The 131,248-nt window shown below is 44.5% G+C and overlaps 3 protein-coding genes across 11 annotated transcripts; 2 read left to right on the top strand and 1 right to left on the bottom strand.

Annotated features, from left to right (window-relative positions):
- Window positions 1–63,076: 63,076 nt before the first annotated feature.
- Window positions 63,077–67,479, bottom strand: UTS2R (urotensin 2 receptor). The gene is made up of 2 exons (XM_003211433.4): window positions 67,222–67,479; window positions 63,077–64,778 (listed from the first exon to the last, which is right to left on the bottom strand). Exon 2 carries the CDS (start codon window positions 64,632–64,634, stop codon window positions 63,486–63,488), a length of 1,149 nt encoding a protein of 382 aa, XP_003211481.2. The 5' UTR covers window positions 64,635–64,778; window positions 67,222–67,479; the 3' UTR covers window positions 63,077–63,485.
- Window positions 67,480–75,059: 7,580 nt separating this feature from the next.
- Window positions 75,060–111,716, top strand: LOC104913753 (uncharacterized). Of its 8 annotated transcripts, none has more exons than XM_085240102.1 (9): window positions 78,221–80,058; window positions 80,852–80,926; window positions 82,096–82,235; window positions 105,596–105,729; window positions 106,532–106,843; window positions 106,960–107,085; window positions 107,734–107,865; window positions 108,135–108,167; window positions 109,027–111,716. In XM_085240102.1, the coding sequence occupies exons 4-9, from the start codon at window positions 105,666–105,668 to the stop codon at window positions 109,053–109,055; spliced, it is 696 nt and encodes a 231-aa protein (XP_085096228.1). In that variant the 5' UTR covers window positions 78,221–80,058; window positions 80,852–80,926; window positions 82,096–82,235; window positions 105,596–105,665; the 3' UTR covers window positions 109,056–111,716. The 8 variants fall into 8 exon arrangements, 7 of the variants coding, with proteins under 7 accessions (XP_019477188.1, XP_010719556.1, XP_085096228.1 ...); XR_014887432.1 differs by lacking the exon at window positions 80,852–80,926 and adding an exon at window positions 108,678–108,797 and having other exon boundaries at window positions 78,222–80,058; window positions 109,056–111,716; XM_010721254.4 differs by lacking the exons at window positions 78,221–80,058; window positions 80,852–80,926 and adding an exon at window positions 75,061–75,260.
- CD7 (CD7 molecule) lies at window positions 111,578–118,888 on the top strand. 2 transcript variants are annotated; one of them, XM_010721259.4, is made up of 5 exons: window positions 111,578–111,713; window positions 113,275–113,619; window positions 114,798–115,142; window positions 115,902–116,014; window positions 116,877–118,888. In XM_010721259.4, exons 1-5 carry the CDS (start codon window positions 111,641–111,643, stop codon window positions 116,979–116,981), a joined length of 981 nt encoding a protein of 326 aa, XP_010719561.2. In that variant the 5' UTR covers window positions 111,578–111,640; the 3' UTR covers window positions 116,982–118,888. The 2 variants fall into 2 exon arrangements, with proteins under 2 accessions (XP_010719561.2, XP_085096227.1); XM_085240101.1 differs by lacking the exon at window positions 113,275–113,619 and having other exon boundaries at window positions 111,580–111,713; window positions 116,877–118,887.
- Window positions 118,889–131,248: the final 12,360 nt, after the last annotated feature.

Below are 131,248 nucleotides of genomic sequence, written 5' to 3' on the forward strand. Positions count from 1 at the left end.
AGAAAATTACAACATCTGAAATAAAAGCCAGCATAAATTCCATATTTGGACATCTTGTTTCCTATAAGGATCATTCTAAAATGTGTTTAAATGTCATCTTCTCTAGAAACTTCTGCTCTAAAACAAAAGCCACTTGCTCTACAGCAGCTGAAGGGATGAATTAACTGTTCTTTGATGCTTTGTGTCCACCCTGAGTTTTGGGGGTGGTGATGGAGGATGCTGTTCTATGGGGATTTATTTTTGAAAGGCTCTCCTGCTGCTTTGCATAGCACATCTGCCAAAAGTGGTGGCTATCATTGAATGGCTCAGGTTGGAAGGGACCTTACAGACCATCCAGTCCCAACCCCTGCTGTGGGCTGGATGCTCCCCATCAGCTCAGGATGCCCAGGGGCCCATCCATGGCCTTGAATGCCTCCAGGGATGGAGCACTGTGTCAGTGCAGTGCTTTAATAAGAACAATCCTTCTCTCTGAAGTGCTGCTTTTGGACAGGCACTTTATTAAGAAGGACATGAGCTGGGGAGAGTGTTCACGCTCACAGTGCTCAGCTAGGTGAGATGTGATTGAGCCCTTCTTCGGGCTCTCAGCTCACAGACTGCAGAGATACAGTGTGTTTGTGGCTGGCCACAACATGTCTTCTGTTTTTCACTCTGCAGCACTTCAGCATCCTCCCTATGTGCCCTCGTATGGGGCAGGCAGGGATCTCCTGCAAGGTGAGAGGACTCTTACATGTTGCTTTGCTCCTCATTCAATTTCTTTCCTGATTAGTGGTCACTGTGGAGCTTTTAAAATAGTTTACTTCAATGTGCAAAAATGCATCATGTCACTGTTCGTCTGACATGAGGCACTTGTGCCAGATTATGACCAGGTTGCACTTTGAAACAGATTGCTGGTTCCTCAGTGAAATTCTTCTTGAATTAGAGAAGCTTGGAAAGAAGGAAGTAAAATGTGCACTGGGGCGAGGAAACTCCGTGCTGGTAACTGCCATCAATCTTCAGCTTTTCTCATTCTCTCTCGCAGACAGTCCAAATGTCCCAAACTAAAAGAGGGCAGATTTAGACTAGATGTAAGGAAGAAGTTTTTTACATTAAGGGCAGTGAAGCAGTGGCACAGGTTGCCCAGAGAGGCGGTGGTGCCCCATCCCTGCAGACAGCCAAGGTCAGGGGATGGGCTGTGAGCACTGATGGAGCTGTGGGTGTCCCTACTCAGTGCAAGGGTGGGACCAGATGGCCTTTAAGGTCCCTTCCATCTCAAACCATTCACATTCAGTGATTCTATCGTTGTGCAGCTTTGGGTTTGGTGCTCTGCTCCATCCATGGATCAGTGTCTGGGTGACCTTTGTGTCTGTGAGGCTGAGAGTGGTAATGGCAGCGATGGAAGCCTGGTACAGCAGCAAGATGCTTGGCCAGTTTTCTCCACAGCACTGCTGCCAGAGAGCTGGGGAGACATTGCTGTCTGTGGTCTGCTCTCCTTGGATCCTGCTAAGGGCTCTTTGTGGGCGTTGAGTGCCCACCTGAGCCATGGTTTGTTCCCTTGGGTCCAAACTCCTGTTTTTCCTCTGCTTTTTTCAAAAAGCATTGAGGTGAGCACATCTAGCACACGGGTTTACACAACTGTGTGATAGATTTTCATATATTTTTGTCTTTTCCTAGGCTTTTTGTGAGCAAAAATATGATTTGTATGCACATGGCAAAGGCCTCAGAATTCAGAGCAACCAAAGGGGATGTGTGCAGAGCATGCCATGGTGCAGGGAATGCTTTGGAACTGCCCTTTGCTGGGAAGCAGACTGGGACAGTTGCATCCAACAACTTTTTTTCTTTTCCATGCCAATACGTCTGGAATTCCATTTCAGCCTCAAAAAAATACACCCTTTAAAAGTAAATTACACGTTTCCTATCGTGGTAGCATTCAGCGCCGTAAGCACTACTGCCTTCTTCCTGACAGTCTGCCTGGGTGAGAGGCAGTGGCTTTTTTTTTTTTTTTCTTCTTCCTTTTACATCTGGGGAGCAAACTGGTGTAGTGACACAGCCACAGCCCAAACTGAAGCTACCAGGGCAGGTTCTGACCCCTCTGCATCCCTGGCTGCACCTGTCCCCTCGCAGCATGACTGCAGCAGCCACTTGCACTCACACTCTCTTTGTGCATTTACTTTTGCACTTATGTCTGGCCGTGGCTCTGTTGTTTCACATCCTGGTGCTGTTTTGACTTAAAATAAGGGCTGGTGCTAATTTGGAGTCAGGGGTTGGTGCCTGACCCTTCTGTGCTTAGCAAGGCCTGAAGGCTTTTAACCTTCTGGATCCTTTGTAGTGCTGTGTCCACACCAACATTGTGAGCCCTGTACAGGGGCTGCGATGTACCCAAAATAAATAGATGATGCAATCAGAGAGAGTGACTGGCTGCCCGTGGTGAAAGGCATTGGCATGTCAGATCTGTCGGCTGCTTTCTTGTCTCGTTTTAAAGGCAGGTGAAAAATAATGAGGGAAATGAAATGTCTGGGGTTTTCACAGCAAAAATTAAATGTAAATAATTGTGCTTGCTGGTATCTCCACCCCCAGCATCTCCCCCCATGTCTGTATTCCATCTGCTGCTCCATATCAAAGAATTTATATTTTGTAAGATAAAAACAACAACAACAAACAACAACAACAACAACAACAACAAAAACTAACAACTTTAATTCTCACAAAGAGCTTTGGTACTTTTCATTTGGATTCAGCAAGAGCCCCTATTATTGGTGAAACTTCATTTCTGCACTGTGTTCCTGGGGGAGCAGACAGTTAGTGAATGGAGCAGCATAGGAGAAGGGACATGGGCTGGGGCTGGGACCTCATCCTCTGCTCACCAGGAGCAGGGAGAGGGATGGAGAGGAGCTGTTCTGGGAACAGAAGCTCTTTACCCCCTCCTTCCCCAGCCCCCCATCTGCATTTACATGCCACAGAGCTCTCCAGCCTCAGTTACCATTATGTTGTTCTGCTCTGAAGCAGTAGCATTTCTTTAATGAAGAAAAATGAAAAGAAGTTGACTTTAAAAAAAAATATTTTTTATTTTAATATTTAATTGGCTGACTGTTTCTTCTTTTCACTGGAAGAGCTTTCACCATCAGGGCTGTCAGCTAAATTGCTATCCCCTAAATCTCCCCATTGCCTTGATGATGTGGGAGGCTGTTGGTTAAATCAGACCCATTCTCTGGGCAAAGCTATGCTCTCAGACTCCAAAGCTGCACAAAATCCTGCCAGGCCTGAACTTAGTAGGAGAGCTTTGCATTCCAGTGTTTTGCAACAGTGCTGGCATCCTTATGCCCAAGTAATTCAATAATCTGCTGAAAGCACGAATTCTTCTAACCAGTCCCCTTCCTTAGCACGCCCCAGATGCAGAACAATGAAGCCCATGGAGAACGGCGTGGCAGTTTCTGCATGGTGAAAAACTGGCAACATTTGCTTGAAAACAGGCTGGCAGCATTGTGGGAAGGCACTCATCCATTGCCCCAACCCATCCCCAAGGAACCGAGTTCTGATGGATTCCATTACAGTAATATGTGCTCTGACATGATGGGACGTGGACACGTGCAGGTGCTGGGTGTGATGGAGGGGCAGCAAGAATGAAAGCATAACATGCATGGCACTGGGATCAGGGGATGCTGTGGGACAAGGATCAGCCTGCCTGGCTTCTCAATCCCTTCAGGGAGACCCAAATCCATGTTGGTTGTGACTTCTTTGTAACACAAATTGAAGACGGTCTGTTAGCATCCTACACTTTGCTGCTAGGTCTCAGCTCTGAATTACAGGTCAACCACTGTGTTTATTTACTAAGTTTTGTGTTTACACCGTTGAGCTACTGATGGGTTCTACTTGTAGCTCCAAGCTTGCAGCTGACCATTAGAAGCAGGGAACAGCACCACTTGCTTGCTTTGGAGGGTGTGTGGAGTGCATTCTTCTTGGCCATTGCCATGGTGCTGCTTGCTGAGAACTTCAGTGTGGTTCTTGGAAAAATGCATCCTGTTCCCAGGCAGCTCGTAAGTTTTCAGGGCATGAATAGCTCAGGGCCTCCAATTTGCTTAAGAGATAGTTATTAACATAGACAACAGTAATTGTGAGAAGAAATAGGCATCTTTTTAACAAGCTGTTGGAGAGAATAATTAGTCAGAGTCTGGCGACAGTAAAGGATAAAACATGAATTGGGGAAAACAATTAGACAGTCTTTTGTTTCCTGTAAATTGGCTTTGAAGTTCAAGGAGCCATTCTCCCCTGAGAGTTTCCCTTTCTGTGCTTCATTTCTGATTATTTTTTTCTTATTTTCAAAGGCAGTTCTTTCCCAAGGCCTGGATGTCTCTGCGTGGTACTTTAATTTAATAGTTGTGTTGAATTCTGAGCCTGAAATCTGTCTGTGAAGAACTACAGATGCGGGGGCTTCCAAGCCTTCTTTGAATAACGAACCAGAAAAAGCAACTCTGATAATTTAAATTGGACTCTCTCCTCTCCTCTCCTCTCCTCTCCTCTCCTCTCCTCTCCTCTCCTCTCCTCTCCTCTCCTCTCCTCTCCTCTCCTCTCCTCTCCTCTCCTCTCCTCTCCTCTCCTCTCCTCTCCTCTCCTCTCCTCTCCTCTCCTCTCCTCTCCAGATGCGGCTTTTGAGCACAGTCCAAGTGAAACTGTAGACTTTTCACTTCTATCGGTAACAGAAATAGGAGCAGATGAACAGGGGCTGCTGTATGTGTCCATGTTATGTGCTGGGGGAGAATGAGAAAATACAGTTTTGGGTGGTGCCTGTTTGGGGAGGGAGAGGAAGAAGAAAAGAGAGTTTAAAAGATCCAGGTGACGTCACCAGCCTTTGAGCTGCAAATAGCATACAAAGAGTAAAATGAGATGAAGAAATTCAAAAGAATAACTGAAGCTCCATCCCTCAGGTCAGAGAACAGGAACAGACAGAGGAAACAGAGAACAATCTTATTTTTATGATTAGAAAAATAGGAGATGTGGCAGAGAGGAAGAGCATGTCTTACTAAGGAGCACCTTGTATAGATAGAGAGATGATTTTTCTAAGTGTAGGAAGTGGCTCTGATGGCTCTTATCTACCTGTAAGAGAAGAAACCTCTTGGAGAAATGTATCCCCTTCTGTGTAAAGCTTTAAGTTTAAGAAGTTAGGAAAACTTCTACATGCACAAAACTATACGTAGCTTTGTTTTATTAACTGGTGAAACAGAAGCATGAAGAGCTGTTTGGCTGGATGCTTTGTGCCCAAAGTCCTGGGTGCTGTGGGACATGAGATCTCAGGGCAGTTCTTCTGCTCACATGCAAACAGATCATCAGTCACCTCTTGGCTTTGCTCAGCTGGTTCTCATCTGGAGGCACCATCAGTGTAAGCCCCTTCTTTCCCTCTCCCCTGCTTCTATACAGAAGTAATCAGCTCCTAAGGGAAAATCCACTAATTGATGGCTCTGAATTCCTGCGCTGCCTATTTTATGGGAAGCAGTTAGTGATCCTAATTTCTGTGATTCAAACATGGTCAGAAAGGCCCTTCAGGGAGGTGTTTGAGAACACATAGATCTCCTGCTGATTGGACTCTAAATAGTTACATCTCCAGCTTCCTAACAGCTGGGCTGCTTAAAACAGAAGAGGTTCTGATAGAAGAGACAAACCCAACCATAGCATGTAATGCCAACTAATGATCTCTCTAGCCTGTATTAGGAGCTCAGCTCTATATGCCTAATTAATCATGATGCAAGGCACCTGCAGTGCTGGTGTTAGTGAGGCCAGGCTGAGGACCAGCAGCTGCACATGCTGGGGAGTACAGGCAGCATTGCTCAGCTGCAGAGAGGTAGTGCTCACTTATTTATTAGCAACAACCAGCTTCAGGCTGGAGCATGTCTCAAACTCTAACTCAGCTGGTTTTAAAGGGGGAAAATGAAAAAAGAGAAGTTCAGCTTGTTTCAGACAGCTGCTGCTGTTTGCCCAAGGGCTCTGCAGAGTCCTCCTGCCATGCTTCTCTCATCCCTCTGCTGGTTCTTCAGGTGTTCTCAAAACCTCTCCCCTGATTCTTTCCTTTGGTGTCATGGTTCACTTGCATTGGGATCACATAGCAAGGAGGTGGGATGTGAAAAAACCCCATTTGTTGGATTTTTACATCTCAGCCATAGCAGCCCAAGTCTGTGAGTACTGAAGGTACACTTCTAAATTCCTATTTTCTCCGTGTTCTGTAGGGAGGAGAATGAGCAAGTGGAAACCGTGCGATGTTTCTAGTGGAGTTTAGATGTATACTTCAGTGGTGATTAAGTCACTCTGTCTATAATTATTTAATTAGTATGTTAAAATCCTGTGCACCTTATATTGGAATGGGAGCATTGGGAGCTACCTAAACAAGTTAGGAAGGAGGACAGGGGCGAGTGGGGACTTGGTATAAAACTGCTGTTAGTTGAATCCCACGTGGTATATAAACTGTTTCGAGTTCAGAGACTTCCTTGAGTGGAAGGTCATTAATCCTAGAAGAACTTGTAGATTCTCACTGCGTTGGTTAATACTGGAGTTTATGGCACTGTAGATGTGTACCTCTGCATGCCCTGATGCTTAGTCTGCAATGGAGTTTTCTTCAGAGCCTTTTGTTTTGCATATGTTGTAATGCTTTCCTAAACCTTTTCCTCTTCAATTAGTGTCAGAGGGTAAGGATGCTTTTCTTTTGTCTCATTATTGCCTTTCTGTGATGGTGTTCTGTTGTGCAGCAATCTTCTACATATTTCATTAAAAAGCAACCAAACAAAACACTTAAAATACTTCTAGCTGAGACTCATCACTGCAAAATTAATCCTGTTTATTCCCAGAATCAGGTTTACTTATTCCCCTGAAGATGGTGGTGCACAGCTGTAGTGAGTCCCAGCTAACAGGTGTGCATCAGGCACATCTCATGGAGGCTTTGCCACGGTGCAGGTGGTACTGACTTTTATGCTGGGGATGATGCAGAACCACAAAGCTGAGGGCCCGCAGGGCACTACTGCCTGTGTATGGAAGGTTTTTTATTGGCTTGGGCAGGAGGAGGAGTTGCTTCTGGAGGTACTTTAGAAAGAAAATCAGCTGGGAGTGGAAAACAAGCAGGGATTTCTTGTAGTTCATTGTCTTGTTGGCTTCGTGTTGACAAATATTTTGATTTCCTTTATTCTTCTGAGGGCTGAATTCTGGCTTTAATGAAGCTGTGGGTAATGTGCTTTATTAAATCAGGCTGAAGCTGGTGTTCCCAAAAGGAGCATCTAATCTATTAAGCCATCATCTAAACACTTCGCTTTACTTTTCAGGCCTTCTCCTTGGCTCTGTCAGGTGTTCTTGTTTGTTCTCCTGTCAAGTTAGGTCTTCTGTCTCTTTTCCTTTGTTTTCTGGATCTTATCCAATTTGTCTTTGCACTTTTTTTTTCCCCTCCTCTTCAAACATGACTTTAATCTGCAGGTCCTGGAAAGAACAAAGAAACAAGTATTTGGAGTGTTGTGTTGTTTGTTGCTGGAGTTGAATCACCTGCTAATTAAAGAGCAGGCTCAGTGTGTGGCTGCTGGTGAATAACCATAAAGATAATCACTTTTACTTTTGCCCTAATTTTTCAGCTATTTCAATGGCCAAATGGCTCTTCCACTCGTATTCTGCCGTGTGCAGATTTCTGCTCCTGGTTAGAGTTAGAAGACCTCTATCGGGAAAAGTATTTTTGTAATAAATGAGGAGGATTTAAATATTGTGATTGATTCCTTATGCCAAAGTACAGTCTATCTCCTCTGCCTGTTGTGCATGGTCTTTTTGTGTGCCATCAGAAAAATTGCTCCACGATACAGTGTGAATGGGAGAGGAATTGGGTGAGAGGTGGTGATGAAGGACTCAGGTGTGTGTTCAAATAAATTGTGACTCTAGCTCCAGTGGCTCAGGACTGGCCTTGTGTTTGAAGTGATGTTTGATGAACAGGACCATTAAGATGTATTACTGAAAGATGTCGGTAGCAATTGATTTGCCCTGCTAAGGACTGGTGCCAGCAGCAGCCAGTGGTAACTTCTCTAAACTTTCACCTGAGAGGAAGGAAAGACAAGAGAGATGGACCTGAAAAGAAAGTTCTTTAGCTTTATTAACAGGGAAGCGAGACCCCTTTGACAGCAAGGGGTTCTGAAGACTTGAAAACATGTTATGTATTTTTAACCTGATCAGTGTCATCTGCAGAAGTAGGAAAACTTTCCATGGTCAGTATTCCCTACAGGTTGTAGAGGCAACCTAGGGAGCCTCTACAACCTGTAGTTGCAGGTTGTAGTTGCAACCTAGAGCTACTAGGGAGAAAATGTCAGTGGCTTTGAGTCTCAGGAAAGTCAATGGCAGTATCTTATCCAAATTTTAGGTCTGTCCTTCAGAGCCTCTGTGTTACCCAATGGGGAATGGGAGAAAGTCCTTGTAGGACTTCTTGTAGTTCTTCTTGCATGCCTGCTATGAGCAGGTTTTGGGGCTCTAAGGGTGAGGTTTTTTCAAGACTATTAGTAAAGATAGTGCCTCAGTTCTCGCATCTCTTACAGGATCTTCCATATGTAACTGATACAGTCATTAATACACTTAGCATAAACAATGTCATTTAAATGTATTGATTATTGATCTGCTGCTCAGCCCACAGATTTCCAGAGGAAAGCACGTGTATACACATAGGCATACACATATGTGTGGACACACATATGTACAATTCTGGCTGTCGTGTTGCTGGAACACCCTAAATGTATGCAAGTGGCTTCAACAACTCTACGTAAGAGTTACCAACAGAGCTGTTGGTGGTCGTTTTCCAGATTGAAGGTTCCTCTGTGATAATGAATGCTTCTTGCACCTGCTTTCCCCCGATAAGGTATAGGAGTAATAAATTCTTCTGAAGATTGCTTTTTCCCTGGGCATGTAGTTGTGTGGATGAAAGACTGCAGGCTCCAATCTGTAATGCCACCTGCAGGGACATTTATACTGAGTGGTGCTAGGGAAGAGGTAAAGAAAATAGAAACAATCGCATAAAAAGACAAAACAATCCGAACTTTCTGCAGAAACGCTCAGATAAATTAGAAAAATATGCTCCAGTAAGAAGAATAAGCTTCAAAGCTATGTAAAACTCTAAGAGAGAATCCAGACCCATACGTGACTTTCCCCTTGCCAATGGAAAACCAGGTGATGTGTGACCATCAGTAAATGTTGGTTTGAACTTACTTGGAAGCTGTTTTTTTTTAATTTTATTTCTTTGTTTTCTTTTGCTCTGGGAATGGGTGGATTGTGCCCATCCATCTCTGCAGCATTTCCCTTATAGTTTGTCTGGCCTGTCTCTCTTTCTCTCCCTTTCTTGTTCCTTGGAAATGACAATAAAAAGGGAGAGTCAATGCTGTGTGCTCTCCTACTACAGTTCTTCCTAACATCCAACTCATACTGAAAGCGTAATAATGACTGGAAAGTTATTGAATGTAATAGAGTAATTCATCTGGCCAAACTTTAAAGGAATTTTTACATGGGAATAAGCTACTGCCACAGATCCATTTTCTTTGTATTTCGTCCATTTGTCAGTTTGTTTTCTATCTTTTGTCTAGAATGTACTTTTGGTGAAAGATCAGACTTGCAAAGATGAAAAACTTTTCAGACTTCAAGATTCAAGGTGCGAAGTGCTATAGCAAAACTCTTTGAAATGAGTTTCTACTGAATGGAAGGACCTGTTTGAGGAGGAAAAAATAAGCCTAAGGCAGAAGAAGATACTGGCAATTGACAAGTGAGCTGATAAAAGAGCAGTTCTGTGAGTGTAATGCTGATGGTATCACATCGAGCCACGTCTTTGCAGAGCACTGTAGCTGTACTGCATGAAACTTTAATAAGGAAAAATGTCCTTGTTCTGTGATCAAATGTAACATTTAGGAGAGGAAAAAGGATTTTTAGTAATTCAACTGAAATATTTGCTTAAGAGGCTCTGATCTTTTACTTAGATGATGTACATCCCAATTTCCTGATGGCAGTATGCACTGCTGTGCTGGTGCAGAACAGCAGCTACCATCCTTGGAGCAACTGCTGCTGTTGGATCCCTGCAGTGGGGTGAGCTGGAGTTGGGCAAGTCATCCCTTCAAAGAGGAGCAGGAGAGAAATGAAGAGTCAGTAGCTCTGGGTAGAGCTGTTCTTTGAGATAAGACTCTGAAGTGTGCCATTCCCTTTCTGCTGGCCCAAGCAGGGTGGTCATGGAGCAGCATCAGTAGATCCAGGCACAGGAATGTCATGAGAGGACTAATTGGGTATAAATCACTGGGTAACTTACATGGGAATGCTGTTACATGTTTTGGGCCTGGCTATAATGTGGATAGAAGGTGATGGAGATTTTTAGAGGGGAAAAAAAGATCACAAAAACAATGTGCTGGACTTCTTCATAGCTTCTTCTGCCTCTTATGTATGCTGTGTAGTAACATGGCCATCAGCATGTGAGCTCCACAGCTGGTGTGGGCCAAGGAGCTTTTCCTGCCAAGCAGCTTCTCACCACTGCTTGTCAAATGGTCCTGAGGCTGACACGATAACAGCTAGGCTGATTAAATCATGAGATACAGAGAAGACCTAATTATTCATTTTCCAGCTGTTCGTTTGCAGCCTTCTGTTTCTTTGCCTTATTGGTGGTTGGAAAATGTTTTTTTTTTTTTCTTTCCTCCTTCTTCACGCTTTTTCTGGCAGTAAGCATTGACTTCTTTCAAAAACCACAATGAGAAACCGCAGCTTTTAAGCCCAGTGCAGGCATCTTTGCAAATAATAAAATAAATCAGGTGGATTCAAATCCAGCTTCCTAACGAAAGGCAGCTTTGCTCAATAATGCAAGCAGCTTTATTTTCACTGTGATAAATGAAAGTTGCTTATATTAAGCTAAAGTTTTGCTGTCCAGCCCTGAGCAAAACTCACTGGATGTGATGAAAGTTTTGACTAAATAAGGCCAGTGACATTTGGACAGTGTAAGGCCCTTGTTCTGAATCCAAGCTTTTCAACATGTAGCTCTGTCATTGGTTGGCAATTGCCACCTTTTTTTTCAGATATAGAATTCCTCCCCCTCAAATGAAATTATGACAAGACAAACGCTTCCTCCCAGCACTAATTTGGATTAGTTCAGTTTATAGCCATGTTTAGGCAGAATGAGAGTTCGTCTTGTTTTGCTGCTACTCAACCTGGCTCCAATGTCCATTTGTCCCCTTGTCCCAGTGACCAATATGTGTGTCCCTCAATAGAAGGTGATATTTCTCTCCAGTCTAAAGTTCATGTAACTATCTTGTGTGAGACCATTTTGTTTTTTTGATACCTTGTATAATTTGGGGAAAATATGGATTCAGTTGAGCTTGCAAAGCCTCCTGTATGGTTCTTGTCTGATTACAATTAGTTCTGATGGAGGGGTAGAATCTTTCTTGAGGCTAGTTGTTTCAGTGGGAAACAATACAATTGCAGCAGAAATCACAATTAATGACTGTTTAATATCTGATAACTAGTGCTTGATTTCTCTCTTTGCATTATATTCCTCATTATTTCTCATATTAGAATGAAAGTTGCCTAGGGCATGGAAGGCTTTGCTCCTGGGTGGGCAGTGGGAGCATTTGGTTATGTACAATTGCTGTTGGAAAATCCACAGGACAAATGCAATCATTTTGCACATAATTTCCCAATTTTTATGCCTTTCTCATCTTTTTTGCCCGATTAAAGTTTTCTACAGAATGTGAAAATTGCTGGTGATTTTTATTCCAATTGCAGCTGTAAATCACGTGTTTGAAGCTGAGGAAACTGAGAAAACTTTTGCTTACTGTTTAAGGAGTTGCTGTGATCCTTATGCATCAGTCATTATGATTCAGAGCCTTGTCCACCTTGTTGGAGGAGTCTAGGCCTTCTCTGCTCATCTCTGTTACAGCTTTTCAGGATCGATCCTGAAAGAGGTTGCACAAGAGATCAGTCCTGAAGTCTTAGGGGATTTGGACTCCTTTTGCTTTATGGTATCACCTCTTATGGGCCTTATATAAGGAAACTTGGAACAGAAAAGAAAGAACAGAGTTAAACAATGCCTAGATATCAGCTTAATAGGTAGGCAGTTCTTTAGGTATCTGAAATCTCATTTTGAAATTTTAGGGGAATTAATATTGTGTATTGGAGCAGGCAGGGTGGAAGTATAGTAGTTCAGATAGCTGTTCTTCTACATTTAGATGTGATAGAAAGCTTTTATCCTAGAGGATACCTGTCATCGGGAGCATGGACTATTGCAATCTTCCCCCTTCCTCCTATTCATAAAACTCCAAGAACTGCTTTATCCTCAGAGCTAGGACTGTTAAGAAGAGGCATGTCTTGCATTGTGCGCTGGGAGGTTTCACACCCCTATTTTTATATCAATTTTCCAACTCCTGCAGGGCTCTATCAAAGAAGACAGGAGATGTGGGACCTCCCAGGAGCATCCTTGCTGTTGACTATTGCTAATTGGTTTGGAGTGACTATCCTTCACATCCTGCAATTTAGAAAGGGCTCATTAGAAGCCAGCTCCTCCTTGGTGGGACTTTCAATATATTTGGAGGGCCACAACAGTACAGTTGCTTCCTGGAGTTTTCCTCAAATGATCTGAAGTCCAGAAATGATGTGCCTGCTGCCATGGTGTCAGTTGGCCTCAGCTGGTCCATCTTAAATATCTATTTTATCATAGCTTGTAGCAAAGCACTTGCTTCATAGCCCCTTGTGGACAGCACTGATTTCAGATGAATGTTTCTTATGTCAGATCATGTCTCCATTTTTATGTGAGAAAACCTGTTTTTTTTTTCTGTTTTTTTTTTTTTTTTTTTTTTTTTTAATTTATGAGATAACGTAGCCTACATTCGTTGGAGGCTAATTTCACTAATTCTTGTTGGATGCACTGACAGCACAATTATAATCTCACTGTACAGCTGTTGAATTTTAAACACTCAAAACGCATCCAAGTGCACTGGAGGAAATTGGTGGTGTTACTGTCTGTTGTGAAGAAGTAGTTAGATTTTGGAGAGAAGAAAATGTATTTCTGTAGTCCTGGAGAAGGCATAAGAAGAAACATAGATGGCTGACTGATGAGAAGGGAGTTGGAAATATCAGACTTAAGAATAAGAACTAAAACCAAGGAATTATCCCAGGCAGCAATTAAACACCTGAGTCAAAGAGATGAAACAGAAAAATAAGAAATGCTCATTTGGTAAACATGGCAGCATTTAACCAAGTTTCCGAAAGAGTGAAGGGGGAAGAGGCAGTTGGGTCACATGTCAGCATTTCCAGTTGTGTCTCTCATCCCTCAGTTCTTTTCTCCATCCTCTCATGAGGATTTTGCTTATAAGAAAAGGCTTATAAGGGGTGAGGAGGACAAGAAAAAATGCTCAAATCTTCCAGAAGGAGCCACGGTTATACGCATCTTATCATTTGAGTGTCCCTGAGGTAGGACTCACTGAAAATTCTAAATCTCTGATGGATTTGGCAAATCAAACTACTAAGATTGTATGCACGTTTTAAAACTAAAAAATAACAAGAATCATCAAACAGGTATGAAAATACTGGTCACGTATGAAATGCACTGGTTTTGGTTGTTGTTTTCTCTTTTGCTTTTTGTTCTTTGTTTTTATCACTGTGGGCCAGGATGCTCACAGGATGCTTCACCAGTTCTTTGGGGTAGGAGAGCTTGGGACTTCTTCACTGCTTAATGCATTCCCCAATCAATAGTGAACCAAAGTCTTTTTCTGGCGACTGTAGTGTTTTCTGTACCAACTAGAGAAATGGTAAACTGAGAATGAACTTTAATGAGATAATTTCATTTAACAAAGTGCTGAGATCTGCCTCCTCTGTAAGCCGAGGAAGTTAGAACCCAGTTGCCTTGGAGACGATGCAGCTATTATCCAGCAGGGGAAATGAAGAGGCCATATAGGATTTGTGTGAAAAGCACACTTGAGTTTGTTCTGCACCTTTCAGGAAGTTCATCTAGCTTCTGTTATAATTGTGTTCTAGGAATGAAGTGTGCTTCTGTGTCCTTACTGCGTCAGAAATGGGGATATATCTGTCAATAAATAGATATATATTTATTTCTGTTTATATGCAACCAGAAGCTGATGTCAGAAAGCTGGTTTTGTGGTACTTTCTTAGCAGAAGGAATGATCTAATGAATGGCATTTGTTATGAATGGGTGCTTAGAAAGAGTTTGCCTTTTCGCAGAGCATCTTATATACTTAAAACCACACAGTGACCCCAAGCAGGCTGGGTGGCATCCTGCTGTCCTTTCCTGGAGGAGTTCAGCAGCTGCAGCAATTAACATTTGTGTAGTGAAAATTCTGGTTATCCTCTACATCCCCAAATTTTTGCTCTGTTGCATATGTTGCCTTTCTATGCATTCTGTTGAGTGCTTCTGCACTGCCACACAGCTTAGTTATTCAAGAACTTAACAAGATTAATTCATGGGAACTTCCTAACTGCTATTCACCAAATCCAGTGACTGTTTCTCCTCTTTACCTACAGTTAATGTAATTGGTTTCTCACTTCTCTTGCCAAGGAATGAGCCTGTGTTCTGATTCAGCCTTCCTGACTGTCAGTTGCTTACTAGATTTTCCCCACTCCTGTTCACTTCAGTCATTTTCCTTCTTGGATTTAATGACATCACTTTTGCTCTTGAGCCCTTACCCTATCTTCCTTTGTGCTCCCTAGCACATCTGCTGAGTTTTCCCAGGTTTCCTTTGGTGGATGTTCTTGACCTCATCTCTTTGTCCCATTTTGTATCTGCTTCATCTTCCTCCCAGCAGCATCTGTTGCTCCCTGTAAGCGTGGTGCTGCCTCCACAGTATTAGGTGGGAATAGTTACCTAATGAGTGCACGTTGATATCTTTCCCTTTAAAAGATGATCTTTTTAGCAATATTAACTGTGGTGATTGTTCAGGCCTGTTCGTCTTTGTACGTGTTGTACTTACTGTGCTTTCAGTCTGTGCAACCAGCAGGATGTGGAAGGGATTCTTTGAGTCCTTCACTTAGTGATTAGTGTTTGTACAGCACTTTAGAAGCCTAAAATGCTATAAGAGGGATAAATAGTATTGTTAATAACAACCTTCTCTGCTCTACAGAATGGAGCCTCTGAGTGTTGTGGCAATAATCCCTGGTCTCCTCTTTTCCACATGCTGTTGTTTGCATGATGTACCTCTAGCTTATCCTCCTCCCACCTGTCAGAGCACTTTTCAAATGGCTTTTCTTCCTCCTCTGATTAAAGGCACATGGAAAAGAAGATTTCTCTTAACACAGAATTCAGCCCTCAGGTTTCAGTGACCATGTCCAGATGTGGTGTTCACTAGATCAAGTTAGGGGACTTTGATCTGACTGCTTTTTCTCTAATCTCTTTGATTATGTGTTGTAAGTTCTGTCATTCATTAAAGCAGATCTGGTTTTCAACAATACATGAAGTTTGATCTTACTGGAGAGATGCTTTCCTGTGTGCAGGTAATGCTTCATCTGAGCTCTTTTCAAATTCATATCTTATCTCTCCCTGTAGCTTTGTGGTAGAGGAAGAGATGAGTACAGACACAGAGAACACTTGAGTCTCTTGTTCTCTAAATGATTGAAGCAGAGCTTCTGCTTTCCTTTTTCCAGCTCAGAAAGTGTGTTGGCTCCTCATCAGTGCATTTTTAGAGCAACAGGTTACTGCTGGGGCTTAGTGCAAGTATTGGCTGTGAAATTCCCAGAGAAGCTTGCCTGCTTGGGATTCTCTGGACTGATTTAGTCAAACCCTTCTAGCCAGGGTGCTTCATGTTTTGGCCTCTTATTCTTGTCCCAGCAGCTTTTCTAGTGCCTTCTCATGCTGGAGCCCAAAGTCCCAGAGCTCTAGCAGTGAGGTCAGCCTTCTGCCAAGCATCTTCACCTTCCTTTCTGCTGCCTCCTTTTGAGAACAGCTCTTAACAGCTCCATACGAGCTTTGGGGATCTAATTTGTGGGCTGTTTGCCACAGAAATCTCTGGGATGAGGCAAGAGTTTATTTTAAGCACAAGCCAAGACCCTTTTTTGGTGCTGCTCTTAATCTCATCGTGAGGTGGTGAAGCCAGCTCTACTGCACTCTCCAAAATTGGTTAGAACTGCCTTTGAAATGATAGGTTTGGGTGACAACAGGGAGGTTGTTACCTACAGCAATTCTACTTACAGATTGAACAATGTACAGTGTAGTGTATATTGCATGTGCACTCCTATGCCTGAACTGTGAGGCTGTTACAGAGGGTGTGCAGAAGAGATAAGTTCTGACGGAGTCAGGGATCATGCACTTGTGCAAAATGACTTCTGGCAGGACCACTTCCAGTGCAAAAATAGATGCATGCTCAGGAGCACATTGGAATCATAAGTCTTCAAAGATTGTGCTTTAAAACATAGTAAAGCTACTGGCTTTGCCCATTGCCAGCTGACTGACCTTGGATGTTTTTGCAGGACCAGCTCAGGTTTCCAGTGCTCGTAGCAGAATTTGGCATACTGGTAATCTTTGTGCTACTTTACCAGGAGATGAGAAAGTTATTAGTATATCATTTGGAAAGGAGGGTCCAAAACTAATAATCTAGGTAGTGTGGCATCCTTATGGAGCTTTTATGGATGTATTGAAGGGTTAATTCAGAAGCAGATGTGTTTCTGAAGAGCTGTTGAAGGAGCGACTTCTTGCTGAGCTTTTAAACATTTTCTCTGGGGATAATGTCAGGAGAGGAGGTAAAGATAGAAAACAGTGAACCGAGACTGAAGCCCCCAGAGAAAATGAACTTAAAGTGCTATCAAGTGATGCTTTGGAAATTGTTCCTCCCACCTCACTGCGTGTGACTAGAGCAGGCTTAGAAGTTGAGTCAACACCTGAAAGTGTTCTTTAGTTTTGTAGGCTTTTAAAAATGGTAGCTGGGACATTTAGGCTGTGGAGGTGTCTTTACAAGATTGGCTGTATCCTCAGCTCATGGGATGCGAGGACCAAGGCAGTGCAGTGAATAGACTGGACACAGGGCAGAAATGAAATGACTGCTGTGTTTCCTCCAAACTGGGTCATCCTGTGAATCAAAACAGCAGTTTTCATAGAGCAGGGTTCTCAGCCCAAGCCCTGGTAAGCTGAAGGGAGGTGAGAAGTCTGATTTTTTTTTTTGGAGCAGATCAGAAACAATTGCCATCAATTAAGGGGTGAAGATTTTGGGTGTCTGCCTCTAGGAAAATCTCACGTTTCTAAATATCCATGATAAATACATCACCTTGATGGTGAGAGGCGTGGAGCACTGACAGTTTAGATAACTTCTACTTAGTTACAGAATAAGAGGGGGATAAGAAGGCTGGTACCATAACTTAGAGTGTCTACCAGCAAGGAAGGTGCAAAGAGCTGTGCTGTGCATGCTTATCTGCCTTCTTGCAGCTTTGGAGTTCTTGAAGTAGGTTAATGGAATCGTCCAAATGTAATCCTGAATTCTGTCTTCCTTCCTGTTCTGACTGAGGTGCTGGAGTGGGAACCCTTTGAGGTATCTCCTATGAGCAGTATGAAATGCAGAAAGGCTTTTCTCCTCACTACAAATGTAAGAGACTTTTTGCTATATTGTCCCCATTTTGACCTTATTTTTTAAGAACTTCCAAGTATTGGTATAGCAAAGGGCACAGAAATGTGTTATTAGTGGAGTGCGATGAAAAATAGAATTGGGATTTCTGAAGGTATTTGTTGTCTATACTTAGAAATGTGATAACCAAAAATCAAACTATCAAACCCTTACCAATTAAAAAAAAAAACAAAAAAAAAAAAAAAAAAAAAACACATTAGGCTGAGGCTTCTCCTTCAATTACCTGCAGCATTCAGAGACCTGAGTGTAAACAGCAATTCGAAGCTGTCTACTGCATAGAAGCTTTAATTAACTCTAATGATAATTGTGGAACAAGCGTTACCATTTTGGGTAACAATTACCCAGCTTATGTTGGAAATCTTGTGTGGGTGAAAAGCAGCAGTGGGGGAAAGACAGAGACTTGAATATTTTTTCTCATTACTAACTCATAACACTTTTAGACAGAGGAATACACTTTTAAAAGAAGAACTGAAAAGTGCCCAACTCTACCCACACGTGTTGTTCCAGGCATGAAAACTCAGGAGAAATGGAGTCTAGTCCCTTCCAACCTAAGCCATTCTATGATTTTATTATTCCCATCTCTTTAGGTTTCCTGTGATTTTTTTCATCGTTGTAGGAAAGTTGTCTCAAGTCACCTGCTTGGGAGTGTTTTCTTCTTAAAAAGTGAACAATTCATTTTTATTTCAAGGAGATGTGGAGTGGAAGTAGTGGAAAAACATGCTCAGATTTCTTTCTTTTTTTTTTTTTTTTGTCAATAAATGCTTGATGGTCTTTTTCTGTAATGTGAAGACTGAAAGGATCTGTAAATATTGCATTCCACATATCATCAATCTAAGCAAAGAAGCTGAATGAGAAACTAGAATTTTTTAATTTTATTTTTCAATTATTTAAGAGGTTGAAAAAGAACCAATGCTGCAAAGGCACAAAAGAACCTCCCTTACAAAGACTGTTGTGAATGGGAAGCTGTACACTGACATTTTGAGAACTAAACCAATGACCTTATTTCAAAAATCAAAGCACCACACTGAAAGTGAGTGTTTTTCAACTTCATACTCTTACAAACCAGATCAGATCAGATGGGCAAGACTTCTTCAAAAGTTTTAAGACAGTAATAATGAAATTAATGCTTTGGTCTAAACTATCATGTAGAATAGCTGTATTAATTGTGTATAGACCCTAAGCTGTAGTTGCTGCTTGAAAAGTCTGGAAAAGAAATGGAGAAGATATTCTTTAAAGAATGAGTTAAAGGCTCCATACTCAGAACGATTTCCTTAACTGCGTAGTGATTTAATACAGCTTTACATATTGATGCTCCTCTGGTCTTAGGTGAGATAAGCTTGATGCAAGCTGAGGGAAGGATTACTTGTGTAATCCATACCTCTCTTATTAGTTTAGACTTATCCTTTTGATCCTAGGTCTCTTGCAGAGGTGGTTCTGGCTCAGCGGGCAGTATCCACCAATTGCTCTGATGTCCTTTCAGGATTTCCCAGTGGGCCACTGCTAATAATTTTGATGTGAGATGGGGCAGAACAAATAGAGAAAGCTCTGAACCAATTGCTATGCTCCTGTAGTTTTAGCAATGTTTGACATTCTGATTTCAGAAGGAGATAAGGTCCCTTTTGGACATAGATTACATTTGCTAGGTGTCATTACAAGTATATTTCTTGGTGACTATTTCATGCTGAGGCTCCCTGGAGCATTTGAGCTGATAAAAGGTCATTGAGTTCTGTTTTGTGTCCACTCTAATCGTGCTCTGATTCTACAGTAAAGAGCATGGAGCTGATTCTCATTATACTACTGTATGCTCGCTGACAATGTGTGTTTGCTTCTGGCCACTGCTGGCTTGAGGTGGGGAGGGGATCAAAAACTGCAAGACATTTCAAGATGTGCTTTGTATTTACTCAACTATGAATTCTCCATCAGTCTTTGTTTTCACAGAGTTTTGGGTGACAGCTCTGGATGCTCAGAGTGACATAAAACATCCAGTCACTAAGAAGATAAACCAGCTTTTAAGTTCTGCTGGTAAGGCTGATAGAGAACAGTGTTTTAAATAGTATGCTTTAAAGTAATGTAGCAATACGAGCATTTCCCGAGGTTATAATATGTGTGGAATCTCTGCAGTTATTCCTAACTGCTGTATGACTATATCACTGCTGTGCTGCAGCTATTTTTTCTCTCCTCGGATCTGCCAGGAAAAGTCCAATAATCAAAGCTTCAGCACTTCAACAACCTGCCTCTGGTCTCAAACGCTGGGTTTTCTTCTTCTTTCCCTCTTTATCTCTCAGAATTTATTTTTAAGACTGTGTACATTCTTTTGCAATGAACTAGTTCAGACTCCAGTAACAGTGTGAAGCTCGTAAGTCTCCACGGAATGGCTTTCTCAGGATAAATCCCAGTCTACATGCCCCGTTTACTTCTAGGGGTAAAACATGTTCACTACAGTACTTCTTGCAGTATGAAATCATAGAATCATGACTGATTGGTAGGGGTAGTCTTATCTATATCAGTGGAGCCATTATGATGAATGCTTTTTGTCATTTTTATCATGTTAAGCCTGGGAAATGATGCATCTGAAATGATATTCTGAATCATGTTGCAGTGGGAAGAATATGACATCTTGGGGTTTTGCATAGGAAAACAAAGGACCTATGTTTTTTCCTGGCCTGCAGGGTTGAGGAAATGGTCTTAAGAAAGAATGTGTCAAAATGTTGTTTTAAGTGTAGCAGCGAATCACATAAAATGGAACTCTTGTATTTCTGGTCTTAAAGCAGTTAGTCCTTCTGCTTCTTTATGCAATAATCTCACTATCTGTACTGTTCATCTGAATGCTGTTTCATAATGTAATATGTGCAGAGAATGCAGCTTCCATTGGAACTGCTGCAGGTGCTACTTTATCTGTTCACCATTTTCTTCTGCTTTTGCAAACAAATAGATTCAGTGCTGATTGCTGTTAAGACTATGTAACCCTAGGGCAGCACAGAACGGTGTTTAGTCCTGTGTTGGCTGTTGGTGCTATAAACAGCCCTAAGGTGAACCTCAGTTCCTGATAGAATCTGTCTTCAGGTACACATTAGCACTGCTCTTGCCTGGTCCTAGCACAAGGCTGAACTCCATGGCATTTGGAAACCCTGCAGTGCTTCCCAGTCATATGCTTCCCAGTTACCATCAAAGAAGGCTGTGATATAGTAGGGAATTGAGCCCATTTCTCTTTATAACTATTCAGATCTGTAGGTGTTCAATGACATTTTCTAATAATTGGTCTAATTGGTTTTGTCCTCAGTTGTTGTTATAAAACCTTCCATGCTCATACTCTGCTTCCTGAAGGGTTTCCATTGACAATTGTGGTTCTATTCTGAAGATTGATTTAGGCAGGACGTGTGTTTCATTTCCTGTTGCTCAGCATTTTTTGTCCATGCAGTAATTCCTCTTTCAGTTTGAGAACCTGTCTTGCAGTCTATGACACGGCATGTTTGGTCTGCCTCTTTGCCCTCAGACTAGGAAGTCTAGATGGATAGTAGCGTAACAGAAGTCCCAGAGGAGGATCCTCTGTTTGTCCTGGAAAAAATATATAGATTCTGAAAGAAATGAAAGCTAATAGACTGGGTGGGAGTTGATCTGAGTGCCTTATTGGTAGCTGTTGATGGGCACTGAGGAGGACATTGTCAGATCTCTATATAAACTCATATGTTAGACTGCTGTGACAACTTGTTCCATCAGTTCTTGTGCTGATCATGACGTATGGGGACAGCACGAGCTAGAGAATACTTCAGACAATTTTATTAAGATATGTGGAAGGAGGAAACTGAAGTCTGCAGGAAGCAGTGCAAATGCTGGAATACGGGCTGTTCTGCATTTGCTAAACTGTCCTTGCTCACAGCTCTACTGTATGGCATTTCCCAACTTGTCCTTGCTCACAGGTCTTTGAGGATGTTAAATTGATTCTTCTGTAAGAATTTAGCAACGATCTTAACCAAAGCTGTAATATTACTCAGACTGGCTGTTGCCTGAGCTTGTCTAAAGTGCTGTTTATGCTGCATGATGGATTTCTAAGTTAGTGATTGCATTCACATTTACTGGCTTCTGAGAAATCTCGCATCACTGCTCTGCAAAGAAGTTGTGTGATGCTAACTGTTCTGACTCAAGGGCAAAGCAAACTTTAATCTATAAATTCATAATTGCATCATAGCTAGGATGTTTACTGGCTTCTCACAGGCAATTGTACTGCTGGAAACTCCTTTGATCAGGAATAAAATCGTTCATAAGATTTAGTAGCACTCAATTTTAAAGAAAATGGAAGAAAGGCTCTGCAGATGTAGATAAGAGGAATAAGTAAACTCCAAAAGCACTAGCCTATTGGAACAATATCCTTTAACAGTAGTAACATGCAGCTGTGGGGTCTGCAAGCAAAAACATCAGATCCACACCTGGAAATGAGGAAGAACATTGTCTTTGGCATTTGGAGGGAGAAGGCAGAAGATTCCTTGCTCTCTTGTGAAGAGAGAGCCATCCCCATTTGGAGAACCTAGCAGAGGATTAAAAAAAAGAGAGAATAAAAAGCTTATCCTTTTTTGCTAGTTCTTAGAGTAATGCAGTGTATAAAGACCTTAATAACTTAATGAGCATATGGGAGCAAATCAGAAGCCAAAATTACCATTGTGAAGAGTTGCAGAGACCTAGTTGTGCTGCCACTGACCTCCAGCAAAGGCCTCTGGAATTTTAAATAGTGTGTAATTGAGCTACTTGGAGTGCACAGCTATAGAAATATCAAGAGTACAGAGCTTCTGGTTCAGAGGGGGATATACAGAATTTTTCTTTTCTTTTTTTAAAGACCTCAGCTGCCCTAATTTATCAGAATTTAGCAATACAAAAGCACTTATTCTACAGTTGTGCACAGCTCTGCAGCTCCTTGACAGCTGGCTGGTGAGGCTTGAGAAACCAGAAGGATGCCTTTCCCTGTTCAGTGCTGTCTGATGTAATTTCTGAAAGATCCACACTTTCTGATGTAAAGCACTTTCCATAACATTTTGACTAGCATTAATTTTATGGTTATATGTGCGAAAGACACATCCACAGTCCCTAATTAGGATTTAGACTCCCATTAGTCAAGCTGATGATGGTGAGACAATGGAATGGAATCATTTCTTATCAAATAGCTCATTTTTATTTTCCCGGTGGACAACAAGCATTAATGAGCAAATTCTCCCCAAGCCTCATTTGAGGGAGAAAACTATGGGTGTTATTTGGCCATTTCTTAATGCAGGCAAGAGAGCTAACAGGTTGGCTTTACTCCTGCAGTTGTCCATAGTGTACAACGTCTGAAAACTCTGCTGTGGAGAAGCTTTGTATGAAAGTCTTCACTGTTAGGAGGAAAAATAAACAGGAAACCCATCATGGATAACAACTTCCATGTTGTGGAGATGGACTTGTTGGAGAAGGGCTTTTGGACAAGGCCTTACGGGAGGAAGGTGGTGAGATGTTGGGCTGCTGGGTGAGGGGAGGAGGGCACATGCCAGGACATTTCCTTCTGTCAAGTGTAATATACAGCAAGCAATTAGCTGTGAGCTCAATGAGTGCCAGATGAGGGTGGCTCTGGGTGAGGGCTGCAGATTTGCTGCCAGTTCTTGCCTTCATAATTCTCCCAGGAAAGAGGGAGAGCTGAGCCTGTGCTATGATGCCCACGCTGGTCACGCCTCTTCCTGGCAGAGTGAGTCCATTTTTCCCTTTTGTTGTGAATATTCTTAAACAATCCAATGCAGGAGGAGGGAGAAGGGCTCATTTTCCTAGGGAGCAGCTGTTGCCCTTTCTGCCAAACCTCTACTGTAGTGCACTCACAAACTGCTGCATCTTCTCCCACCCACCAAATATGAACTGGTATCCAAGCACTGCTTTGTTGCAGCTGGGGGATGAGCAGCAGCCCTGTCAAGATGAGAAAGCAGGTTGGTGCTGCCCTTGGAAATGAGACAAACAGACCCAGGGAAAGTGCTAGAGAGCAAAGGATGAGAAATTGGGCACATTTTGACCCAGGAATAAGGAACTGTATGGCAAATCATAAAGACAGCAATTTCAGCAAAAGGCCACAATTGCCCCAAGGGTCTGGGGAGCACAGACTCTCAGCTGTGGATCAAATCTAATCTCTCTTGATGTGTGGGAAATGGAGAACTGGCATAAACGTTCCTCTGCTGGAGGAGTTCAGAGCCATTTAAAATCTTTGAAAATTCATATCAACAACTAGATCAAGTGCACTTTGGCTAGAAAACTAGCAAACCGTGTAGTTAATGCAACTACCTTAGTACTGGGGGTAATGTGCTGTAGTGGTCTATGGCCCTTTTGAACCAGAGTTAGGGCCAGCCTGAATCTTGACTCATCCCTTTACTCATCCCTTTCTTCCCTGAACCATGCGGATGCCCTCTGTCCCTTAAACTAAACTTTAACTCTGCTCTATTACAAATACATTTGTTATCTGGAGGAGTGCTGGCAATTGCTAATTTATTTTTTTCATAGCCATTAATAAATCTGCCTTTCCAAGCGAATAGAGGCAAACTTCTTTCTTTATTGAATCCCTAGAGAGTAAGCACAGAATCTGCATGTAAATGGTTCTTGCTCAGATTAAGTTTTAAGAGTTATTTTTTTTCTTCCTATTGCACAGTTCAGCAGCATAAACACTTCGTCTGCTTCCCAAGTCCTAACTCTGCTGTTGAGTCTCTCTGTGTGACATTACCAGCCCAGCACAGGATGCTCCTTTTCAGCTCTGAAAGGCTGAGCGAATAGCATGGTTAAAAGCATTCAGTAAGCATCCAAGCAGAGATTATTCTTGTGCCCTGGTTGCCTGAGGATTTCAGCTATAAAAAGTCTTGCTGCCAGCTTTCATTGTGGGAAAAGTCATATCTGCTCCCCATAAGGATACTGACCCATGTTCAGCTTTGTTCAAGCTCTCTCTCATTCACCTTGTAGCTGTCCCTGGGACTGTAAGGCAGGGCAAATCCAATGGGGGCTTTGGGCATCCCTTGTTACAGAAAGCAGCCCTGGCTCGTGGGTCAGTTTGTGAAGGTTGTAAGGAGTGCCTTGTGTGATAACTTGAGTTGTTTTTGATGTGGCTTTGGGATGTGGGAAGAAGTTTCCTCCTGTCTGCCCATTGCTTCAGTGGCCCATGTGAGAGATCCAACCGTGATGCTGCCCTTTCTCTGCCTGCACCTTCTCACCCAGGAGCAGAGATGGGATTGCAGAGAGATCCTCTGTGCTGATGTCTGGGAAGTGTTGGCAAGATCTGAGGAAAATCACTAAGAAACCAAAAAACCGTAAAATCTATACTTGTGATTTTGGAAATAATTACAAAATGTGCAAACCTAAAGGCAGTTATGTTCTGTGCTGTTTTTGTTTACTCTTGAGATCAATAGATTATCAAGACTGATGATTCTTAGAGGGAGGAATATGTTGATCTTAATCCTTATGTGTTTTTATACGTAACTCCCAGTTTATGCCATAGTTTTCTACCCCCTGCTAAGTGTAACTTTCAAACTGGAGACTTTCAGGTGATTTATGATCTTTTGAAAAGGGAAACGTTTAGTCAGACTATATGAGCAGGCTAGAGTTTGTTCTTTCTGAGAATAATAATGTATTGGAGCCAGTGTTATGTGGAGAATAGCAATGAAGAGTATGTGCTACCAGCCAGCTTAAGCCCACTGTTTAAACTTGAACATCTGTCAGTGTTCATTCAAGTGAACCATGAAGGTCTTCCTGTGATGAGCTTTGGGTTGTTGGGTGCTCACTGTCACCACCTGATGTGAAAGTTCATGCACCTGCTGCTCTAAACTCATATCTGAGAACTAAAAAAATGGGTATTTCTTGATGTTTTTTTTGAAAACCTCAGTACCCTTGGGTGGATCCCATCCAGCCCTGTAGACTTGAGATAGTCTAGGTGGAGTAGCAGGTTGCTGTTTCCTTCTGAACTATGGGACCTTTATTCTGCTCCCCATTCCTGCTTCCAGCTCAGGGGGCTGACTACCCTAAGGATAACTGTTCTATTAAAGACAGAAGAAAAGAAGACGTACAGTATCTCGGCCTTTTCCTCACCTTTGGTGGTAATGTTCCTTGTCACATACAATGATGAATGGAGATTCTCCTTGGCCTCTCTTTTATTTGTTAAAAACATTTGTTACCTTTCACAGTGGTGACTAGATATATTCTAGCTGGGCTTTTGCCTTTCTAATTTTCTCTCTGCATGTTCTAGCAACATCCTTATACTCTTCTGAAGTTACCTGCCCCTTCTTCCAAAGGTGAAAAGGTGAATCTAATGCTGGTGTCTGTCCTTCTCTGTGCTTTGAAAAGCTACATTCTCAAATGTGATCATTTACAAACGTATTTCAGCCTATTGTATCATGGACACTGGTCCCTTCTTGTAGAAGCATGAAATTTCTTCAGTTGTTTGTCAGAAATAGTAAATTTCACAGCTTTCATTTATGTGTTTAATGAGGTATGATTTTTTATTAATAGGTGCTAGCAGGCTCTTGATTGCACAGATTAAGATCTTTAAGGTCTAATATATGTAACTGTCAAATCATTTGATTCTTGACAGTGATGGAGGAGGAGCAGAAACACAGCCATCTCAGTACTGAAGCATTCCTCCAGAGAGAGAGTAATGGCCCAGGAGTGCTTGTGGTCTCATCCCTGAGCCACAGAGAGATTTGAAACTGGACCTTGTGTCTGCCCGAACTTTGAAATGTAGGGAGCAAAAGCCCAACTGCATTCTGTCTAGTGCTCTAGGAGGTATCAGTCTATAAGATGAGCAGGGAGCAGGGTTTGTGAGTTTTTTTTTCTTTTGCTTGAGTCCCTCCTAATCCTTTACTAAAAATAATTGGGAATTGTTGTGGCCATTGAGGCTACAAAAATTCTGCTTCAGACAGGTTCCCACATTTCTGCATTCTGAGTGGGATTAGGTCTAGTTTTAAACAAACAATACAGTCATAGCACCTGAGAAATGAAGGCTGTTCATACACTGCTCAGGGAGCAAGGTGAGCTGTAAGACTTCAAAATGCTGGAGGTTATGCAGGTAGGAAAAGCATGCAATTATTGTTAACTGCTTTAAACTGCCCCAAGCGGGCACAGAGGAAGGAATTATATGCTGCAGATAGGCATGTAAACTTGTCCTTAGAAAGAAAGTAAGGTAGAATCACTTTGTTTGGAAAGGACCTTCATGAACACCAAGTCCAACCACCAACTGATCTACCGAGTTCCATCATTAAAACGTGTCCCTCTGTGCCACATCCACGTGTCTCATAAATGCCTCCAGGAATGGAGATTCCACCACTTCCTTCAGCAGCAGTGACATCCCTCCCTGTGATGAAATTCTTCCTTATGTTCCACCTAAATCTCCCCTGGTGCTACTTGAGACTGCTGAGATATAGCAAAGAGATTGATCTGTTGCTAATACATGGTGAATTTCTTGCATGTATCTGGCCACAGCGTACTGTGATGATTGGTGTATCAGACTGAGACAAGAGTGCATAGGAAGGTGATCTAGTGCTGAGACTGTGGGTTTTTTTTTCTTTTTAAAGGAAGAGATGCTGGGCTGTATATAAGCTACAGTAATGATGGCTAGTTGGCTAAGCATGGTGTGAGTGTCACCATGCTTTTGTGCCCTTCCTATCCAAACCTCAGAAAGTTATTTTGTCCCATAATGGCTGTGGCTGAGCTGCAGTGGTTTGTTTCCTTCTTAGTAATTTACCGCGTTCATCCATCAAACTTACTAAAGCAAAGTTTAAGAATGGTGTTTATAAGCCATTTAAATCAAAGAAGTCAGTAAGTGCGTTAATGAGCCTATCCTCATGGTTGCTTTTATAATGCAGACAAAACACTGTTTAATATTAATCACAAGAGGAAAGAAAGTGAAGGCCAGATGTCAACATTTTTGATTTCACAAATAAGAAATCTTTTAATAAAACCCACATCGACTCCAAAGCCTTTGAGCCTGCAGGAAGGGTTTGGGAGGATATGTTTTGTTGTAGGGTGGCACCTTGTGAAGGGACTTGCCGTGATGGAAAAGAGTTTGGGATGCATTTACAGATAAGAAAATCCATTAAATGTATTGTTGTTTTGGTTTTAATGAGGAAGCTTTCTGCTCACAGAGATAGCCCTCTGGGTTTGAAGGGATGTCTGAATTCAGTATTTGAAAGAAATAGGACGTGTGAACTAGGCATCCACAGTGTTGTCTTTCTCACTTGTCTGTTTTATTTTTTTATTTTTTTAACTAAGACCAGAAGGGAAGATAGATGCAATTGTTTTTTTGTTGTTTGAATTCTTCCTACTCCATTTTAAGAGCCCTGAGATTAGAAACATGTTTGACAGTGCTGCTGATAGCACTTATGCATTGTTGAAATGTTGAGTCTGGTGTAGGAAGCAACAGTTGAGCTATGTGACTTTCTCCTGTGTGAAAAAAAACTGCAATTAGTTCTTAGTGATGCTGCTAGAAGTTTATTCCTCATGGAAGGAATAGTTAGTTAGGAATAGACCCAGATAACTGGGATAACTGGAAAAGGAGGCAGCTCCAGGTGATGCTAGAGAAAGTGTCTTTATGTGGGCAGAAATTTTGACTCTATCTTAAAGTGGTTGAAATACAAAATCAATTTTCAGGATATCTTCCTAAGTTATGAGATACTGCTCATTTTGGGCACTGTATCCTCAGCTATTCAAATAAGTGCTGCTGTTCAAGTTTGGTATACCAAAAATGCATGAGCTGCAGGAGGGAGGCAGGATTATTGCAGCTCGTTGGAATTTAAGAATTCACTGGCAACTGCTGCAGGAAACCTGATCTTGCCAGGTACGTGCTGTAATCCTGTGTAATGGCTGGTGATCTCAGTGCTTTAGATAACCCGCCTGTTCTTCTTGTCTCTTTGTGCTCCTCTTGGGAGTTGAGATAATGTGGATGACGGGGGGAGGAAGTCTGCAGCAATCCAGTTTGTCTAGGACATACTAATACAAATTGAAGCATATGAAATCTTCCATTTGGACTTATTTTTTGTGGACAAATTGGTGTTCATTTATGTTAACAAAATGCAAATCTCCCTCTCTTGGTGTCTACCTTTAGCTTTCTGTTGTGTGAACTGTTGTCACTTATCAATCTCTCCTTGCATATGTAGCAATTTAGTGCATCTGTGTCAGGATGTATAGCACCATTTCATTTTGTGTGATACTGCTAATACATAACTGGGAGAAATCACATGATAAAGGACCTTGGGCTTGAGCAGCAAGCCAGTTTTGCTGGAGATCTGCCTGCTGCCAAAGCAAGGAAGAGGGTTGTGGTTTTTTTTTTTTTTTTTTTTTTTTTTTTTTTTGGTGATGCTTACAGCCTGTAGTACCCAGTGATGTTATAAATGTCATCTGTTCTCTGTAGATTACTTTGAGAGGAATTTAGGCAAAACAACTCATGTTTAGAGGGCTGACAGCAGCAGCATAAGAGCTGTGGGTTTTTCTGGATGGGCAGCATAGGCAGATCCAGTCTTCTGCACAGCCTCATGAAGGTTAGAGTCATGAACTAATGTCAACAGAACTGAGGGAACAAAGGGAGCCTGTTTCTGATTTTTGGACTGGGACTATTTCCAGGAAAGACCTCTGGTAGCAGGCATTTCATCTGAAAGCTTGAGGTGGCTGGTCTGTGACAAGTTTGATACCTCACTTCTGCCCTTTAACTCAGTTTTATCTCCAGTCTCTGCTGTGAAGTCACACTAGGTCACAACTGTTTACATGAAAATTCAGTAAACTATTCTAAGCTGAACTGGCATTGTGTTCTGCATGCACAGAGTTGGGCCAGTTTGGCCAAACCAACATCATATTCAGTTTTTAGTTGTACCTGAAGAACAGTGCCTATGCCCCTAAATTGCATGCATACCTGCTATGCTGCACACTGCAGTGGGATGTGATGCTTTGAGCCCTGTTCTCAGCCCCTTCTCAAACCTTGCTAGGCAGGGTGGCATTTCTAGATTTGTTTCTGCAGTCTTTGCCTGTTATCAGCTCATCCGCCTGTCCCCAGTTTTCTTCTTATCCTTTGTAATTGTTTTTCTTTCTTTTCTTTCTTTTCTTTTTTTTCTTTCTGCTAATTTGCTTGGCTATCTCTCAGACTATAAGAAAAGAGAAAGATGAAGGTGACTTGGCATAATTATTCTTTGGTGTGTTAATGGGCCCCTTCAACAGACACAGTGATTATAAACAGTAAGTCCAATTAGGATAACAGTTCTGGAAAGAGATGCACTTCTATATTTTCTGAATTGTGACCATTTTCCTCCCTTGCAGAGTTCAGTATGTTTGGCTTCTCTGTATTTATGTGTCTTCTAGGAGTGAAGAATAGCCATAAATACTGGGTGATGTCCACAGAACTGTAACAAAAAGGGTGCATTTTGACTTCTTTGACCATTAGCCCTGTGGATTGCAATGGGCTGTTCCGGGATTATGAGAAATATATCAGCCTCTAGGGAGGTGAAATGAAGAAGGGAAGGGGGGGAAGGAGCAGAAATTTGCAAGGCCAAAAAAAGCAAGGGAATTATTAATGAAGGGCTGAGGGAAGGGGATGTATAACCATCAGCTAATTCATCAGTACTGAATTAGAAGCCATCAACTCAGGCAGCCAAGGTCAGGTGTAGCAGATTGGGGTGAGGTGATGGAACAGGCTTTGGCTGTGGAAATGCTGGAGAAGACAGCATGTGAAGGAGAAGAGGATCAGAACTGTCTTAAATGCTGATGAAATGTTACAGTGTTTATTCATCATTTGGATTGCAAGAATTGAGTGGTATCTGAGCTGTATAAATCTATGCAGTTTTACTGGGGAGGTGTAGAGCAAGGAGACTGAGGAGTAATCAGGGAAAGCCACACTGCATGAGGGTAAGGGCAGAAAGCTCCAGCTGTGTGCCTGTGGTAGCAAATTGGATGCTTTGCTTTTATAGTCAAACTATTGTAACATTTGATATCAGAGCTCTTAATGCAGCATGCAGAGCATGGGACTTGTCAGACCTTGAAAGTCTGCAACTAACTGCTCTTTTCTTTAGTGTCCTCAGCCATAAAATCACCTTGATTGCTCAGTGTTGTTGGCTTATACGGTGCTTGGATAACTGTAGGCAAAAAACACCAGGTAGAAATAGATTCAGAAATGTTCTCTGTACTTTATTTGCAGTGCTTAACAAGAAATGGGCTATGAAAGTGGTTATGTAGTTCAGATGATGTAAATCTGTGGAGCCTATCATTGATGCAGAGGATGCGCTGTCAGATGTAAAGCATAACAAAAAAATATAAATCCATGCACCATGTGAGTTTTGAATGGAAATGAGAAGAAATGAGGAGGAATGGGAAATGCACAGGATCATATGCTGCTGGTTTTGCACAAAGCAGATTCTGCTGACAGTGAATGAGGTGAGGCAGAGCCATAAGATGGCAACTGCTTTGTCTGCCAGGTATTTGTGACCAAGAAAAACATTCTGCTCTGCATGCTGCCCATGCTGAGAACTGTAGCTCCAGTTGCTTGGTTAAATGCTCTCCTGCATAGCTGGCTCGTGTCGCTTGCTCAGCAAGGAGTGATAAGTCTGGGAGCTGGGATGAGTCTGCTTGAGGTCATGATCATAAAATTTACTAAACAAACTGTTACACTAGCAGCATGTGTGAAGAGGGGTCCCAAGCTGAGCTTTGGGAGGTGAACCAACAGGCAGCAGGTCATTTGGAGAGGGAAAATGCCAAGCTCTTAAATAGTCTGCTAGAAATGCACTCATGGGGTGAGGCTGCTTGCAGAAATAAGCCTGGGCTCCAAAGGAAATGGCTGCCTGGTGGTGTCTGGGGCAGGGCAAGGATAGGCCGTGCCTGTTGGGACAGGGCCTGAGGAGAGGTGCAGGCTGTGTGCTGAGGTTCTTCCTGATTTTTTTGGGGAGGATTTTGCATGCTGACCACACTGTTGCAAAGAATGGGCCTAGTCCTGTATAGCCAATGGCCTGCAGGTGCAGAGGAGGAGGCGGTGGGCAGGCTGTGTGTGATCACTGGGGGCAGATGAGCATTGTGAGGCTGTGCTGCTCTCAGACCACCCCCAGGAATACTCTGCAATGTGGTTTTAAAGGTCAGAGATGTACAGAGATGAGATCTCCCCAAGGAATGGGCTTTTGCCGTGTGTGCTGAGAAACATTAAATGGCATTGAAACAATCTTCTTCCTTAGAGCAGTGATGCAGGGAGTAGTGACAGAGCAGAAACAGCAAAGTTAAAGCTCAGCTACAAATCAGAGCCAAACAGACACTTGAAAAGTCACTTCAGGACAAGGGAAAGGCGAGGCAGAGAGCGGGGAGGGTGGGATGTGGGAATTCAAGAAAGGTTGCTTGTCAGGCTCTGTGTGGGATTTTAGCATAGCTTGCTTGCTGAAACCTCGCAGCTTCTGTGAAAATGAATTCCCTCTCCATCACTTCCTCCCATAATTAAGCAATTTGAAAGAATCCTCCTGAAATCCCGACCCTGCCTGTTATATACCACACCTCTTCCCAGCCTGCAGGACTGGTACCGTATCAGAAGGGTTTTGGAGTTGGCTGGCTTTGTTGTGGGCTGTCTCTGATTCATATTTAATCAGATCTTGGACAGAACATATTGGACCTGAGCCCAAACCACTAATGCTCTATCAAAGATTACAATTCAGAGGGCTGTGCTTAGCTAGAGCTTGGGTACAGGTGGTTATATTTTTGTCAGTCTCCAGGCTAATTAGCTTTTATTAGCTTTTCTTGGTCTCAGTGCCCAGTACCTAACTTGTTCTGCAGGAGTGCAAATACGATTTATCTTGGCTAGAGTTCTCCTCTCTGCCTGAAATATATTTGGTCAGTGCAAATCATTCCTGTTTTCGTTTTGATGTCTGCCTTAGTTTGCTACTCTAATGTCCTGATTAACTCCCATGCTGCTGCATCCGTCTCTGCCAGGAATGGCACACGTAGGCAGAAACTGCTCTATGCAAAGTCTGACTGTGGAGATGGAGAGCAGTGGAGGGAAGCTGTGGGTCTGCTCAGCCTCTGGGCTGCCGAAAGTGTCCAGACAATTTTTATTGGGATAGTTATTAAAGTCAATGTCCCCGTGGGCTGTCTACAAGTTAATAGCCTGAAATGAATAGCTCTGGATGTGTTCTATTTTTGTATCCTTGTGTAGCATAGGAAGGGGAGGAGGCTTTTATTCCCCAGGGAAAACCTATTAACCAATTTCTGATGTAATTCATTTTCCAATGTGATAAATATTTGATGGGGTTCATCCTGTGATCACAGAGCTAAGAAGATCCCTGGGATCTTGTCCAATGTTGCATTTTATCTTTGTGTGTCAACCCCATATTGTCTGGGAACTCTCATGTAAGGAGCTGTTTTGAGAGAGAAACACAACAAGCTGCCAGGGCTTTCAGTTCTTTGTCCAGCACCAGCCCGCATCACATCATGCTTAAAGTTTACATGGACCTTAGGTAAACTGGTGCTGGTCTGGAGTCTTGGTTGTATCATTAGCTATGATACTGTTATTTCCCCTCTCATTCTCACTCTTTATCCAGTGAATGTTAAGCAGGCAATGTTTATAGTGCCCCCACCCGGGCTGGTTTGATGCCTTTGATCTTGGTAACATTGCATCAGGGCACAGAATAGCAACTGCATTCAGGGTAACCAAAATAAAAATGACACAGGCTGTTAATCAAGACAAGTCAGCTGGGGTCAGGGAAGCATTTCCAGGCACTTTGCATAAACAAGATATGAGTTTTAAATCTTGCTGCTCAACGGGATTAAATGTGCCTGTGCCTATGGCCTTTTCCACTGCAGGAATTCTGATGTCTCTGTGTGAAAATGCTGAATGTTTTCCTCTCCCTGTAACTTTGTGAAGCATGGCAGCCAAAGTCATTGTCCAGAAGGAGCTTGATTCATTTTATTCAGCCCCCAAACACCTATGGCAGCCTGGACTTACCCACATGTAGTTTCAGACGTCTGAAATGCCTACTTCATATCTAGCTGAGGAAGGGAGGGGGAAAGAAGCACGTCCAGAGGACAGATCAGTCTCCACAAGGACCAACCTCCAAAAGACAAACCGGGCAGAATGGTGTAGGGAAAGCATCACAGATTGCAAAACTTTCCAAATGTGCTTTTGGAGTCACCACGAAATAGCACTGCTTTGGTCTATATGTGCTCTCAGAAATATGTGGGTTGCTTGCCCAAAACTGTCACATTTCTTCCTGGAATGGGATTTCACATCATAGCACTCAAAGCCATTGGACTGGACCAGGGTAGAGGCTTTCTAAGTGTGTTTGTGTTTCTCTCCAGTGCATCACAGATGAGCACATGCTTCTGAGAAGAGCCCATTGAAATCTTTATCCCCTGGAGCCATCCACTCAGCATTTCCCTTGGCACTTCTACTGATCAAGCTATATCTTGTTTGTCAGAGTCATTCCTTGTCTGTTTTCTTTAGCTCCCTTCTCTTAGCCAAGTCATAAATTGGGATTTGTAGCTCATATTGTTCCTAGAGAAGCAGACTGCAAAAGTGCAGACAGAGGGTTATGACTTCCCTGAGGGAAGCGGTTGAGAGGAAGAGCTGCCCTATCAAGTGGAATAGATGCAAAGCAGTAGTCTGAAAATAATGGCTGAGTGAATTGAGTTGGAAAGAAATAATCTCTGTTGTAAATACTGTCTTCACAGGAAAACCCTTTAACCTATGCACTTTCCCCTCCGAGGTTTGACTGTTCTGGGATTTGATCCATATTAGCTGTTTCATCATACGCATTGGTTTCTTTCTTTTTAGATGCTTTTTCCCTTCTCCTTCCCCTCCGAAGTTCTTTATGAATCTGAGCTACAAGAAAGTGATTCATAGAATCGTGGGATGGCCTGGGTTGAAAAGGACCTCAAAGATTATCTAGTTTCAACCCCCCTGCCATGGGCATGCATTCATGCCCGTGCATGGGATTCCTCAGGGACTGTCTCCATGTTGGAGCAAAGTGGCTGCTCAGGTCACATTGCTGTGATCTCAAAGATCTCAGTGCAAAGGCTTGCAAAAAGCAAAGACAAGCAGCATGGATTTCTTGCATGCCTGTTTGGGTTTGGGTTGGGTTTGCGGTCATAAACTAGCTCCAATTTGCAAGGAGCAAATGTAAGAGTCAATGTGGTAGCACTGCTGTTTCCAACAGCTGTAACCTGCTGAAGGGTTCTCTCTGCCTCACTTTAGCTTTATCCTTCAGACAAAGGGAGTTCTGAAGGGGAAATAAAGGAGCCCAATCATAAGGAAGGCCATTTGTATGATTTTTAACAAGCGCTGAAGAAACCTTCCAGTGTAACTTATCACTAGATAATTCCACAAAGTATCTGGCTTCTGTGTGTGTGAAGGCATCATGTTTGATATCAAAGGGTCTGTAAACATGGAGTGTATGTTGGTCAATCAGTATGAGGAACATGGGAGAGCATGGTCTCTCTCCTCAGGACAAGCATCCTTTGCCACCACCAGTGAATGACAGCACTGCAGCTCCCCCTGGGCACTCCCTGGCTTCCTTTCTCCTCTGTGCATCCTAGGGCAGCTGCTGTCACCATCTCAGTGTAACTGAGCACTGTTTGAATATGAGACCTCACAACTCTGTTGTTATACAAATGCCAATAGTAAAAGCTTTTATGCACATTATAGGACTCATATCATCTGTTTGGAACAGATGAACTGTAGATTAGTGGCTGTCTTATCACTGAGCCTGCAATAAGGCTGTGATTAGCAGTTGAGCCCTGTGAAGTAACTGCTGCATCTTCCACTGCTGAATAAAATAGTTGGAGGATGAGGATGGTAGAATCTGCTTTGTGAACCCTTCAAAATCTTTGTGCTTGATGCTACTGGCTAAGAGGACCACTGATACCAGTGTGGGTACTGGGCATCATCTGCATTGAGCGGGGTGGACTGGGGGGATGCTATGGGGCTCTGTGGGTCACTATGGGAACACTATAGATATTTATGGGCCTCTGTGGACGCTATGGGACTTTATGGAGTCTCTGTGGGGCTCTATGATTTTGTTCTGTCAGCAGCAGAGTGATCAGGGTCCTGTTTGTATGAAATAAAACCTGGCAGCAACACTAGAGACTGCTCAGCATTCAGGATGGCAGGAAACAGCCTGTGAACAACCTCTGAGCTCATGTCCTAAAAGAGCACATGGTGGACATGGGCTAAAGAAATCTGCCCTGAAGCTTAAGGAAGCATTCAATGCGTTTATGTACATTTACATTTACCATGGACATAAATGCATCTCCTTGAGCTCCAGCTGCACTAAGTGATATCTTTGTTATTTTTTCTTCACTTATATTTGAAGTATGGTCCTTATGCAGTGAGCTGTGCTCTGCTATGGCTGCAGAGATCCTTCCATTGTTCCTCCGTGAGAGATGGCAGTCTGTTACGTGGAGAGCTTCAAGAAGCAAACAAAGCCCTGGAAACCCTCTCTCCTTAAAACCCTAGAGCCTGAGAGATGCTGGAGATGGGAAACTGTCATGCAGCTGAGAAGTTGAAAGAGCTTCTGGAAATATGCAAAAACCAATCAATACAGATTTGTAAATACAGGTTGGCAAACTCTTATGGAGTTGCAGATCAAACCCATTATTGGAGGGCTATTAATTAGCAGTATTTTTTTGGTAATTGTTACCATAATGCATTGAAGCCTTTGGTCAATCCCAGCTCTGCTACCTCCCCAGCCTGAACAAGTAGGACCATTTCTTGCCTTGAAGTTTGATCCGGTGGTAAACAACAGCAGCCCAAAATGGAGATGGAAAACATTTTGATGTAAGGATCAGCAGTTGCTTGGTTCCAAGGGGTCCAGGGAGAGAGCAGCTTCAGTTAACCCTTCATGCCCTGCAATAAGACTGAGCACTGAACTTTGCTCCCAGCAAATGCATGCTCCCAGCTGCTCATCTCCCCTCAACTTTGGGAGGGAAAAGCTTTTCTGATACAAACAAGCCATTTCCAATCTGTGGGCTATAAATGGTCTGTGACATTTGAGCAAGGGGGGTGCAAATCTGCTGGCTGCTTATAGAGCGTGGTGATCTGTGACATTCGGAGGGTAATTGTCAGGTCAAAAGTACTTAGGAAATCATTGCTCTCCTTTTACATAAGAGATTTCCAGTGGCATACTGCAATCAGTAGAACATTATGGCTGAAGCTAGTACTGATTCAGAGTGCCCTGTAGTTTTAATGACTTTCCTGTGCAAGCCCACAGGTGCAATTAATTTTACCTGAAAACTTCCTTGATGAATTGTACTTCATTGTAGTGAATCATCTACAAGTAATTTAAAAAATGTTGATGCTTGTATATGATTTACAAAGTTCACAAACTTCTGTTTTTTAAACTGGGATGAGCAGTGCAGCAGCACACAGACAAACTGGAGTTTGCATCCCTGTTGGTTGGTCCTGAGCGGCAATGCAGAGCCACAGTTTGGAGTGTGACCAGTTCAAATTTTCCAGAGAAGACAGTTTTCTAGAGCAGCACTAAAATGAAAGTCAAAAGATCCTTAGGTGGTATGAAAATAAAACAAAAACACAAAAACTTTCTAATGGGAAAAACTTCTAATGCCCAGGGAAGAATTAAAACCTGTTTTGCCACTTAGAGCAGTCACATCTCCAAGAATTGTGTGTTTTTTGGCGAATGCTGCCTGAATCTGATAATCTTGGCATCTCTTGCTTTGAGATTCTCTGTTTTATAAGATAGCACTTATAGCATTTGCAGAATTGCTGTTGAAATCCCATTTGAAGGAAGTAACGGCCTCATCATTCCGCTGCCCAGTAAAACATATCAATGAAAGGAGGAAAACAGCTGGCAGATTGAGTTGAGATCTGCTTACAGCCAGGCTCCCAGCCCAGCCTCCCTTCCTCCTAAGGAGCTTTAAAAAAAATGAGGGATTTTAAAAGGAGTTAGCTGGGAACTCGGAGCATAGCCTTTGGATCAACCTAGTGAACTATTTCTTGGTGACTCTGTCCCAAGCTGATGGGGACACCCGAGTGATGACTGTGGCTGTGCATGCTGCAGTGAGTTGTATCTGGAGGTGCTGGAGCAGAACATCAGAGGAATATGTGTGTGTGTTTGGCAGCCTTGGCTAAGGAAAACCTTCACTTTGCTCTCCACCATGAGAGTACTTTGAGCCCAGTGCATAAGAATGGGATGCAGGAAACTGATGCACATTTCTGAGCCGTTTGTTTTTATGGCTCTCCTCTTCACAGCTGGGTGACATCAGCAGTGTCTGCTCTGCTGAGATCACTCTCCTGTTTGCTCCTCTGCTGGCTCTGCAATCTTGTGAAGAAATGAACCCTCTGACTCCCTCATTGCTTTGTGCAAGCATTCATAGTGATGGAGAACATTTTTGTGGGGGAATGTACCTCTGCAATGAGTAACACTTTCCCTCCATTTATAATAGTCTGGAACTTGGTATCAGCTGAAGAAGGGACAATCAGTAATGCAGCTCTCCTTCTGAGCTTGTATTACACTTGCCTGCTGTGTCCCACTGCTCTGAATGTGTCTGCTCAAACTCAGCATCAGTGGAAATCCTGGCTCCATTCTTTGTATCTGCCTATCTGTATCTGTGGCTTTTGAGTATCTATTTCCCTCCCCAGTGTGGCTGATACTGAGGTTTAAGGACTTGGTTTGTTTAGTCACAGAGTCTACCCTTGCCTGTGATGATGTCGAGGATTTTTCTGCAGCTTGTTAAACTTCCCATTCAAATAAATGCATCCAAATGGTTTCCATAGGAACAGGATACTCAGCTTACTCTGAACTGGGAAAAATGGATTTGCATTTATGAATAAAAATGATGCCTTGTTACCTCAGAGAACTTGAGAGGACTAGTCCACTGCTGGAGCAGCTTTGGAGGGGCTGATGATGCCTTGGGTGAGGATAGGCTCTGGGCAGCTGGAGGAGATCTGGACTTTTTGTGTCCTGTCAGTGAGGCTCAGAAAGGTGTCACAGGTCCTACCATCATTGTGTGCTGTGTGTTGGACAAGGCCAGCCTCCCATGTGGAAATCATGAGAGGGATCTGAGATGCACTTGTTAGATTATCTGATGGTGTGTGGTTCAGGAGGTCTGGGGTGGGAGGAGAAGGGCAGGCTGTCCTAGTTCAGGGGAGATGGTGAGGAGACTGCTGGGGGTGGGAACTAGTTTTTATAGTGTTTTGCTTAAGCTTTATGTTGTAGAGGATCAAATGCAACTGTGAATCCTACCAGGAGGCTTGTTTGCCCTTCAGAGGATAGTGTCTGTTGGAGGAGATAGACACACTCAAATTCAGGCATTTGCATCCATGCACCAGAGTTGATGTTGTAACTCATCGGGTAACTTTGCCACAAAGACATGCTGTGAGATGAATTTTGTCAAACTGTTTCTGCTTGGAGGCACTCTAACCATGACCTGAATGAATCACAAAGCAGCCAGTAGGAATTAGATTATCCTTCCTTGCTTTTCTCTCTCTTTCTTTTTTTTTTTTTTTTTTTGGTCAGACTGAATGTCGGTGTGTCCCAGAGCTAGCAGACCTAGCTCAGGTAGTGCTGGCACTTAGGAGCCATGTCTGCACGAAGCTCAGCAGTGGGAAGTTAAATTTACAGCTTAGCTGTGCTCTCCAGTCCCCCCCCAGGATTGGTGGAATTGGGGAGTTATGTATACTACTTAAAGGGAAGTTATAAATGTTCAAGACCATTCCTGCTGTATCTCTGGGGTCTTCAAGGAGATGCTCCAGGGATGAGTTTTCCCTTTCTGGCTTTTCTGCACTTGCAGAGGATGAACTTAAATTGCTTGTGAGCCGTCAAACTGACAAGAATTCTTACACCTTCTCACTGCCACTTCATGATGACTCCTTCCTGAAGTTCAGAGTCCAGGGTCCTGTCCTCTGTGTCAGAGCTGTAACCTCATCCTTACGGGGCTGCAGCTGCCTCAGGAACGAGTTCCAAGTATTGACTACTGGATGTAGGAGCCATGTTTTGTGGTAACTTCTGAGGGCATCATCTTCAACCTATTAACCGTTCCCATCAGACTCTGAGTCCCCTATTTTTTTTCTATTTAATAAACTTATTTTCTCTCAACGCTGTTTTGCCCTGTTTTGCCTCTGACTCAGCCTCAGGGCCACTGCTGTGCTTGGGTCTGTGTTGGCTGAAGCCATGGTGCTCGGTAGCTCCTGAGACAGGTCCATTATCTAATTCCTGTTCTTTACGAGATGCATCTGGTGGGAGAGAGTATTTTGGCTTTACCATTTCCAAGGAGTGCAAAACTTGGAGGTGAAAAATGAAAATGGAACTGGCACACTTATTACTTGGCTTCCATGCTAAAAGAGGAGAGGTGATTGTATGCAATCAACTACTTGCAACCTTTCGTGAAATCTGATTTTTCCAAGAAAGTTCTCACTTCATCAGGAGAGGCATGCAGGGGAGTGTGTGCTGTGCTCTGTTTAGGCAGCATTGGGATCCTCCAACTGCTGCTTCCATGCTTTGGGTTCTTCTTGAGAAATTCTAGCTATGACAGAAATGAAAATGAAAAGTGATGGGACCACATCTGTTGTCTGCTGGTGCATCCAGGCTGCTAGAAGCCATCTGCTGCCTATTCTCTAGCCCCCACCGCTTGATGCTTGGTGTGTTTGTGCCTGCTGCCAGCAGGTCAAGCTGGGATTGTTTTACCAGAAGAAGAGAGAGGCTCCCAGAGTCAGAATGTCCCTATCCTTGACCCCATTAGAGCTGGTGTGGTGCCCACATGCCATAGATACTGAGCAAGTATGAAGAGTGAGGATCATTTCAGGAAAATGGGGTTTTATTTTCCATCTCTTCTCAACACAGAAGAATTACAGTAACATGAGTCCTTCCGAGTGACAGCATAACCATCTTATGCACTCGTGGGCTAGCTACCAAGTTCCTTCTCCGGAGCTGTGCAATGGCTGGAAAATAGCAGGTGAGGACATGAGCTGTTCCCTCGGCTCTCTGTCTGCATCAGTTTTCACAAAGGTCAGCTTGGAGGTACCAACCCCACTGTGGGCATCGCTGCTGGCTGTGTGCGGAGCCGAGGATCCTGGAGCATCCTGGCAGCACTGACTCACCGGTGGTGCTCAAAGCTGGATCCCGCGGTTTGCCTTTGACTCATCTTTCAGATGAGAGCTCAGCTGTGCTCCTTTCCATTTATTTGTGGTTGCAGAATCACCAAGCATGCTGCACGCTGAGCGCTGTTGGTGTGGAGCTGCCACAGCTGGTGATGTGTGCGCACCACTGCTGTGCCATGTATTGGAGCAGCTGCTTGCCACCTTGCTGTCACACAGCAGTGAAATGTTTGCTTTGGTCCAAAAGTGGTGCACTGAGTATATCGCTGCTCTGTTGGAACTCAAAGTCCATGTAGGTTCTCACTGCATCCTTCAGTGCCATATCCCCATGCCTTGAAGCCAATACCACCTCACCTCCATGCCTTCCATGCCCCAGCAGATGACTGCTCCAGTAACTGCTTTAGTTTTCCACCAAGATGCTATTTTTTCACCAGTTTTCATGATTATTTTTCTTCCCATCCTTCTTTTCTCCCAGTGTTTCCTCCTGGTGTCCCTTTTCACCACTGTGCAGAGGTCTGGGCAGCAGCTACCTACAAGCCAGCTCCCTGCTGAACAAAGCCTTGCGTTTGCATTCTTTGCCATTGAGATAACAACTGAATTTTTACATAATTTGTACCCTTTTCAAGATGCCTATTTTTGAGAGAGTTTGGTAAAATAGCCCCACAAATCATGACCACTATTAACCAAAGGCTGTTTTCTTTTTGCAGAAGCATGTCTGATTCAGGAATGGCATGCAAAACCTTATAATTTCTCTTGAAAAGCCATCAGAAAACAGTCTGTCTCACTCTGACATCCCGAAGACCACAGACTGCTCAGCGTTTGATGCATTTTGGCAACCTGACTCGTTTGTGGCTGTTTTTTGGTGTGTTATTTAAGATGCGTTTTGGCAACCTGATGAATCTGTAGCTGTTTTTCTGTGTGCTGCTTGAACTTTCATGAAAATGTGTGATCTGTTATGAGTGGGGCCCAGCAGCAGACCAATAGCACAATTTATTATCTTCTAAAACTACACAACAGCCCCTCTCTATAAGGGCTTATTTTTCTCTCAGTATCGTTAACTCTTCCATCTGATGATAGTTAAATACATCTTTGAGAACATCTTTTTTTTTTAAATCTTGCATATTTTAGGCTCTGGAGGATGGTTTAGCAGTTAAAGCTGGATAACTTTAAGACCTCCAGACTTGCATTATTAGAAGAGGTAATTTTTAAATTGTAGAGAACATTTTATTTTCAGAGTTCTCTGTAACAGAGACACATATGCTTTTCAGACAAGAACTACCCAGCATTTTTTTTTATTTTCTAATTCATCTATATTAGATAGAAGGATAATTTCCTCATCAATATGTTAGGAGGCACTGAAGACCTTGTAGCTTCAACTGAACTGCATGCTGCAGGTTGGGCCAGGGCGTAGGGAGCAGTGGTTTAGTTCTGATTTGACCTAATTTGCCCTGTCCTGCTGGTGAAGTGCTTTCCTGACTGTAGGAATGCTCCTGTTGAGCAATGCAGAGCTGCTGCTGGGATGAATAATTCATAGAGTAATCACTCATGGCAGAAACTTTCAACACTCAATCAGATCTCTTTTTCTTTTTTTCCTTAATTCAGGCTACTGCTGACCTAATTTATCTAGGGGAGCTATTTAGCTGATCTGGACAGACAGTGATTAATTTAATATTGGGAGCTGCCCGGAATGATGTGATGATGAAATATTGAACACTTTACCTCTTGCTCCTGCTGTCTCTCAAGGCAGAGTGAATCCTGTGCTCGCTGTCTCCATCAGCCCTATGGCCCCAGTCACCCATGTGGTTCCACACATTGATTGTTGGATTGGGTCTTGGGGGTTTGGATCTCATTTCAGCTTAGGAAAAATTTCTTCTCAGATAGAATGGTGATGCACTGACACAGGCTGCCCAGGGAGGTGGTGGAGTCACTGTCCCTAGAAGTGTTCAAGAAACATGTGGATTTTGTGTTGGATGACGTGATTTAGTGGAGTGGTGGTGGTTTGATGGTTGGACTAGATGATCTTGGTGGTCTTTCCAACCTCAGTGTTTCTATGATTCACTACTGTTCTGTTGAGTGATTTTGAAAAACTTGCTTCACTTTTCTGTGTGGATGCCATCGCCTGCTGTGCGTTGCTTTGGCTGGTGGGAAATGTGACAGCAAAGGGTTGTTCTATGATGGAACATGGAGAGCTCTGCCACAAGGCTGTGTGCTGGGAGATGGCTCTGGTGTTGGGAGTGTAACAGGGCTCATCTTAGGAAATATTGATGGTGGATTTGTTATTCTTTGTGTGACTATAGGTGGTTTAGGTCTTTGAGTTTCCCTTGGCAGGCTGGAGCATGGCAAAGCACAGCTTGTATTCTGAGTCAGGATGGGGAGCTCTTCCCTGTGACAGCCAGAGGAACCATGCTTTCTGATTATTTTCTACATTTCTTTCCTTTATCTTTCACTATGCACTATGACTAATAGCTTCAATATCAGATTCATGTTTCATTCAGCTCATAAATTCTCTGAATTAAAACACCTTTGTGAGACACCAAGGAAGAAGATGTGCATCTCCAGGGACTGCTGGACGTTTTCATGCTTCAAGTAGACTCCTACGGCCAAGAAAGCATCAGCATGTGCCAAGCAGTGAGGGAAGCAAGTGGTAAGCACAGCACAGCCCTGTGGCTTTCTGGAGGGATTTTCAGGCTTTACCCTCACTTGTGGCTGGCTGTTGGCCTGGCTCCTGCATGCAGCTTACTTTAAAAATAAACAGTTTTATTTAGAAGAAATTAAAAGAAGCAAAACTACTGGAAAAGCTTAAATTCTTACTTTGTACAAGTACAACAGGGTTGAGATAAAATCTCATATAGCTGGTAGTGAGATGCTTGCGAAGTGTGCTGGTTTTATTTTGATCTCACATGGTAATGCTTTTACTGGCCGACTATATTGGTTTGCTCTGGAGGTTTCTCCACACGACTTTCAGCCAGTATTGATGCTGCCTCTGACCACTGCTGCTATATGCTCTTATGTTGTGCTTTCTCTGAAGGTACTGTCTGTTTTCCTGCCAGCTGCAGATCTCTGCCCTGGCACATCCTCTCATCTCCTGTGATGGCTCAGGACAGTGCTGGCTATGGGAATAGCTACACAACCACACTCACCTAAAGAAAAGGGATCTGTGAATGTTCAGCAGGTCATATATTCCTTCTCAAAGCCTGCAGCGTATAGCTCAGGCTTAATTGACAGTGTTTTCGCAGGCTGGCATTAGGTTTTTCCAGCCCCAGCAGCTGTCCTGCTGTACCCTGAGTGCTTTCCACCCACCCACTCACTGAGATGATGCTCATAAAGCTAGCAATTCCACTGTGACTCTTCAGGTGTTCCAAAGTGCAGGACAGGACTCACAAGAGAGCGTGTAATGATTTTGCTAATGTAAGAGCATGGAGAGCGTGAGGTTTTCCACTATAAATCTGGAAACAAGCAATTACAATACAGTCAGTGCTAGATAATTTTTCCACTTCATTTCATGCGTCCTGCTCTGAATGCAGACATTGCTGCCTGGTGCTTTGGGCTGGATGGGATTCTGTGTACTGCTTGCCTTTTGAGTCATGCCTGGGAGTCAAGGCGTGTTTGTATTTGGTGTGGTGGCTTAGTATGAGGAGCATGGATTTCACCTCTGCTGCATTGCCTTTGAAATGCTTCCGCCCTGTTCTGGTTGAGATAGCTCAATGTGCATTCCTGGGCTTGTGTGAGGATAACAGTCAATTTTTGCATTATGCAACAGGAGAAAAAAAAAAAAAAAAGAAAAAAAAAAAGGAAAAAGGTTAATTATAAACGTCTCCTGTGAAGCTTATGCAATGCATTAATTACACTCTGTGGAGAGCGCACAGGACACCTTTTGGTAAATTATAAACATCATTAATGAGGTACTTTGTCTGAATGTGCCTATAAGAGCAAATACATTGGTCCTATAGCTTGTGGTAGGACCTTGAGTGTTACCATCTCCTAGATAAGGCCAGAATTTGGAAATAATAAATGCGACTGTGTCCCTGACCAAGACAAACTCTTCAACATGCACTTGAGGGGTGAATGGGTTCTGACTGTGGTGGCGAGGTGTGAAAGGGAAGATCAGCCAGAGGTGCATGGGAAGGTGGGTTATCCCTCTGTCCAGCCTAGTTAGCCAGCTTTGGGCAGATGGCCAATGGAGAGCATCCACTGAGCTGGGAAAACTGACCTGGAAAGCAGAGAGAGGAGATAAAATGGTGAAAGGATGGAACAGGATGTTCCACTGTGCTGACTGGACTGAGCTCTGAGTGCTTCCTGGAAGAACTATCACACATGAAGTTATTTTTACAATGAGAACAGTGTATGAGGAGTCACAGGATATTATGTCACCTTTGCTAAATCAGTTGTGTTCTAATGATAGCAGTCATTGCGCTCCTTCTAAAATCATCACCACTACAGAGGAAATCCTCACTCCACACATCCCACACTGATGCATTTCTGCACTTGTGTATTTGAGTCACGTCGTGGTACTCATTCAAAACCATCTCTCTTACTACCGCTGTTCCCCTGATCAAGCTGACAGAACTTAGCAGAAGCCATATGGCTGCTTAGTTGGCAACACAAAATGCCACAGAGCTCAGCTTTTATGACCTGTAGTTTTATGACCTGTTCTGCTGTATTTTAGTGCTTTTTGCTATTCAGTGCTGCAACTTAACAGGCAGCTGTACAGGTACACCCCACACCATAAGGATTTAATGGTGGTGTGCTTATAGGAAAATGGGCTGGCTGGCTTCATGATGGGGAGGGGTGGAGAATCTGCTCAACCATGCATTCTCTACTGAAAAGGTTTGGGGGAAAGGTTCAGAGCTGCAGCATCTCTCTGCTGTTGTGGAAGTGGAGAGATTTGGCTCTACAGAGGAGCTCAGGTCTGCCCACAGCTTATTACAAGATTTAAATTTTCATGCAAATGTAATGGGGCAAGTTATGGAGCTGGTTTCAGTACTCTGGGCTTTGTTTCAACGTGGATCAGTAAAGGTTAATTCTAGCAGCATCCTGGGAGTGGTAGCTGATGTCCTTTGGAGTGACCATAGACCAGATTAGACTGCAATGTCTAAATGAGGGTCCCTGTATGTGCCAGGTAGTTCTAGTAGGTGTGCCTCGATTTGCTGGAAGATGCTCACCAAGTTAGTGGTATCCTTCATTGACAAACTGGCTATTGACTGTATCTGGCACAATTGTTTATAGTTTTATTTATTGCTTTTAAACTTTAAACACCAGAACCTTTGAATCGAATCACCTCCTGTGTGATCCGTCCTAGAAATTTCACAAGTTCTTCTGTTCCTTCCTATCTTTGTTATAGATCTGTATGTAGATCAATGCAATTATTTATATAGAAGTGGTGAAACTGCTATTGCAGTTTTCTTCAAGAAGCTGTGAGCAGTATCCCGTGGTCTTCTGGTCAAACACAAACTCTCTAGCTGAAATCCATGTTTTGTTATATCATTCAAGTCATTTTTAGCTAGCTACAAACTCCAGCTCAGATGGTGGTAATTATTATCTGATATGTACCCTGAGTAGAACATAATTATACTTGTCACTAAGTGGCACTGTGTAAATTACTCTTTAATTGCTATGCATCAAAGCAGCCGCTACCCAGTCATTTTTCTGCTAGGACAGAATTCCACTATCAGCTTCATCACTGTGATGTCTGTCGTCGCCCCATCTCTCATTTGTTCCCTTTGGTGCTGAAGGTATCATTTTCTGTGAAGTAACCTTTTTAGCATATTTGACATTTTTCCTGTAAAGCCTCTGTTGGCCTTTAATATGTTGGTAGAAAGTTGAATGTAAAAAACATAGGGAGTGATGTAGAAGATACGGCCTTCCAGGACTGTTGACAAGGTAATCACTGCACATCATTTGGGGCCAAAGCCTCTTTTCTGGTGGGTGTGCTTGTAGAAGAGGGGCCATTAGCAAGGCTGAGGAGCACAGCCATTTAGTTGGGCTATGCTTTTTGGCCTTAGAATGGAATACATAACTGTGTTAGAATTCTACTGAAGTGAATGCATTTTAGCCTTCTTAACCCTAGATGAATTCAGGGGGATGGGGTGGGGGGAAGGAATGCTATCTCTAGGAATCTGTGTCTCTCTGCAAAGCTCTTTATCATTTGTGGCAACATCTGGAGGCCAGGCCTTGGGCCAGGCTGCTTCATCTGGCTGTGTTCCCACGTACTGGCCCAGTTTGAGGCAGACTGACCTGCATCCTGCTGATTCCTAAGGTCAAGCTCATGGTCTCCTCTGCCTTTCTTCAGCAGCTCAGAATGTTTCTCACCTCAAATCAGCCCATCTGCTTTCCACCTCAATACTGATGGATCGAGAAATGCCCTCGAGAGGCTCTGCTATATGGTGTTGGGTTAAAATTCAGCTATAAAGTGGGAATTTGATGGGAGTGTGCATTACAGCAGAACTGCAGGAGGACTCAGTCTGGTCCGAGAAGAGCCCTGTCCATTCTGCAGCACAGAGTGCCTCGTCCTGCTTGGTTGTGTGCATGGCTGCTGGAGAGAGGTGCTTGCTTTATTTGTGCTTCTCCCCCTTTCTGTTGCTGACACCAGATACCCTTTGGCAAACGGATTGCAAGGAAAAGCCAGGGCGAGCAGCCAGCCTGCCCTGTTCTACATTCCAGGGCTGTAATTTCTAAAGCAGTTTATGCCATCAAGTTTGGACAAATTGTCCAGAATAACAGAAGGAACGTTTCCAGTTAGAGAAACCATACCAGTGTGCTGATGTGAAGCCTTTCCAGTCTCCTTCCTGCAATCAGAGCAAAGGTTCCCATCCAGAGAAGGTGCTGCTGCCTTGGCTGGGTGTGGGCATTACATTTAAATTGTTCTTAATTCCATTGTGCAATCATAGGGGCTTGAAATGTTATTAATGTATGTATACATATGCATATATATAAGTACACATGTACATATATATGTGTGTATGTCTATGTATACATATATATCTGTTAAAGATGATATTTTCCAATAGGGCATATCAGGAGTCAGAGCTTTTTAAAAAATCATCTGACACTTAGGAGAAAACTTTGGGAGCTGGTAGCATGATGGTCTGTGATAGTCCTGATAGAGTGAGAGGTCTGGTTTTAAAAGTACCTCTACGGATTCATTCTTTCTGCCCTGTGTGTGTGCTCAGTAACATAGGTGGACTTTGGCATCTGTTTTCCATATATTTGACTGAAATCTCAGTAGGGATGCTGTCTGTATGATAAATGTAATTTTATGCAGTGCTGGGGGTATTTGTGGCCGTGCCTGGGACTCTTGCCATTTACAACTGTAGACATTTACTCCAGACACCTTACTCCTAAACGAGACCTCAACACACTGCATTTAATACATTCAAGCCATGAAAATCATAGCAGACTAACCACATAACTGTGCACTGTTTATGAGAAGCCTTGGCAAACTCGTTGCCTACTATAATGAGGTTCATGGTTGTGGGTTGCCAGCTCCATGCTCTTCCTGCATCCCAGGGTGGTTGGCTGTGGGGAGGCTCTTGCTGCAGTGTCCATCTCCATCAAAAGCCTGATTGGTTTATTCTCACCCAAACAAACACTGATTTCCTAATTTACCTTGTGGGTGTGATCATCCAGCCTTCATCTAAGGAAGAAATCATGTTTTTCTTCCTTCAAATCCCCTCTGCTGAGGGATCCAGGAGAACAGTGAGCATCCAGGCACTGTAAGAGACACAAATCTCTATAATTACATGAAGCAGTTTTCTCAAAGTGCCCTTTGAAAAGTTTCTCACTGCCACCCATGAGCTCCCCAAAACCAGAGCCTTTCACAGACTGCCATGCTTCCCCTTCTCACTGCTCCCAGTGACTTACTAACAAGTCGATGCTTAGAAGCACAGTGTTTTGAAGCTTACAGCTGGCAGAGCCCATCCGTGAGCTGTGCTGGAATTTGGCTGCCTGCTTGCATGACTTTGATTTTCTGCGAGGTAAATTTTGTTTTCCCCAAAAGAACTCTGACGTTTCCCTTCCGTGCAGGCTTTCTAAATTAGACACGGATGCAAGGAGTGTAATTACTGTGTGATGTCTGCCACTGAGACTGGGAGCCTTTTTTTTTTTTTTTGTAAATATTTGTCAAATTAAATGTTGCGTTGGCTTCTGCTGGTTTTTGTGATCCTCTTTGTGGTCAAATCCCCAAATACTTTGAGCTAATGCATTTGCTGGCAGGAATGCCTTTGGGAAAGAGCTGAAGTGAGAGATCACTTGCAGGAAGGAAACATGTCAATATATCTGTGAAGATTTTCATGAGGAAGCAAGGACTGAAGTGTGCTTCATCCAATCTGGGACCAATAGCACTGCCATCCAATGCTGGTGTCCAGTCCAGAATGAAAAAATCAGGATACATACTGAATCTTCACAACGAAGAGACTCTTTAGGTGAGGTGTGCTTTGAGGAAGTCACAGAATTGCAGAGCTTGGGAGGGACCTCAAGAGATTAAGTCCAACCCTGCTGCTGAAGCAGGTTCCCTACAACAGGTCGCACAGGTTACCTATTGTAAAATAGGTAATACCTACTTAAATGAGCCCACTGGGGAAATTGTCTGCTTCACTATGATGTGGCTACAGCCACTCTTCTGTTGCTGATGGTAGCTGTGTAACACCACTTTTGTTCCCATAATACCTCTTCTGTGTGCAAAAAAAGCCATGTCCTAAGGTGGAGAATTGGATTTGGGATCCTGTTAATAGCATCACTATGGATGATTTCTCAGTCTGACTTACGGTAAATGAGAGCTGTTGCCATTGCTTGAATTCTTTGAGCCTGTCCCTCCCGATGTGCCATTAATACATCAGTAGCCCAGAGCATGAAGGTGACTGCAGTCTCCATGGTGGTGGCATTGGACTGTTCCATATCTGTCCTTTTCTCTTCCCCATACTCATTAATTGAGGGGCAAGAAGTGTTGTGGGTTGAAGGAAGTGCATTGTGCCAATAGTCTAATGAGCTTGTTGGCTTTTGTCTCATAGTGCAGAGGAATTGATTTAGAGAAGATCGTGAGTGGGAACAGTGTGCCTGGTGACTGTAGGGCTTTTGCATAGGAGATTCTATCTTTCTTCTTTCAGGGGAAGTTAGTCCTGCAGCTGGCCAGCTAAGTATACAGCAGGGAACGCAGATGATTTCTCTTTACATTTTGATGATCTCAAAATCTACTCATTCCTGTGCAACCATCTGGACTGCTCCAACTGGGAGTAGCTAAAGAAAAACTGTTTTACAGAATCACAGAATGGCCAGGGTTGGAAGGGACCTCAAGGATCATGAATCTCCAACCCCCTGCAACATGCAGGACCACCAACCTCCCCATTTAATGCTAGACCAGGCTGCCCAGGGCCCCATCCAACCTGGCCTTGAACATCTCTGTGGACAGGGCATCCACATGTACTCGTGTACTTAAGAGTACTTGGGAAAAGTACTCTATTCTTTATTAAGTGCTTGATAAAGGAATATAGTTGCCTCTGGATGGATGGTAAATTGGCATGTGCATGTATGTCTGCTACTTGTACTGAAAAGTGACATGAGGTTCTTAGATAGCTGCAGTATCAGAAGCACTGGCTCAGCTGTGTTTTACAGAAGCATCTTTCTTCCACTCATCGGACACTTCAGGCTGTATCTGTTGTTGTCTCAACACTTCCCTTATCTGCAGTCATTAACATTATGCAGTGTTTGCTTTTTAAGTCCAGTATGTACACAGAGTGAGGTAAAGAGGGAATTACTTTAGGATGACTGATGTCTGGGTTTAGCTGGGGTGGACATAGAATATGGGTCCCTGTCATCCTGCCAAAGGCTTCTGCAGGATACCCTCATTCATGGTTTTTGTCTCAGCTACAGGCTTTTCCTCAGTTCTCCTTCAGATCACAATGCAGTGATTTCCCTGTTCCCAACCCATGGCAGCAGACCAGGAGATAAGTGGTACTGGTGGGAAGTCTGACAGGAGGAGTGTGCCTGCAGAACTGCTGTGCCAGCTTGCATGCAGTGATATGCTTTGTACAGAGCCCTTTGTTCTGCTCCTATAGGCTTAATTTGTTATCGTAACAATGGGGAAGTTGAGTTGAGGAGGTTTAGAATGAGATCTACTTCTCTACCTAGACTCATTTAAAGCCTCTGTACTGCCACAACACTTTAATTTAAGCTGGAGGACTTCTGTTGTAGCCCTGGGACTTTCAGGCTGCAGCAAAGACAGTCCCTCGTGGCTTTCATTTGCTCCTAGACAGTTTTCATTACTTTCCCATACTATTCCCCACCGCTGTGATGCAGCTGATCAGTGCTGGGCTCTGGAGGAGCCCCTATCCCTCTGCTGGCTGGGTGGGCAGAAGCAGTGGGAGGAAATGGCTTTCTCCAGCCTGGAGGCAGAAGATTCCTTTCTGAACCTGAGTGATCAGCTTCAAAGTTATTTCTTGGTTTAAAATTCATGACATGTTGTGCTCTTCTTTTTCAAGAGTGAAGATGCTGGATTTCTCAGACATACACCAAAGTAGCCTGGACAGTCTTGCTTTTTTTTTTTCTGTTCTAAAGTTTGATTTTACTTTTAAAGATATGTGAAATGACAACATGTATTATGCACAATATATATATATACAAACTTACAGTATGGGAGAGCAGTGAGAGTGTGAACAGAGGTGTGGATGTGGAGAGACATCTCAGACCACCAGAAGAGATGGTACTGGGAGGAAGCAACTGGGAGCTCATCTGAACTGCTCCTGCTTTGTTGCTCCAAATCAGTTATTCTTCTGAACATTTGCCAGTAGTCACCTGGGACTGGTTTCAAATGCTCCCCATGGCTTCAAGAGGGGCTTAAGATCAAACCAGGAAGCTGGAGAGCCTCAATCTCCTCTACAAACAGACTGTCTTCTCTGACTTCCAGTTTGGCACTTATTAGAAGGCTTCCTATGCAGAAAAAAAGAGAATGGTTCAATAGCAAACCACATTAGGGAACTGATTTTTTAAAAAAAATATCATCTCAGCATTTGGAAAGAAAGGATTTTTGAATGTGGAGTCTGTCAGGCAAAAAATTAGCAATGATTAGCAGTAAATGATTTGATTCTCTCTTACTGCTGGGTGGTGCGGAAGCAGGATGTGATTCAGATGCCTTTTGCCTGCTGTCAGCTCTCACCTGCAGAGAATAACACGGATGGCAGGCCAGGACAGCAGTGGAACAGCAGGAGCAGCAGGGCTCTTGCTGGTCCCGCAGGATGCTTTCTTCCAGCATCCCCAGCTCCATCCCCATTCTCACCTGATGCTGAAAATTCACGTATTCCCCTGGAGGTGATGGAGCCTGTTAACATAGCTCTGCTGCTGGAGGAAGGCAATGCCAGCTCCTGCATCATGCGGTCCTGCTGCCATCAGAAGGGCTCCCGGTGGCTCCTGTGACTGGGGTTGGGGCTGGAAAATGGCACTGGAGATGGGAGCAGGGCACAGTCCGGTCCTGACTGTCCACAGGGAACCTGGCTCCAGCCCTGCAGTGTGTCTGCAGGTCTTCTGAGCCTCTGCAGGGAGACAAGAGTGTCACACTTGGTGCTATGGGCCTGGAGTCCTGCCCCTCAATTCAGCTCACCTCACGTGGATTGGGATTTTCAGTCTTGAGAGCCATCAATAAGGAAGACCTTTAAATTGCTGTAATGCCAGTGGAGTCTGAAGTCTAGGATGCTTGAGTCCACCCCTCTCCGTGCAGTTTGAGAAGGAGGGACAGAGAGAGATGCAAAACACGGTTTGTTCTACTTGAGCACATAGAGGCCAGAATTCCTGAGTGTGCATCGTGCCTGAGTGCTTTGGATGGCTGCTGCTTCAGGATGTAAATGATACCAAGCCACTAAATTCTTTCAAATCTCTCTTCAGTATGACCTCAGTGCTGGCACTAGGATGTCTGTGTTTTGTTTCTCCCACCACTGTCTGCTTTTTCACTCTACTTTTTCACTCTGCTTTTTGCAGCACAGAAGCCACTACTGTTGCTGTTGATTGGATTAAAAGAAAATGCAGTCCCGCTGGAGACTTATGGTCATTCAGGGGAAAACAAAATAGAAAAAAAGAGAGAACAAAACCTGGAACAAATTGGAGTGCTCCTGGGAGATCAGAGCACAGGTCCAAGAGCCCTCTGCAGAATGGGTGCTGTTTGGGTTTCTCCCACCCTCAGTGCTGCCCCAGCTCTCTCCTTGCGCTCTGCATGGATCTCATTCCTTGCTCTGTCTCAGTGGAAGGTAACCAAGGGTGCTGACTTCATAAGGAGGAGAAGAGTCAATTTGGGAGAAACTTTGATCTACCAAACTCTTCTGAAAAGGCCTGAGGTAAATGCCAAGGTAACATTTCCATAAAACTTGACATTCCAGGATGACTCCTACTTAAAAAATTAGTGCCGATGATACTCCATTCCTCCAGGGAAGGATTCAGATTCCTTTATTGCCTGACTGTTATAATCTTCCTTTCTGCACATCTGCCTACTTATCTGTTCTCATTGTAGTAGCACCACAAGCCAAAGCATTTTTGTCTCTAGATGCCAAGCCTGTGGTCATTTGTTCCTCCTCAGGCATCAGGAGGAACAGGACCTGGATGCTTTCCTCATCCCACAGTCCTGGGGTCAGGCTGTCCCTGCTGGCAGCAAGGACTTCACCTCCTGTACCTCTAGCCCAGTGCTGCTGCTGGCTGTGTGGGCTCAGTGCAGCAGCTTAAAGCCATTTCAGAGATGTGGCTCATTGGGGACAGTTTTGAAGATCACTCTTCATGTATATACAGCATAAGGAAATATTTCTTTCTTTCATGGGCTTTGCTGAAATAGCCTTGGTGTTATTTCATAGGCTGTAAAATTAGAGGTTGATCTGCAGCAATGTCTGTATTGCTAGAATGTATGTCTCTAACTCTGGATGGGCTTCCATATCTTAAGCATAGGTAGATCATTTTGTTAGACTCTCGAGGCCATCTTATGCCATTAAATATGATGATTTGATGGGAAGAGTAAGGCACTAGGAATTAGGGAAACAACTGAACGTGTGTGAGGCTGCAAAGCCAGCAGCTCTTGGAGGATGTACTGAGCATTTCTGCTTGAACTCCAGCCCTGGGGAGCAGGAGGATGAGAGGAGCTGGGTGTATAATTGGACAGACAGCTTTCCTTGTTTTCAGAGTGCTTGGAGGGGAAATGAGAATCTTCATAGAAATGCATGCTATGAAATAAAGCACACATGGCTGTGCTCCCATGCAAGCAGAGCAGGCACCCCATCAGACCTGCCAGCTGGTAATGTGCCATTACCTAAGGAGCTTCAGATACAACGTCGTTATCTAATAATTAATATAAAAGTGCTTATTTTAAGTCTTTCCCACCTATGTACACCTGCTGTTTCTCTGTAATAGCTTCTTTAATTGCTGATGTACTGAATGCCATGGGGATGTCACAGAAATCACCAGTAGTCGAGGGAGGAAATAAAGGACCCGCTCCCTCCCTGCGCTGTCTCCTGCTTTCCCTGTCTCACTCTTTGCATAGGTAGGCAGCATTCATTCTGCAGGAATGAGCAGGGCTCTGGGAGATGCACCCATGTGCTGCAGAACATAGGCAAGGAGTGGAGGCAGCAGGAAGGCTCAGTCCTACGGGGGTTGATCCAAAGCCTATTGAGATCAATGAGATGCTTGGCACCATCTGTGGTGGCCTTTAAATTGGTCCCATATTTATTATACTTCAAATAACAGTGATTTATTGTAGTTTCTGGTGCATTGAGCTACGGAGCTATATCAAGCTCTTCTATTGTGGCTGGGTACAATTTCCTGTAGAATAACCACATACCATACAGTGTCAATTATACTGATTTTTCTGTTGCTGTCAGGTACTTTCTAATGGTATTCAGGCTCTCTAGTTACAGAAGATGCATGCTGTTCTTGCTAGATTGGACTTCAGAATAAGCCAAGTTTTCTGTTTTATCTCCAAACTTAGGAATCAAATGGAAGGATCTGGCATGATGCTATGATTGCACTGTGCCAGCGTCCTCCTTTAGGTGTAAAGTCTACAAAAGGGCAAGTCCACCCCAGGACAGAGAACAGACAAGCCTTATAGCGTGGGCTGTAAGAAGGCTGGGTTAGAGCCTCACCCTTGTGTTAGTAGACCAAACTTCTGGTCCATGTTGGATCTGGGCAATATTCACATCTGTTTGCATGTTTCTGCAGTGACAGGTATAGTAAAGGGCTTGTAAATGATGCTTTCTCCACCCTTTCACATGCAGACCTTTGCCTTTGCTCCCTGCTTGCTCTGTGCAATGTGTTAAGCTGGGTTTGCCAGTTATAATGGCACATTGGATATGTTGCTCCTATTGAGTTTTTTTCACTGTAACAGATGCAGAAATCATAGGAATTCACTGTAGTTCAATTTAGTTTTCTGTGACAGGAATGGCGAAGGACAAACTGTTCCTCCCTGTGGGGGTTTTAGGTGCTGTTGTTTCAAAGCTCATCTATTCCCCTGGCTTTGCTGAGCTGGTTTGGCACCTTGCAGCAGGAGATGCTTCCAGGCAGTGGGGGTGACGGTAAGCAGCTGTGATACAGATCTCTGTAGCTGTGAAAGTCTTAAAAAATTCCTTGGATGAAGAGCTCCTGGTTCTCTCTCTGTGACCCTTTACCCCAAGCCTGCATTTGCTTTTGCCAGGATGGAAAGATGACTCTGTTATCTTTGCTGCTGATCCACCGGGAAGGTTAAACAAAGCTGCCTGGGGCGGCTGGAAGGAATGCTGTCCTTTGCTCGTTCTCCTGGCCGTACGCACGCACTGAACTCCACGTACTGCCTCTGTCATGCACAGAAGGATGATGCAGTAGCTCTTCCAAATGCTTTCACGTTGATACAGCCATGTGCATGTGCTCTCTGACATGCACCCCCTGCACGGTTATTCTGCTGCATGTAGACAATTTTCTCCCCATCTGTAGGCTGTGTGAGCCCCTTCCACCCTGTGCCACGCAGCCTCCGGGGGCTGCACATTCATAAGGACATCCAAAAATAAATAAATGGAGACAGAGATGCTCCACAAGAGTGCCGCCTTGGGTGATGCCAGAACAATCCTGTTCTGCATCCCACGCCAAACCTCGGCCTAAAGAAACATCTGCCGTTTAACTCAGCTTGGGTGTGTTTTTCCTTCATTAAGAAAGTGCCCTTATAAACATCCCTTCAGCCCCGGGGAGACATCCAAGGATAACTCGGCGTTGTCCTGCCTCTGTGCTGAGCAATGCTCACATTTCAGCTTGGCTCCCAGGGGAAGGTTTCTCCTTAAGCTCACCCCTTCCTGCAGCGAGGGAACACTGAATATCTCAGTGCTGCAGCTGCTTTGCACCATGCCAAGCTTTGGCAGATCTCTCAGGTCTCCCTGCTTGGACCCCAATGTAAGTTATTCTCTCTCCCAACCGGTCTGGCAGATCCTCTCTTCTTTAGCTCAGAAAGAAAGAAGGCATAGAATGGTGTGTTAGTTTATGCTAAAGAGAAGGCCCAAAGAGTATCCCGTAAACTGTGCTGTTGTTTCTTGTGTTAGCCTCAGGAGACTTCAGTAAGGAAAGCAAATATTATGGTCCGTGTTCAAGGTCCAGACCTGGGATGGGAGCTCACCTACCTGCAGGACAGGCAGAGGGACACCCCAGCACTGTTAGAGCTGGGCAGTTCGAGATGCATTCCCTTCTGGAGGAGTTTGCTAACTCTGAGGGGAGATATCCACAGCCATTTTCCATCCCTTCAGGCAAAATCTGCAATCCAAAGCTGAAGAAGTACTTTGCTCCAAAGTGCACCTTCTCACCCCACTGTCTCACAGTAGTGCAGGGAGGTTTGCTGTGGTCTGATGTTTCTAAAGTTTGCTGAACCGTGGCATGTCTGGATCCTTGCAGGCTTGTATGGAGAAACTCTACATAAGGCAGTTTCTCAGCATTTCGAAGCTGATCTTCAGGTGAAGCTTGTAGGTTTGGACTGGCTATGGGTGGTAGAGCAGTGCTGGGTAGTGCTGTGGCTGCTTCATGCTCCTGAAGCTGAGAATTCAACTTGTGTCTCTTCAGAGAAACATCCATGTTTAACTAACACTTGGGTCATCTGGCATTAGCCTGCTTTCCTTAGCTGAGATATGCAGTGATAGCTTATCCACTGGGCAGGGTTTTCACCTGGGACAGATGGATCTGCCTGACCAACCACAGAAGCCCCAAATATCCCAATGTAACTCTTCCACAGCATCAGCAAATTTTCAGAGATATTCATTCTTTCCACAGCAGGGCAGAAATGTGGCCCTTTTATTGGTTGGAAGAAAAAAGAAAGGACATTTAGTGCAATGACTTCAGAGGCATCTGTATGATGCTATCTCTGGCAAGATCTCTGCTGCCGCAGGGCCATCTCCTGCCACTTTCTTGCTCAAGAGCAAGATGCTGTGTATCATCTCCATGTGAACACCTGACCCCACAACACCAGCTTTGTGCAGGATTAAAGCCCTGTAGCTACAGTCTCTCTGTAGTAAGCACTTTTGTTCTTAACATTAGCAGCAGAAATCCATTGCTTGTATCACAGCTGCTTTTGAAGACATTGGTCATCTTTGTGACCTCACTCTGCTGAGCATCTACATGTGCTTTGTAAATGGTACACAGTGCCCTGGGGACTTTTCACCTTAAATATGTAAGACAGAGGAAGGTTGAGGAGAAGGAAGGGCAACTCAGAGATAAGTGCCTTAAACACAGGAATACAGAGCAGCTAGTCTGGTTTTGCATGAAAATTTGGTGTTGGAGCCAGCTCAGCAAAGATTCATTGAAGTTCAGCCAGGTGTCTTCAGTAAATCCCTATTGCTCCCTTCTGTTCCGTAGAATGTCCTGCTGTGGTGGGGAAGATAGAGGAACCACCTCCTGCTTCTAGGAACGATGTGGAAATATAGGCTGAGCATTTCCTTTTCAGTACCAAGGCTTGGAGGAGCTTTTCTCCCCCACGAAAAATATCTAAAGCAGATATCTGTGTTTCTCAGAACATCCAAGGTAATTCTTAGGCACTCCAAACCCATGCATCAAGGCCTAGGGATTTCTCTTTTCAAATAAGGATTATAATGGTCTTGTTCCAGTTAGTATAGGAGAAACGAAACTTTTAGGTCTGTGGTTGTTGAGCACATCATACATTTGTTAGATTTTTCATCTTAGCTTTACGTTGCATAGCAGCTACATGGATGGGGTGGGCTTAGCAAGCCTTCCTGGGTGAGGGTAACCAGAAAAAGCAACAGCACTGGGGTCAGCGTGAACACCGAATGTCCAAAATCCTGTGGCTGATCCTTCGATGTGGTGCCTTCATGCCTCTTGTTTTGTCTTAGAGGTTGCTTAGTATCTATCTCCATCCATTTATGGCATAAATGGAAGCTCCCTCCTTGCTATGGTGCAGAAGTGTGGCAGTATTAGGGGTTTTCTGTCGCAGGCTGGCACAAAGACAGCTCTTTTTCAGACATATGTTTCAAAGGAAGGAAGAATTTTTAGATAGCAGACAGTGATTCAAGTCTTAGCTTCTTATAAAGATGTTTTCTTCTTTAATTAGCTGAACTAAATTGTAATCAGCCTGCCAACTAGCACTGATTAATGAGGGATTGCTAAATGGGGAACTGCTTTCTACTATTTTTGATTTGTCAAAAAAAGCTGGGGACACAGCAATGTCTCAGCAAAGCCAGATGGCCAAAGCTGATGTACTGAAGACTAGCCATGGAGAAGGCTGGGAGCACACGGAGGTTCAGCACAGGGTGCTGAGAGGAGGAAGAGTACCATTTTCAGATGCTTCAAGGACAGAAATGCTTTGGAAATTCCATCTTATGGTGTATTTTGCATTGTCTGTAGTGTGACGCCCTGAGTTGTTCTCCCCAGCGGGCAGCTGGGGCAGCTCCTTGCCCCTGCCCTGGTTGTCTTCAATGCTGAGATGTCTCCATCCCTCCTTCTGGAAACAGAATCCAAATTTCCCTCCAAAGATATCACACAGTACCAGTGACTCACTGACTCACATCAGTATTTTGGGAGCAGCAATTCTGTTTGTATAACGCTAGCAGTTAATGAATTAATGGTGTTATACTCTCTTTTGAGCAATAACCCATAAACTAAACAAGTAATCAGGAGGAGGTTGGCTGCGTGTGTTTCCCTTAGCATTTCAAATAAATGCAAACACAGGAAAAGCTGGAGCCACACTGCTGCTGCTGCCCACGTGTGCTCAGATTTGTGCAGTGGAGTCAGTAATTGAAAGCAATCAAAATTCCTTGTAAAAGGCAACCTTGGGGAAGAGGGGAGCTTGCTGGTTTGGTTCCCAAAGCATGTAGCTGCCTGCTGCCACTCTCCTGCAAGATGGCAGCAGGCTGGGAGGAAGTGTTGATCTGCATGAGGGTAGGAAGGCTGGATAGCTGGGCTGAGGCCCATGGGGTGAGCTTCAACAAGGCCAAATGCTGAGTCCTGCACTTTGATCACAACAACCGCAGGCATCGCTGCAGGCTTGGGGCAGAGTGGTTGGAAAGCTGCATGGAGGAAAAGGATCTGGGAGTATTGGTTGATGCTTATCTGACCATGAACCTGCTGTGTGCCCAGGTAGCCAAGAAGGCCAACGGCATCCTGGCTTGTATCAGCAGTAGTGCAGCCAGCAGAGCAGGAGGTGATCATCGCTCTGTATGGGCACTGGTGAGGCTGCACCTTGAACACTGCGTTCAGCTTTGGGCACCTCTATTATTGAAGCAGCTGCTTTCACTGATTTTGTATATATTTGCTGTTACAGCATTATTTTGTCATCTTTCTAGACAGCTTTAAGCTAGTTATAGCAGCTACTTGTCATGTAATTAAATCTAATGACAGTTAAAATGTTGAATACTGGAGTGTTTTGCTCCTTGAAACCCAATTTATGATATTTGCACTTTCTTCTGTGGAAAAAGCATGAGCTCTGCTGGCAGGCAGATGGCTTTCCAGATGATAAACATTTGGGAAGACTGGATTTAGCAGCGAGCCTTCAGCTTGCATATTAATCTCTCTGACTTCTTTGACTGCTGGACTCCCTGATCTCTAACAGTGGTTATGGTGATGGGGGAATTTGTTCCTGGGAAAGTTGAATAAAGCCAAGCTGAGCTTAATCTTAACATGGTTGTTGCACCTACTGCATGAGCCAACTGCTGTATCTTAGGGGCAAAGCTGCATGGGGAAGTCGGCTGCTGAGTGTCACCCACTGGGTGATGTGCTGTCCTGCAGCATTTTGGGCTCCTTGAAGCACAGGCTGCAGGAAGTGAGGCAATTTTGGTGACAGCATGTGACAGCCTGATATGCTGCAGTATCGTGAGGTGTGATAAATGAAGGGTAATGTCTGTTTTAAGAGGGAAGTAGCTGGGATGGACTAAAACATTTTTGCTCTTGGTGTCTTTTAGCACAGTTGGTGTTTGCTTCTTGCTCTGCTACTGAACACATAACTGCTGCCTATTCCAGCTCCAGCATCTTCCTGAGCAATAAAAGTTAGCAAAGGGTCTATCAGTGGGTATAAAAATATCACTTTCCTCAGATGAGTTTCTTTGTTAATGTCAGCAATGGATTTATCTGTTGCTTCTCATCCACGCAACCATGTCTGATTTTTTTCTGCAACGTTTGCCTCTCACTTTTCCTGCACTGGGAAGCCTGGAATCAGCAACAAATCTGCTCATTTCTCCTTCTCCCCAATTTGCTCTGCCTCTCTGTTGGATCCTGCTTTCAGATATACATCTCTATTATTGCAGAGCAATTTGTTGTCTGCTGTTGTGCTCTCACCTCAATTATTTTGATTCCACCACATTTTTAATACGCCTAAATCAGTACTGTTGAGTGCAAATTAGGAGTACTAGGATGCAAACAGTGTTTGGATGGATGGATGAGTGGCACTGGGCATGGTTGCCCATGGGATTTGTGTAAGAATACAGTGGTTTGGACAAAACAAAGAGGAGATGTTTCAAAATTAAATGTAAGCAATCAGGGGAGTGAAAACCTCAACCTGAAGTGAGAAATTGTGCTGCTTTGCCTCCTAAAGGCTGAAAGGAGACAATTCAGTACGCACACGTCATCCCTTTCTGGCGAAGGCAGCGCCCAGCTGAGAGCTGCTCTGGGCCCAGCTGCGGCTCCTGCCTGTTTCAGCCACCAGAGTGGGTACCGACCTTCCACAGCACTGCAGGCACCGCCCTATGGATGCGATGCTGTGGTCTGCTCATAGCTGGATTTTCCTGCAGTGTCGAGGCAGTTCTAAATGCCTCCTAGCTTAAACCAGCAAAAAAAAAAAAAAGATAATTTTGACCTTTGGTGGCTGCAGTTCAGCTGGTGGGCACAGACTAGTGCTCTTGGGGTTTGGAGGTGGGAGACATCAGGATGTCAGGTTGCACCCAGTGAAGAAGAAGCAGAGAGCAGGCAGGGTGCAGGTGTAAGGGGTCAGCAGGCCACGTGTGCACACGCGTCGTTTCAAATTGCTATGGTTAGTTTATATAAAGATAGGTGAAGATTAGCTCTTGGTGCTGCCATTGGTAATAGTCTTCTGCAAGGAGAAATAATTATTTTATGGCTGTCACTAACCAAGCAATTTATCTGCCTCTTGGAGAAGGCAATTCCTCCTTCAGACTTCACTTATTGCACACGTTTGACCTCTTATACTCAGGATCATTTGGTTTTAGGGACAAGACTGTTTGGTGTCTGGGTGATGCCGGTGCATCGCATTGGCAGGCGATGCGGAGCCTGCTTGTCAATTGTCAGAACATTGCCTTTACCTGCAAACTTGGAATGCTTCCTTATTGTTGCCTGCACTGAGTGGTGATGGATGTGAGTGTTTGAAGGAGGAACAGAATAAAATGAAAAGAATAGCCTGGGGTGGAAATTGAAAGGCTTGAATGAAACATCTCATCTTTCAAAGGAGAGCCAATGTCAATGGGAACATCACCTGCAATCGTTCCCTGACTTGCGGGTGTCTTCCTTTCTCTTGCTTTTGTGGTGCTGGTTTGGCAAGCCAGCCCCAGCTGAGGGCACAGCTCAGGCCTTGAATGAGCACTGGGGATGGGATGGGTGTCCTGGTGTGAGGCTGTGTCCCAGGGCGCAGCAGGACCTCCAATGGGACTCTGCTCCTGCTGCTTTTAGGGTGCTGGCTGAGATATGGAGCAACTGCAGACTTGTTGCAAATGTTTCCTTTGGGATGCTTTGGTTATGGTGGGCTTGGAGAAGTCAGTCAGAGCAGTCCTGCTGGGGGCAAAGGGTTTGCTGATTGACTCTGGTGACAGATCTGTTCCTGCAGCTTTTGGTAACTGCTCTGCATCACCATCATGGTGTGTAATGCTGGGTGAGCTGAGACATCCTCTATTTCTCACTCTTTGATTTTAGAAAAGATGCGCTCTGCTTTCTAGTACTCAACTCGTGGGAGCTTTCCCTAAACTTAAGTTGAAGACTAAATTCAGTTCCTGTATAAGCAAAAGTAGTTTGTTGCACACTGGAGGGTGGCACTGCAGTTCTGAATTTGCTCCTGAGCATTAATCTGCATCTAATCCCACAGTTTTGTTAGAGTTGGGAAATTCTTTACAGAGAAAGTGGTGAGGTGCTGGAACAGCTGCCCAGAGAGGCTGTGGATGCCCCATCTCTGGAGGTGTTCAAGGCCAGGTTGGATGGGGCCCTGGGCAGCCTGGTCTAGCATTAAATAGGGAGGTTGGTGGCCCTGCATGTGGTGGGGGGTTGGAGATTCATGGTCCTTGAGGTCCCTTCCAACCCCGGCCATTCTGTGATTCTGTGATTGCATAGTTTTGTCCTTGCTAATAAGATAATGACTAATGTGGGAGAACAGTGCTGTGTGGGTGCTGGCAGCACCAAACATCACAGAGGGAATATTTGTACTAATGATGTCTTGTCACCACTGAAAGTTAAAGCGTTCTTGGTGTAGGCAAGGCTGCATTCACATCTTGTAGCGGTAAATCAAAGCCATCTCCTGTGAACAGAGCAAGTGATCTTGGCAATAGGGAACTTGCACTTTTATAATTGAGGTTATGAGAGACTTCTGTTAGCACAGCTCTGCCCAGTGCAGCTCACAGCCCCCACCTCTCCCTCTGTCCTTCCTCTCCAGACACAGTGACAGAGCTCTGCTCCCTCAGTATTGAAGTTTGTTAGTGGCTACCATGAGAAGAACAAAAGCAGAGGCTCCTGATCCTTGGGGAAGGGAAAAAGGCAGATATACTGGGAAAGGAAGAGTTTGTCTAGGGCAGATGATGCTCCTCCCATGGGTGCTTGTGTCTGGGGTCAGCACGTTAGGGGATGCTGAGTGTCCTCTGACTGTCACTGTCAGGGAAAGCCTGTCTTGCTAACAGTGTGCTGCTGCTGTGCTACAGCCATGAGCGGAGGACTGAGCCCAGAGCATGTGTGAGAGAGCAGAATAAACATGAATGTGACCAAAACCAGGACAAACAGCCCTGGACATTCCTCATCCAAACTGTCCAGTTCCACCCCGATTCAAACTGGATTGCATGTCACAAGTGTCAGCTGCTTTATCTTTATTTCATCGTTTTCAGCTCTCATACAAGTACCAATCTAGCATCACTGCTTTAAAAAGTACGAACGACAGCCATTCATGAGATAACATAATTCTAAACTCTGTGAGACAGCTGATACTATTAAAAAACTTGGCCCTATAACAGGTTTTCATTACTGATGACTACTTGAGGAGACACACACTATAAAATATAAAGATGAAAAGCGAAAGGCTGTTTAGAGATGTTCAGCTGAATGTTGCTAGCATCAAATCAGCGGCACTGGAGGAAACGAAAACAGAATATGGCACAGCCTCTGAACTAAATGTGTGCACATTATGGAGCTGCTGAGTCTTTGCCTTTACAACGTACACTTTAAATCACAGCAACATTGAAGTCAATATCAATCGTTTGTGGAGATGCTTTTTACCTTCAGGCACTGCTGTTTCCCAAAGGAGTGTGAGCAAGAACATACGTCTCTGTGCAGTGCTGACTGCTTGTGGACATGGATCTCCCTGAAATCCTCTGAAATCGATTCCTCCTTTGGAAGTACCCACTGCTGCTGCTGAGGGTTCGCTGTCTGTTCTTCAGGTACTCCCGGTAGTTTTTGGTGAGCAGGGTGTAGAGGAAGGGGTTGATACAGCTGTTGCTGTAGGTCAGGCAGGTTGTCAGATAATTAATGTTCTTCATCACCTTGGGGGATAACGTGAAGGATTCATAATACTGGAAGAGGAGCTGCCATATCCAGAAAGGCAAGAAGCAAGCCCAGAACACCAGCACTATGGTGAAGATCAAATAGAGCACCTTTTGATTTGGCAGCCGCTTGGTCTGCTTGAAGGATGCTGTTTGTGACACCCAGTAAATCTTTGCTAATCGGATGTAGAGGTAACCGATGATCACCCCTGGGCCCACGATGCTGGTACCAAAAAGGATGGTGAGATAGACTTTGTAGGACAGCTTGCTCCAGGTGGGAAGGCAGATGCTTTTGTTGTCCCTTTGCACCAGCTGGATCATGATGAGCATTGGGAGAGTGAGCAGCAGTGACACCAGCCAGATGACAACAGCGATGGCCTTTCGGTAGCTCTTGGACCTCTTCACTGTGTCCAAGGGCTTCAGCACAGCAAAGTAGCGTTCCGTGCTCATGACTGTGAGGGTGAAGATGCTGGCGTGCATAGTGAGGAAGTCTAGGCTGAACAAGATGCGACAGCCAATGTCCCCAAAGTACCATTTCTGGATGAAGTAAGTCCCAACAATAAAAGGGATGGTGAGAAGGTAGAGCAGGTCTGCCAGCGCGAGGTTAATGATGTAAATGTACATGGAGGCAGACGACCGCAAGTAATGGCACATCACCAGCAAGGTGTAGACGTTGCCTGTCACCCCAATCACACACATCAGGGACAGGATCGTCCCAATGGTGCAGATGGCAATCATGTCCTCCATGGAACCAGCAGCTGGTGCGCCATCCCCAGTGGCATTGACAGAGGCATTGGGTCTGATTCGGAATAGGCTGCTCTCGTTCGTGTCTGTCACCATGTAGGGGGTTGCAGAGAAGTGGCTCTCCAGCTCGTCAGTCAGGGACATCCTCCTGGCCTTGTGATGCCTGAGGGTCTGTTCATGCCACGGGTTTTTGAGGAGCTCTTCTTTCTGTCTTTAGAAATGCGACTGCAGGGAGATGGTGAACCATTTTTTAGTGGGGTCTCATGTAAGGAAGGTCTGCGTTCTCCACTAGAAGAAAGACGTCAGAAATCAGCATATTAGAAATCTGCCAGAACAACACAGGCTGTCATTCAGAAGTTACCTGTCACTGAGCCTTTACTGTCTGCATGTACCAAAAGTTTTCTGCACAAGGCCCATGCTACTGTTACAAGAACACAGCTTTGAGGAATGCTATTTTGTAGTGTGCGTGGAAAGGAGACAAAAGAGATTGTGTGGACCTTTGGAACCATTTGTTGCAATCCTTAAAGTTAGTTTGGGGCTGGGGAAAAAACCCTTCCTGCATTCATAGTGGCAACTTATAGACTCATCAACACAATTGCTGATAAGCTCTTTGCTAAGCTCTGAGCATGAAGGAGTCCAAGTCCCAAAAAAGGGAAGGCAAACTTTGTATTTACCATTTGCAGCTAGATTGTTGTCTATTTCATACAACGAACTCAAAGTCTAGTATTTGTGCAGTGCATTCACAGAACAGCTTTTCTTGAATGAAGAGCTTCTGCTCTGTTGCGACCTGCAGTTTCAAGTTGGTAAGTGATGGAGAAGAAAGGCATTTTCCATCTGCAGTGCAAGCTGTGGGTTGCACTGTGAGTTTTATATGTGTAAGTACAGTTTTTTTCACATGCTCTGTAAGTATGAGCCCGCAGATGTCTGTGTGCCCATGCACAGAACCCTATTTTGGACAGTCCTGTTTGTGGATGGGCCTGAACATCCCCATGCAGTGCAGTGAGAGACTGCTGCAGGAAGGCAGACACCCTTTGCATGTGGGAGCATTTGGCTAGCTTAAGCCCAGCACTGTTCAAATCATGACTGTGCTGCTTTGAGTTTGTGTCAGCTCTGGGTGTAGGCAAAGGGAGATCAAAGCTGCTTGAGAAAAGCACCAGAAGTACCTGAAATGGCAGGATTTTAAGGCATATGAGAAATCTGCATCGACCTAAAGATCTCTGCACACAGAAACATTTGTGCTACGAATATTACACAGCTCAGATTGTCCATTTGTTTGGAAAAAACTGCAAGAGGAGCTGCTGGACTGCCTCGTCCTTGCAGGGCTCTGCAGGCAAAGCCATCCCTCTGCCTGCTCCCTGGGGCAGGCTGGGGTTGTTTATCAGGGGAATTTGCAAACTTCTGCAGCTTTTCCAAGTGAGTTAGGTGTCCCTTTGCCTCCACACCCACTCCAAAGCTTTTGCTCTTCATCCTGCTTGCTCCTTGGCAGCAGGATGGCAGCAGCAGGCCCTCCTCCAGCTGCCCATGGTTCACAGACATCCCCTACCATTGACCACTGTAACACTTGAGGATGGGCAGTGTTCATCCTCTTCATGACTTGTATGATTGTCTCCTCATCGCATTACTAGGCAATGGCTACTGTTGAGATGTCATGCAATAAGTCTACAGAAAAGAGGACGGTCCATTACAGAGAGATTTCTTCTTGCTTAACAGCTGGGAGACGGGTGCAGAAAAGGGAAAACAGCAGTACATAGAGCCTATCTGCACCCTGCCCGCATGCCTTGGGTGCAGATATCCACTGGGGAGAGATGAAGCATGGTCAGGCAGTGCTCAGTTCTCCTTTGGGAAGCTGCTTCTCTGAGGTAGTCTCTGTCAGTTTCACCAGCATCTCAGCCTTCTGAGACCCAGCAAACCCCAATCCTTCACACTGCTGTGCTGTGCCATTCCTTCCTGCTTGGCTTCAGGTGTGTGCAGCCAGCCAGTCCATGCACCAGCTGCCCCCTCATCGTCTGCTTCATCAGTGCTCATGCACAAGCTGTGCTGGCAGCAAGAGAAGGAGACACAGATGCTCAGGAGCTCTGCCACACGGTCACCAGCATGCTTGCTTGGAAGTGAAGGGCTCTTCATGGGATGCTCCAGCTGAACCCAACACCAGTCACATGCAGCTCTTGGATGCGGTTGGATTCATTTTAGCTTGTTTTCAGGTGCACGTTTCCATGACCTAAGAACTGGCCTCTTGCAGCTGCCTTACTTTATGCCCTGGGAACTTCTAGCAGGTTTGTGCTCGTCTGCATAGATCCCTGATGTGCCAGCTCCTGCTGGAGAGAGCTCCCTCACCGTGCCTGCTCGCTCTGCTCATCCTCTGAGCCTGCATTTCACTTCATTCATAAAATCACTACAGCACTAATTCAGTTCAGACACTCCAGCTGGCTGCAGGCAGAGCCCACAGCTAGGCAAATCCTCACTCCTACAGGAGGAAAATTAAGCAAATTGGGGAAACCTTGCATCGCTTTAAAGTCACTGCCATTGCTGCACTCGTACGTGCATGCATACACTTGCACACATGCAGACACACACAATAAAGAGCTCATTATCCCAAGCAGCCATTCAAAGCACGTTACGGTCTAAGCAATTTTCTCAGCCATTCCTGCATATTCTTCTATGTTATCAGCACACAGAGGCACCATGCACGTTCCAGTAGCTACACAGATAAAGGAATTCCTCCTGCTCAAACCTTGCTTTTAAATCCGGCAGATGAAATTTCCTACAAGAAACAAAGCAAAAACGTATCTAGTAGTCTTAAAGCTGAAACTTAAAAAGAAAATTAAAAAAAAAAAAAAAAAAAAAAAGGAGAGAGAGAATCCTTCTTCATGGGAAGACAGCAACAGATCCCCGTGCTCTGTCGCATCTGGAAAGGCAGTGGCAGGAAGGGAGCGTGCTGCCTCTCCAAGTATGTTTGAAATCTGTGCGCTCTTAATACTCTCATTCTCCTCCCTTCACTCACGCCTGCTATTTCTGTTACTCGGTGACGTTAGGCATAGCGTGGCTTTGACTGCAGCCAGCAAAGAGCCTTTTTAAAGCAGCAGCATTTGGATAGCTGAGATTTCTCCCCCCACCTGAGAGATGCGAGGTGTCGGTGCTGTTTGTCACAGGGCTGGGGACACAAGGAGCTGCTCTGCTTCTTCTCACGTTGCACAGAAGGACACAAGCATCTGACCCTGCGTGAGCAAAGCTGGTGTGCCTGTGCAGAGCAGCTGGGCTGGGGAGGGTTAAATTCCTGCAGGAGGGTCGGCTGCCCACGGAAAGAGCCGAGCTCCTCTGTTCAGAGATCAATTCCAAAACGAAGCCAAAGTTTATTTGGGTTGGACGGCGTATTCACAAATGAATCCATGCGGTGATATCACGCACGACAGCATCTGAGACATGTCAGGCTGGCAATAACAAAATGCTGTCCAGGTGGTTTAAGGCTCCTTGCCTTTCTCCAGCGGTTCTCGAGGAAGTGAAGACTGAGCAAGATCCACCAAACACCTCAAAAACTGTAGTGCAAGGAAGGGGCTGGAGCTGTGGAATGCTGACGCTAAGCTGGGGATTATTTTGCTAGCAGCTGAATATCGGGTTGGTTGCCTGCATGCCACAGGATTGCTCTTCCTCCTGGTTCCCTGATTTAGCCCCGTGGATCACAGGAAACTGCTTTCTGTATGGGACATGAGGAGCTGCCACCTCTCCCAGGATGGTTGCTGCTGGATGTGGCTGTGGGATGTGCCCACTGTGCCCACTGTGCATTGGAAACTCAGAGCCATTTCTTCCTCCTACTCCCTGTCTGGGTACCTGTATGCCTTTTACACTTTGCAGTCTGGGTGCTTTCGGTGCATCTCCTGTCCAAGGTCTTGGCTTCATGTAGCATGAATCTGATCTGGGAGAGTGCCCAGGTGACAGTGGTGGGATCTGGGAAGGGTGCTGAGCCTCTCTGAAATCCAGGCCTTTACATCTCATGAGGACTTGGGTTTGGAGCAAATCCTTGTGGGGAGACTTGAGTTTGCAGTGAAAATAGATTTCACATTAGAGACTCTTACGAGGGCTGTCTGAGCCCTAAATCCTCACCCAAAACAGCCCAATATAAGGGAGTTTTGCTCTGAAGGTTTGCTCTAACTTTGTACTTAGTGACTCTCTCCTAGAAAATCTTTGGAAAGGTGTAAAGATAATTCATGAGGCATTCCTCTGTCACCAGGGTGCCTTTTGGGTGATTATTGACCAGGTAGAAGAGAGGGGAATGGAATGGGGAAAGCTTCTGGCCAACCCATCTCTCCCCTGGATCTGTTATTCCCAACCTGGTAGTTCTTCTTGGTGTTCAAATCTTCGCTAAAACATCACACTGGTGTACTGGTTTATCAGAAACATCGGTGCCCTCGGGGCTGCCATTAGAGCAACCAGAGCTCCCCAGTGCTGGAAAGCATCTGAGTGCTGTTGGAGTCATCAGAGGAGGTGCCTGGAGAGCAGTTTGAGAGCGATGTGCTGGTGTCAGGTTCACAGCCCTGGCTCAGAGGGCTGTTTGTGATCAGAGTTTTGCTTCTCCTCTTCCTCTTCTTTTTCTCATTTGTAAAACAGAGATCGTTGCGTCCTCTCATCTTCCGGTGCATTGAGTTTCAAGGTTTTTCACATTTGTGAGATATTTTTAGAGCTATAGGCAGGAGTTCCAGCCAGTGGGATTGGTAACACAGCAAGGAACTGCAGAGCAAATATCAGACAGAGGTAGCAGCTCTCTGAGATATGGACCAGGTCTGTTTAACCATTCAGACAGCATCCACTGCCACAGGGCTCAAGTTCTGCATAGGGCCTTCGAAACTGACTACTGTGGTAGTAGTCGTCATTATTCTAATAATAACAAGGAAAAGATTACCCATTTTCATCTTCAACATAAAAGTTTATGTCAGTGATGTCTGAGTTTGACTGTTTTGTTACTGGTTCAAACCTCACCGAACTGGACTTGCATCTCTTGTAATCATAGAATTACAGAATGGTTGGAGTTGGAAGGGACCCTAAAGGCCACCTGATCCCATCCCCAGCACTGAGCAGGGACACCCACAGCTCCATCAGTGCTCACAGCCCATCCCTGACCTTGGCTGTCTGCAGGGATGGGGCATCACTGCCTCTCTGGGCAACCTGTGCCACTGCCTCACTGCTCATGGTGTAAAAAATGTCTTCCTTATATTCAGTTTTAAACCCCCCTTTTTACTTTCAAACCATTTCCCCTTGTCCTGTCACAACAGACCTTGCTAGAGTTTGTCCCTTCTTTCTTATAGCCCCTTCCTGTTGCATTTAAATCCCTCTGTTCCCACTCTTACAGGCTGGGACACATGTAAATGTGATGTTCACATTTCCAGCTGAGTCCCAACAGCTTTTTTCAGTCTTCCTGTCTGTGCCCACCAGTGAAAGAGCCACTCAAAATTAGCCAACGCATTTGAGTTCTTTCAGTGTCTCACTTGAGACTTCACTGAATTTTTTGGCATTTTGGTCTCCTTTCTTCCTGGTTTTCATTGTTTTTTTTTTTTTTTTTTGCAACGTGAAATTTCAGTTGTACTTTCAGAGTCAGTATTGCTTTGCTCTTGGCAGCTCTGCAAGAAAGTGAGACTCCGGGGGCTGCAATCACTGATTTGTTTGCACTCATCCAGGATCCCTTACACAGACACTGTGTTAAGAGCTGCACTGCTCAGGGAGAGCATTCACCTCTAAGCTCCCATCAGCCCAGGACTCCTTTATTACTGGTGTCTCTTTAAGATCTCACAGATCACCTATGTTCTCACACAGCAGTTACAACTTTAGGACTGCTGTGAGGTCTGAAGCTTGCCATGGGGTGCTGCAAGCTGCCCTCTGCCCATAGGGGAGCATTGTGGGGTACACTAGGCTGCAGTGCACCCCAGAACAACATGGCCATGGGCTGCTCCCCACAGTGTGGGTTTTCCCTCAAGCCTCAGGTCCCTGTGTTTGAGGAAGCTGTGTGTGATGGGGACTTGGTAATATCTGGGCATAAAACCTTCTGCCAGCAGTGGGGCACAGTAGAGATGTGGTGTTTTGCATGTAATGCTTGTCCCATTTGGTGATGCATGGAACAGCTGCACAGGGAGGTGGTGGAGTCACAATCAGTGGAGGTGTTCAAGAAAAGGGTGGATGTTGCATTGAATAACATGGCTTAGTGGTATGGTGGTGATGGGTTGACTTGATGATCTTTTTGGTCTTTTCAACCTTAGCGATTCAATGATTCACAAATGTCTGATGTACTTTATAATAATAATACCAAAAGTCCTTGATACAAATGGAAAGAAGAACCTATTTGCAATATATATAACCTTGTCAAGTCTGCTTTGCCAAGTACATTTGCCCTTCAGTGTGTCTACACATGTGCAGCCCACACGGACATACCAAGCACTGTGATTTTCACCAGTTCCAGCACTGCTTTCTGGGATCTCCCCCTAACTGATTCCAGCTACATGCACGCATCATAACTCACTTGTTCCACCTTTTGTATTTTTTCCAATTTCTTTGGTCTTCTGCCACTGTTGGAAACTCTGATGTAACTGCCTGTGTCCTGCATCTGAGGTTTGTGAGGAAGACAAAGTACCCAGGACACGCGGAGCACAGAGATAAGGTTGCATGCATTTTATACCAGTAGAGGAAATTGTGAGCAGCGGTGTTTTGTTGTTTTTTTTTTTTATATCTCACATCAGTAATTAATACAGCTGCCTGTGGATTTGTCTCAGCCAAGCGTGTCCCTGGCCAGACGCTGCTGCCTGCAGTGGGAGGAATGGATCCTGCTGTGACAGCCCATGCAAAGTTGTAGGCTGGTCTCAGCTTCAGTCACTTTTTGGAGAGGTTTTAGCAGTGCTGAAGCTGTTTCAGCAGGGTTACAGCAATTTTGGCAGTGCTTGTTGCTGGCTGCCACTTCTGCAAAGGAGCTGGTAGCTTTTCTGACAGCCTGTTGCACTACGCAGCGTGGCTTCTGTGTCATTTACTTGGCTGTCTCATTAAACTTTTTCATCAGAGCTGCAGAGGGGGTGGATGTGTGGGGCAGGCAGGGAGAGCACGGCAGCTCAGGGAGAACCTCTACAGCACAGAACTGGCTTTGGGCTCCGTGCAGTTCACATGTCTCTCTGCACCAATTATAATCTGATCATCATTGCAACAGCATTTTGAGAGTGACTGGGGTAGGAGAACACAGAATCTTTATTCTCTTTATTTGAATGCACTCAAGATTAGGAAATAACTGCAATAGAATTCTGGAAGTCCTCAAAAGAATCACCAGAAAAACCCTGACGAGGTCAGCCATGCTCAGAGAAAGCCCTTCTGTGCACCAAAACCCAATGTTATGTTAAAAACAAAAGTTTCTTCCCATTGTTCACCACCACTTGTATCTTGCCCAGCACCTCCCAGTCCCAGCCTGCATGGCCATGCTGTTGGCACTGCTGCTTTGTGGGTTGGCTCTGCATCTTCAGGTGTCCTAGCCGGGAACTAGAAAGGATTTGGGGAGATTTTCCTGAGGACAGAAAGCATTTGTGTCACCATTGCAGTGAGACGGTCCCTTACTGAGGGTTCTGGTGTCACTGAGATGGGGTATGTGTGGTAGAGATGGACCCAGCAGAGCACAAGGAGGGCGGCCGTGTGACTGCTGACACAGCAACAGGAAGGGCTGTCACGTTTATTCTGTTATCATTTTGGTGAGAAGGATGTGGCATTTATTTAGCCACAGGCATTTTACACCAGAGGGAAATTTTCCTGGAAATGCACCAATGCTGATGAAGATAATTCCCTGACAGAAAGCAGAAGGAAGATGCCTGGTTTCACTCTTGGAGAGTGTGTTTATTGCTTTGAAATATTTTTATTTGCCATGATTTGATCCAGTGTAACACTCTGCTAAATGGAGGCAGCAAACCCAAGGCACTTGGGACTTGGGGATGAGATAGCTGAGGAGTATAGCCCCCAGCACTGACCAGAGCTGAAGTTCTGCAGGGGGAATTCTGCTCGGCAATGCATTTCTGCCCCATTGCATCCATTGGTGCTGCATAACTCTCACCTCAGCTCACCTCTGCATGCTTGATGACAGCATCCTTTCTGCATGCCTCACTGCTGCACTTATCTCTCCTGATTTCCCAGTGTGGGCTGAGCCCAGCTGCACCATATCATGGGAAATCTTAGGACAGCAACAGCAAAAAGAGTCATTGCGATACCGCCACTGCCAAACTGCTGCATAAAGTGCCGTGGTGGCTTCAGAACATTTTAATTGTCCTTTTACGGCACATTTGGGAGCATTGTGAAATCTTTATTGTTTGAGACACTGTGTTCCCTTATGGGCTGGGGAACCGCCTCTGAAATGTGCTGCTGGGGGCTGTGCATGGCTGGAGGAGGCTGTGTTCTCATGTTTGGGCTGTGATGTCAGAACCACAGCTGCTCTGTGGGAGAAGCATCCCTTGCACATCCCTTGTTTTTCAGAGCATGGATGCCAGAATATGCAAACACCAGCATAGAAAAAGAAGGATTCAAACAAAACCACTCCATGCAGAGCTCATAGGAGGCTGAAGTGCCCTTCTGTGTCCGCAGAGCTGGAGCACGTTGCCTCCCTGTTCCTGTCAGGGTGATGTGGGATGTGATTTCTGGGTACATGATGGAGCTCTTGTGGCCAAGAGCGGCTGTTACAGCTGCACCTGCACTGTGCTGTCCTCAGGTTTTGGGTCTTGCCTTACACTATTGAGTTGGATTTGACTATCCTTATGGGTCCCTTCCAGCTCGAGATATCCTATGATAATGGGTCAGTGCTTTCCCATTCCAACTCCCAAAACCCCATGATTTCTCGTTAGCCCACAGTCCAGCTCCTCCCAGGTTGCCAGCGCTGTTCTCATGACCTATTTAGAATACAATTGTTCTTTGAGAAGTCAGAAATCCAGATGGGCTCATGGGGCTGGGGCTGGCAGGATGCTTTTAGACAGTTTCTGCTTTGCAGGTCATCTGTGTCCCACACAAATGAAACATATTGGGTACCTGCTGCACAGGATGATGGAGGATCTGAGTGGGATTCAGCTAATTTTACCAGCCTGCCTTAGTGGTGTGTGATTCAGTGCAATAGGCATTGCACAGTGTTTTGCAAAAAGGCTTTTGGTGACCTATGCTGGGACACTGCCCAGGTCAGTGCAGGAATTGGTGCTGCTGAACATCTGGCCGTGCCTCCTTGCAGCAGAGCAGGAGCCTCACATGCCTCAGTTGTGCCCAGCAATCAGTAGGATCTGGCAGCACACTGCCTAATCAGAGAGGGGGATCTCTCTGCCTTTGCTACCCCATGCCAGATGGCAGCTCACTTCCAAACTCGTTTGTCTCACACTTGCTGGCCCTTCTCATGAGCTGCTCCTTGCAGCTGGCTTGGCTGCGCCTGAGGCACACAGTGCAGGGACTCGCTTGACTGCTTTAATTGTCTCAAATTAATTACATCTCTGTGAATTGTATAAGAGTGACGTTTTTAGGGAACTAAAGGCCCTGTCTCGATGATAAGGAGAAACTAATGCTGTTTGCATCTCAACCAAGTGATTCAGACTCTCCTTGCCTGGGTTTGGTTCCTCATTTTAGGGTCTTGCTTCTCCATCACTGTGCCCATTTCTCAGTTCTAAACAAGAGATGCCAGAGTGGTGCAGGGAGTTTGAGTTCAAACCCACTCTGTCATGCATATCTGATTTATTTATGGTGTCCAAAAGAAGTCTTCCCAGAGACCCTATAGCACAGTGCAGCAGTGCCTCCAGCTCCTGTGTGTTCTTCCATCCTGATCTGATGGGTAGGATGGCATTTTGCTGACTGTGAGACATTCACTGCCAACCAGTGGATGCCCAAGCACTGAAATGCTCTGTTAACTTTTAGATAATTCTTTCCTCTGTTACACATCACAGTTAATGCTGGAGCTCTTTCATCCTCTGTTTTTTTTTATGGCTTTTTAGTGAACACAGTTTGAAATCTGGCATCTTTGGAATAGGCTCAGACAGGGAGGGAGGACGTAGTTGGGTGTATTTATTTTCCTTCACTGGTTGCATCACCTTTAACTCACAGACATAAATCTGTGTTTTAAGCAGAAGGACATGCGATGCACTATGCTGATTTAAGAACACTCAGGTTGGGAAATATGGAAATGTCAGGTCTGGGCTGCTGACCTCAGGTCCATTCTGGAGGGGGAAAGGATCTGTTAAACATAGCAGAGTGCTCTTTGACTCCTGTGGCTGTTCATAGAGAACCCCTGGAGGTTTCGCGGAGGGTTGAAAGAAAAAGAACAATGGGCAGGAAGAACAATTATTACAATTTTTGCACTGTACAGATAATACTCTTTTCTGCTAGTACAGGTTGTGCCCAGAGCTCCCACTGCTCCCAGCTGCTGCCTGTTTGATAGCCCTTTGTTTGCAGTCTGTGATCATAAATCTTCTACATCTGATTGTTTCTGCTTTTACATATCCATCTCAGAAGCATTTTTTGAGGGTTTTTTTTTTTCATATGTGGGCTTGGAAAACAACTCCTTACAGAGGCTGTCAGTGCAAATTGGTGGTATTTAAGCCAATTCCCATCAGCTGTGGTGAGAGGCAGCTCAGTATATCTCCTTTGTCTGCAGTTAGGGATTGGACAATGAAGAAGTGGCATTGGGATTAGCTGAGCAATTCCAGGGTTGGGGCTGGCTGTGGGAAGCTGCTGAAGGAGAAGCAGGAAGAGTGAGAGGCAAGAGGAATGGTGAGAAAGGAGCAGGAGTGTGCTGAAGCTGTAAGTTCTGTTATTCCAGAAGGGAGGTTTTGCTGCATGTTGTGTTTGTGCCCAGGAGGTGGCAGAACCCACAAGGGAGCCCTGATGGCGTATGGAAACTGGGGTTGGTTTTTGAGCTCGCTGCAAAGTTCAGGCTGTGAAGTTGTTGTCCTCTGTTTCCTCCTAGTATTCTGCTCTCCAGCTCTGCATAGATAATAATTTTTTTTTCTTGCACTTGCTCTTACCTGCTCCCAGTGACTACATCATGGTGCATACGGTATGGGCTAAAGTACTCCAGCTCTCTTTTTCCCCTTTTGAATCATCCTTTTGCCTTGCATATTTTACTTTGGCAACTTTTGGTGGTGATTCCTTTTACTCTTCTTGGAGCAAGACAGAGCTGATCCTCCCTCCCAGCACAATGGGACTGGAACAGGAGGTGTGCAAGTACTGATGGCTCTCTCCTGCAAGAACATCCTATGAGAACAGCTTTGCTGAGGCTAAAAGAATGGGTAAACTTGTGAAAACCCTGCTGCTGGAGCCAGCACTGAGTGCAGTGCTGGCTGCTCCCCAGAGTTGTAATTCACAGCTGAACAGCACTGAGGTTTTCCATCCAGGGGAACTTCCAAGATTTCAGAACTTATGAGGTTGGGAGGGAAAACTAGAAGGGGTGCTCTGCTGCTCTGAGCTGTTTCAAAGCTGATTGCACATCCTCCAAAAATATTCCAGCTCTCGTGTGTCAGCAGCTCCTGACACAGCTTCTTATCTTGCTTTGCACAACCCTTGCGTTATGCCAGACTTCATCTCTCTCACTGCTCCATTCTTCTGTCAGCAGCTGCTGTGGGGGACCCGGTGACTTGTAGGAAAGCGCAGTAAAAGGTGAGAGTGCAAAGGAGTGGTGAGGTTGCAGAGTATCCCCCCACAGGAAAGGAATACTGAGAAAAAAAGCAGCCTCTGGGAGCGGTTCCCTGGGGTGAGATGCTGTTGGATTGGAAACAGGGTGAGCATTTCTCATAACACTGCTGCTATGTGCAGGCTGCTCACAGGGCAAAAATAGCCGAGCTGGGCAATGTGATACTTTGGCAATAACAGCTTGTGCATTGTAGGCTTGGAGGCAGCCAGCCGCTCTGACCTGTGGTTCAGTCTTGCTCTGTTCTGATGCTTGCTCTCAACAGCGTGAGCTCCCAGCCGTGGGGAGCATAACCTCCCCCAATTCCCCTGCAGATGTGCAGGGGTTGAGCTGTAACTGCATCTTCCATAATCATTCTGTATTGCTCAGGTCCAAGAGTGCAGGTCTCAGCTGTGTGCATATGGAGTAACAGCTAATTCTTCATGAACAGCTCTGCTGATTACTTATGGGCATGAAGTTCAGCCCATGAGCAGGACATGTGGGCACTCGGCTGTCAGCACGTGATGCAAATTCTCTTCTATTCCTCATGCAGAAGCCAAAAGAAGCAAACAAAAGCTGCCAGCCATTACCAGTAGGATGGATGCTTTCTTTTTTAAATTACTGCATAGCAACCCACTACCATCATATGACTGATGTTACTTCCCAGTCTGAAGTCCCTCCTGCAGTTACACCTCAGTCCCTGAAGCAGAGCCGTCCCCCAAATCTCTTGCCTCTCTCCTTGCCTCGCTCCCTCCAACACACAGTGTAAAGATGACTGCCCTGCTTGGTCCATGCTTTCCAGCTCTGAAGCTCTTAGCACTCCCCCCAAGTGAATCCCTGACTTGTGCACCTTCTCTGAAATCTCAGCCTCCTCCAAAGCTCCTTTAGTAAAACAGATAGGAGACGTCAGAGCAAAGGCTTTTCCTCTTGAAAAATGAGGTTCCGCTGATATTTTCTGCAGTAAACATTTCTTGACACAAGGGATTCTTTAAAGCTTCTTTTCCAATTGCTTCATTGCTTTTGTCTGTGCTCCATCCAGCTGCTTCTCCACTTGGAAGCATGGGTGAGCCCGTGATCTAGAAGGTTTTTGGCCGGCTCCTATAGGGAAAGTGTCCTGGCACCATCCCAGCTGTGGGGAACGTGGAGGGGTTAGAAAAGCCTGTGCCCTGCTGCCTCCTACTAGCAGAGGAAGAAGGAATAAAATGGGATTAAGAGCAATTTCCTCTGTATTTCCAGTTAGCTTTGGTTCCATCTGTTGGGATTTAAGATTATGGCTCTCATGGGGATGAATGGGGAAGGTGGATCCTGCATTAATTTTTGTGTTGCCCCATCCATCCTGGGTTTCGCATGCTGTGGGGCTGGCTGGGTGCAGTGAGGCTGCTCAGGCTCCCTGCTTTTTGGTTCCACAGCTCACTGGGTTGCAATAAATGGAAGGGGAGGGCTCCTGCAGAGCCCTTTTCTGTCTGCAGAATCGTGGAAATTCTGAGAGCCCTCAGTTGATCCCTTCTTGGGGGAAGTACCCATATGTGGTCCTTCTTGTTCATCTTGCCTCTCCCAGGGCAAATCCTTGAGGAAGGGGTAGCAGTCTTATTTAAGGCAATCGAAACTTCAAATAATATACCAGGGATTCAGCTACAGGTGCTGTGGGCTGCACCTGGGCCTTATTCATCTTTGGTGGAAGTAAGAGGAGTGTGTAACTGCCTTCATTTTGTGAGAGACTGTGGAAGTTGGTCAGGTATGGAAAGATGAAGCGTGGCTCTCTCCTTAGTGGGAATCGGGGGAGCTTGGCTGGGTGTATCCTGCCCCTAAAGCTTGAACTGAAATACTGTGTTAGATCACAGACGTGCTCTGGGGATGGCTGGGGGTCTGTGGGCACCCTGCCTGCCACAGCAATTGCTCAAGGGAGGCTGTAGGGGTGAAAGTCTGAGCAGTTCTTAGGACAAAGGTTGATTTTTATTTATGAAAGTGATGCTGTGACATCTGCCCTATCCCATACTGCTGTTGGATCCCATCTAAGAGACTAGCCTCAGTCTGGGTTAAGCTCTTCCCTGCTCATGCAGGCAGCCTGAGTCAGCTTGATGTGAGCAGGAGCTTGCTTGGGGGGGCTGCAAACTCCCCAGCTCTGCAGGCAGCTGCTGGGCTGCAGTGCTTCAGTGCCTTTTCCCAGTGCAGATAAGTTCTTCCTCTGAAGAACCAAATGGCTGCAGAGGAGGGCAGCTCCGTGATCACAGTGTGGTGTCACCTCTATCCATATCACACTGTGCACTGCTCCCCATCCTGAGGGATCCAGCTGGAAGCACCCACACCTGGGGCTCTGCAAAGGAAAACTGCCACTGGGAAGGGAGCAATCGCAGTCACCCTCTGACCTACAAAGCACAGAGCTTGGAAAGCTCTCCTGTCTGGAGCTCGTCTCTGGCACTGTGGATCTTGGCGTGTCCTACTGAGTAATTCCCTTCCTCGTCTGGGAAAACTTAATCCAGCAGCACAGAGGAGTTTAATAGAGGTGGAGTAACTTTCTATTTTAGTGGGTTTTTTTGTGTGTTTTGTTGTTGTGTTTTTTTTTTTTTTTAGACTTTTCTATGTTATCAGCGCATGCTTAGTGCCTCCTTCGGCAGCTCTAATTTTCCCATTGCTTGCAGTACAGACCTGTATCTCAGTTCCTCTATCAGCCGTGTTTTTTGCAGGATGAGAGGCAGCAGCTGCGCGGGATCCCTCAGATTTCAGGGAGATGCATATGTCTCTCACCTGCCTTGCTGTGGGTTCCTGCCCTCCCCATGCCCTGGCTGGGGGGTAGAGTGATGTGACGGAGCTGCTGTTTGCTGATGTGTGTTGCATGAATTAATACTGCTCCTCAAACACCATCCAAGGGCTGAATGGAGAATGTAGGTGTCCTTTTAAGCTGCTGTGGGCAGCCCACCCTCATGGTCTGTTTTCTAATAGTGGTGGGTCAAGGCAGGTTTTGCCCCATGGTCAGGCATGAGGCAGAAGGCTGGTGAGGATGGTGTCCATCATCATCTGTCCATTGCCACTGATGGATGCACAGGACAGAGCTTTCCAGAATAGCTGTAGGAAACTTTAGAGCAAACAAGAAAAGGAGAGACAAACTCCTGTAAGAATGAATTTGGTCTGTTAGGTTTTGAGATGTTTTGATTTTTGTAATGCTGCCCCATCATCTCAGATGAAAGCCATCTCCAGCCAACTGTTCCCACATCCGCTGTCCCCACATTGCTCTGTCTCTGCTGCTCTCACTTGCACATGGATGGTCTCTGGCTGTGGGACAGCTGCCTTGTCTCACAGCTGTTGGAGCACTCGCAACAAAACTGAGTGGGAGCTATGAACTGCAAGATCCGAAATAAAGCAGTGACCCTCTCAACGAGAGGAAATCTGATCTCTTCAGACAACAACCGTGGAGGTTTTCACTTTCCCAAGAAGGATCTGGGCTGGTTGCTGATTTGTCTCCCTTCGTGGAGCAAGTTCTGTTGACTTGGGCAAAGAAAGGGCCTTTTGGGTGCCAAAGCCTCTGGGCTCTTCCCCCAGTTAAGAATCCCTCCAGCAGTACTGCTCCTCCCAAGAGGCGCCCTGGGGAAGCAGGAGCAAACTCTTACGTCCCCTCTGCATCTGTCCCAGAGATATAAGGACAAGATATTTCATGTGAAGGCTGTAGCAAGTCCAATGGGCTTTCTGTCTTCTCAAGAGCTGCTGAAAGGAGAAGAACAAACAAACAAAAACCAAACATCCAGGTTATACTAAGAAGCCCTGAGGCTCTTCCTGTAGTTGCTGCTTCCCAGAGAAAGGAATTGGATCTCCGCTGTGGTTCGTGATTTCTCTCTGCACCTCAGCTGTAGTGATGTCCCACCTCCGATGCCTTTTGCTCTTGGATGACACCTAATGAGATGGATGGCTGGATTCTGAGCGCCCCAATGGAGATGGCAGGTGGGTGGCCCAAGGGATGCACGAGTGGTCAAATCAATTTCCCACAGAGCTGTCAGTTTCCAGACAAATGTTGAGTCCTGGTATTATTAACCACCCTACCTGCTCTGTGGGCCTGAGATGAGCAGGGCCAAGAATAGAAAGAAGGCGATCTGCTTTCTTTGTTCCTTCTTAGAAGGAAGGCTACTCATAAATCTATCCTTTCTGTGCTTTCTGCAGTGACTACATCTTTCCTTTGCTAAGTGCATTCCTCAAACCCAACAGCCCTTTCCCTTTGGTTCCTGGGGCACTTCAAAGCTTACCTCAGAGGGATGTTCTGATGGAGTCATATTTGGCCACGCACCTTGTGGAGGAGTTACTAGATGAGCAAATTGCCTGCTGCTGTTGTGTTGATGATGAAATGGTCTGTGGGAACAGGCATTGCATCACACTTAGTCAGGATCCAACTAAGTCATGGTGCTAGCATATGAGTGTGATAATGCATAACCAGGAGCACCAGTCACCCAAAGGTATTCAGTAGCACTGCTGTAAAAATAAGTGCTTGTGCTAGCAGGATGATGTAGGCATCACAAAACAGTGACTAAAAGCCTATGTAAGGCTTTGGGATTTTTTTGCTGTTTCAGGTGTTGTGTTGGTTAATGATCAATGAGTGAAATTTATTAATGTAATATTAAATGTGCTCTTCTTGGCTGGGTAAGATAAAGATGTTTATGTTCAATATGCATCAAATGCAATCACTGAAACGCCTTTAAGGACTTGAGATTATAGTGCTCATAACATTCCTCCTCCACAACAGGTATTTCTGAGAAGATATACGCAGTTGTGTATGTTTGTACAGTCCTTTGGTGGTTTCATATCCATGATGACTCAGGTTCGTGTCAGCTGCTTAAGCTTTGACAAGAGCTCAAATCCATCTCTGCATTTGCTAGAATCCTGGTGACCATGTTGGGTTGGGTGGTCAGCAAGCATCTCCATCCCGAGAACATGGCTTATGTTGTACTCTTGGATTCATGACTGTCTTCTGAGCAGGCCATCCCACTTTCTCTGGTTTTTCAAATGTCTTTCCCATTTGATGCAGTCTCACAAAGTATTGTTTTGCACTCCTGCCCCTCATAGGTGTGTTGCATTGTGCCTGTCATACTGTTGATGACTTGCTTCCCTGTTCTTCTTTCCCTTGCCTCTGAATTCTGGATGAAACAAACTTTTCAACTGCTTTAATTCAGAAAATAAGCTGCTCTTCATAGATACAGCCACTTCTTGGTGTTGTGTTGAGGGACATGGTCTCTGAGAACTGTTGGTGATAGGTGGATGGTTGGACTGGATGATCTTGTAGCTCTTTTCCAACCTCTGTGATTCTATAATTCTTCTTTTAAAGCCTCAGCCTTGGTCTAGAGGAACCCCTTAGAAATCATGCTGCCTAAAACTGCTGCCTATCCCAAACCAGACAGTTGGGCAGAGCAGTTGTCACCCACAGTCACCTTTTCAGCCACTGTAATTTTCACTTGTGTAACTCTGGGCGGGCTGTCACCTTCACTCATATCGTTCATGACATTTATGGCCCTGCTGGGCTTCTGCTGGAGCTGCCAGTTGCTTTGAGCCTGATTATGGCCATGAAAGCTTTCAGGGCTGGTTTGGGCTCAGCTGTGCTATGTGCAGGGACCTGGCTGAAGGAAGGAGGTGCTCTGTGGAGGGCTCAGATAGGGGAAGCATAATGGAAGAAGGCTTTCCCCTGCGATTTGGGCACAGCCAAGCTGCAACCAACCCACAGATGGGAGCAGGATCTGAGAAATGAGTGCTGCTATTCTGCCCATGTCTGCTGTTGTCATGGCTGTTTGTTTGTTCGCTTGCAAAGGACCAAAGCAATGATTTTATTTCGGAAGTGATTCAATAAAAGCTAGTTTTAAAAATCTCTTATCGAGGTAGCGATTATCTTATTTCTTGCAGAAGATTAATGTTTACAAAGTTGTAAGGCAGTGATTTGGATCTCTTGTGACTTCTGTGCTGATTTCTGATTCGTGTTTCTTTTTCCCCTCGTTTCAGCACAGACACAGTAATGCTGCATGACAGAACTGCACACACATGGGTCTCCCCTGTGTCTCAGGGCGATGTGGTGATGTGCTGCATTTCCTACCCGTGTTTCTTCCAGAACTGCCAGATGTGATCCCTGCTCACGGCACCAGGTTTTGTTGGTCTTTCTCATTTTATTTATCTCTTTTTTTTTTTTTTTTTAATTTGTGACATTGGGAATGAACAGTAGTCGGACATCTTGTTTCTGAGAAGGTGTGGGGTGCAGCCTTTGTTTCTCTTTGCTCTGTTTCCAGAGCAAGGAAATGAAATCTGCTACTTCTGTTTGGCAGTGGGAGGAGTGATGGTGACGCAAATGATGCATATACTGAACGGAGCCTTTTTGCTGAAGGACATACAAAAGCAAAATACAGGAAGATATAATGAAATTTCTAAATCAAATTGAACATAACCACATAGCTGGCCTCCAGCCTGATTTCTCCTGGCTTCCTCTGCCTGTGTAACCCTGCCTACCTTTCTGCACTGTTTGCAAAACAGGACGCAGCCCCATGTTGCTTTTCCCCTTCTCCTGTGGAAGAACTGGGGCTGTTCTGGGGGACGAGGGCTGGGCTGGGGGCAGGTTTCCCCTTTTCTCTCCCAGGCACTGAGGTCAGCGTGCTGTGAGCTTCTGTTAGCAGTAGCTCTGGGTCCTGGCGAGCAGCATTGGTCTCTGCTGATGTATGTTGGCAGGTCCCTCCTTGTAGCTCCCACCTTGGTATAGAACAGCATGTTCATTTGCAGCCACTTGTGTGCGGGACCTCTCCTGTAGGCATGAAGTCTGCTCCTCAGCCAGCTTGCCAGGAATTTGTTTAGACTTTGAGGTGCTGCGGTTGGGAATGGGCTGTGTGCGTCTCTCCATTCCTTTGTGGTTCTGAGCAGTCACGGTTGGTGCTCCTGTGCAGGGCCTGTGGTGTGCTGTGGGGCTCTTTCTGTAATGCCCCTTCATCTGCACACGCTGCTCAGAAGGCCTTTGTGGTGGCTGCCCTCATGGGTTTGGAAGAAGGCAAAATAAATCTGTCGAAATGCAGCGTCTTGGGGGCTGAGTTTCTTCTGGCACGCTGAACAGGGGCAGTGTTGTTGGCAATGGCTTTCCTTATCCCATATGCTGGGGGTTCCCTGCCTGTAGCAGGGCCACCTTCCTGCCCTGTGCCCACCCACGCTTCGGTGCTGTTCAGAGATGCTGGAGGCCTTACATCTTTGCCTGCTGCATTGCTGTGACCTGATGTATGAGCAGCTTGAGAGAAGAGGGATGGAGTTGGGGTTACTCCTGATATTGGAGGCAGAGTCACTCCTGCTGTGAACTTGGTGGGGTTACAGAGCTCTCTCGTCAGCCCCATAAAAAGAAACAAGGTTTCGTATGGAAAGTTAATATTGTTCTCTGAAATAGGCAGGTTTGGGGACACACAAAGCCTTCCTAGGGCTTGAAAAATGCTCTGTTCCTGTTGTTTCAAAGCCCTTGTCTGAGAAGATGTGTAATTTCAGGAAGCACAGAGCTAATTACTTTCATTCACATTACTGTAATGTTTTCAGGAACAAAAACTTAAACTGGTTTTCAAGATTAATATTATTACTCTAAAAAAAAACTTCTGAAGTTAGAAAAGTTTTCAACCCAGGAACTGGCCTCAGGCTGGCTTTCTCTAATTACTCTGCCTGGTGGTATTCCCCAGGAGCCCAGCACCAGGAATCCTCACATAATAGAATGCAGACAGATTTAAGCTGCTCCATGGGGAGGGCTGGAACAGGAGGGGATGAGGCTCCATCTGACAAACCATAGAGGTGTTTGTAGCTGCTGGAAGTTGTGCTGCTTCTCCAGAAGCCTAGTTGTGTACTGCTGTCGTGAGTGCAGTCTGCAGGGTCATCATTAAACAACCTGAGCACACAGCAGAGATCAGGAGTTACCATAGTCAGTGAGCACATTCTTCAGGATACTGCTGGAGAGGGGGAGCAGAGGTTGCAGTAAATACTGGGGGGGGGGGGGGGGGGGGCTGCCAAGGTCAGGAATGCTGTCTGAAGGCCCAGTCCTGGCCAGCAGGTCTGGCTCTGGGTGAGCTGGAGCTGCTCCCCATGTATGCTGGGATAGCTTCGTGAGTCCCTGCCAGCACAGAGCCCAAGAGCCTTGTCACTGCCTGTGCCAGGCAGCCCTGCTGCTCGGTTTGATGTTACATCGCTGCTCTCAGGCTGTGAGTTTTCTACCAGCGACTGCCAAAAGTTCAGTTTTCTGCAGGGAGTGGGGGTAGCGAGGAGAATGCCTCAAGTTTTAGACCAAACCAGCAAGTACAGAATCCTGTTCAGCCTATCTCAAGAGCTGTTTATGTATTGAAGCCACTGGGAAGACCTTTAGAAAGCACGCAAGGCAGCAAAACAAACATGGAAATAATAGCTGTTTTTCCCCAGTGATATCTACCACCCAAAAAGGATGCTCTGGTTCAGAGAGCGGCCCCACCAACTGGGGAGGTGTGGAGTAAGTCCGAGCTGCTTGCAGCAGAGCTGCTCGTGTTTCCACTGAGGGCTGACTTTGATTTCAGCTCCTGTTTTCCCTGAAAAGCAAACAGTCTTGTTTCTCTTGGATATAATAGGTTTAGGGAATGCCAGAAGGTTTCTCATTTCACGGTTGTCTGGCTTCTAGGTATGTGAGCAGCACTGTTGCTCAGAAGCTGTTCTGCTGCAGCTGAGGACTGGAGCCCATCATGCTGGCTGAGCTCTGGAAGCATTTTTTGGCTTTGTCATGGGGCAGCAGAGCCTGTGACCCTCATCCCCTCTTCATGTTGGTCACCACAATCCTGCTTGTTATACTCAGGAGGTGATGCTTAGCATCTGTTTCCAAAGCAGCACAGTCTGAGGGGAGGCTGCAGTGTGTTGTGTTGATGGGAGTTCTGTACACCTGGCTGTGACTGAAATGGATGCAGTCTGAGGATTCATCACCTATCAGCTTTAGAATTAAAGGGTAATTTTGTCTAACTTGTATAGGGATGTAAGACTTGTTGTGATTCATAGCATTTTTGTATTGCAGTATCATGTCAGGTCCCTGGCTGCAATTGGGATCTTGTTAAAAAGACCACACAGAGCAATGCAATGAGAAATGATTGAGACCATGCAGGGACTTCCTGAGCAGGGCATCTGAGAGGCAGAATCACTTCCCACTTCTGGGAAAAGGTGAAACCATGTAGATGTAATGCTGACCTCCTGGAAGACAGCGCAAGTATGTGTAGTTCCAAGGCATTCGTGTGGTTGCATCTCTCTGTGTGCTCTGCCATCTGTTTGGTGGCCAGCAAACCTGGTCCTTTGGGGCATGTACTGAAAGAGAATGTCAGTGTGTTATTGGCTGTCCTCATGGAGTGGTCTCATCCTGCTGTATGCATAGAGGGGAATCACAGAATGCCCTGGGTTGAAAAGGACCACAATGCATGGCCAAGCTTTCTTAAACACTATAACTGCTTCCTGAGAAACAGTGAAAAAGTTCATGAAGCCATGGGAATCTCTAAAACCTCAGAAATGTTTTTGTGAGCAGTTAATAAATGCAAGAGATGATGAAGTCAACTTTCGTTTTTCCTTTCTTGCTCTTTCTGGTGAGGCAGCCTTTGCTTGTGAGAATGAGAATTTGTACGCTCTGAAATTTATGTCTTCTGTGTCTTTATTTTCGTGAACTGTGGGTACTTTCCATGAGCTGCATGAATGAATGAGGAGCAACCATTGCTCCTAACATGAGCTCTTGGAATTCAGCATCCCCAGTGTGATGCAACCTTCTGCACAGGCTTTTGGTTACCTCGTAATGCTCAGCCCAGAAGATCCCATCAAGAAGATTCCAATTCATAATGTGCACTCCACTGAAGGATGCTTTGATGCAAACCCCTTTTGGCCCTGCAGGCTGAGGATGTGCCCCAACAAGGGGGGGAGAAGCTTCCAGCTTTTTTTCCCATGCTCCTTTCCTAGGTCAGGACCATCTATAAAATAACTGCTAAGTGATGGGAAATCACCTGGAATGAAAGAGCTGTTACAGATAACAATTATTTATTGGTGTTACTTCCTTATTTTGGAGACATTCTGTTAATGATTTTATGCACTTCATATTTTTTTTTTTTTTTTACTAAAAGTGACTAAACACAAAGATGTGTTTAGTCAAGCTGCACTTATCTTTATTACTGACAACACCATCTTCCCTTCCCTAGGCTGAAGCCCTAAACTGTATGGGCTGCGGCTTTTCTGTCTCCAGCATTACAAAGAGTACAAAGAGTTGTTTCAAAAACCAGCCCGACAGTTGGGAGTTGATGTCACTTTTCCATGCAGGTGCCTCATTGTTGTTGTGATCAGCTGCATTCTGAGAATCATTAACTTCAGCAGATGAACTCCTTCCTTAGACACCTTGTATTTTAGGGAACCAGGTGTTGCTTGTTCACGAACTGTGCCCAGGAACGTGTGTACACTCCCACACTGCCCACCAACTGCAGCATGTTATAGAATCATAGAATGGCTTGGGTTGGAAGGGACCTCAAGGATCATGAAGCTGCATCCCCTCTGCCACATGCAGGGCCACCAACCTCCACATTTAATACTAAACCAGGCTGTCCAGGGCCCCATCCAACCTGGCCTTGAACACCTCCAGAGAGGGAGCATCCACAGCTTCTCTGGGCCCCTTCTTAGCTTTTGTTTTATTCGCTGCTACTTTTCTACAGTAGAAGAGTAGAATTGCTGGGGGAACAACGCAGCTTTGGATTCAAGTGGGACACTGTCATTGGTTTGTGATTGCAGGAACTGGTTGGGCTCCTCTTTCTGAATGCAGCAAAGGCTTCTGTTAGGTGCCTGTTGATGACCAACTGATTGCATGGCATGCTGTGGCAGTGGTTGACTGGATTGTGCTTCAGCCCTGGAATCTTAAAATTCAACCACAAATCTGTCTCTTTATCTTGAGTGCTCCTGAGAAATGCATCACTTGCAGCTTTCTGCCTCTGCTACCCTCTGAGCACTGTAAAAAGGAAGGGCAGGGAGGAAAGTGTTCTTGCTGAGTATAGTTTCCTTCATGGCTGATACAGGAAGTCTGAAAGTGTATTTATTTATTTATAGTTTGTTTGTTTTCCTTGCAAAAGGGATGTATAATTCAATTTCTTTCCTGTAGGGACTGTAGGGCACCTGGGAAACTCATCCTATTTGGGATCATGAAGATGGAATCAGCTGCACACAGAAAATGCTGCTTGTCTCCCTCCCTCTGGGCTTCTGAGAACATTTTTTGAGCTCATGGCTCCTGCTGTCACTTTGCTCTCCTGCCAGAAAAGAGCTTGTGGAGCAATCTTGGCTGAGGAGACTTTAAGTCTTGATCCTCTTTGTAAATGAAAGCAAAACATATCAGAAGGGTAGAGCACTACTCTTCCATTTTTGGTTTTGGTTTTTTTTTCTTTTTTTTTTTTCTTTCTTTTTTTTTTTGCTTTGCTTTATTTTGCTGTTGTTGGTTTTCTTTTTTTGTTTTGTAAAACAGGAAGTTTAGACAAAATTGCACTTAAATGTGACTGGTCTGTTCCATTTGCTTTGTTTTGAGCATTCTTTCTTACCTGCCTAATAGGAGCCAAGATGGGCACATCAACACTAATTCATAGAATCATTTGAGTTGGAAGGGACTCTTAAAGACTGTCAGATCTCACCCCTGCACTGAGCAGGGGCGCCCACAGCTCCATCAGTGCTCACAGCCCATCCCTGACCTTGGCTGTCTGCAGGGATGGGGCACCACTGCCTCTCTGAGCAACCTGTGCCACTGCTTCACTGCCCGTGGTGTAAAAACTTCTTCCTTACATCCTGTCTAAGTCTGCCCTCTGCACCCACTTGCAGTCAGGGATTGCCTGTAGGCTTGGTGTTCCCAGAACTGATGTGCCTTCCCAGAAAGTGCTGATGGACTAACACCAAGGGACTAGTGTAGCTGGTGGGAAGCTGTGCACAAGCAGTGCCGTGGATGTTGTGAAGGGCATGGCATGGGATGCCCTGAGCTGCTGACACCACCACGTCTAACAAGCCCCAGGGAAGGAGCATTGTGAGATTAGATAGCAGAGACTGTGGAGGCTGTGCCTGGAGATGTGCCCTGGCTGTTGGGCTTTCTTGGCACAGGGGAAGAGCACTGCAGGCTCCTTTGTACTAGAGACCAAACTGATTCAAATCAGAGCAGCAGAGGCCAAGTAGTGTTTAGTGCCCCACGTTCCAAATGTCCCCGTGTTGCAGCAGATGTATTCACTCACTCAGGTCAGAGGAATGGATCTACAGCGAAACATTGCTGGGTGAAATGGGAAATACGAGGAGATTTCATTGCTAGTATAAGAAGTGCCCGTTCTCCCCAGGCCGCCTGGCCGTGCCCCCACCTTCTCGGGACAGCTGTTACCTCGGGCAGTGCTGGGGTCCCCTCGGACCCCCCTGCTGGCACAGTCCCAGCAGGTACCCAGCCCTGGGGGCTCACGCTGTCAGCGCTGCCACTCCTGTGCAAAGCAGGATGGCCATCCAGTGGCTGATGCTGGGACTGCCCAGCAGCTCCTTAGCCCGACCTGCTTCAGAAGGTGAGAGGTGCCAGGCCATACCTGCGGTCAGCAGCACGCTCAGTGGAAACGCAGCACAGCACCCACATTGCAAAAATTGCAGTGAGAAAGCTTTGTTGGATCGTGCTTGGGACAGAATAAGCCTTGACGGAGTATTTTTCTACTATATTTTTTTTATATTGAAAATATATTGTCTGAATAGTTGGCCTTCCTATCTGGAAATGGCTGGGTGCTGCATGAACTGCTGCTTCTCCTTGGGTTAGGATCGGTTCCTCATTCTGCAGTCAGAGGATACTGTTCTTTCCTGATGTTTTTGTTTTCATCTAAACAAGTTGTAGGGACTTCTGAATGCCTAGGAAATAACTTCTGCTTAAGCTTTTGTTGGTGTGCTTTCTCAGTGATAAGCACAACCTGATTGTGTGCTAGGCTTTTATGGTCTCTTAACAATGGTACACGGGAAAAGGACACTAAGAGGGGAAATCTTAGATTACATCTTGGAATGAAATTGCTTATTCAGAGAATGGTGAGGCTCTAGCATTGCTCTCCAGAGAAGTGAGGTGCCCCATCCCTGGAGGTGCCCAAGGCCATGAATAGACTCTGGGCACCTGGATCTTCTGACCCTTTTTAGAAAGGAGGAAAGAGATTAATGCCTTGCAAGCATCTTTCTACAAGTATGTAGGAGTGAGCTTTTGGGCAGCTGCTTTTGAGATGGCATGTTAATGTTCTAAAATTCTCCCAGAACTAAGAAGGAAAGCAAAAATCTGAGACTGAGTGCCTTAAATTTATTGCCCTCCAAACATTATGGTCAGAGAAATCTCCAATGGCAAAGTCTTTCTGCCTTCTTACTTGGAAAGAAACTGGGTGAAATTGGGAAGAGAGGTTCTCCCAGCAGCACCCAGCCCCTGGGATGCTACAGGGACAGGGCAGCATCTCAGCATCACTACCCCAGCATGTGTGATGCTTCCCCATTCGTGTCCTGATATTTCTGTCCAGACCCTCCCTGGCTTCTTCCCCAGTTCCAGAAAGTCTCAACTCCAGCACTGCATGGCTTTTGCTTGTTCCCTCCATGCTGTAAGAGATGATGGCACAGTGAAGTCCCAGGGCAGCACAGGCTTAGTTTCTGAGGTACAGTTTGAGTAGGGGATGCAGCTGTGCTGTGGTGCTGCCCTTTGTGTTCTGTGGTCTGGCTGTGTAAACAGTGCAGACAGCCACGTGTCTGAGGAAGCCCCATGGAAGGAGTGGTGTTTTCTCCACATTAATGACACCTTTAGATTCTGATTGGCTCTCAGGGTGATGAACACTGAGCCAGAGGCTGCGTCGTTTAGAGCAGGCTGTGCTCTGAAGGCATGGAATGCAGGAGCTTCCAATTGAGAAAGACTTTGGAACATCTCAGTCTGTTTTCTCACTAGCCCCACACTCTGCAAAAGGGTGTGCAGTGGGTAAGGAGATGTCTGTGAGATGGCAGAGTACCCAGGTGGGGGGCTGCAGGGGCAAAGCTGGATGGCAGCAGCCTACATCTAGACAGGTTTGCTTAATTTTAGATTCTTTTCTATGAAAAAAAGGACCAGTGTTACTAAGTCCATCTTTGTCAGTGTTGGATCTGGATTTTTCTTTTTCTTCTTTAAAATTTGAGTTTACCCTCTGGGTTTAAGCAGACTTATGAGGAAACAACCACTACTGAGCAATAGCTGAAATAAAGCTTCTGCTGGTAGGGATGCAGCTGCTCTCAACGAGCATGCAGGTACTTGCAAGGAAAGCTGCAATGAAGTATTAGGGGAAAACATGAGTAAATCCCATAACAGTCACTCCAACCCCCTTTTTTTCCACCTATTTCCTAAATGTCACTTGGTGGTTCAGCATCCCCTTTCTTCACATAATAATCATATCCATAATAATCCAGGCTTGCAGTGTAACTCCTCTCTCCCTTTCTGCATGTGGTCATCTCAAGCTGCTGAGCCAGCTGATGCTTAGCTTAATTATCAGCTCATTCAGATCAAGGCTTTATGATGTGTTTCCTCTCCTGCTTTCACCATGAAGTGGAGGTTAAGGGTTTAACCTTATTACACTGTAAGAGTACACAATATATTAATTTGTTTTGGCTGTATTTGCTCCCCCAGCTTCATAGGAAGGATGAAAAACTTTCAGAAGAAAACTGACAATATTTGTTTGGCAAATACATGACCTGTAGATGTGTAATTGTTTTTCATGACCTTAAAACTTCATGCCAATGATCTAGATCTGATTTGTTGCACAAAAATGTGCTCTGCCAGCTCCAGCAAAAGGGCTGTCCTTGGGGAAGTGATGCTAAGAGGGCTGAGGAGAGGAAGGTCCCCATTGGAGCCCTGGTTGCACAGCCATGGGAGCCTGGTGGCTGTGACTTGTTGCTTCCTAACCTGGAGCCTTTCACCCTCTGCAACTCACAGTGCTCTGGTTTGCCATCCTCATCTCTACAGCTGATCTCAGCAACTGTGATGGGATTATTTCATGATTATCTGCATGGTGCCAGTGTGCATCTCGAAAGGATGGTTGAACACTGTGTCAATAGCCTGTGCTGCCTCCCTTTTGTTCCCTTTTGGCAGAAGTCTTCTGATCATGCCTTCACACAAGTGCATTTGGGCAATAGAGCTCTTTCATTTTAATAAATGAAAAGCTGGAGGCAGTAGTGGCTGCTTGAGATCTATGCCTATTCCTAAAGCAGGAAGGAAAAATGCAAATCTGCATTTTTGGTTCGTCCCTTCTTGGAAGCAGTCTTGGAGAATGCTGAGAATATGAGTTCCCTGAAGTTGTTCAATTGTAATATTTTTCTCTGAAACTTCAGTCTCTTCCATATAGAGCAAATGGCGAGACTGACTAAAAAATAGTAGCAACAATGAAAGCAACAAGTAAAACACATGATGAATGACCATTCTGAGGGATCTGACCCATGGGTTCCCAGCATTTCGTTTTGCTTTGTGGGAAAGAAACATCTCCATAGATTGAAACAGAGGGAGAGACTTCAGTAATTAAAAGTAAATGTCAGATGATGTTGCGTGAATCCTCAGAGGGCTGCAGGTCAAATGAGGGAAGGGGGGGGAGAAATTAGTTCCCTTAGCAAGAGACTTTGGTATGAAGAGGTCATCTGAGAATAATAGAAATCTGTTTGGGTTAATGGATCAAAGCCATCTTCTTCTCGCCAGGGAAGGGAAGCTGTGCAGAAATGAGGAAGCCCAAAGGTTCAGGGCAAAAGGGTCTTGCAGGAGCTCTCCTGCTCACAACAGCCCCTATCTGCATCTTCCTCCTCACCTCCTGTTTGGATACTAGAAAGGCATCCATCCAAAGAGGTGGCTTGGTGTCTCTTATTGGGAAAATGGCAGCAGTAGGATGGGTATTTGGGGGTGCCTCAGCTATGAGGTTTTGCCTGGAGATAGTCCTTCAGTGAAGCACGGTGCAATTCACCTGATGTTTACTGTGAGGTAGGATGAAGCTCACTGTGCTGTGAGAACTGTCACTTCTGCTCAGCCTGAAATGGTTTGTGCTTTCAAGTTTTCATGCTCTGACAGATCCTGCAAATAAAAATGCTGTTTAAAAAACCTTGACACTCCATTTGTCTAAATATGATCAACTCTCCAAACAAAACATCTTTAATGTAAATTCTACAGTCCTTCAGTCTGATGTAATCCAATAATGAAGAATGAAATTCTTCTTTACTGTGTTGAATGCATTCCATTTTAACTGCAGAGAATAGTTTCACCCATGTCAGACATAAATTAAACTCTTCCGATCAACTTTTCAACTATGAAAGGAAACTTGGAGGTGGTTTCCCTTTGTGATGGATATATTGTCATTGGCTCGTCTGTGCACTCTGGTGTCTCATCAAAAAATAGTAAAGATACCTTTCAGGATACCTTTCCCTAGTTAACCAGAGGAAGGAGTTCATGGAGGAAATGATCTGTAGGGATTTTTCTCTGTCTCTGAGTACAATACCCTCTTGATAGCACCTAGTTTACACAATCTGTCCACCAGCAGAAGTGCTTCACCCACTGCTTTCTTCCTCAGCAACAATTTCCTCAGCTTCTTGGCAATAAGAAATGGAAAGCAGAGTAGCTTCCCTACCATCTGCTCAAGAATCTTGTTTATAAGTTGATGTAAAGATTAACCTTCTATGGAAATAAATATCATTTCTGATGTTCTCCAGTGAATCTTGCCTCAGAGGAAAAGTGGCCGTGCAATTAGCTCATCACCTGCCTTGCAGTTGTGTATACAGTCTCACGTCTCCCAGCACTGTTTGAATAAACAACCGTGATGATTCAGACTGGGAAGTAATTTACTGATGGCAGCCCCATAAGAATTGGAGTTGGAAGGGATTTCATGGTAACTCATGTGCTTACTCCAGTGTGGCCTCAGAGCACAATGTCCTTTGTCTGAGAAGAGTCTCCATACTCCATCTTTTCAGCCATGATCTTGTTTGAGATATAGCTGTTAGAACAGATCACCTTGAGTGTGGTCATGCAGCATGTATGGGACAATCAGGGGACTGGGCCTAGCCGACATGGGTTTATGGAAGGCAGATCTTCTATGACCAGTCGGCTCTTCTGTTGAGTGAGGGAAATCTACGTAGACTTTAGGAAAGCCTTTGACTCTGCCTCCCACAATACTCTCCTGTAGTTGCTTGCAGCCTGTGGCTTGGACAGGTGTGCTCTTTAGTGGGTAAAGAACTGGCACGAGGGCTGAGACCAGAGAGTAGTGAGTGGAGTTACATCCAGCTGGTTACCGGTCATGAGTGGTGTTCCTTGGGTCAATATTGCGGCCTGTCCTGTTTAATATCTTATTGATGACCTGGATGAGGGGATCAAGTGCACCCTCAGTAAGTTTGCAGATGACACCAAGTTGGGAGGAAATGTCAGTCGGCCTGAGGATGAGAAAGTCCTACAGAGGGACCTGGACAGGCTGATTGCTGAGGCCAACGGGATGAAGTTTAGCAAGACCAACTGCTGGGCCCTGCACTTTGGTACAACAACCATGGGTATTGCTGCAGGCTTGGGGCAGAGTGGCATGGAAGAAAAGCTGCATGGAAGAAAAGGATCTGGGGGTGTTGGTTGACAGCCTGCTAAACAAGAGCCAGCAGTGTGCCTGGGTGGCCAAGAAGGCCAATGGCATGCTGACTTGTATTAGTAACAGTGCAGCCAGCAGAGCAGGAGGTGATTATTCCTCTGTGCTCAGCTCTGGTGAGGCTGCACCTCAAGTGTTGTGTTCAGTGTTGGGCCCCTCTCTACAAGAAAGGCACTAAGGTCCTGGAGCATGTCCAGATAAGGGCATAGATCTGTGCATGGTCTGGAGCACAAGTCTTATGGGCAATGACTGAGGGAATGTTATGGTTCAATCTGAAGAGGAGGCTCAGAGGAGACCTTGTTGCTCTCTACAACTCCGTAAGTGGAGGTTGTGGTGAGGTGGGGGGGTTGGTCTCTGCTCCCAGGTGACAGTGATAGGATGAGGGGTGATGGCCTCAAGTTGACAGAGGAGGTTCAGGTTGGTTATTAAGAAAAATTTCTTCTCCAGGAGTGTGATCAGGCATTGACACAGGCTGCCCAGTGAGGTGGTGGATTCATCGTCCATGGGGGTGTTCCAGAAATGTGGAAATATGGCACTGAGGGACATACATGGTCAGTGGCATAGTGGGGTTGGGTTGGGTTTGGACTTGGTGATCTTAGAGGTCTTTTCCAATCTTTATGATTTTATTTTAGATGCTGTTACCAGTTGCCTCAGTGTTCTGTTTTTTGTTTTGTTTTGTTTTGTTTGTTTGTTTTTGTTTTTTTTTTCTTTTTACTGCGAGGGCAATCTTTTGCTAGGTATCTCATTTTGTAGCCTGATGGTATGGAAATCTGCTCTGATGTTTTAGAAACAGTGTTGACATCTACATAGCCATTACAAGGTCCTTTTGCACTGTGAGTTCCTGTCTCTAAAGCTGGAAGGGAGACCCAGTAAGCAGTTTGGTCTGGGTGGAAGGGCAGGAAGTGAGTGCGGCACAGAGCACAGCATGGAGAGAAACCTGGGGCAAAGGTTTGATTTTTCTACCTGACCTAGGATGGTGTATCTGAGCTTCATTGAGCCTTCTTGCAAGGTAAGAAGAGAGAGAATGTGAATCCCTAGTGGTGTCACGTCGCCGGGCTGCCCCGGGTTCTCTTGCTGGAGGGGCAAATGAAGTGCAGACTCGTTTGCTGGTGCAGAACAGAAGACCTTTATTCTAGGTGCTTACCACCTTTTATACCCATGCAACACAACAGTTTTCCCGTGCAACCAAGTCTGGTTACAATTAAGGGCTAGGCACCTTGTAGGTCTGTACATCTGGCTCAAGTTATTGTTCAGCTGTACCACTCATGAACAATACAACAACCTTCTTTATCCCACAGTGTCATGAAGATGCAGCGTGGTGTTCCTTGCCTCCCATGCAGGTGGATGCAATAGCCATTGAGGTATTTGGGCTATGTGGGATGGATGGCTCCTATCTCCTCAGGGTTCTTCATACCTTGAATGAAGCAGTGACAGTATCTTAGAGAAACATGGGAACTTCTTATATCACTGGACTGCAGAGCAACGCAGGAGATCGTTGAACGCAGAGAAGTGATAAAAATGTCTATCTTTTGTTCCAGGGCTGTGATAACTTTTTCTGAGAGTTACATCCTTGTCACGCAAATGCTTTTCTTATAATTGGCCAGATTAGCGGCAATAGTTATATATGGTATGCCCTTTGTAACTCTTGTAATGACCGTTGTATGACTCATATTTCACAGTTACAGATGGTTTTTGTTGGCAACAACTGGGAGGGAATGCTGCGTCCAGCAACATCTGGAGAGATTTATCAGGGCAAGTATGATACTGGGAAGCAACAGCTCCTCTAAAGCCCCAGTAATTGCGTCTGAAGTGGCCATACTGCAACTAGCAAGCCTTAATCTCTGACCGGAGTTGGTGGAGCACGTAAAGAAGGATTCAGACGTCTGGATCTGCTGAGCTTCTGGCCTGCCTGGCTTGTGAGCTGTTGTCCAGCCTGCCCCAAGAAGAGGCCTATAGTGCTGGGGCTGGGGCAAAATCACAGAGAGAACAGGCAGAAATCTGTGTGTGATCTCGGGGTTGTTTCCTTGGTTTTGCTTCCTGAAGAGTACTCTCTGCAATCTGTCTCCATCTCTGTGTTCTCCAGCAGGAGAACAAACACCAAGACCTGGCTGCTCACATATACTGGCTCTCCCTTGCAGAGCAGCACATCCTGTCCTGCAGCAGGGAAGTTGTAGAACAGATAGAACAACATGTGCACATAAGCCTCACCTGTACAGTTTTCATGGTAATAAATAGGTAAAAACTATTTTAAGTAACTGCTTCAGTAAGAATTGGCCTGTGCAAAGAGACAGGACAGCTGCTCTTGGATGCTTGTGTACGAGTCCTAGCAGACTTGGAAGCTATAGGGCAAATCTGCAATCAGATAGTGCTTAGACTTAAAGGGCACAAAGAAAATAAAGTAGAAAAGTCTGATCCAAAGCATCTAAGGAATTTTGGAGAGGAAATTGTCCTGGACTAAAGCTAACACTTGGAGGAAAAAAAAAAAAGAAGAAAGAAAATGTAGATATAAGAACAAATTGAAAAGAGATATTAATTCAACTTTGTGCATCATGGGTTCTCAGCCAGAGCCAGAACAGCTGCTGCAGAAGTGACAAGGGAAGTTTTTAAATGAAACAACTCCAGTTGAATGCCCTGAGCCTGGAACACAAGTGTGATAATAGACATTTCACTCAGTGTTGGAGCTGCAGTCCTGACATGCAGGAGGAAACTACATTGCTCACAGATGCTCCTCTAAACAGCAGCAGTTGTTTCGTAGCCTGCAGAACAAGCTGAAGGCTGATCGTTTATGAGCGATACCTGCTAAAAAATTACAGAAAGTGGCCTTCCAGAAAGAGTGCCCTTTTCCTAGAATACAGCTGGCAAATGCAATTAGCTTTTTATGTGCCTATTTGTGAACCAGGTAATAGAAGGAGGACAAAGTGTAAGCTCTGCCGTAAGCTAAGGAAATTACTTGCTGTTGCCATAAGATACAGCCAAGTCGAGAACAATGGCTTATGAATCTGTGGAGCTACAAGGGCAGAAAAGGGAAATAAATGAGGTCAATTCTTCCTCAGTCATCCTCAGTCCTGTTGTGAACTTGTGAACTGTGAACTGCACAGGTCAGGAGTTAAAATGGATGCTAATTATTTGTTTTGTTTCCTTCCTCCTAATCCACTGCCTGAAAAAGCAAGTTCTAAGATAGAGTTGTTATGGCGTACCTGGCAATGGACAGTGGAAGAGCCACTGATGTAATGTCTGGAACTCTGCAAAGCTTTTGCCTTGGTCTCCCACAAAATCCTCTCTAAATTAGAAGTATCTGGATGTGATGAGCGAGCCATTTGATGGTTGAGAAACTGGTTGTTAAACTGTTCCCTGAGAGCAGAGGTCTCAGAGACTCAATGTCTGCTTGGAGACCAGTGATAAACGGTGTCCCTCTGGGGTTTGTACTGGGACCAGTGCACTGTCACTGGTGACCACTGGTGTCAGCTGTGGGAACTGGTGTCCCCCAGAGACACCCAGACAGAGTGGAGCCCTGGGCCCAGGAGAACTCCATGAAGTTCAATAAAGCCAAGCACAAGGTTTGACACTTGGGTCACAGCAACCCCCGCTATCAAAGCTGGAGGATGGAAAAGGTTGTGCCCAAAAAACCAACCATGTGGTTGCTCCAAAAGCAGCATGGCCAGCAGGTAACAGAGGTGATCTTGCCCCTCTGCTCTGCACTGAGACCTCACCTGGAGCACTGCTGCTTGTTGGCACTGGAGGGATGTCCTTATCCAACAGATTGGTTGCATGGGCTTGGAGGACAAAACCATGTAAGGAACTTGAAAACTGCGCCTTAAATTGAAATTGTTGCATATGCTAGACTGATGGAGATTCAGGTGTTAAATGTACGTGAGATTTTGCAAGTGGTGTAGCAAACACATAGTACATTGTGACTTAATTTCCAAAAGATCCTGAGCCAATAACATCAGATGAAGTTCGGCAGCCCGCAAGCAGACTTTAATTTCTAAATCACTTTTCTTATTAAGTAAGAGGAGGTGAATTTCCTCACTAAGACATAATAGCATTTTTCCAGTTACTCGGGTACTGAATTGTTGATGAAAGGATGCAATGAAAGCTCCTTCTGTAAGGGAGCTGAGTGTCAGGAAGGGCATTCTGAGAATAAACTTCTCAAACCAGTTCTAGGATACTGAAGTTCTTTTTTCCTGAAATGATAGTATAGGAAGTATACATTTCCCCCAGATTTCTGTTCCACACTTGAATTAGATAATACAAACGTTTTATACTTCTTTTATGTAAAAAAATGAGGCAAAAGAGACATAAATTTTTGAGTCAAATTGTCAGAATATTGCTTTGTTTTACAGCAGCACTTGAACACAGCTGCTGTGTCAATGGGCTTAGCTTTGAGCGAAGAGTTTGGTCCTACCACAACCTCACCACTCTGTTCTCTTCTGCAGAGGTACAGAAAATCCCAGCAGGTGGGTTTGCTGCTGTGTTCCTTGGCTGTAGTTTGCTCCCTTGTGCTATTTGCATCTTGACTCTGGCCAAGGAAGGAAATTTGGAAAGAAGCATGATGCTTGCTTTAAAAAATAATAATAAAAAAAGATTGTACAGCAAGTGAAAGTGTTCACTGTGAGCACATTTCTCCTGGTTCTTTTTTGTGCTTCTTCACCTATGACCAGAATCAGTAGGTGACGTAGCAGAGAAAGGGGTAAGGGTGAAATTCTGGAGTCCAAAAGGACATGTCTCCCAATGGAGGTGTCACGTGCTGTGCTGTGATGTGTGTGAGCCTGGCCCAGCTTTGAGTTAGCTGAGGGCTGAAGTTGTCCTGAAACCAATTTATGTTTCAAAGTTCACCTGGCTCAGGGCTGTTTTTAGTTTCCCAATGAACTGATTGAGTTGATAGCTGTCCTGCCAGGTCTGCTTTTCTTCCACAGAGGTAAGTCACATCTCAGTGAGGCCTGGGTTGTCTCAGGTGCAAAGTGTGATGTGTTGGCTTGGAGCCAAGCAGCTCCAAACTGCCAGCAGCAGTCCATGAATGTTAGAAACCTCTTTGTGGGGTTCTGAGGGAGCTCTGGCCATCCCTCATGTGCGCACAGCCATTCTCACCTCAAGTATCTGTGCTCAGTTCTGGATCCTCTCTGCTATGACTGTGCTCCACCAGGGACTGGGCAAAGGAGATGTGCCAAAGGGCAAGGAGTGCCTTGTGTCATCTGTCCATCTGTTGTGGAAGCTGTAGGAGCTTTATGACACGGAGCACTTTCTGTGAAATATTTTTGACAGAAAGCAATTCTGAGAAAATAAAAAATAAGAGAAATGACAGTTCTCTTCTGTATTCTGAAAATAGGAAGAGCAGAGAAGTGGCGATTTGATTGTTCATTGCGAAAATTAACATAGAAACAACCCAGACCATTTCCTCTTGTTGTTCTATCAATTCACATGGGTGTTTGGCACAAGGCACAAGAGTGACTGACAAGAGTTATGGGATAGATGAATGGACAGTGAGGTGGATTGAGAACTGGCTGACTGGCAGAGCACAGAGGGTCGTCGTTGGCGGTGCAGAGTCCAGTTGGAGACCTGTAACCAGCAGTGTTCCTCAGGGGTCTGTGCTGGGTCCGGTCTTGTTCAACATCTTCATCAATGACCTTGATGAGGGGATAGTGGCCACCCTCAGCAAGTTTGCTGGTGATACGAAGTTGGGAGGATTGGCTGACACGCCTGAAGGCTGTGCTGCCATTCAGCGAGACCTGGACAGGCTGGAGAGCTGGGCAGTAAGAAACTGGATGAGGTTCAACAAAAGCAAGTGTAGGGTCTTACACCTAGGGAGGAATAATTGCATGCATCAATACAGGCTGGGGGATGAGCTGCTGGAGAGGAGCTCTGCAGAGAGGGACCTGGGCGTCCTGGTGGACAACAGGTTGGCCATGAGCCAGCAGTGTGCCCTCATGGCCAAAAAGGCCAACGGCATTCTGGGGTGCATTAAGAAGAGCGTGTCCAGCAGGTCGAGGGAGGTGACCCTCCCCCTCTACTCTGCCCTGGTAAGGCCTCATCTGGAGTACTGTGTCCAGTTCTGGGCTCCCCAGTACAAAAAAGACACGGATCTCTTGGAAAGAGTCCAGCGGAGGGCCACAAAGATGGTGAAGGGCCTGGAGCATCTCCCCTATGAAGAAAGGCTGAGTGAACTGGGTCTGTTTAGCCTTGAGAAAAGAAGACTGAGAGGAGACCTGATCCAGGTCTGTAAATATCTAAGGTGTGGGGGGCAGAGTGACGAGGCCGGACTGTTTTCAGCAGTGTGTGGAGACAGGACAAGGCCAGAAACTGCAGCATAGGAAGTGCCGCACAAATGTGCACAAGAACTTCTTTACAGTGAGGTGACGGAGCGCTGGAACAGGCTGCCCAGGGAGGTCGTGGAGTCTCCTTCTCTGGAGGTATTCAAGACCCCCCTGGACACCTACTTGTGTGACCTGGTGTAGGGAACCTGCTTTGGCAGGGGGGTTGGACTTAGTGATCTCTGGAGGTCCCTTCTGGTCCCTACGATTCTGTGATTCTGAGACTCTTCATGCAGTTGCCTGCTCCAATTTCAAGCCATTGGGATCAGAAGACTTTTCACTGCAGGATGCAGGTTTGGCTGTCTCTTGGCTGTCTCTTGGCTTGGAGATGGGGTCCCACAGTTTTGAAGCCCTGGGAGGTGTTGCTTACCCTTCAGTATTGTGCAGTTAGTTCATCTCAGCTGTCTACGCTGACGCAGCTGTGGGTTTGGCTCTCAGTTCCTCACTCAGCTCTATGATTCTCCTCCTGTGCTGTCCATTCTGCCCTTTTGCTTTGATGTTACATTTAGTTGACTTTTGCTGGGTTCTTGAGGCAAAATTCAATTTGCCAGAGCAAAGATCCCAGCTTCCAGGATAAATCATATGCCAGTGGGTGGCATATGATTTATTGTGTGTGCTAAAGCTCTTCAGGACTGGCACATACAACCTGGCTGCTAGCCAAGAAAGTTTGAACATGTGGCACCATTGGGTACAACTGGTGTTACATGTTCTTCTTTGAGAAAAGTGTTGTTAGAAAGAAAATGGAGAGTCTTAACCTGGAGAAAATGAAATAAGAAATGTGTAGGAATAAACTAATGCAGGGCTTGGACTCGATCTTTAGGGTCTCTTTGAACCCAGGATTTCCTATCACTGATGTCTGGGAACAGTTTCTGCTTGCTCATTATCACCTGTTTATGAGGCGGTGCTTCCTTTTCTTCTCTGCTGCAGATAACAAAAGCTGCAAGTGTAGGGAAGTCTTTTTGTGTTGTTTTTACCTTCTGGTAGACTATGAACTAATTAGGTCAATATTTTTCTGAGTAGATAGTAATTTCTGACGTGGTTTTTCTGGTCGCTACAAGATCCTATGTGCTGCCTGGAAAATTAATCATATTTGTTAATACTGCTATTTTTCTGTCTCCCTTTCATTCATGTGTATTTGAACAGGAAGATGCCAGTGCAAAGGGGTGCATTAGCTCAGCACTCCCAGAAAAACTAATGCTGTCAGTCAGATTTGCTCGTCTCATTTCTAATTTGTAAAGTGTTATTTTGTTGATTTGTTCTCTCCTTTAAAATTAAAGAAATCTGGTGGTTTACATCTAGTTCTCAAAATTTCAATGTCACTATAGAGAAAGCTGCTGCTTTTGTCCTTTACTGGGATTGCGTGATTCAAAGATGCTGTCTGGACACTCGTTCAGCACAAATAAATCATGCTCTTCCTAATTTTCTTCCTTAAAAAAATGTCTTCCTTATATCCCATATAAATTTGCCTTCTTATAGTTTGAAACTTCCCCTTGTTCTATCACACAGACCCTGCTAAAGAGTGTGTCCCTCTCCCTTGAGCTACTGAAAGGCTGCTAACGTGGAGGATATTGTCATATTTCTGCTTATTCATCTTTGGAAGCTGTGGCAGAGGCACTATGGACCCAATGCCATTCCACCTTTCCAGTACGCAGCAGATTGATTCACTGGACTCATTCAAAAATAAATGTTTGTCATGTCAGAAGTAGAGAGGCTTTAAGGAAACACGGTACAGTCTGCGCAGACAAAACATGGGACATCAGGTAGAGACTTACATCTGACATGGGAAAGCAACTAAACTGGTTCAGATGAGAGGAAGTCTGGAACAGTCTGAGCAAGAAGATTCTCCTGATATTTAAGAGCAGTTCATGCTTTGCCAAGAGAAATGAGACTCGTTTTACCTGGGTTGCAATGAATCTGGGCATTAGAGAGGTCTCTCATGGACAGAGGGCTGTGCAGGCTCACCGCCCTCCTTTTCTGCTCCCAGCAGTGTGGCTGCAGTGCCAGACAGTGTGACATCCACAAGCCAGGCACTGCATTAGGTGAGCTTTGCCAGGTGCCTTTCAGCCCTGGCCCTGGCAGGGATCCCTGCCCCAGCCCAGCTCCATGCATCACTTCTGGGCCCAGATACCTGTGCAGGGAGGCACACCTGGCAGGCAGCTTTTTGGCAGTGATATGCCCCGCTGCAGGGATTTTCCCGTGTTTTCTGTCTCGTGAACTTTCCTGGCTGGCATCGCTCCCAGGGAAGTTCCTTTGTGTTCCACTCCCAGCGAGACGAAAGTGAAATCGAATTGCTTTTAAAAGCAGGGAAAGCCAACAGCACGCCTCTGTCTGCAGTGATTGGTGTCTCCTGCAGGACTCTGGATGTGGAGCTGCATGTCCTGAGCACGCAGGCACTGCTCAGGCACAGGAGGGCTTCCTGGGACTCACACATCCTTCGAGGTATTTACGCGCTGCTCTTCTGTAAGGTCCTGTCCTACAGCTGCTCTTTTCCCTTACAAACTGTTGGTTTCCTCTTCATTTCAGGCATTTCAGAACAGGCACTAAAAGCATCTGTGGTGGGAGGGAAGCAATCGGTGTGGTTTGGGTGTTAGTGCATGCAACTTCGGTGACTATCCCGTTCTTGTCACTGCAAAACCATAGCAGCTTCATGAATTGGCACAAATCTGTGTGAGTGACTGCAGGAGTTACAGAATAAATCTACCACAGTATTTCCATCTTCACAGGACTCCAAATAATTTTCCCACATGTAGATAACTGTTATTTCTTGTCCTCATAGCTTCTTAGCGATTTTTTTTTTCTAATACCCCTTTTCCAAAATTACCATCCTGTTGTTTATATGGATAAAAGCCATTTGATGGGTGGGTTTTGCAGTAGACACCTTTGCAACTCTTCCTCTTTCCAGCGAGAAGCAGACATGCATGCTGCTGCCTCTGTACCCCAAAAGGGACCTGTGGGGATCCTGGTGCCTTTGGCCACTAAACAAACAGAGAACCAAAACAGAAAGCATCAGGCAGTAAGGATATTGGTTTTTTGTTTACAGAAGTGAAAGCAGAGAAAGAGTTCATTCTACTCACCGCAATGTGCCACAAACAGCAGAAATTCTCAGTTGTGTTTCCCAGAGGTTAATTGTGAAAGAGTTTTGTAATAGGGATTCTGTAGAAGTATCCCCATTCTTGGAGCTGAGGGGGACAGACTGCGTTTGCAGACCAGCTCTGGCAATAACTGTTTTGCCTCTTTCTCTGATTTTTCTCTTGTTTTTAATGTGTTGCAAAAGTTTGTTGAGTGGCATTCAACAGATCAACCATCGAAGCTGGTACTTAAAGCAGTACTGCAGTTGTTTTGTGTAAAGTCCACTCTTCTTCCAGGAAACAGCTTCAAGTTAAAAGAAAAAGTATATTGCATCTTAGGAAGTCCTGTTTCTGTTGTAGTTTCCTTACTTCTTTCAGCTCTGTTGCTTTCTGCAAGCTGTTGGAAACTTAAATCCTCTCCATGGGATACTAAGAGAACACAAAAGTTATTTCTGAAACTTACAATAAGATGTAAATCTGTTCTATATTGCATTGCATCACCAGAACAGTTGGACTTGACCACATGGTCATACGCTGAAGAGCTCACTGAGCCATAAAACCTTGAGCTGCACATCTGTGTGAGAGTGAGGAGGGGCAAGGACACAACGTTTACTGCTGGAGGAGAGCATGATGATGTGTTGTGCTCAATTGGAGGGGAAAGAGCAGGGCAACAGCCCTGCTTGTGTGGGGATCACCCATAGCCCTGTGAACATGTGGGAGAAGGAAAAGTGCATTGTTTTCCAATAGCTCTTTCTGAAACAAAACCAGAATGCTTCGCTGGGGCTCTGCTCACAGCTGATACTCAGCTCTTGATGCTAAAATTGGTACTGTCCTGCTTGGGCTGGTCTGCATTTAGGGTTTGGCATTGGCTTTGCTACAGCTCTGCAGCCGACTTCCACAGTTCTGAAAGTGAGAATTTGTACTGCCTTGAAGATGAAAGTGAGCAGAAAGAAAACAACTTGATGAAAAATGCATAGAAAGCCAAGCAACTGTTGACTTTTAGATTTGGGTGCTTTATTGCTGATGGAAGTTTAAAATTGATGGCAGGAGGCTGCCAAGTGAACTGCAAAATCACGTATCTGCCCTGAGTGAAACCGAGGGAGGAGGCAGAGAGAGCTGTGTGTTTTAGAAAAAAAGAAAGCAGGAGGAGAAGGAAGAAATCTTGATGAAGGAAAGAGAATGGGAGAGGTGCTGCTTGCAGCATGGGAGGAAAGGAGAAAGGAGGAGGCAACAAAGAGGGAGAGAAAACTTTGGGAGGGACTGAAAACTTTGGGGAAAACAATGTTGTTTGCTGTCAGATCTGTGGGCAAACAACTGCCAGTCTGTGAGTGGAGCAAATGTTCCAAGGACAAAGTTGGTGACAGCCCCCCCCAGTGCCTGCGGAGCAGGAGGAGAGAGCCACAGCCAGCTCATGCTTTGCAGAAAGAGGATTTAGGGAGAGCAGTGTGAAATAGCACTGAATGATTTGGTCTCTGTGCTTGTTTGGTGCTCTGGACATTTCTGGTATCTGTGGGGCCAGGAGCAATCCCTGCAGATGGTGCGTGGATGGAGCAGTGCTGAGTTGCATGGAGGAATTGGTCCCTTGTGTTATGCTGAGTGGGACTGGGTGGTCAGGTGGGGCTGTGTTGTCTGCTGGCAGCTGCAGGGGCTTCTATAGGGCTGGGATGTCACCTGCCCCATCTGCTCCTGGGGTCACAGTGGCAGCTCTCACCCTGCGCAGGGCGAGGGAGCTGAGCAGTTATTAATTCCTGCTGATGAAGTTACTGTGTAATTCACCCATGGCAGATCCCAGTTGGTGACCTGTTAAGAAAATTATCTTAATGAAAACTTTAACTGTTCTGCCCTTCAGAGCTTTTAATTAAAAGTTTGCCACTGCCCTTCTAGTGAGCAAACCTAGGTGTTCTCCAGGGGAATTACTTTTTTTCTCCTTCAGAAAGTATAAGTTGTGTTTTATCTAAATCCACTTTCAGTGTCATTGGAATGACCCAGGATGTTTTTCTCACTCTTTGTTAAGAAATACTACGGGTTTTATTTGCTTGAATTTTCATTTAGAAAACCTGATGGGCAATATCTGTTCAAATCAGAAATAAAAGCGATGTAACAGTAAATATTTCAAGTCAGGTCATGCAAAACAGTCACTCAGGACAGAGCATCTTTCCTAGCTGTCTGGGCGTGTGTCTTTGGAAGTGGCAGCAAGTCACAAGAAGTGATTTGTTGTGTGTATTGCTGAGTGATGCGCATGGACCTGGAGCATCCTGGCCAGTAAGGTTGGGAGGGATTTATCCCCTTCTGCAATAGGACTTTGTGGCTTCTGCTGCTGCAGGGGATCCAGGGCTGGAAATGAGTGTTCCTTGCAGGATGCAATAACAGCTGAGCAGCACAAGCATTTCTTTGCCTGAACTCCAGCTTTCTCAACTTGAAGCTTCCCAGCACTCTGTTTTGTTTTCTTTTTGACTGGGGAAAGATAAAGAAGAGATGTAACAGCTGCTATTTGATGCCCACACAGGGAGATAACCCAGGGCTGGGTCAGCTGACCCTGCTGGGATCACGGAGGTCTGTCAGTGCCCAGCAGCCCAATGGGCTCTGCCTGCATCCTATGGCTGTGCCTCCTGCTGCTGGCCCTGCCCACTCTACATGCAGGTGAGTCACTTTGTTGGGCTCTTTGCCCTTCACTGTGCTGTAGTAGCTAGTAGTAATAAACATGCAAACTGTTGTTAGAAAGCTCAGTTATGTCCAGCTGAAACTGAAACCATGGAACAACTGAGATAAGAAGGGGAAGATGGTTCACTGTTGCGACTGCTTCACTTGGGAAGAATGACTCTTTGAATCCATCTGAAGTCAGATGAGGTTAGTCCTCTCTTAAACGACTAGCTCTTTACCAAGAGAGCCTGAAAGACTCAAACTCCTCTGCCAACTCTCAATGTCCAGCACACTCCAGCACTTCAGCCAGGATGTGCTGCTTGTCTGCAGAAGTGCTGCCTATGGGAATGCCAAACTGAATCTGTGGCACTGATCGTGGGGCACCACATCCAGCTGGAGTCTGCCAGCTCAGCTGTCAACATAGTCTTGGGACAATGATATCTGTTGGAGATAGACTTGGCCAGAGGTTTGTGGAAGCATAGAAAATAAGGGATGAATTATCTGAGCCCGCCTGAGCAGAGGATCTCTTAGTTCAAGAGAGATGTCTCTCAACTCACTTCCCAGGCAACCAGCTTCCTAGTTCAAACCCTAATGGCAGCAGGACGGAGTAGTATCCTATTTCTACTCCAAAAATTATTTGGGGAACTGGATCCAGTACCTAATAAAAATTTCCCATTGGCAGATAGTGTCTTCTAAGCCATAAGTGTGTTTGTCCACCAGAACTCAACTCCCATTCTCCTAACACTAGGAATCTGGGAGAAAACTGGTAGGAAATGTTTTTTTTCTTTGCTTTCTCCTGTAGGTATTGCTGTGCCTAGAGCTAACCTTGTTGAGGGGGCAGATGGCTCTCCCATCGTCAAAACCATTGTGACAGTCTACTACTGTAAAGACTGTGGGGAAGAAAGATGCAAACCATTCGATTACACAGACTTTGAAATAATTGGCAAAACAGAAGATGAGATATTTTCAAATGAAAAAATTCAGCTGGTGATCAACAAAACACACATTACTATGTGTTTTCAGCAAGAAAACATGTCTCATGATGGAGCTTATGTCATTTTCTGGGAGAAGGATGAGGGATTAGGAGAACCGTGTGGCATCCTGAAGTCTGGAGGTAAACTCAGCTGGAAGTCTTTGTGGTACACCAAGAATCCCTGGTTTTGGCTTATAATCCTTGGTTAAAGATCTTAGAAATGATCCATATTTATAATTAACAATTTTACCTTTCAGATTCCCTTGAAGATAGGAGACACAGCATGACAGAGGAGGGAAAAATCTGCTGTGAAACACAGACAGATCATGTAAACCCTCAGAATGTCCTGAAGTGCTACACTGGAGCGACAGATGAGAACACAGGTGACATCACTGATTATGGAGATCTAGATCAGTCTTTCCATAACATGTTTATCTGCCTTAAGTTTTGAGACAGTTTTGCTCAGACAGCTTGCTGTGGCCAGTATTAAAACAGCTGTTCCAGATATGTGTATATTTAGATTCGTATCTACTGAGGTCTTTGGAATCCTGATCAAACTTCATGTTCTTAGTGGCAGCCTTTGAACTCATCATTGACGTAGCTGAACATCTTGTCCTTATCAAATCCCTGTATCTGAAACGCATGCTATCCAGAAACATGCTGCTTTGAAAAATGTTTTTCCAGATCACTGGAAGACTTCACAAAGCAATTCCTCACATTTTCAGTGTATGAGCTCTTATACCTATTGTGCTTGGTTATTTTGGATGATAGACATATCTGTCCTGGTGGGAAGTCAAGAGATTGTTTTGAATGCTAATAGTCATTCCTTTGTTACAAGTATCTTCGTTAAGGTATCCAAAGCCATGGGCCATTTGTTCTGTCCTTCATCAGTTCCATTTCCCATACCAGCTCTTATGGGCTGCATCGCAGGAGCACTACCCACAGTTCCTCCCAGCAGATGCTTACGAGGCAGGCTCCTATCCTGGCACACTTGTTGGATTCTTTTGGATTCATTTTCTTCTGCTCTGCAGGTAATCATCAATATTCAGTCGGTGAAAATAACCAAGCTGGCCTCACTGTCACGTTCCTGATTCTGGGCATTTGTGCAGGAGGAGCACTGCTGTCCACATATTATTGCAAGAGGCGGTTCCAGAGACGTCAAGGTATGGTCTGACAAAACATCATGTTCCCGTGGGTAACAGGCCTTCACAGTCAGCCTTGGGAGTGGAAAAGGAAGCATACAGGGTTTTATTTCTGGATCTCATTTTCAAAATAATTGTTTACGAAGTTGCCAAATGATGTTCATCATGAAGGGGATGCTTGGCCAGCCAGTGGCATGAAAATAAGTAATAAAAGGGGAAAAACAACTGCAGTTAGTTTTAATTCTTCTAAGTACATCTTTGCTGGGATTTAATTACTGTTTTTTTCCTAGGACATATCATAGTGCTCCAGCAGACTCCTCCAGGTAAGCAGTGGCTTTTTTTGGTTTAATTATGGTAACTGTTGAGATCGCATTGCTGCAATGGGAGGAGGGTGCTCAGTGAAGGACTAGGTGCATTCACTAGGATCACATTCAGTGGGCGCCTATTTCCTCACTGCATCAAAGCAGTGTCAGTAGATTTTAATCCCATAGCTCTGACCATATACCCTGATGTGACTCTGCACTGGTTTTAAAACTCGTGTTGATCATTTACACAGCTGTACAGGCACATCTTTACCCTGACCTACATCCTGGAACCACCTTGGCTCCAGTGTTTACAGGAGCCTATGAACTGCCAGAAGCTGACATGGTTCCTCTCAGTTATTCAACTGCCCCATCCTATTTTAGGACCAAATGCTCCTGTTGGCTTTGCCATGGCAGTTCGCTGTTTCTTTCCAGAGGCTAAGAATTGAATTTCTAATGTAGTTTGTTTAAGGTTTACTTGGTTAGAAGGTATCTATAGCCTAAGCCTTTTATCTTGTGCTCCCTTTCTAGTGAATGGGGAGACACAGCTGTCTTGAAGACGATTTGTCTTACCTGTGAAGGTGCCTGTTTCTCTCTGGTGACTACAAAGGAAGCCAGTGATAACAAGCTGAGACTAATGAGTATCTGCAGGTAGATAAAACACAAGTTGATCTGTGAAAAATGTTAGTTACACAAGTGCTTGCAAAACTCAGTAAGGATAGTACAATGGTAGTATTGCTGTAGGTGTTATTAAGACATGGAAATAAACTGCTGGGATATGCAAAAATATACATCTAGTGGCTCTCTGGAAGTTCTGCTCTCTGGTGTTGTACTCGCTTATGATTCTCATTGAAATCAACCTGTACTTTTGGCCTCACAGCTATTTTTCCTTCAATTCTCGCCTGCTAGATTAATCAAACAAGTTTCTGAAAGCAAAAACCTCATAGTTACCTGAAACACCATCTACAAAAGAGAAAATGCCAGCCGTGCACCCCTCAGCAACGAAGCACAGCCACCAACTGAAGAAACACTTTCAGACAAGATCTTATAGTAACGTTCACAAATGTGCCTTCACCGCTCTCAAGCATTCCCTGAGGACTGAGATTGCCCAAGATGTTCAGCTCCAGGCCTTCACCAGCAATGCCAGAAACTTTCTGGAGCTCCTGTCTTCCCCTGGTGCTTGGCTGAGGGCCACCATCATCACAAGGATGAGTAGCTGGCCCAGCAGCACAGGCCTCGACCAGCTGACTCCTCTCAATGGATGCTCTGACAGTTTCAACGATGCAAATCAAAGTTGTTTGGAAAACTGCATCTGTGCTCAGGCGAAGTATGTGTTGAACTCTGTGACAGCTGTTCTTCTCTATGTGTTCTCCATGTCAAAATGCAACAGCATGGCTGTGGCTCTTCATCCTTCAGCTCCCAAGTGGTCTCTGCATTTACATAGGAAAGCATTTAGTGAGGTGACTGATTTGGTTAGGGAGAGAGGCCTGATCTTCAAAGCAGATGTCCGAAACTGAAATTGAAAAGTTAATGGTGAATGACAGCAAAAGATATGTTAAAAATTAACTTCAGAAATACAGAAAAGTGTCTGTTTTTCTATTTCACTCTTGTATTAGATGCAAGAGACTAGTGCTTCACACAACCCCAGCCATAGCAGTGGGGGTTTACGCTCCTGCTGACCAAAAATAATCTTAACTCAGCTCTCTATTGAGGTCTTCTAATATGGAGAGATTTATTTTTCCCATATATATCTTCATGTTCTTAGGTGCAGTGTTCAAATTGATGGTCGATGCTCTTTTTTTTTTTCTTTTTCTTTTTCTTTTTTTTTTTTTGCAGGCTGTCTTTTTTTTTATATTCCCTCAGGTTCTGAGTTCTTTGGGAAAGGGCCAACAAAATATTTGAGAACTTACATTGTATTAACTTGAAGGATTCAGATTTAATAGCGAGCAGATTTAATTTCTAATCTTCAACACCAGTTGGAGCCAGAGAGATGGTCAAGTTTTTAGAATGAAGATTACCAGCATGATTCTGCCCAGTGACAGCTGTTCAGCTGTCAGTCACAAGATGCAGTCCCAAGCTGGTCCTTGTGGCTCATCCAGACACCTTTCTTTGCATTTTTTCTGCCTTTCTGCTGCTATTGTGCAGCAGAGATGTTTGAGAGGTGTCACTACCAGGTGTTCTACTTTGTGGCTCCTGGGCTCTGTTTTCCTGGTAACACCAATTATCCAATGTCTTAGGGAAAAATTACTTCAATGATTTATACTCTTTGCTCAGAGCAAATGATTTATGCTGCTTTATGTGAGCTTTTACAAATAAATATATGCATGCAAATACACATTTCTTAAATAAAGATTGAATGAAAACACCAGGCATCTTGACTCAGTAAATGGCATAATTTGACAACTGTAATTTTGTTTTCATGAGTTTTGTGTTCTTATAAAAGTGTTAAGATTGGGGAAGACCACTACATCATCCAGTCCAACCATCCACCTACGACCAATATTGCCCACTAAACCACGTCCCTCAGTGCCACATCTCCTTGGTTCTTGAGCATCTCTGGGGACAGTGACTCCACCTCCTCACTGGGCAGCCTGTGCCAGTGCCTGACCACTCTTTTAGAGAAGAAGCAAGATGAACCTCCTGTGGCTAAATGCTCATGGCAATACAATGTCAACTTAAAAGTTGGCTATTCACTGGTAACCCTGTGTTGATCATGTTGTCTTTTGGCTTGTTCATCTCCTCGCATTCCCATGTGAATTTGGGTTTCTTCATGATAACTGATGAAAATTTCTCAGCTTTTGAGCATTCAAGAATTCTTCGGGAACATGTTTGTTCCCTGTCCATTCACAGAGACAACTGTCCTGCAAGAAGAGCTGTTCCTCATTATCAGGAGCAAGCTGTATCTGAGGTTTCCCTTTGCTGATGGTTAGCAGCTACAGAACATCATGCAGTGAGAAGCCAGATCCACATAAGAAGGACACAGCGTAGAAGCATAGAATACCCTCAGATGAAAGAGACTCACAGGGATCGTCAAATGCAACCCTGGCTACCACCCAAAATTTAAACCCTGTGTCTGAGAGCAATGTCGTGCTGGTAAGGCAGTGGGAGCACTGATTGTCTGCATCCATCGTGCTGAGTGCCCACGCTTCCAGCAGGGTGACCACATGTGATAGCATCCTGACGTGGCAGGGTGAGGAGCAGCTCCGAGCCCACCTGTCTTCAGCTGACTGCAGTGAGACATGGGTGCTTCTATTCACAAGTTAGAGGTTGTTCTAGAAACTGTGGGCGTTGTATGAAGTGAAGTGTGAAGTCAGAGCCTCTCTTTATAAATCTTTCCCCACTCTCTTAGTTGCTGGGGAGAGGGAGCTACTTTCATTTAGTAAACAGCTGGTGGAGCTGGAAGGTAACAGGTCAAGTCGTGGCACACAGCACTTCGGGTCTTTAACTCATCAGTTGAGTTAAATTGAGAAGATCAGCTAAAAAGATCTTTGAAGATGCAGCGGATGTCCCCTCTCCCGTTTGTGTATCTCTTACTTCTGCTTCTCCCATTCTTCCCTGGCCAAAATGGTACGTACAACATAGCTGCTCTTACATTTTCTTCACTCAGTTATTTTCTTCTCCTTTCTTCCTTTTTTCTTCCTTTCCTTCTTTCCTTTTTTTCCCTCTTTCCTTCTCTCTTTAGTTTGCCCTCTGGATAATTCACCATTAGCAGGTGGAACTTTGAAAAAACACGCTCTGAAATTTTAGAATGCATTTTTAGAAAATAAAAAATAGCTCTTCTAAACAAAAGTAACTCTCTGTAGAAATAGCAGATGATGTTTTCCTAGTAATTCAGTGTGAATTGTATCTGTATTCTCAAGGCTGACACGGAGAGACCACTACTGGATAGAAATGAATGTTGATATTTGGTATGGATGTGATCGTGGAAAGTGTAATAAAGCCGTACCAGAAAAATGAGATGTTGTATATTGTTGTAGCTACTGAGAGCACAAGCTGGAGGCATACTTGGGGAAATCAGGATGTCTGAGGGGAAGAGATGGAGAAAAAAAATGCCCTAAAGAGCCAGGTAGCTCCTTTGTTTTCTCCCATGATCTGAAGTCTATTTTCATTGATAATAACTGGGAAGGATTGACTTGAAAAAAAGAAAACTTTCCAAAAATCAGCATATTTGAAATGAAGATGCTTTAAAACTGATGGTAATAGGAAGTGTTTTTGCCGTGGTTGCTGCTGGTTGTTAAGGAATTAATCCTGATTTCTGCAAATATAATTTAATTCTTGAACTTTTTTTTTTTTTTTAACTCTGATCTTTTAGAGAAAGTGATTGACTGGCTGTGGCTGCTTGCCATTAACTACTTGGGTTATTATATCACATAAATGGGATTCAGCTTAGAAGTGCTGATTTCAAGGCTGATGGGGATGAACTCCTGAGCTTTCTTTCCCAGCTAGTTAAATCAGAACACACTGCGCTTCTCCAGCCTTCTCAATTGCCCACTTTCTCTTTTACTTTGAAAAGTAATTGCCAATGACTCGTGGATTGCTTTAATTTCCTAAAGGTAGGAGGCAGAATGTTCTCCTTTCTGGGCAGGTTGGATTAACTTAGTGTATCTAAATTCCGATGATGTCTATCTGTTTTTGACTTCTGTGATTGCTCCCTTATTAAGGTGAGTTGTTTAAAGTATGTATGGCACCTTAACCATCTCATAAACACTGAATACTTTCTACACTGTTTTCTTATCAGATATGCAATAGACTCTATTTCATTTTTCTTTCCTTGCTTGGAATGCAATTTCCTTTCCATGTTTGCCATTTGATCTTGATTCCACACTGTTCGCTCTGTAAGCACTTCTTGTTCAGTTTCTTGTTATTTTCAGGTCATTGGAGAAACACAAATGTTCTCCTTACATGTTTTTATACCTTTGTTTCTTAATACGGGCTGTAGTACTATACCTCCTGCTGCTCTCTTCCTGTGAAGTTACATTATCGAGTTTCCTGATTTCCCACTGAAGCTTAATTTTTCTTTGAAATCCAAATTTTTCTTCTATTCTCTGCCATTCTGTCATCATTTGCAAATTACCTTGATATATATACATCAAGATATTATGATTTCCATTGCATTTCTTATTTGTAGGTAAAGAAAATGTATGTATTGAATGGCCAACAGACATTATCAGTGTTTGGGAAGGAGAATCCATTAATATAACTTGTTTAAAGAACAGTTCAGAAAATGAACTGGGGACATACTTGAAGACTAGCAGACCATCAGCCAATATTGTATACATTTCCACCAGGAATACTTCATTTATACATCCGGATTTTAGAAATCGCACCACGTATTTAAAAGAAGGAAACAATCTCACAATCACTGTGCACAACGTACGGAAATCTGATTCAAATATCTACCAATGCACCAGCTATGTTAAAAACAACCATCACAGCAAGCAAGACTGGAATTCAGTCATTGTGATCGTGAAAGGTACAGTGGTTCCACTCTATGTCTTATGAATTAATAAATACAGAGATTTATTTTAAATAACAGATTGGGAAAAAAGCAGAGAGTCTAACAGAGCATTATGCATGCTTGCTCAGGTAATGTCTTGATTTGAAGTGTAGGTCTGTTCCCTGAAAAGATGGAGAAAACACATCAGCTAGAACGCTATCAACAAACCCCCTAAAGCATCAATTCATAATTAATTTCATTCTTGCTACAGATTTGCAGTGAGTCAGAGGCGTTACTGCAGAAGTTTGCAAACAGTGAGAACCCATGGCTGTTCTTACAGCAGTCTGAGAAATCTTTACGAACATCTGGCAAAGCAATGAACCATTTTTCTGGTAGTAGTCTCTGCAAATCTTTTTCGTTTTTACCATTCCACCTTAAATGAGACCGCAACAATAAGGAGGAAGCTGGTGCTAGGCAGGGTTGGTGGGTTGAATGTCAGTGATACAGGGATTCATGTTTTATCTCTTTTTAGAGGAAACTTCCCTGCTCATAGTCATTTCTGGTTCAATTCTGGAGAATTCTGTCTTTTTCTTCTTTTATTTTCTGCTCTTTTCTTTTCCTTTTCTCTTTTTAAATTTTTATTTTCATTGAAAGCAGGTTGAGATGTTCTTCAGAAGACTATTCTCAGACATACCTACATTTCTGGTGTGACCCTCTAACCTGAAAATATCTTTACTAAAATTACAGTTTTCTTTCTTTCCAGTCCCCAAGGAATGCAAGAATTAATTTATTGCTGGATCAGTAATGGGCATTTAAACCTACTTATCACACTCCTCTTTGACTGTGGCTTCTCTTTTCAGATTTCTTCACTGTGTTTTCTCAAATGAATTCCATCTTGTTGGCTATATACAGTTTCTCCAAATTATGTTTTAAAATTATCTTTTATATCTTTTTGATTCTGAACCTTTTCTCTGAAATGACTGCAACCTTTCCAGAGTTATCTTTGCACAAAAGTGATGAGTTGTCTTTATTCCCTCATCTACATTGTTAACGATAACATCGAAAAGTATGGAGTATACTGAAAGCGTGCAGAGATTTAGCCTTAAAAAAAAAAAAAATCAAAATTTCTGTGCTTTGTTTTTTCTCTATTTGTTCCCTAGTTAAAATGCAATGTGTTGTCTGTGGTAGCCATTAATCTCTTTTTTTTTTTTTAGCTAAAACCAATGGAGTCATTGAACAGTCACCACTGTCTATCCGTGCTCAACAAGGAGAGTCTATCAACATTACCTGTGTGTTGAAAAGCTCGCTTGAAGATGAAGGCACCGTGTTGCTCAAGACTCGCATGCAACCTGAAAAAGTGTTCTATGTTTCAAGTCAGAACACTACAACTATTTTTCCCACTTTTGCTAATCGCCTGGAGTATTCAAAGCAAGAGAAGAAACTAGTGATAACTCTCCACAACCTACAGGAAGACGATACCGACATATACGTATGTGCTGCAGGGCTGAAAAATTCCTCTCTCTCAGTCAATGAAAGTGGCACCATGGTGCTGGTTAAAGGTACTGTTTGTTTAATCATAAATAAGTATAGGCATGCTAGAAAACAAAAGGTAGAGTAAAAGCTTGTAGAACTTTAGTTAAGGCAGGTAGAAAGGCTGGGAAGAGCGCTCGACTCCCCTCACTGTTGTATTCCAAGTCCTAAATAAGCACCGTGCTTTTACCTGCCATTGACCAACCAGAAGGGAATTTTAAAAGGGGAAACTCTCCATAATCACATATCTTAACAAAGAAAAAGGTCAAAATCAGACAATAATCTCTTCACTGCGTGAAAAGTCTGTTTTAGAAAATGAATCGGTGCTTTTAGCATCAGTTCTATCACCTTAATGGGACTTCAAGTGTCTGAGAAATCATTCATTGTAGCAAGTCTGTGCTAGGAAGTACAGAACAAGTCCTCAGGCGTTTACTTAGAGCAGCAAAGATAACAAAAATGATCTCTTATTATAATAGCGAGCAAACTGTAAGCATATTTTACAGAGCCAGGGCATATTTTACAGAGCCAGGTTTTTGATCTGCGGGTTATTGTTGTAACTGTTTTTAAGATGAAGATGAAAACAGCAGTGTAACACTTGATTTTGATGTTACCTGTGCAGTTTAACTCTATGCATTGGACTTTGATGGGATCTTTGAGCAATTAAACAAAGGTTTACACAGATGTTATGAGTTGTGAAGGATCTATTTGCAGCCTGTAAATTCCATAATAAAAATAAAATTGTACCTCTCCTCATTTTTATACTACTACTAATACAATTCCACATGCAGGTGGGAAGCAGACAGAATGCAGTATCGGTTCCTTGGCCATATACACTCTTAGCAGTGTGGTAGGAGTGCTGCTATTATCTGCACTGATATTCTACATCTTGAACTGTATCAATGTAAGTATGCTGTTACCATGCAAAAGTGAATCTGAATCCAGGTTGAGTGAATAGGTGTGTTTTCAATTACAGTCATTGTATTAAATAGTAATTGAATCAAGCAAGCAGTTGATAAACCTAAGGTTTTGTATTGTTTCCTCCTTGCCCTTGTTTAATGTCTGCTAGCTGTAAGTTTTTGGAGGTAAATACTTCTTCTTATGTTTCTGTAGCATTTAGTAAACTATGAGATAGTGTTTGCTTTTCAACAGGGAAAGTTGGGTAAGTTCTGAAGTCAACAACACAGCCATGCATCTTATCTATTTCCCCAAATGGTGCAATTCTTTATTCTGTTTTGCTTCTCTTATTCGTTGTCAATCGTGATAAGAAACTTCACTAAGATTTTTTTACATCCTTCTTTTTTTTTTTTACAGAAAGCACCCAGAATTTTATTCACTCTGGGGGGTTTCTACACTCCATAAACATTACTCAAAGTTGTCAGGGTCAATTTGCAGGTCAGACTCTTGTGTTTTACTTGTAGCTTCAGAACAGCTAAAAATAGTAGCATTATATCATTGTGGAAAAATCAAGGCTGTGGGAACTGATCTTTTGTGGCACTGGTAATGAACAAAAATTTACAGATCAGCATTATTTAAGTTGGGACTGCAATTACATCCAAATCTTGAAGGAACTTTTAGCAGGATTCCATAAGGCTGACAATGCAGAGTGAAATGATTAGGCCATGTTTCCACATAAATCTCTAAGAGGCTATTGTATTCCAAGAGAAATTTAGCAGTATGTTTTTTCACAAGCAACTGGACTACTAGAAGATAAGCTGGCTCCAATTCAAGCTCTCTTCTTAATGGCTGCTTGCTTTGTTTTGCAGATGAAGAAATTTTTCCAGAAAAAGAAAACAAATGTAGTGTATGAAGATATGTCTTTCAGTTCTAGAAGCAACATCTTAATCAGAACTAACACTTACTCCAATTAAGAAGCTGCAGTGAGCTGGTACCACACGTGGATCGACTGTTCCTTTTCAGGTGTCTCTGAGAGCTGCCTTAGCAACTTGATGTAGTGGTTGAACAAGAAATGCTATCACCTACCCTATTTAGCAGAAGGAAAAATCTGCCTTATTTCCAAAGCTGTTTTTACTTATTTTGACTGCTTGTGAAATACCTCTTACTTTTTCATGCATAGAAAGGATGGAGACACACATATTTGCACATATATTTGCAGCACGGTGCGTGAAAAGCAGTATTTTAGGAGTGTGTGTTTGGCTATAGGCAATATGTGAGATTGTTTCTTAGACTGATAGGTAACCACTATGGAAAAGGTGTGATGGTTTGAGAAGTCTGGTTCTGAGCTTTAGTAAATGCTCAGGAAGACCATAAGAGGTTTGATTAATAATATGCAATAGATTCACTCACGAATGGAGTATGGCTTTCATAAATGTCCATGTGAGTCTGCTCAAGAGCTCTGGTAGCTAAAACTACTCACAAGTTAAGGCAAATTCTGACGAGAATTCAGAAACTTGGGAACAGAGTACATTAGGAGTTAAGGGCTGGATATGTGTGGGTTTAGCTCTTCAAAGATCAAAATGGCCCAATAAAATTGCAGTCAATTGTAGCTATTAAATTAGTGACCTTGTTGGAGGTATGGCATGGTTGGAGTCAGTCTTGACTGTGTTGACACGCAAAGTGATTAGACTTGGTGCATGACGGCTTTGTAGGAAAGCAGGAATATGTGATATGCTGGTGTTGCCTCAAACTCAAGATGCCTTAAAAATGACACAGCAGATTGTAATTCTCCAGGCTGGTGACTTTAGACAGTACGATACAGGGTTAACTAATCTGGGATAAAACTAATGCCAACACTCCAGCCTGGGCACAGCTGAGCCTGATCCAAAATCACTCTTAAGAGAGAGTTTAGCAAAAAAATTTTCATCAGCTCTACATTTTAGTTGGTAGTGGCTTAGAACCCTTATTTAGGATAAGCACAGGTCTCCACAGCTGAGGAAAGGTAACAGTTGTCCTCAAGAGTGTTGGGTTTTGCAGAGCTGGGTCAACAGTGCAAAGAACAGTTTACAATTTTGCATGCCCAGAAGAACATCAAATTGCCTAATTAAGAGGCAGGATTGACAGAAGTGGCTTGTGGCATCTGAGGACAGGCTAGAACTAGAGTCTTTATTTACTGATGTGTCTGTTTATTTTTTGAAGGACAAAGGTTGGTTTGCCCTTCATAAGTGTGCTTAGCTGGTGCTGAACCAGGCACACAAGGTCTTCCATGACAAGCCTGCTGCTTGGGAGAGGTCATTTCCTTTAAATGTCACTTGTGAAATGCTGTGCACCAGATCCAAGGGGGAAATCTGTTCATCCAAATGTCTGGTGGGTCTGGATTTCCCTTGGAGCAGAGGTGTGTCTGTTGACTGCAGATCCTGCAAGTCTCATGTAGCTTTACATGGATAAACTGATGCTTCTGATCTGCGCCCTGGGGTTTTACACAGTTACCTGTTACTTTTGTATGTGTATTAAAGACTGTTTTATGTATTTTGCAAATGAATGCTAGATATTTAATGGGCTGTTTCGTGTAGATTACAATTTAAAATAAAGTGAAACAAAGGCTTTTTTTTTTTTTTTTGCAAATTTCACCTACCAGCACTTCAAATAAAAAGCATGATGTTTTTCTCTTTATTTACAAAGTCTCTTTTGTTTGTTTGTTTGTTTTTTGAAAAGCACTGTATCGCTCATCGCTGAACTAAACACAGAAGAACACTCTGAAAGTTGTGTACTCATGCAGTCCTTTAGTGGCAGGTAAGACAAGGCTCCTAAAATGCCAAAAGTGTCAAATGGTGTTGGGGAGGAATTGGCACGTCCCTCGGACAGCCCCTTGTCATGATGACTATGGCACTTGCTAGATCTAGAGCAGGAGATGGCACCCTACCACTGTGGGCTCTATTTAATGTTTGTACTGTGTCTTTGCCTTCCTCGTTGCAGGAGTGCTGAAGGAGATTTCAGAAGAAAACAGGCAAAGTTTGGAAATAAATCTGCTATTCCTGTTCCCACAGCGAGCAGCTGAGACAGGCAGACATTTTGTGGGCCATTTCATGAGTCAATGATGGCTGTGGATGGAGGGGGGAGGGGGTGCAGAGTGGCTGCCAGCACTGCTCTCAAGGTGGACGCAGCTGTGGGGTCTTGTGGCCGGGCCAGCACAGCCCTCATGGGTCCATGTCCCCTTGTGGGTTCTGGTTCCCCTCACCCCAAGGCCTCTTCAGGAAAGAGCACCTTGGCACCCTTCTCTGTGCACCCCAGAGAGCTGCATGGAGAGAACTGTCATAGCTGTTAGTCAGAGAGGAATGGGTTCCTCCACTTTTGCTTCCATCTCTGAGAAGCTCAGCTCGTGCATAAGTGTAGTTGTTCTATAAATTAGGTACTGTATGGGAATTGCTAAGTCAAGGCCTGAGCTAATGGTTGAGCACCTGGTGAAGGGACACAGCCAGCCTTGGGACACAGGTGAAAGCAATTCATCTGCAGGACTGGAAGGAGTGGAAACAGGTTCCAGCTCTCCCAAACCTCATTTAAGAGCTGGTTGCCGTCAGGGAAGGGTCTTACCTGGAGATTCTTGCTTCTGGAGTACTTGTTGAGCCCCGATTCTTGATACAGGTAGGTAAATTTTTCTTTCTTTATCTGGATTGTGACCATTATCCTTTTTTGGATAAGTTAGAACTGGTTATCTGCTATTGCCTTTCCCTACAGATACTAATCTAGGAACTAAAGTCCCTGTGGTCTGTTGTGTTTTGTTGTAAGATCTGCTAGCTGATTTGGGTTGCTTCTTCCAGTTGAGAGTCACACCAGTAGAATACCTGAAAATATTCACAGGGTCTACAAGTAAAGCCTCAAATGTCAAGTATGTGAAATGGGATCTAACAGGGCTTTGCTGGAGCTAATGTTAAGGTTATAGCAGAGGCTTTCCTCCAGAGCATGCCTGCTTGGGAAGGATAACAACACCTTACTCTGCTGGGCTTTTGAACCCATCTTTGCTTTGTGTGAATAAAAGACTACAGATGTTGGGGGAGTCAGGGGGGAAGCGTAGAGGTTTAGAAGAAAAGAACTACATTTGCAGAAAGGTGCTGTATGAAGTTTCAAGATAAGCAAAGTGATATTTAACAGTAGGTTTCTGTAGCAATGTGACCACAGTTGTGGGGAGGGGGGAAAAAAACTGTGAAAGAAAACATTGGAGGTGGTTTCTTTGGTTTAGTGTACAGAAAACTAAGTAAAGCATAGCTGAAGGAAATGAGTGTGACACATAGTGTGACATTTCTTTAATTGTACTCATGTAAGAGGTAGAAAAACAAAACACTTAAAATTAACCCACGCATTGGTGAATGAACTATTAACGCTTGTGGAGTTCATAGATTAAGTAAAACTTAACCAAGGAAAGCACATTAACCTTTCCACTGAAGTTCCTCTGATACATACGTGCTTGAAATCAGATGCCAAGGAAGAGCACAAGGAGGCTGTTAAGCAGAATTAGTGATCTGTGATGCAGAAAAGAGCTGACTGTCCCTGTCCCAGAGCCCTGCTACATGCTGGGAGCTGACAGAGCACCTGCAACTTCAGCAACCATGAAGAAGAGTAAAGGCCAGCACTGTGCTTTATTGCTACTTTCTGTTAGAAAAGAAGCAGGAGAACTTTTTTTTTCCAGACGTACTCTTTCTGTACGCATACTGCCTTACAACTCTCAGACAAGCCTTGTGAGATGCCACAAAAAACAGTTAGGCTGTTTGTGTGGTTTGTACTTGCAATGTGTTATCTATGATCATTATTTATGATCAGAGACATGATTGACAGGCAGATGACACTTAAAGTATACAGTTATGTTCTTATGTATTTTTTTTAAGGCTAGATGGTGAGATCCCATGATATCCAAATGTCCATGAAATAAATGTATTAAGAAATGTTTTGTAACATCTCTGTTGATATCTCTGCTACTCTAATTTGTGTATGCTAGTATGCTCGTAGTGCAAGCTCTTGTAGAGAGCCTCCTGGAAGTGGGAACAGTCAGTGAACAAACTCTTAGCAGCTTTTGGACTATAGCTCCTAGTACTTGTCAAGGCTAAAATGAAAATCAGAGGCCTTCCTTAAATGGCTGTATGTTTCTCCCTTGCATGAGTGGCTTTGTAAATTGAAGTGTTGCATGCAGAAATAGATAGGAAATAATGTTACTTCTTTCTTTTCTAAAACAGGAAATAGAGGAGAGTTTCCAGGAAATTTTCAGCTCACAGAAACTAAATGTGCAGTCCAAACTGAGGCTTTGCAGCTTAGATTTCTTCAGAATTAGGCAAGCCTGGTGGGATCCATCCTTGAAAGCATCATCTATTTATTTTTAAATCATTGTTTCTCTTGTCCTGCCTCTTATTTGTTGGTAAATCTTACCATTATGATCATGGCAAGTTAACAAGTTGTTTTTGTTCACGTGGCTGGAGGCAGAGATGGGCTGTTCTCCCAGTGCTATTATTCAGTGTCAAGCTCTAACACTTGGACCTGAGGGCACAAGTTTCATGGAACAAAAAGAGAGGCGTAACTGGTTATAATTAGTTATATTCAGTAGTAACTTATTGTCTTCAGCTAGAGTCTCTTAAACAACTGTAATGCCTCGAGATAAATGCTGTGGTCTTTGTGGTAAAAATACAGAAGTCTGGGTGCTGCAGAGATGCTTAAGATGTTAGATCTGCTGCTTATCACTGCTGCTGGGTGGGCTCTCAGAGGTCTGGCTTATAACCATCCAGACAAAGAGACTGATGGTAATGTTCTGACCGGACATTGTGGTTCCTGTGTATTAGAAAGGTCTCCTATACTGCTGCTGCAGAGTGGAAAAAACTGCCTCACTGACCCTTCTCTGAAAAACTGCCTTGTCTTCTCTGAACCGGGGTTGCATCAGTGCTGCTGCCATCTACATTCTGCTCTGCATTACAGCTGGCTGTGGCCATTAGGCTTGTTGGTGGACAAAGCCCCGTGGGAGGCCAAGGTACTGGAGACCGGCAACACACTCTGACCCAAGCCTGCAGCGATGCATGGGGTTGTTGTGATCTAAGTGCAGGGTCCAGCACTTGGTCTCGTTAATCTTCATCCCATTGGCCTCAGCCTAGTGATCAGCCTGTCCAGGTCCCTCTGTAGGACCTTCCCACCCTCAGGCAGATTGATGCTTCCTCCCAGCTTGGTGTCACCTGCAAACTTACTGAGGGTGCACTCAATCCCCTTGTCTGGATTATCAATAAAGATATTAAACAGGGCTGGTGTGATGTGGCAATTAAATGTTTCAGCTGTAGGTTGGCATCACTTTAAGTCCTTTATGAGGAAAAAGTCTGGATTTCTAGGTTGTTCATCTACCTCCCTGGATGTGACATAAGAGAAAGATCCTTCTGAGTTTACACCATGCCTACTTGTCTGTGCAGCAGAACTTCTGACATGTGCCACTGGCGTGTTTTGAGTGGCTGGGCTCTGTTCTCTATGGATGGTGACAGGAACACTTCTGTAACTGAAACATTAAGACAAGGCAACCTTTCTTGGTTCACGAAGGATGATCTGAGGTTTTCTCTTTTGCTGTGATTTTTGAAACAAAATTGGAACCTTTGATATTAGAGCAGGGATTCTGTGTATGATTATCACTACTTGTTACCCCTTTGTTTACAGGAAGAGTCTTTCATTGCACAGGCTACAGCACTTTGTAGAAATGCCCGTATAATATACCTGCATGTCTTTCCTCTGTGCGTTGCTGGATGGCTGTGGCAGCTTTAACTGCTTCCTGAGCTCGTGCACCCTGACCACAGTTAGACCACTGCTTAGGTGTCATTATGCTAAGGTCTGGTCTGTGTATTGTGAGCAAGGTATAAGGGTAGCTCAGCATTGAGTTCAGAGAAGCACACGGATGAGCACTGCTCAAATACTGATGCAACATTGCAACCTTGCACAAGGCTATGCATCTGCCCAGATCCTGAGTAAATCCACAGGCATCTGCCATGCACTGAGCACCAGCACATCCTGTTATGTTGTTATCAGTGCCTGAGGTTGCTTAAAAACCAGGTGTGGTAGCTATCAAGTGGATGCAGCTGTGTAACTTAAAGTTCTGAGCTCCCAGGCTGACAGGAAAAAGTAAAGAGAGGGAAATACCGCAGCCTGGAGTACTGAAAATGAAGCTGCTTTAGAGACAGAGGGTAAACATGAAATTACTAGTACCTGTTCATTTTAAGCAGAGCTGTTTTAGTAATTGAAAACTCGTAGCTGGGTGGGAAAAATAATGTTTCTATATATTGCTCTCTACCTGCTGGGTTCAAGGAGATTTAATAGTCGTGTTTGCAATACATTGTTCATATGGGGAAAAGGAAGGATATTTGTTGCAGTACTGGGTACTTCAGGTGTGAGCCCATGACAGTCTGAAATGAAAAAGGTTTTCAAATGCTCAGTTCATTTAAAAGCTGCGCTTTTACTTTCTGAAGCCACTCTCATGCATGGTTCTGCTGTGCGTTCTGCCTGCTGGCCCTGGGCTTCTCCTTATCTGAGAGCACACCAGGCACTCTGAGCTGTGATGGTCATGCTCTGCAGCTGTGAGGAAGCCCAACTGCCTGAGCATCCCAAGCTTGAAAGGTGTCAGAATTAGCCCCTAAGGTCATTTCATCCTTTTGAATTATACTGCAAAGCCTGGGTTCAAGAAGGCAGGTGGATGCAGCATTGAGACAATTGAACACTTTATTCTACAGTGTTTCGTGCAGCTTATCTTAGCAGCAAGATGGTTTTGTGAGAGTCAAGAGTTGCATCTTTCTTCTTAGTTCTCCTCTGCCTGCTTTTCTGTTACCCGTTTCCTTTGCAACAGAGGAGCTGTCATCAGGAACCACAGCAACAAGAAGTGTTATCTCTGAGGTGCTTAGGTTTGCTACTTGGAACTGAAGTCAGATCTGCCTTGAGTGCTACCAAAAAGCCTGGCCTGCTGGGGAGAAAGGGAAGGAGGGTTGTTACTGTGAAATGAGGAAAAGGAAATACCAGAGGCTATTAGAAGGAAATCTGTACTTAATACTCTGTGGTCTCAAATGGTGTAACTGCTTTCACAAATAGGAAAAAAGCAAGACAGTTTAAAAGATTTTTAAATGAGGAATGCTGTAATAGCTGGCATTGCTGTTTAACAGGAAAAGCCTTGTTCACTTGTTGGTGTTTGATTGTGTAAGGTTATACATGTTTTTATTGTATCAGCTCCCATGTTTGCCTTGAAACACTCCTTGGCTTGCTTGCCACTCCTCTTGGCTTCCTAATTAATGAGGGAAGGAACCTCCTGATCTGTGAAGAAAATGGGTAAAGACATTGGAACATCACCAAAGGTATTTTCAAGGGTGCTAGAGCAGTAGCAATAGGCTAGGGCCAGCAAGGAATACCATAAAGCGGATTTTAAAATGTAGGGCTAGAATGAATCAGAGATGTTTGGATCAATTATCTGCTATGGGAAATAATTGAAGATACCTAAAACTAGTGCTTGCCTAACCTGTTCCTGCAGTCTCCAGCTGCTGGTGTAATCTGTGCAGTCTGTTTTACAGTTGAATCTTTCCTGTTACTTGTCTGACCTGACTCTGTGCTGAAAATGTAGTGTGGTTGGTTGTGAGAGGCAGTGCAGCTATTCTGCAGTAGCAGAGGTACCAGCTGGTGCAGGTGCTGCTGCCTGAGTAGAGACAAACTTGTAACAAAACTTGTGTAGCATTGGTAGGAATGCAAGAGTTGTAAGAGTTAAATAAAAGCTGTACATCCCTAATTAAATAAGGAAACATAATTCCTGAAAGAATCCAGGATCAAAAAGGTAAGTGCATGGGGGGGGGGAGGGGCTTGATAAGCAAACAGGGCTGGGGACAGTCCCAAAAACCCGTAGGGGATGTTGCAGTGAGGAGGATGGGCTCCCGTGGTTGGACAGTGACAAACAGAAGCTGACATTTGTGCTGTGCCATGTCAATGGCAGTGTTTAAATCTCTGGAGCTTTCCTGATGTACATATAGACACGTGTGGATGTGAGGCATGCTCTTCACTTTCCATCCTGTGCCTCTTCCTATCAAATATTCATCACAGGAAGATTTTCATCTGCACATTTTACATTATTCAGGCTCAGAAGTATTTCAGTGGCTTTCATGTTGCCTACAGGATTTAGATACCAGGGATAAAACAGAAGTTTCTTTAATTTTCTACATTGCTTCTGCATGCTTCATTAAAATTCTTCTGAAGATTCATCTTCATGATGGATCTTTAACTTGGAGTCTTCCTCCCAGCAAAATAATGCCCACAGCAGAAAACAGATGAAGCCACTCCAGAGAGATCTCTGCAGTTCTACCATCAGCCACGGGTAGATAATGCAGGTAGCTGTGTTTCTTTCCAACAGTTGCCTTATCCTGGGGGGGCTGCATTCTAACCCCACTCTGCAAGGGAAGCGTGCTGCTTCTGTGTGCTCCCCCAGCATCAGAATATGAGGGCTCTCCTTTGAGTGACAAACAGAATATTGAGCCAATTTGACCTCAGCACTTGTTTTGATGTGCAAAACTTTGATTTAGGTATTATGGTGCCTGATATTTTTTTCAGAGGCTGCAAAGCACCTGAGCTCTTGCTTAGAGACCAAGAATGCTTCCTTTCCTCTGAAAGGCAGGTGTGCCACCTGCTGCTATAGAACTTGAATTCTGATTTGGGGTGAGAAAATAGATGGCCTCAAATTTACAGAACAAGCTGATGATATTTCTACTCTTAGAATAGAACTCCTTGAGTAGGAAGGGATCTTTAAAGGTGATCAAGTTCAGCTCCTCTGCAATGAACAGGAACATCTACAGCCTTCTGGGGGGGGAAAAAATCCATAGCATATCGTTCTCTGATAGGAAACGGATGGATGATGAAGTTACTGCATTTTTCAAGGCTCTCTTGCTTTGAGGAGCACCTTGGGAAAGGCAGGCGGGCTTACTTTGCAGACTGCTCTGAGGAGCTCTCAGGTTATTTTGTTAGTGCTTAGCAAAACTGTTCTTGCTCTGTCTGCTTATGTTGGATTCTGCTGTGAACGTGTCCTACTGGTTTTGCATTATCAAATCTTACACTCATTTATCAAAAGGGTTAAAAAAAGTGTGAGCTATTCCAGTGCTTTTACCACTGGGTAGATAACGTGGGTTGAGTTTTTTGATGTGAAGAAAACAGAAGATTATTAGAACAATGTTTGTTTTCAAACCACAGACGAAAGATAGTGGCTTTGTAGGCTGAACTACACAACTTGTGGACAAGCACCGGATGCCAGAGCCTGAGTGGCTGTCATCAAATCTCCCCTTACAGTGTTCCTACTCTACCTGTGTATTTGCAAGCAGATCTGGAAGATGGTGTTTATGACTGTGTATGTGGTGAGGTTCTGTCTGTGTTCTTTCAGCCAGGTTGTTTTCGGAGTTCACAGAAGCAGCAGGGTGCTTGCTTCCAATCCCTAGGAGCTGGATGTTGGCTATGGAACAGCACAGCACCCCTTGCCTGGGCAGCAGTCCCTTTCCAAAGCATTGTTGGAGGAGCTGGAAGCTCCCCAGCAACACTGGCACGTGTGGGAGGGAGTGGAAAAAAATGCAGCAGCTTCCAATGGCTTTATTCCTATTAGCTTGTTCATGAAAGGACTTCAGTATGCTTTACGCTGAGATTGGAAGAGACTGTTGTTAATTAAACAATTAGCTGTTTAAAATGTATTTATTAAGGCTTAACAGCCAGGGCACAGATATGCATCAGTTACAGAGCCACAATATCTGCAATAAATGTTTTTCCACCCCATAATCAACTATGGCTTAATTAGGCAATGCTGGGAGAATAGTCATAATAAATAGAGTGGGTAAGACTTGCCTTTATAATTGAGATTTAATCAGCCAGCTCTTGTATGTTCATTGAGTAATTGATTATTCTACACATTTATCAAGGATTAAAAACGCAGTGGTAGATATGCAAATCCCCTTGCATTAAACACATCTGAAATTCTAGAATAGCATTTAATGCTTATTAGCATTCCAATTCAATCTAAATGACATACACTTTGGAGATCTCACTTCTGGTAGACTGTTTTATTGCTGTTTATCACTTTTTCCTTTTTTTTTTTTTTTTTTCACCAAGCTGAACTGCTTGTGTTTGGTGCTTTGGAAGTAGTTGTAGGAGATGAACAGAAACATGAATGGGGGGAGTGAACCAGATAGCTTGCTCATTCTGGGAATGTGCAAGATGTCATCCTGGCTGGGGCAGCAGGAAACATTTCTGTGCTGGCTGCTAGTGAGCAGACAAACCCAAATGGAGCAGCCAAACAGACTGGAAGAAGTGGTAACGCTCCCCAGGTGTCTTAGTGCTCTTTATGATCAAGCAAGCATGTGAACAAGTCCATGTCTTGTCTCTGTAGCTTCTAAAAATATGCGTGTGTGTAGCATGCCCAGGGTTTGCAAGGACCAGCGCTGGGACTGCAGTGGTTGCTAGAGAGAAACAACCCTGTGTGCACCTGGGGGGGCTTTATCTGAGGAAATTAGGGTTCCTTTACTCAAAGTATGCCAATAGACAGATTATTTTTGATAAGGGTTAAGTAAGCATGGCATAAGAATGAGAACGTGAAACTGTGGGTAGTGATGACAGCTCATTTCTGAAGTGAGAAGTATGCCAGACTAATATTCTGATTAAAAGTGAAAGCAAAACTTAAAGCAAAAAAACACCTAAGACTGCACCTTGGTAAACACGATTTTGCAGCTTGCACAGTGTCACAGGCAGTGCTGGAAGAAAAGTGTAGAGGTGTCACAGGTGGGGAACACACTGAGCTAATAGGCTTCTGTAAGAGTTTAGCTGTGTAGCAGAGCACTGGTAACATATATCAGTATTTCACATCTATGCCCTGATAAACATCAGTGATGTATGCTGGATGGAGATGCCAGGAGCCAAGGCTGAAGATCTCAGTGCTAGGCCAATATGCAAGGTTAATTTCTGTGCTATCAGATGTGTTTGCAGAATCGGTGCTGCTCAGTTTTTATAACTCGCTGCAGGGCAGGTCCTCTACATTGGCCTCTGAGCCCCTTGTTCATATCCTGAAAGCTACTTTTCCAAACTACGAGAGTAGTGAGCCAAATGGCTGCTGTGCGACTTTGCAGCACAGGCTGCTTGCTTTATTTCCCACTTTGTGAAGCATTCCTTGCTAATTTCAGCTTGGACACAAGAGGGTGATATTTCTTTAAGAATTCATCTGCTGAGAGGTGTGCATTCTTCTTGGAGGATGTGTTCTAGAGAGAAAATAGCCTAATTTACTTATTTTTGTAAGTGGTGGCTAGCCTTGCACTTGTTTGACACTTGTGATCTGTAGCAGAGTTGTGGTGCAGCACTGGTGGGTGCTCCAGAGCTGGGTGGGCACTAGGACTTGCTGTCTGAGAGAATGAGCCTGGGATGCTGCAAAACCATTTAATCCCATAGCAGTTTTTCCAGGTTTTCCTCATGTGACAGAGTCCCTGCTGAGGTCTCCTTCCTTTGGATGTTTTCAGAGGTGTGAGCTGCAGTGATGTCCGTGGATTGTAGCCATTCTCACCTTGTGCACTGCAAGTGAGACACACAAGAGCTTGGTGCTCACAGCTGACTGCTTCTCATTTTGAGGCAGCACAGTGCAAAATAAACTGTTTCTGCCCCAGGCAGGAATTATGGTTTCTGGTTGCAAATGGAGCAGTGTTGAGAGAAAAGTTGTCTTCAGGATGAGCACATCCTGTTCCTGCAAATCCAGTCTCACTTGCAGTCTGCTGCTTCGGGGATGTAAGTCTGGGGCTGAGGGTAGTGAAGGCTCTGCTGCTCAACTCCAGCCTGCTTGTAAGCCTGACTTGGAGAGGACTTATGTTCAGATTTGAAAATGCTTATAAATTCCATCTGCAGCCATGAAGCATACAGGAAGCAAATGACAACAAGCACTGCTGCCACTCACCCAACTCTTGCTGACTTGCTCTCAAGTCTTGGAGCGCATCTCTGTGCTGTGTCACTGCAGGTGATCCTTCAAGACTGTTTTGCTTTGGTCCAGCAGGTCTATCTCTGTGCTTAGATTGGAGACCCTGCATGGCCTAGGAGCAAAAAAATAAAAGTAACTCTGGGTGTAACTGTGATATGTTCAGTTACAGCTGGGTTCTGGACCTTATGTGTATGAACAAATGGAAGGGATTGGACTGCTCTGGTTGTGCCCTGTTCAGGAGCACAGAGGAGGACTTCCAGAGCTCCTTGCTGTGCCCACAGCATTGTTCCTCTGTGTGTGAACAAGGGTAATGCTAACTCACCCAGCTACAGCAGCACAGGCAGATATGGAATTGGGGTTGTCTCCTGTTTGCTCTTTGCCTTCTCTGTCCCACAGTAGTGCCTGGGACCAGCGGTGCCTCCTCTGACACCAGCATCATGATGAGCTGAATCTCTGAAGCTACGAACTGCTGGATGCCTCTCTGGATATGTAATCCCTGCACTTGGAACCCGTGTGAGCCTGTGCAAAGCAAATTACTGCAGACTAAATATATGTTCAGGATGTGTTGAAAGTTGGCAGCGTAGCTGCCTGGGGTAGCCAGGGGAGGAGGAGGGAAATGGTCAGCTTTCTCTTTCTGTTGCAGTGGATGATGCTCGGAGTCCTTTAAAAGACTTTAACATGGCTTTGGAAAGGAAGAGCTGGAGGAGATTCAGCCATAAAAAGCTGGATGGAGGCAGAAGGGTGCAACGTGCCTGGGAATTGTGAGACAGGATCAGCAGCCAGCTTTGATCAGAGAAGATGCATTTCAGAGCAGATTCTTTCATAGCAACTCAGAAAGGGGATTTGGCACCTCCCGATGAATTGGGGGAGACGGACTTTTGCTGTGACCCATCCCATGATCACAGTTCACTTGTGATCCTTTGTATGAGTTATGCTGCGTGTTGGCAGCAGTTCGTGTCCTTAGAAGAGCACAACCAAAATAAAGATCAGTTGCCTTGCCTTTCTGACTGTAACTAATTGCTAATGTTGTTACAGTGGAAAGAATACTTTAAAACTGAGTTAGACCTTTGTATTTTAATTGACTGACTTTTGTGTTTCACCTGGCTTGCTTAGAAATTAGAAATGACTGCTTACTTTTTCTGTTCAGAATCACTTTCTGGCCATTTGCCCAGACCAGAGGAGCCCCAGGCTCTTCAATACTGAATGCAGACTGGAAGTGGAGCCAAACTGTTCTCCAAAATGTTCTGCTTTGAATAAGGGGATGGCTGTAATTGACTGAAGTTTTCTTTTACTCTTCCACAAACTGGAAAATCTAACCCAATGTCACTGGAGAATCATGGATTTTTGTCAGTGGGCAGTTCTGTTAATGGTCAGTCACGATTTAAAAAAAAAAAAAAAAAAGAAAAAAGGAGGGGGGAAATTAAGAGTTCTTGTTGGTATCTTGAAAACAAATGCCCATCTGAACGTTTTGGTTCTGCAGCGTTGTGTTTGTGCCTGCTATGTTGGGTCTCAAGGTTGGAGTGGCTTTTCCAGCTGAGCACCCTGCCCATGCACAGCACGTCAGAATCACAGAATCATTACAGCTGGGAGAGACTTCTAGGTTTACCAAGTCCAACCTCCCCCCCCATCATGCCAACAGTGTCCCACAGAGCCACATCTCCACATTTTTTTGAACACCTTCAGGGACAGCAGCTCCATCGCTTCCCTGGGCAGCCTGTGCCAATGCTTCAATGCTCTCAGAAGAAATTTTTCCCAGTGTTCAACCTGAAAAGCATTTCTTTGTTGAATCATGCTGGCTGTACTTGTCTTTCTCTTGTTAAATGAAGAGAGAGTGCTTTGGCTCGGAGCTCATTCATGAAAGAAAGAAGTGTTTGATCATGTTTGTCCTCGCCCTGTAGGTAGAGAGGGTATGTCAACAGACCTTATTTTAGGGCTTCAAAGGTAAAGTGCAGCTTCTAGAGCGCTGCTCAGACTACCTGCTATGTTCCCTGCAAAGATATCTTTGCTTAACTCCAGTGTGCACTTCTGGGCTGTGCTTGCTGGATGTCCTGGAAAAAGGCCCCTGGGTCACCCCACCTACTGAAAGCCATGCTGTCCATAGGCACAGCTACACCCTCTGTAGACACTAAGCAGTAAATCATGCTTTGCTGAGAGCAGTGAGAACATGGAAGCAGCTGTGTGTGCTCAACAGACAACTCATGGGGATGGTACTAAAATTCCACGGGTCAGAAGCTGTAAATCTTGCCATGTCGCTAGTGCCGTTCAGGTTTCATCACC

This window comes from Meleagris gallopavo, chromosome 20 (assembly GCF_905368555.1).
Source record: "Meleagris gallopavo chromosome 20, MGAL_WU_HG_1.1, whole genome shotgun sequence".
Taxonomy (NCBI): domain Eukaryota; kingdom Metazoa; phylum Chordata; class Aves; order Galliformes; family Phasianidae; genus Meleagris; species Meleagris gallopavo.

Bases quoted from the DNA above. Each gene is read 5' to 3' on its own strand.
- CD7 (XM_010721259.4), top strand. From the start codon at position 111,641: ATGCAGCGGATGTCCCCTCTCCCGTTTGTGTATCTCTTACTTCTGCTT. The intron at 113,620-114,797 runs GTACAGTGGTTC...TTTTTTTTTTAG, and splicing joins AGTCATTGTGATCGTGAAAG to CTAAAACCAATGGAGTCATT. The intron at 116,015-116,876 runs GTAAGTATGCTG...TTTGTTTTGCAG, and splicing joins ACATCTTGAACTGTATCAAT to ATGAAGAAATTTTTCCAGAA.
- LOC104913753 (XM_019621643.3), top strand. From the start codon at position 105,666: ATGGGCTCTGCCTGCATCCTATGGCTGTGCCTCCTGCTGCTGGCCCTG. The intron at 105,730-106,531 runs GTGAGTCACTTT...TTTCTCCTGTAG, and splicing joins CCTGCCCACTCTACATGCAG to GTATTGCTGTGCCTAGAGCT. The intron at 107,086-107,733 runs GTGACATCACTG...TCTGCTCTGCAG, and splicing joins AGCGACAGATGAGAACACAG to GTAATCATCAATATTCAGTC.
- UTS2R (XM_003211433.4), bottom strand. From the start codon at position 64,634: ATGTCCCTGACTGACGAGCTGGAGAGCCACTTCTCTGCAACCCCCTAC.